The following is a 144,179-nucleotide window of genomic DNA, read 5'->3' on the forward strand; positions in this document are numbered from 1 at the left end:
AAATGAGATGTTTCAATGGGTGCAGTGGCTCATGCCTATAATCCCAAAACTTTGGGAGGTCAAGGTGGGCAGATCACTTGAGGGCAGGAGTTCGAGACCAGCTTGGCCAACATGACAAAACCCCATCTCTACTAAAAATACAAAGAAAAAAAAAAATATTAGCTGGGCATGGTGGCACATGACTCTAATTCCAGCTACTTGGGAAGCTGAGGCACAAGAATCACTTGACCCGGGAGGTAGAGGTTGCAGTGAGCCGAGATCGCAGCACTGCACTCCAGCCTGGGCGACAAAGCAAGACTCTGTCTCAAAAAAAAAAAAAAAAAAAAAAAAGAGAGATGTTTGAAGGGTATTTTAAGTTATGGAATGTTTGCAATGCTACAGTGAATATCCTTGTACTGAATCATGTACACCGATGCAAGAAATTCTGTAGGATATATTTCCAGGAATGGAATTGCTCACTCAGAAAGCTTAACTATTTTGCATTTTATATATATTGGTGAGAAAAACTTCAAAAAGATTGTACAAACTTATAATCACAAAGCAGTAACCGATTGGATGAGATTTTTTTTAAGAGACCATTTTTAATCCATCCAGTTTAGTCTAGCAACAAGCTGGAATGCTCTAAAAGAAACTCTAAAACACCAATTTGTCTTTTCACTCAAAGATGTATCATTTTCTGAAAAAATGTGTAGTGAACTATATATAAAAATCATTCTATAAAGCATTTCTTTTATGTTACTAAAATAATCAGTAGAAAGGACATGTATTATAAAAATATACTGTTGAAAACATGTTTTCTCAATATCCTAAAAGCTTCAGGCTGTATAGAGACAACCCAACTTTGTGTCTAAATGCTGTGTCATTCATATGTTCCAGCCTTGGTTTCCTTATTCTTAAAATGAGGAGTTGGAATCTAAGGTCCGTTTCAGATGTAATGACTCCATGATTTTACAATACCTCTTATCAACTGATTGTAGTAACAAAGAGAACTTCCTTCTCCCTCCTAATAATGACTTTTTTAAAAAAAATTAGAGACAGGGTCTCACTCTGTCACCCAGATTGGAGCGCAATTATAAGATCCTAATTCACTGCAGCCTCCACCTCCTGGGCTCAAGTGATTCTCCTGTCTCAGCCTCCCGAGTAGCTGGGACCCTGGGTGCGCCGCTACGCCTGGCTAATCTTTTACTTTTTGTAGACACAGGATCCCAGTATGTTGCCCAGGCTGGTCTCGAATTCCTGGACTCAAGTGACCCTCCCAGCTCGGCCTCCCAAAGTGCTGGGATTACAGGCGTGAGCACTGCACCCAGCCAGAATGACATCTTTTGTCATAGGTTGTGTTTAGTCCTCACAAAAGCACTTTGAGGTTTCAGTATCATTGTGCCCATCTTACATAGAGGAAACTAAGGCACGGAAAGGTCAGTAACTTTTCTGAGACCACAGAGCAAGGCAGGGGTGGCAGAGGAGCAAAATTGCAATCCCCGGGGGCTGGGACAACAGAGCCACATTCTTTCTCTTTTCTTCTCTTTCTTCCCTATTGTTAACAGATGGAAGCAAATCTCAAAGGGAACCCTACAAAAATTTTGACATTGCATTCCATAGCTTAGATAGACAATGTTTCTTTCTGTGATTCAAGGGAGAAGATTCTTAAATTATGTTCAATTGAATGTACACATCCAAACGTGGCTTAGCTTCTTTATGTCTTATGCTGTAAGAGTCTTTTTATGATTTGTTTTGATTTTTATGTTTTCTTAATTTTTCTAGGATATGTGCTTGATACTACTGAAACAAAGGCAGAAAAGAATCCTGGGGTAGGGGGGTGAGTGGGAGGGAAGTCTCTTTAAGGTCAAATTGAGTTACTGTCTCTTGCAGATGAAGATGAATATGCTCTCACCGGACAGATTCTTGTGGCCCACGGAGAAATCTGAGCTAGTTCCCTTTTCTTGCTAATGAAGGGTCATCACTGAGGAGACTGAAGGGGAATTTTTAAAACCAGGTGAGACTAAGTATGCAGGGTAGGCTCTCAACAGATGTTGGCAGCTGCCTTTCCCTCAAGGTCCCACCTTCCCCACCCCAGACTTCCAGACACAGGCAGCTCAGGACATTTTCATACTTTGTGCCAGGCAAGAGATGCTCTTCAAATCTGTGACACGTTGGAAAGTTTTTTTTTTCTTTCAAATCGCTTGGATGTTCACATCTCCAAATAGCAAAGAAAAATGCTTGATCTTGCATTTTAAACTTTCTTTCTTATTGGTCTTAATTTTCTTTATGTATTTATTTATTTTTTAGAGACAAGGTCTCCCTCTGTTACCCAGGCTGGAGTGCAGTGGTGTGATCATGGCTTACTGCAGCCTCAAACTCTTGGGCTCAAAGGATCTTCCCGCCTCACCCTCCAAGTAGCTGGGACCATAGGCGTGCACCATCATGCCCAAGACAAAGAGTCTCAGGCTGAGAGGCAGCAAGTGCAAAGGCCCTGGCAGGGTGGGAGACTGCTCACTGTGTCACAGGGAAGGAGAGGAGACCTACATTGACTGATGGGCGGTCATGGCGTGTGAGCAATGAAGAAGGCTGGTGAGGCCCCACCCATTGGCCTTACATCACCGGGATCTTTTTCTCATGCAATGGGCAGCTAATGTAAGGTTTAGAGCAAGGGAATGAAGGGCTCTGATGATTCATAATAGTAATAGCATAGTGTGACTATTATGATCATTTTGGAACTATCACTCTTCTAGCAGGATTAGGAAAGAGGCCCTACACCAAAAACAAAGACAGGGAGACCCAGTCCAGGAACAGTTGGAGACGATGGATTAGCAAGGGAGGGCAGGGACTGAAGCGCCGTGGGTATTGAGTGCACCAAGGGCACTGAGAGAAGGCCTGGGCTGCTGATTCCATGCTCTTGTGTCGCTTTGCTTTAGTGTTACTGCTGTTCTGCCCTTTGGCCAAGGGAAAAGATAAGAGTAATTTGAAAGGAAATATCCCTGGGAGAATAACAGCTTGTTTACCTGAAACGGATAATTCCTTGGAACAGGACTTGCCAGCTTTCAAGGATTCTAAAATTATGAGGCCAATCTGCACCTTAACCTGGACATGATCAGGATGTACTAAACTGAGACCGGGGAACCAGCCCTGGAGTTAAGATTCCTATTTTCAGTTTTGCTTTCGACCTTCCATAAACTGTTCCAATTCTCACTCATCTCCTGATACCATATTATTTTGGGCATCACATTTCCATGACTTGACTCCCTACACAAATTCTGCTTTGAAGCTTTTTCTATGCTGAAGCCACAATGGATCAATTCAGTCCAGTAACAGCTCAGCGGAAGGGAAGGGAAGTCAGTCAAAGCAGGGATTTGGTGTCAAGTAAACACAGTAATAGGCTTTTAACTGAATGAGTCTTTCCCTTTTTATTTTTATTTTTTAAATATTTATATTTATTTATTTATTTATTTATTTATTTATTTATTTTTGAGACAGAGTCTCGCTCTTTCGCCCAGGCTGGAGTGCAGTGGCCCAATCTCGGCTCACTGCAAGCTCTGCCTCCCGGGTTCATGCCATTCTCCTGCCTCAGCCTCCCCAGCAACTGGGACTACAGGCACACGCCACCACGCCCAGCTAATTTTTGTATTTTTAGTAGAGACGGGGTTTCACTGTGTTAGCCAGGACGGTCTCGATCTCCTGACCTGGTGATCCGCCCTCCTCGGCCTCCCAAAGTGCTGGGATTACAGGCGTGAACCACCGCGCCCAGCGCGTCTTTCCCTTTTTAGCCAATTGTTTTGTTGTGTAGACAGAGCCTCAACCAGCCCCGTACCATTTGTCTCTTCCCAACGACTCCTCCCTATTCTCCTTCCTGGTAGCTCTGTGGGCTCCTTCATGCTGGTTTCCATGCCACAACCTATCTGGAATCTTGGAATTGCAGAATTTCAGGGGAAACAGAAGTCTGGAATATATCTGAAGTCATGACGAACAACTTCCTTTCCCCATAGCTGATAAAGAATGGGCCTGCGGGTCCCATATGAAGGGAAGGTGTGAACACCCTGCATGATAGGAAGCAGTTTACAATGCCCTGGAGGTCCCTATTATTCACTGAGCAGTGCTGGACAACTAGACAAAAGCAAATATCATATCCACCCAGTTCAGGGGGCTTAGCCAGCTGTTTACCACGCCAGCAGTTTTCCTGTTTCACACTCCATATCGTCAATATAGGGCATTCTCTTAAGGGACCCATCATGTCCCTTCCAGTACACTCATTGTCAGTCTTTCCTTTTTTCTCCTCCCTTCACTCTTTCCACATTTCATCCAAATTGTTCTCTTTTCCTCCCCCTCCAGGGGAGAACAGGGGGATGGCCTGTGCCTGTTTCCAGTCTTAGCATGAGCACGGCCAGTTGGTGTTTACACATGAAAGGGAACTAACTGATCTCCTATGCCTGTACATCAGAGGGAAGTACCTGTTTTCCTCTGAATTCAATAGGCAGCTAATGAGTTTTCCATTCCTTCTGATCTCAACCTGCTGTCACGTCCACTAGTGGGTGATCTTCTTTCTGTTGCAAAAGAAGACTTTCTGAACTCCTATGTGGGTGGTCATTTATGAAGGTTGATTGGTGTTTGAAAATAATTTAGAACTCTGTATGTTCATATGTGTATGTGTGTATGTGTAAAAATAAAACTTGATTGGCATGACATCATGGGTGCTGGGAGTGGGTCTGGTAACCAGGATAAAAAGTGGTCTTCTCTGTCCCTTGTCTGGCCACAATTAGGAGAGAGTCTGGATTGTCAGGAAATGGAGCTTGCACTATCCTCTCACTGCGGCTTAAGAATTTTCTTCTCAACAATGAAAAGATGCACAGATCATAGTACAGGAGATCATAAAAGTCATTCTTGCTACTTTCAGCAGATCATACTTGTACACCATTCTATAAAAATATGAGAAAGAGAGAGAGAGAGAGAGAGAGAGAAAGATCTTTGTAGGAATAAACATAGAAAGCCATTTTATCTACAAAGCCAATTCAACCTGGACTGCAGTACTCACAATCATAAAGTACTAGTTAGGTTATCAGTTAGTGGTTGACAACCATAAAGTACCAGTTAGGTTATTAGTTAGTGATTGGAGGGATGCAAAAGCTGACTTGAATACATGACTTCAATCACTTGGACACATGTTTAATTTCCTGTAAGAAAGTTGCAGAAAATCAATGACCTAAATATCTGAACTTGGGTATTTCCAAGGAAACCACCAGACTTCCCCATTGTCTTAGATTAAATACAATTAATAAAATGCCTAACAGGCCCCGGAGGTCTTCTGCGTAATTAGATCAACAGCAGTACAACATCTGAGATTTATCTCTCTCTCCAACAAGACCCTTTAGGCTTGGTAACACATCCAAGTGGAAGAGGAAAGAAAGAAAGAAAAACTCAAAACCAAAAGCACAAATAAAACTACCGCTGAAATTAAGAAGTTAGGATCTTCCCAAAGGCAAGCAACTAAACTCATTCTACCAGTGAGACTGAGTGGAACCCTCTGCTCAGCCATTCCTCAGCATTGGACATGGCTTATTCTTGATGTTTGGATAAAATATGGGTTGGTCCGCAGGAAAGACATGCATTTTAAAAATAAAATAAAAAATATGAGTTGGCATCAATAAAATTCTATGTTTTAAGAAATGTAGGTTGGTATTATCAGCCCTGTTTTGCAGATAGAAAAACTGTGGCTCTGAGATCATCAGCAATCCTGAAGTCTAGATGATTTCAAGGCCGGGACTCAAACCTATGACTCTACAGTGTAGAGTTTATGCTGTCTCCTTAAATAGTCATGACTTCGCTAGGCTCACTTGAGAGAGATGATTTCACATACAATATTTAAAAAGTAAGGATGTAGGGGCAATGAAAATGTGGCCCAAGTATATCTAAAAAGGAAGATAGTTCACTGGCATATCAGGTCATGAAACAACCATGAGTGTGAATTAGGAAACCACAATGCACGTGAGAATGGCCCAAACACAACTGACTGCACCATCTGGAGAAAAGGTGAAGCCTACACAGAAGAATGCCAAGCAGAAAAATGAGATGGGTTTATGTCAAGCAAAGATTAACATTTCATGTGTCTTCTCACTTTAAGCACTTCTTCCTGCTTCTGGTATATCCCTTCATCCTGAGCTGAAGTGAGTTCATTAGCTAGGTGGAAAACAAGAGGAAAGCCAGTGGAAACTGACACTCTTTTTAGATTGTAACCCCTACTTGGGGCAAACCTACAGGATCTCAGTGATAGAGGTTTGCTTTCTTAGTAAACAGCCTTGGAAATTCCCCCTGATCTTCCTTCATGGGTCTGGTGTTCTTCATCATTTTACCAATGACTTATATGTTGGGAGAGAAAACTTGCTTGCTAGATATTAAGATAAGCTTATTAAGAGAAGAGGATGGGAGTTGGAAGGGTGGGAGTTGAGTACTTAGCATCTTGCAAGACAGGATCAGAATTTAAGAGATCAGAGGAAATTGAAAAATAATTCATAAAAAGTACAATAAATGCTTGTAGAATAAATAATAAAACAATGCAAAGCAATTATCCTGGGGAAAATAGAGACGGAAAAGTTGGTTATAACGCAAAAGGTCTATGGATCATGGTGATGGTACTTTTGCTTCTGAAATAAAAACCTAAGATGTATCACAACTAGCACAAATGTACTTCATAACACCAGTTGAGTGCCTACTTAATTAATTCTGCTGAGATACTGATGAGGTACAGAAAAGGAAAGCGAGAATCAAAATAAATAGTTTGACTGCCTGTTGGGCACTCAAAGGGTAGTTCTTGATTGATGCATTAAAATGTAGTTTTTGCAGTCTTCAGCTTTATTGAGGCATCATTGACAAACAATAAACTGCACCTGTTTAAAATGTGCAATATGGTGAGTTTTGATGTATACACACATCTGTAAAACTGTCGCCACAGTCAAGATGATCAGCTTACCTATCATCCCTAAAACTTTCCTCATGCCTCTTGGTAATCCCTCCCTCTCCGCTCCCAGTACCCGGGCAACTACTGATCTACTTTCTGTGACTATAGATTATATTTTATAGACTCGATTTTACATAAATGAAATCACCCAGCAGATCTTTTGAGTCTAGCCTCTTTCATGCAGCATAATAATTTTAAGAGTCATTATGTTGTCTTAAGTGTCAATATTTCATTTATTTTTATTCCTGAGTGGTATTTCATGTAGCTTATTTTTTGGTGCTCAGTTATTACTTCCCTGGAGAGATTAGTCAGTTGACACATTCTTATCCTATTTCTTTATTCTGTACTTTTTGTTTAACTCACATCATAGACTCACTAAATATCTATATGAATTTATTCAAGGATTTGGTTCAAAAATGAAAATGTCTTCGAGAGGATTCTATTGGGGGTCATTCATTCATTCGTTCATTAAGTCATTCAGCAAATATCAATTAAGCCCTTACTAGGTCCCAGGCACGGTGCTAGGCACTGGGGATACAATAATAAAGAAAAGAGACATGCATCCCTTACATTCTAATGAGAGGAGACATGTGGCAAACACAATAAAAGCAAAAATTATTAGTATGTTAGAAGTCAACACGTGTGATTTAGACATAATAGAACAGGCTAAAGAGCCAATAGGCATCATCCTAACAATGCAGCCCGGATTCCAAACAGCTCCTGCAAATTGGACTGAGTATAGACTTTGGCGTGGTTTTCTCAGTCACGCTTACACAGGCCCCATGGAAATCAACTTCCATCAGGACTTCAAGGAAACGGAGGCTGCCATGAATGGTCAGGTATTAGGCAATGAAGTCATCCTTCCACTGAACAGTCCCCTACATCCTCTGCAGGTGTGTATGTCTTAAGCTTTTTGTGCTCCCCTGCAGGAGAAAGGCCAGAAAGTGGCTGCCACATTCTCCCCCAACTGCAGGAGTGAGGCCAGAGGTTTACCTGGGAAGAATACTCTCACAAACTTAAATCTCAGCACATTACACTGGTAAATGTCACATTCCAGTTCCAGATATCAATCTGGATCCAGGAATGTATGTGCTTCACTCATTCCAAGCACTCATTTGTTTGGTTTGGGGGAGGAGAGACAAGGCTAGAGCAATCTGAAAGTTCAATCAAGCCAAAATACATTGCTCAAAAACTGATGAAACAGGGCCCCCAATCCATAACCAGAGAATGTTGGGCACTTTCCTCTCTGCAGAAATGTTTTTGCATTTAAGTTTAGGTAGGTTTAAGAGAGGAGTGTAAGGAGAGGGTTTCTGTAACCAGAGGAGGGGAGCCTTCCCTGCCTGCCTCCGGAGCTTCTCCTCCAGGGTGATCTGGCAGCCATTCAAGGCAGCCTGAACTTTCTGAGAGACTTGATTTCCTGTTCCCACTGCCTCAGCCGACTGGAGGACTAGGGTGACCCAGGGGGTAGCAAGGGACACTGGTTAGTTTAGGATCAGCGAGTGGGAACTGTTTATCCCAACATGCTTAGAAATTCTTCCAGCAGCAACTGTAAAAATAAAAGTCTGAACTGTACAAGAAGCTTAGTTATTTCAACAGTGAACTTCAATCATGAGATTCTTGAATATCTTTTTGGGAAGACAAGTTATTTTGTTTGTTTCATTCATTTAAAATATAAAACAACAGACTTCTTATAATGCAGAGGGGACCTCACCGTCACCTAGTTCAACTCACACATTTTACAGATGATGCAGAATTCAGAGCTATTCATTGACGATGGCTGGGGGGATGGGAGCAAGATCCATGTTTCCTGGCTCTGAACTCAGTGCAATTTCCTCCAAGGATTATAGAGAAGTGCAATTCCAAATGCCACGCCTTAGGGGGAAATTTACTATATGTAAATTATACCTCACAACCTGACTTAAAAAAAAGTATACGTTATCTCTGCTTCCTCCTGAACCTGGGTCTGCTTGACACCAAAGCCCCGGGGCTTTCCGCTCTCTGCCTCTCGGTAGTCTTATTGTCATTCCTGTGAATTCATGGCCCTTTAGTGGTTTATGTTTGAGGAGGGAGCTGTGGACTGAATAAACTATGCAGCACAAAGGCATTAACCATGGATTAATGGGAAAGAAAAGCTTGCTGAGTTCTGAGTCTGACGGGTCAAGAGCTTCTGATGGTGTCATGCAAATTTCACTTCCCAATGAAATCAGTCACTCTTCGTGTAGAGGGGCCATCGTATCTTAGCCAGTTCCTGCTTGGGGTTCAGAAGAGAAAACAAAACTGTTTGCCCCATGGTGGGAAAGGGACATTTGGTATTCTCCTTGGCTTCCTAGCTAATTACAAAGTGTTAATGACATTCAAAGGAAACTTGCCTCCTTCAGGGCTTTACAAATAAGGAAGGGTGGGGGAAGGTGAGCCAAAGAACAGACAGGGGCTCCAGTGAAACGCAGGGCACAACCAGTCAGCTCCCAGAGGGGGAGGCAGCCTTAATTTACAAAGGAAATAGACACCCCAGCACAGGCTGAAATTGGGTGGGACCAAGAGTTCTTAAACTAATCACAGCTGGTTTCCAAACCTCAAAGATTTGTTATTGCAAAAACATTCTCAAGCAATAGATGAATAGATTGATGACAGAACAAAGAAAAGATGGAGACATTTTCCCCACAGCGGATTCAAGAGAGGTTCAGAGAGGTATGAACTAGCAAAGTAACACATTTATCCAATCGACATTTTTTACACAACTCCTACACTGGGTCTGAGGACACAGCTATCATGTAACATTTGACCTCCTCTAGTATCCTACAGAAAAACAACTAAAGCACCTTTGTGCAACTCAGAACTACAAGCTCTTCCTTATGATTTGGACAACAGGTGCCTTCAAAGAATGGTTCTTTTTCCTATATTTTCCTTCTCTTAATGTAGAATTTTTTCTTCCACCCTAAAAAGGAAACACGACCATCAGTTTCCCAAATATGAAGAGGGAAATGAATGTGTGTATAAACAGTGGTTACCACCTAGTAGAATTTTAAGCCTTTAAGGATTTTCCCCCCTAACGATTGCAATTTCCTTCAGTTACTATTGTCCTATGTCTTACATCCAATGTACTAGTTAGGTATTTCTTTACAGGCTTTCTAAGATTTACAGGTGTACCTGATCAAAAATAGCTGGAAAGATCTGGGATGTTTTTTTCTGGATAATTTATTCCGTGTGTACCCAACAGCCAAGCACTTGGCAAATGACCAAAAATATGATTTATTTATTTTTATTTATGTTGTTGAGACGGAGTCTCACTCTGTTGCCCAGGCTGGAGTGCAGTGGCACCATCTTGGTTCACTGCAACTTCCGCCTCCCGGGTTCAAGCGATTCTCCTGCCTCAGCCTCCCCAGTAGCTGGGATTACAGGCGTGTGTCACCACACCCAGCTAATTTTTTATATTTTGCGTAGAGACAGGGTTTCATCATGTTGGCCAGGCTGGTCTCAAACTCCTGACCTCAAGTGATCCGCCTGCCTCGGCCTCCCAAAGTGCTGGGATTACAGGCATAAGCCCCTGTGCCCGGTCAAGAGATATGATTTAAAAAGCTAGAATAGCTCATGCAAGAAATAAGTAGCTGACAGATAAAATGGCAACTTTATGCTTTAATGGCAATGTAAACTATCCAGAAGGGACATTTATCGGTTCAACAAGAATTGATTTTCTTCGCTCTCAACTATTAACAGGTATTCTCTTTCTAAAAGATAGGAATGTGTGCTCCAGTAACTAATTTGTTTATGTGTAACTAATACATTGAGAGAATCTCTGTAAGACATCTTTCTCTGGCACTTATTTTATCTTGATCCTGGATGGAAGATAATGATAACCAAGTGACCTGTTTGTTGACTAGGGCACATTTCAAAGCAGGTATGGATATTTGATTTAATGTACATTAGCAGGACATTGATGCAAGTGTATGAGTATTGAGACAGGTAGGCAAGCGGCAGGGTGAACTTCACTCCTTAAAATAGTGAGCTCAAGAGACGTAACTACCTAAGCTGTCTGATTTTGTTCGATGTGCTCTTTTAAAGTGATATAAGGCAAAATATATTTAACTGGTTAATTAGTGAAAATGTAGCAACAAAGGATGTCTGGTTAATTCATGGAAAACGGGAATTTTGAATAAATTTAAAGATAATGTTTGAATTAGGCAAATAAAATTAATTCTTCTGTTTGCATAAACACAGAGATTGGAGAATTGCTGTGTATTCAGTGTTCTTTCAAATGACCAATCATTCATTTATTTAGTACATGTGTATTGTGCATTTCTTGTATGGGTGGGAACACACCAGGTTCCAAAAATAAAACTGGGACTATGATAAAATTTTTACTCTCAAGGGTAACAGTTAAGTAAATAACAGCCACAATATGGAGTTTGAGAGGTACAGAACCAATAAAAGAGAGGAAAAGGGGCACAATTTTGTTTGAAAACAGATTCCAGAAAAGGTAAAGAATTAGGTGGTCTTTGACACAAGTCTTAAAAGAGTAAGTAGGCACTTGCCACACATAGAGGAAATAAAGTATAGCAGACAAAGAATAGACTAGTCATGGTTATTAACTATCAACTAGTCCATCTTTACCACTTACTTGCTATTCGTTCCTGGACACAATTGATCTCAGGGAGGTGGTGAGTAGAATGGTGGTTACCAGAGGTTGGAAATGGTAGGAGGGATGTCAGGGAAAAAGAAATGCTGGACAATGGGTATAAACATACAGTTAGAGAGAAGAAGTAAGTTCTAGTGTTCAATAGCACACTCGAGTAACTACAGTTATCCTGTATTTCAAAATACCTAGATGAGATTCGCAATGTTCTCGACACAAAAAATGATAAAAGTTTGAGATGATGAATATCCCAACTACCCTGATGTGATCTTTACATATTCATGAATCAAAATATCACATTTACCCCATATATATTTACAACTATTACATATCAATAAAAATAATGAAGATATTGGTAACTAATAGCTAACATTTATTCAACATGTACCATGTGTCTAACCTTCTCACCATTGTTTCCTCTGACACTCGCAGTAACCCTCTGACACAGATACCATCATCACTGTCTGTTTTACAAATAAATAAGAATAAAAAGAATTGATTTCAATGTGTTTTGGGTGAGCAGCGCTGAGAGAGCCCTGATTCACTTGGATAAGAATACAATGCGCTGTCTGGTTGTGGTTCAATTTTACATCTCAGAGCTTATGTACTGTGAGTGCAATAAATCAGGTGTGTGCACAGAAATTCAGGGCAGAGTTAAGCTCCTCCTAAGGAGTGAGTCAAGTATTTGTGATTTGACTGGATCACCTTAATTTAGATATCTTTACAAAGATATTAACCTATCAATCCAAGATGAAATTTTAACTAACATCAGGAAGATGAGATGGCCATTTCCCTCTGGTGTCAGGAGAACCCCTCTCCAAGAGGCAGAGGCAAGAGACTCTGTTTCTCCTGGGTTTCAGTTGCTGAAGGAAAGGACTTGCCACTGGTCTGTGGGCAAACTTCCTTGGGCGCTGTCTTTGCGTTTGAACTCTGAATTTTTCCAGTACATCATTGTTCTAAGGATATATTTAGTGCTTTGTGACTGTACATTTCAACATTCAGCTGTTGAGTGAGACAATATTACGAGACATGATGCTCTTGATATCAGCCATTCTTCAAAGGGGGTGTTTCTTATGGAACAAAAGAAAATACATGCTTCAATCTAGAATTTAAAAGCACTAACTGCAACGTTTCGAGCATATATAAATAAATGTTATCTGTCTTACCATTTTTGGGAGAAAAGTGAATCTTTACATTTGTTTTAGTGTGACTTGTTTCTGATATTCTAACCTAAAATTTCATGGTCACAAAAAAGTACAAATTAAACGTTCTCTTTATGAAAAATAAAACAGGGACTATAGCACAGGTGATGTGAGAAAAATAGTCACTAAACAAAGGAACGAAGGGTGAACCCTGAAGTAATCTATGGACTTGGGGTGATAATGATATGTCAATGTAAGTTCATGGGGTATAAGAAAGGCACCACTCTGGTGGGGGATATGGATAGTGGGGGAGGCTATGGTAGGAGAACAGGGGGTAAATGAGAAATCTTTAGACTTTCAGATCAATTTGTTGTGAACTAAAAACAATTCTAAAAAATAAAGTCATATATATGTGTATGTGTGTACATATATTCACATACACATATATGCATATTATATATGTATAGATACGTGTATATGCATATATACATAAAAACACACACACACACACACACACACACACATATATACACATTGATACACACACATACACACACCCCTAATAACTTTTAAGGACAAAAACTTTCTTCCCTTCAGAATATCTGCCAAAGTGACTTAAAGTACACCGTTACTCATTTGAGGTAGTAAGGGGTGGCATAAACATCAACTGTTTCACCACTAAGTACATTGTGTCCTACTTCTTGTCCTTCCATTATAGAATAAACAGTTACATAGCCCAGTGTGTATAACAGAGCTCTCATATGGACCTCTGCAGATCTCAAATGAGGATCTTCTTAGAAACTTGAAGTAGTAGTTAGACTTATACACCAACACACGCTTTGGGTAAAAGGAAAATCCTTTATGAAAATGCAAACTTTAGGAATTAAATGCTCCCCATAAGGACTCACTTATTCCTGCATAAGTGATTGCAGGCAGAAAAACAGAATCTGAATGAACTTGTTTTTCTTAAACTTGGAAAACCTAGAAAAGACAAGAGTGGTATATAGGGGCCAATTAAAACAAAAAGCACAAGGAAAAATGAGAGGAAGTAGCTCCTCTCCTCCCAATGGGAGTTTTGTGTTTTGAACAATTCATGAAAGGAATTTCAGAAACTCAGCAAAAGAATACATTTAACTGACTTAATCCAGATATATTCTGAATTTCATATTTACTAAATAAAGTGTTTCCAAATGAACATTTTGTATGTTGTTACATGTAAAAACTGCACATTACAAAAGGAAAGGTAGGAGAATTCATCACTTAAGTTTTTAGATGCATGTATACTCAAACTTCCACATACTCCACAAATACTGAACTTGAAAAACAAAGCACCCTACATAATTTACCTTGCCACAGATGTGAAATAATTGTAAGCATACATAAATGTTAATAAAATACTTTGAATCAATGCTAAGGGGAGATATCGTTGAATGGTGGACCAAAACAAACTAAATGGCAATTTGATGTCTGTGGAAATGATATACCCACAAGCCGGTGGCTCAGCACTGATATTAATATATCCTGCTCAGTTGTCTCAATAATTTATAGTAGTTTAATTTTTTCAAGAACACAGACGTTAAGGTACTTTTAATAATTTTGAAAGGCCATAAAGTATATCTATTTTTTGAAGTCTTGCTTTCATTGGAATTGCTTCTTTAACTTAATGAGTAAATACAAAGAATGCACAGATAAAATAAGGGTTTGTCTTCTTTTATTAGAGAAAAATGTACTTTTCCATGCCCGTGCTTTCCACATTTTTGGAACTGATACAGATCCACAGAGGCCAAACCTAAAACTAAACTATCTTTAATGTTAAAATTTAATTGACTGTGTATATAACTGTGCAATTGCTGCTTTCTCACAGAACTGTCTAGGGTTCATTCAACAGATCATAGAAACGTGGTCTGGCATTTAACAAAGAGACTAATGATAGAAGAGATATACTAATTTATACAAGAATTAACTAAACACTGTCACGTGGTTTAGTGTAGCTCAAGTTATGCTTGTATCATATAACATAGGTTCAAGTTCTTTTGTCAGTCATCAGAATAACAGAGGTTGAAGGTACATCTGAATAAGTGCCAACTCTTGCTGCAGCTGTTTCAAAAAAATAAATTTAAGTAATTGCGATACACATTTCTATAAATAAAATATTTCAGTGCTTACATCAATCCTGAGTTTTTAAGATAAAATACGCACTACTTACAATTACCACAATATTATTTTGGAACACGGCGATTTATTTTTTAAGTTGACTATCTTCACCAAAAAGAGGGCTTTCATTATACTCTTCCAAGTCCTCATACTCTAAAACAAAAAGTCTAGTTCACTGACAAACCATCACTTTACATCTCACATTTTAAACAGAGTAAATTAAATGTCAAAAGGAAACAGCTTTTAATATTCAAAGGATGCTGGTTATTTATTTCAAATTTAAAAACTGTAATCAGGCCGGGCGCGGTGGCTCACGCTTGTAATCCCAGCACTTTGGGAGGCCGAGGCGGGCGGATCACGAGGTCAGGAGATCGAGACCACGGTGAAACCCCATCTCTACTAAAAATACAAAAAATTAGCCGGGCGTGGTGGCGGGCGCCTGTAGTCCCAGCTACTCGGAGAGGCTGAGGCAGGAGAATGGCGTGAACCCGGGAGGCGGAGCTTGCAGTGAGCCGAGATTGCGCCACTGCACTCCAGCCTGGGCGACAGAGCGAGACTCCGTCTCAAAAAAAAAAAAAAAAAAAAAAAACTGTAATCAGTACATGGAGCTCCAAATACTTAAAATTTTTAATGCCAGATTTTAGTGAAATATTATTATAGCAGGTCCAACAATCATGTACTTTGCTTGAAGAAAATGGTTTGTTGAACTCATGTTATGGTCAAGATGGAGCAAAAACAGAAAAAGACTGGTAGTCTTAGATCATGAAATACCATAGTTTTTCACCAGATAGTGACCCATTTGTTATCACTAATAGTCCACATAACATCGTTTCCACTGAAGGGATAAAATGGTCTGTGACATGACCTCATCAAGTTAGAGAAAACATAACTATGTTTGAAATATATACTATTCCCTCAACAAATAGTTCAACAGTTCCTACTCCCTAAAATGTGGTATGTTAATGCTAAGGAAGACGTAAAAAAATGAAGACACAATCTCTTCCATATTCCTGTGACATGAGCAAATATGCACGAATAAAAAAATTAATACAAAACTTACGTAACTGCTATGGAAGGGCAACTCACTCGGACATGTAGCCAAAAATGGAGACTGATGTCCACTTTTTGATTGAAATCAAAAGATTTCAATTGGTCAAAAACAAGAAAAAAAAGATATTAGAAGCATTGTGAGGGAAGAGCAAGAGCAAAGCATGAGAGTAATGGAGAGGTCGTTCAGAGAAGGCTGTCAACCTGGAGAGGCGGGAAGAAAGACAGAAGGCGGCAAAACAAGCCTAAGAGGGGGTAATGTAAAGGGGAGAGTCTCTGAATATCTAAGAGCTGACATGTGGATACCATTGACAGGCTGGGAAGAGGGAAGGGCTAGAAGCATTTTAGGAAGGGAAAGGTTTTAGGAAGATAGTATTTCTGATTAATGAAGGGTGGCTCAGAAGAGAAGAGAGAACTCAGAAAAGAGTTTAATAGTACGAGCAAGGAAGAATGAGGTCTTGAACTAGGGTTGCCTCAGTGGCAATTTAAAAAAGGAAATTTAAGGACCATTGCAGAGGTAAAACTTGCCTCATGAAAACTGCATGGGAAAGATAATGGACTCAGAAGAGTCCAAGATGATACCGAAGTTCCTACCTAAGTGGTAACATGTAGCATTAACATTGACAGGAAAACTTTTCTAGTCTTATGTTCATACCAATTAATAAATGGTTTCTGGGGAATATTATCGCAATATGTTCTCCACTTGTGACTTCTATATAAATAACTGTTTTGTGTATACATAATCCTCAAGTTGCTTGAAAATTTTATTTTCAAACTCTTTTCCCAGTTTATTTAACACATCTCAGTCAGTGTAGAGGAGTGACATATGAACGTGTCTTTTCACAAGTTTACTAAAAAGAATATCTTACCTCCCAAAAGGGAATTCCATTGTTTCCTAAATAATACACATCTACATGAAGAAGAGCTCATTGTCCGATGACAATTTGCTAATGTGCTGTACGACAGCAGATAATTCACAAATCACAACGTGTTAATAATCTGCTGGCTTTCCCATTCTGTTATACATCTGAACCATCTCTTATGATTACAAATTGTCATGTAAAACCATTACTAGTCACTAATAATTTTGAAAGTGAATACGCCATAAAACACTCCTATATTACAGCAGAAAACAAAAGAGATACTCAGTAGTTACATTTGCCTACTTCCTATTTAACTAAAACTCTTGAAACAACACACGTAAAAAAGACATCCAGAAAGGACTGATAGACTTTCTGCCTTCCACTAAAGATTTGTCGCTGATCTCCTAAAAACTGAAAATAAAGTCTTCATTAATGTGTTCATAAGGTATCAATTTTTATACACAAGATGTATATTTCTAGGTAAAATTTCCAATTTACCTTTTCCTGGTCTAAATAACTCCCACAAAGCTATTCATGAATCCTAAAAATACTGTTTTATGTTAATATATTTACTAATTATGTTAAATCTGGAACAATACATTCAAAGTTAAAAATGGTAAGTAATTTAAAATGTATAACCAAAATGTCTTTCCATACATTCTGAAACAAGCAGACTGTCTTCTATTTTTATGCATGTGTTGTATTTTATAAGAACGTATTGTGTTACCAAATAGAACAGACCTTTGTGAATTGCTCGTGCGGTGGCTCAATCTCTTTCAGTTCCTTTCTCATCTTGTTGCCACCTCTTTTGTTGCTCTTGAAATATTTTCTAGAAGCACAAAACAAAAAAGTGATTAAAATTGGGTAAATTTTAATACTTATAAAACATAGGCCGGGCACGGTGGCTCAAGCGTGTAATCCCAGCAGTTTGGGAGGCCAAGGCGGGAGGATCACAAGGTCAGGAGATCAAGACCATCCTGGCTAACATGGTGAAACCCCATCTCTACTAAAAACACAAAAATTTAGCTGGGTGTGGTGGCAGCGGGCGCCTGTAGTCCCAGCTTCTCAAGAGGCTGAGGCAGGAGAATGGCGTGAACCCAGGAGGCGGAGGTTGCAGTGAGCCAAGATTGTGCCACTGCACTCCAGCCTGGGCGACAGAGCGAGACTCCATCTCAAAAAAAAAAAAAAAAAACCATAATTCTGCATTAAAGAAATACTCTTTAAATCAATACTTCTGAACACTTTCTTTTAGACGTTTACGACCAATTTGAAACAATTGTGTTCACCACTCATATGCTAAAACAATAACCTTTTTCATCAGTCATGGAGTAAAGAATTTTTTCTTATACATATTCAACACATAAGTCTTAATTCTTGATTTCAAATGAAGAGTATTTGATGACCCTTCCTATAATTTGTTGACCACAGATAGGTAAGATCTATACAGAAATTAACTAAGAAACATTCTTTCTTACTAAGATTTTAAACACCTATTAAATCTTGGTCATTTCAATATGTACATAGATGAACCTTCCATTAATGACTGCCTTTCTGCACCTTGACCTAATCTCCAACAACAGTGTTCTCCTCTCCTCTACATGGCACTCACAGTCATCCCCTAAATTTTGTCGTTCCCAGTGACCGCAGTATCTACATAATATTAATAATAGCAATGATAAACAGCAACCATGGGTCAGATTGCATCCTGAAAAATTTAAATAACCCTATTACATAGGAACCCTTTAATCCTCCAAACAACTCTGAAGTAGGTACTCTCACCATGTCTCCTTTTGTATATAAAGAAACTTTAGCACAGAGATAAATAATTTGCCCATGGTTCCCAAACTAGCAATGGTCAAACTGGAATTGGATCCCAAGCAGTGGGGCTCCGGAGTCCCAACCCTTGATCACTGCACTCAGCTGTTTCTCCATCTTCCTAACATACAGCCACTACCTTCCTGCCACTGTAGGTCACTCACTTCAGTACTACAGCTCAGGAGTCTGTCGGGACCTGATGCCTATTGAATGGAGCACTTTTCACTGCCCAATGCCCCACCCTCATGTGCTCAGGTAACTCAGTCCCAGCTGAAATTCCACAGCCAGTCATCATAACCCCATCCCTGCATCTGTGCCCTGTCCAATTCTCCCTCTATCAACGTGCTCAGCTACACCCCAACCCAGGAAATTCCAACCGTACAGCTGCTCTTGCACAAATATGCCAACTGGGCTCACTTTAACTTCTTAATCGCTATGATGCTGACTTCAGCTGGACCCCTAATGCTGCATGGCAATTATACTCCCCTAGTCCGTGAGTCTACTAATGGGCCCCCGACTCTGGGCTCATGCTCTCTTCCTTCTTTGCTGGATTTCTGCATGAATTATTACTATCTGAGACATTGATACAATAGGTTAATCATAAAGCTAAGCCTGATACCATCTTTTCTCCTTCTCCTTCCTCATCTTTCTGCTCATCTGTGATGAACTCTTCAAGGACATTCGGCAACTTCAGAGAAATTCTATAATCACGTTTCTGCCTGTAACACATAATAAGTAACAAGGTCATACGTCATAGAGAGATGAAAAATTAATCCTATTCAAACCAAAACCGACTTGACATAGTTTATACTATAAAGTAGCAAGGGAGTAATAGCAGCTGAAATCTTCTTTTCGGGAAAAGGTGAATGAGTTACTGTCATTCTGAAAGGATCCCTTCCTAACTGACTACTACTAGAGCAGCTATCTTACATTCTTTACCTGCTGAAGACAAAGGAGGGTTTACTGCACTATAAATTTCCCAGAAACAATCTTTTTCTCCAAGAGCAGTTTACTTTTCTTTCTTTTTTTTTTTTTTTTGAGACGGAGTCTTGCTCTGTCGCCCAGGCTGGAGTGCAGTGGCGCAATCTCGGCTCACTGCAAGCTCCGCCTCCCGGGTTCACGCCATTCTCCTGCCTCAGCCTCTCCGAGTAGCTGGGACTACAGGCGCCTGCCACCATGCCCGGCTAATTTTTTTGTATTTTTAGTAGAGACAGGGTTTCACCGTGGTCTCGATCTCCTGACCTCGTGATCCGCCCACCTCGGCCTCCCAAAGTGCTGGGATTACAAGCGTGAGCCACCGCGCCCGGCCGAGCAGTTTACTTTTCATTTCTTCTTACTAAATAACATATGGGTTCTCATAAGGAAGTTCAAGAATATCATAGCCATTCATCCCGTAAGATTTCCCGAAAGAAATACTTAACTATTTCTCCACTTTGGCACAACAATGATCTAAAAGGAATAGTGAAAACAATTTAACTAAAATAAATAACTTATTTACAACACAAGGTTATCCCTTTCTACATAATTGAATATTGTTAAGAATCTACAGACTAAACGTTGAAGACATTTATCTTATATTCAGCTACCATATTTCTAGAAATGGATAAACATTAATTTTACAGGAAGACTTTTTATCTGGAAGGCAAAAAGAGGTCATCTTCATTGGCTTCTAGGTAATATCTCTCAATTCTGTTAAACTGAGGTTATAAAACTAAAGAAACTTACCTGTTTAGGGAACAATCAAGTAAAATATGTTGTTCCCTAGAGATGCCAATATGTACAGGATAGTTTTGGAAATTATTTGCACAAATGAATAAAGAAATGATATAAATATCATTATTCAAAAAAGCCAACAATCATACCTTTTTAGTTGTGTTGTTCTCAAAATATTTTTAATTCTGTTCTTTATTTCGCTGCAAGCTTTTGCAACCTTTTCAATCCTTTTTCTCTTTGCAGCAAGATCCTCTTTAATGTCAGCTAGATAGTAAATGAATATGCATTAAATGTTCATGTTGAAAAGTAGTTTCTTTGCATATATTGAAACCAATATGGGACTTGATGGTTCAGCAATATCAGAAGGACATTTAAAATGTAAAATGCAAAGATCATTTCAAAAAGCAAGATTTACTTACTTTATGTAAAACTTTTCAGGTATTAATATTAGTATTCCAATTTCAATTGGTGTAACAGCAAATCACTTAATTGACGGATGATGAAAAAAAGTGAATTAAAAGTTTCTATTTGTTAAGTGTGCAGAATGGGTTACAAACACAGACTTTAATTTTTTTTTTTTTTTTTGAGACAGAGTCTCGCTCTGTCGCCCAGGCTGGAGTGCAGTGGCATGATCTCGGCTCACTGCAAGCTCTTCCTCCAGGGTTCACGCCATTCTCCTACCTCAGCCTCCTGAGTAGCTGGCACTACAGGCGCCCGCCACCACGCCTGGCTAATTTTTGTATTTTTAGTGGAGACAGGGTTTCACCGTGTTAGCCAGGATGGTCTTGATCTCCTGACCTCGTGATCCGCCCGCCTCGGCCTCCCAAAGTGCTGGGATTACAGGTGTGAGCTACCGCGCCTGGCCACAGACTTTAATTTCTACATTTATAAAATGTCCTACAATTCAAAGGACATGTTTCCGTGAAATACTGTCACAACTCATTATGTAAAGCACAAAAAAGTATCTTATTTAATAAGACCATCAAAAGGGTAGAAATAATACAAAATAAGGAAAGTATTTTTAATCAATCTAGTGGTTGATGCATTAACTGTATTTTAATAAAAGAAGCAATGTCCATGGGTATAAACATTTAGGTTTAAATAGATAAAGAAATACATTCAAAAACACGTTTGAAATATTTTCTGAGAGCTTTTTATATGACATTTTTATCCACAGTGCGGTGTTTCAGAAAACTGTAATACTGCAAGGAATGCTTTCCTAAACATGGTTTCACATCAGAGATCTCCCATCAATTGCTAAGAATAGGTTTGAGCAATCATAAAAGAGCTGCACTATAATACAAATTTTTTTACATACAGTATCCATCTATAATACTCAATGTATTAGGCAGCTCACAAAACTGGCACTTTGTCACCACCAAGCAGAGCAAAGCTTTCCAAATATACTGCTTGTATGAATTATCGCTATAGAAGAGCTGAAAACTAAAGCAAGCTTTTTAAAAATAAGAGTATTGTCTCCATCATCTCTACAGAAATTTTCTCAAACTTTTTTGAAAATATGGTCCTATAACAGTGCAACTAATATTTCACATGGCAATATAAAGTTTATGAGTTTTTGGATCCAATTATATGCTTCTCACTGGGTAGAAAAGTTGTCTTTCCTTTTCTACTACACAGCTTATTACTGGAATAATAATAGAAAATCATCATTTTAGAGAGTTCAATTTTCTCTGGTACTTTAAAGAAAACAAAATCAGAAAGTTGTGACAATAGCTAAATTAGGAAGATGAAAAACTCATATTAAAAACTCTGAGTACATACGGACAGTAAGAGGTGAACAACACACACCTCGCCTACTTGAGGTTGGAGGGTAGGAGGAGGGTGAGGATCGAAAACCACCCATCAGGGGCCGGGCGCGGTGGCTCAAGCCTGTAATCCCAGCACTTTGGGAGGCCGAGGCGGGCGGATCACGAGGTCAGGAGATCGAGACCATCCTGGCTAACACGGTGAAACCCCGTCTCTACTAAAAATACAAAAAATTAGCCGGGCGTGTTGGCGGGCGCCTGTAGTCCCAGCTACTCAGGAGGCTGAGGCAGGAGAATGGCGTGAACCCAGGAGGCAGAGCTTGCAGTGAGCCGAGATTGCGCCACTGCACTCCAGCCTGGGGGACAGAGCAAGACTCCGTCTCAAAAAAAAAAAAAAAAAAAAAAAAAACAAAAACGAAAACCACCCATCAGGTACGATGCTTATAATCTGGGTGACAAAATAATCTGTATACCAAACCCCTGTGACATGTAATTTATCTATATAACGAATCTGCACATGTACCCCCAAACCTAAAGTAAGCTAAAAAAAAAAAAACCTGATATATGACTTAATGTGTGTACACTGAAAGGAACGAATAGAGCTGTTTCTCCTCCAATGTCCTCTAATATCCCCCAAACAATTAAATTTCCACGTGTATGAAAGAAAAGTCACCCCTCTAGCTTCACCATTATTAAAATCATTCTCACATTTCACATCAACAATTAAAAAGGTAAGTAAGAAAAATTATCAAACAGATTACATTAAATGCTATATATGAGAAGAAGGCATTTAAGACAGTCTTGTCATCCACTAATTCATATAACCTACTGTAAGAGTTGTATGGTTGAAAACAATTTTCATAAACCACAAATAGCTCGTAAAACATACCTGCAATATCTTCTGGCTCCTTGGTATCAACCCTGTAACAAAAAGTTGCAACAAAATTTTAACATAATGCTACACAAAATGCCTTGTTTGTTGGGAAGAAACGTCTTATGTGAAATGTTCTGCATAGAACAGAACAGTGACGACATGATCCAAAGCTGACTTTTCCTAAAAGACCTTATCCGACAGGCAAAAGTGACTTAAACACTTTACCCCGTGTGTTTGTCTGTTTCAGCAAAAGATCCTCTTTCCCCATGCTCATCAGTTACATCTCCCTCCTTTGTCTCTGTAACAGGTTTTCTTTCCTCATGCTCATAACTTACTGGATCCTTTCCTGCATTAAAATAAAAAAGACAAACCTTTTTTAGAGGAAGACGCTGTTGTGGACATTTTTTGTAGAGAAACGTACTATTTGTAGACTTTTTTTTGGCTCTCTGCCAATTAAAGCTTTAAAGCACAACTATACATGGAATCGCCGGCTCCTGACCATTTTACTGAGGCATTTTTGGAAGCCCTTCGGGTTCAAGTCCCGGTAAACAATGTTCACAGGTCAGACCCCTCGGATGTCAGGACTGCATCCATGGAGAAGAGCTGCTCTGAGAGCATCTGTAACCCTGCTATGAGGGGGAGCCTCCCACGGGAAGCCTAAGGCCCTTGAGCCCGCTTTGAAAACCTGGGGCATCTTAGCACATGCACGGCGGACTCCAAAGCCACGAAGGGGCCGGGGTCCTCGGGCTGCCCATGTGCCCCCCCGCGCAGAAAGCAGACAGACCGTCGGGCGTGCACCTTCTTCTAGGTCCCCTTGGGCTGTGTGTACCTGCAAGCTCCATTTCCTGGGTGGCCATAACTTGAACCTCCGACTGGTCCTTGGCAGCCCTCCTGCTGTGCTTCCTGCTCACGGGCTCCATGGCTGGCTGTCCTGGGAAGCTAGAGGCGACCTCTGAGCCTGGTGAGTGCAAAGACACACCGAGGAAACTAAGGAAACGAGGCGTGTTAAATGAAAACCATCAGGATCGCGGGTTCAAGGGCGCCCCGAGTCTCCTGTGGGAGCAGGAGGGGACGCGGAGAAGATGCCATCATCCCCTCCTGTCCTGGCCCGTCCAGCGCTTCCCCAGGGCTGGCTGCAGAGCTCGCAGAATTCCGCCGCCTCTGCAGGATTCTTGCAGTGCCCTTGGGACAGAGCCTGGCCCTGCCCCTGGGTTCCCCAGTGACCCAGTGTAGTCGGGAGGGCCGCGGGGCGACACAGGGTCTCCCCAGCCATCTCCATGGGAATGAGCCGGTACGCACCTGTTTCTGACAGGGGCAGGGACTGCCCACTCGCCAGCCTGGATGCCCAGGGGACCCCTGGTGACCCCAAGTATCCCGTCCTGATGGGCGGCCAGACAAGACGGACCCACGTTGACCCCCCAACCCCTCCCCCAAACGCCGCACACATGCACAGGCCTCCGGGACCCTCCTGGGTCCTGGGGACCACTCAGGCAGCTCCAGCTCCCCGCCCTGACCCAGGCCCCAGGCGACAATGCCTGGGCCATTTCCTCACAGATCAGCCTGGCTGCCCCGCCCTTCACACCCTCTTCCCCAAAGGGCCTCTTGCCCGCCTTCCCCGCATCCCCACCGAGGGCGTCTCACCTGAGGGAGCCCTGATGTTGTTCCCTCAGAGGACCTGCAGAGGCTGGCACCACGAAGCTCCTCTGAGGGCCTGGATCCTCGGTTCTCGCGAGAGCAGCAGCCGGCCTGGCTGCCCGCGCTCCTCGCTGATTGGTCGGCTCAGTGCGCATGCAGGTGGCGGGCGCATGGGGCCACGCCCCCTGCAGGCACACCCTCCCCCTCAGGGACTGTCCATAGCTGCTGTGGACTCACTGGGTGGCTCTCTGAGGCCTCTGTCCCCACGATATTCCAGCTCCTCATCCTGGTGAAGGAAGCAAGGACCCCGGAGTGGTGAGTGCCAGGGGACCCTGCCGTAAGGAATGGAGGCCAAGTGAACGGGGCCTAGGACCTTGCCCCCAGGCTCATTCCAGCCACTCCTGCCCCTTTGGGTGGAATGGCCATCACCCTGCGGGTGGGGCCCAGGCTCCCTCCCATGTCCTGTGTGCTTCCAACACGCCCAGCTGCATCCTTTTTATCAATAGATTGTGCTTTTATGTTTTATCTAAGAAAATTGTTGACTCCCAGCAGGGGCAGGTAATTTTCTCCTGTCCTACTTCATTCCCTCACACTGGGCATTGCATGATTCTGTAGTGGATATACAAAGTGAAAGACTTTATGTCTAGATTTCTCATGATGTGGTCATTTCTTTTCTTTCATTTTTCTTTTTTTTTCTTTCTTTTCTTTTTTTTTTTTTTTTTTGACAGGGTCTTGCTTTGTCACCCAGGCTGGGCTGCAATGGTGTAATCACTGCTCACTGTAGCCTCAACTTCCCATGCTCAAGGAATCCTCCCACCACAGCCTCCCAAGTAGCTGGGACTACAGGCATGTCCCACCATGCCCAGCTAATTTTATTTTATTTATTTATTTATTTTTAGAGACAGAGTCTCACTCTGTCGCCCAGGCTGGAGTGCAGTGGCACGATCTCGGTTTACTGCAACCTCTGCCTCCCTGGTTCAAGCAATTCTCCTGCCTCAGCCTCCCAAGTAGCTGGGACTATAGGCACACGCCGCCACGCCTGGCTGATTTTTTTTTTTTTTTTTTTTTTTTTTTTTTTTTAGTAGAGACAGGGTTTCACTGTGTTGCCCAGGCTGGTCTTGAACTCCTGAGCTCAGGCAGTCTGCCCGCCTCAGCCTCCCAAAGTGCTAGGATTACAGGCATGAGCCACCGCTCCCGGCCAATTTTGTTTATTTTTTGCAGAGATGAGGTCTCACTATGTTGCCCAGGCTGGTCTGCAACTCCTGGGCTCAAGTGATCCGCCCGCCTCAGCCTCCCAAAGTGCTGGGGTTACAGGCGTGAGCCATGGTGCCCAGCCCGATTATTTCCACAGCTGGGTTGGAAGCCATCTTCCCCTGACAAGGCAGCTCACCTTTATGTCTAAGAGTTCTCTATAACCTAAAGAGAATCGCTAATTACTGACACTAAATGCCACCAGCTGTCCCATTTCCCCACAATCTACTTGGTACCCAAATTAGCCAATGAGACATCTTGGGCAATTTTAATCCATGATTGCTTCAGGTTTCCCTCTCTTTCGAGCTTAAGATGTGTAACATTAAGAAAGAAGACAAATCTTGCGGAGGGCTTTGTGCAACCAGTCTTACAGCTTTCTATCCCATCTGGATCAATGTAATTTTCATATGCTTCATCAAAGATTTCAGCTGAAAGTACTATACCAGGTTCTGTCTATAATTGGAAACACATACACACATACACCAACTACTGGTATTCAGCTAAGAATTCAATGCTGGCTCATTTTTCTTTAAAAGAATGTCAAATCAAGGAACAATTCTCCATCGCAAAGCAGAATTTGATGTCAGGTGAAGACAAATGGGGATTACAGAGCTACTTCTTTGGCATAACAGCCTAGAAACAAACTGAAAAGGATTCTGCAATTTTAAATAGGCACAAAGACATTCTTTTAAGAACACCAAGTGTCCAAGTTACAAAACCCTGAAGAAATTCTTTTAAACTTTTGGATGGAGCAATTTATCTCTTTTTCCCAACTGGAGTATTTGTGAGATGTCTCTCAGAAAGAAACAACTCAATACACAAACCATTAAGCCTTTGTAAAGGGAGGAAGTCTATTTGAAGCAACTCTGGGTTGCAGAAACAGGTTTTGTGAACAAACCAAAGCCTTTAGGGCAAACATGGTCACTTCAATTTTTTTTTTTCCCACTAGAGGTTATCTACAAAGACCACAGGAAATGTTTAAGCAAATTTAAACGCGATTTCTCAAGTTATTAGAATAAGTACATTAATTTAGAGAATTGGTTTCTAATAACTGGAGGCATAACCCCCTCCTACCCCCAACACCCTACTCCACCCTATGTGAATCGACTGACAAGTAAGGATAATGCTTCATAACAAATGTAGAAATAACACCAATTTTCAAAGCAGCCCTTGCTCTTCTATTGCTGTCATTAAGAACTAACTGAAAGAAATCCACCCCTTGGATTCATAGACAGACAGAGGGACAAACACATGGCTAGATACGTGATAAGCAACAACAGTATGGCCAAATGTCAATGATGGAATCTAGGTGGTGGGAACATGAATGTTTTCCATGAAATTCTTTCAACTTTTCTGTGTATTTGTAATTTCTAATAATAAAATGTTGGAAAACAACATGTATGCTGTGCATACATGTAGAGACATAGGCTCAGACGCTCTCATCAAATGGCAGCAACAATTGTTCATTTTGAAAACATCTAGAAATCTAAGATGTGATCACTGGGTTAAAGACTATATACATCCATACTCTGTAGCCTGAATTAGTGATTTACACTCTAATAGCCAATCAAATTGCTCATTTATCAGACAGGGCTGGTAGCACAGGAGATGGAAGTTTCTCTACTGATAATCCTCCAGATGTTTGAGGGCTTCATATTCATTCACATTTCAGCCTTTTCTCCAATTCTTAGACTCTTAGCAAAAGTTTATACTCGAATGAAGCAGCAAATTCTAGGCTCCAGCTGTTTAAGAATAAATGAAAACATTCATGTCTTTCAGAAAGGCTTATCTGATGTACTCTGCACAAATACCCTCACCTATGATCTTCTCTGTGCAGACTCTATCAGGGCCCTTCTCAATGGGCTTTTCAAGACTCTCTCCAATTAGATTATAATTCCTTCAAGGGCAGGTCTTTGTCAACTTTGCTTCTCCAGCACTCAGCGCCATGGTTGGCACATGGTGGGCCGTCAGCAAATGCTGTGTTTGCTATACGTGAATTAATGCTGTGCATACGTGTAGAGACATAGGCTCAGACCCTCTCGTCAAATGGCAAAGTCTACCACCCAGTCCTGAGAATTACATCTCAGCTTAGAGCAGAGAGGCCCCACCCTGGCATCTCCTGGAATCACTCAGGAAATTTCAAAACACACTGCTGCCTCCATCCTACCCACTAAGTTTCTGATTAACTGTGTTGGAGTTTAGCCTGGGCCTCAGGACGGTGAAATCTCCCCAGATGATAGAAAAGTGCAGGCAGCACTGAGAATTCCAGGGTTTGGACTTTGCAAGCCACCAGGTAATTTCATTTTCACTCACCTTCTTTCCTTTGATTCTCAGGACAAGCTACCAGGTCTCCAGGACTGAAGGTTATCATCTAAGTTGGTGTTCTCAACTGGAGGCGATTTACCCCCCAACCAGGAGACAGTTGGCAATGTCTGGAGGTATTTTTGGTTTTTATAGCTGGGGATGGGGGTGCTACTGGCATCTTGTGGGTAGAAGCCAGGGATGCTACTAAACATCCAATGCATAGGATAGCGCCACCACAAAGAATTATCTGGCTCCCAATGCCAACAGTGTTGAGATTGACACACTGTGGTCTATGGTAACTGTTTGATTAGCTAGGGTTTTCTTAGCCAGAGTAATCTCCTTTGTGCACTCTGTGCCCATGCCCCGAATAAGACAGACAACTGCACAACAATTTATCCCAGAGTACATCTGAGTCAACTGTTGATGTTATATGTTGGATTGGCTCCAGCAAATGAAGAGCTGACATTCAACGAGTGTTCCCTTTGTGCCAGGCATGTTATATACATGGCCATATGTTCCTCCCAGCAATCTGGGAGAGGAGAGAGATTCTAAATTTGAAAACTAAACTCATTATACAAGGTCATGCATTTAATTAAGAGTTTGAACCTTTAACAACAAGCCCAAGACAAGGAGTTGCCTCAGATCCTTAATAGGTTGCCTTAATATGAAGTTAATAATGCCCTATGATTCTCAAAACCCCTTGTTTGAGAAACTCAAGCCTAACACATTGTTCATCTTTCCTGCTCTTGCAGAATGGAATTGATGTGCCATACAAGCCTAATCATTAACAAGACATACCAGTACCCTTTCCTTGTAATCCCACCCTCCTCCACCCCACTAAGGATCCACAAAATACCTTTTAAGGTGAAGTTCCAATCACTTTCACATTATTGCAACCATGGCTTATGGCTTATCTTTGTTGTCATGGATAATTGAGGCAACTGTGTAGGAATGGCAACTTATGAATGATCTAACAATAGGCCTATTAATATAGCAGTAAATGTCACAGTTATAATAGAAGGTACCATACTTACACAGAGTATTGCCAGACCTAGCACAATTCCTGGCATAAGGTTTGTGCTTAATAAATGCTTGCTGGATGAACCAATGAAGTAATCAAATGAGTCGGAATAAGATGCAACATATTCAAGAGATTTATAGAATGGAAGATCTATAGTGTTTTTATTTGAGATCTATATGTTCTGTAGTGGTAACCAAAAGAGTAATAGCTGACTTTCACTTTATTATTAAAGTACAAATAGAGCATATCAATATTTATTTTCTCATCCTTATTTTGGTATCTAATAGTGCCACCAAATATTATATTATATGGATAATTATAATTCCGATACTCACATCAACATTTTTAATCTTGTTGGTAGACATTATATTTTTCTTTAAAAGAAAGATAAACATCTTAACATGGGAAATATTTGACATTATTAGATTTCCTAAAAAGAATTTTTGTGCTTTTATCAGCATCTGACCAATATCTACAGGACTGACTTCTCCTTTAGGCACAGAGTTGAGGGACCACAAAATTACTTCAATTTCTCTTAAAAATAACAAGGGAAAATATTAATATAATTCAGTATGGATTATATTATCTTTATACTAACAGAGTCACAAAATATAATTTTTTAAGGTATTATTTTATATATATAATTTTTTTTTTTAGCAGAGGAAGGGCTTCACGAAGAAAAATGCATCTATAGCTTATCAATGTCATGCAGTGGCCCTAGATGTCACCTCTCTACATTCCACTGCCTCACTCTTTTCAAATAGCTTTTTTATTAATTAGTTTTCTTTTTTTTTTTTCTTTTTTGAGGCAGAATGTCATTCTGTCACCCAGGCTGTAGTGCAGTGGCACGATCTTAGCTCACTGCAACCTCTGCCTCCCAGGTTGAAGCAATTCTCATGCCTCACCCTCTCAAGTAGCTGGGATTACAGGCATGTGCCACCGCACCCGGCTAATTTTTGTATTTTTATTAGAAACAGGGTTTCACCATGTTGGCCAGGCTGGTCTCAAACTCCTGACCTCAAGTGATCTCCCCGCCTCAGCCTCCCAAAGTGTTGGGATTACAGGCATGAGCCACCACGCCCGACCATTAATTAGCTTCCGATTTCAGTTTTTTAAGAGAACTTTGTTTCAACATCTAAGTGACTATCTGGGTCCTTCAGGGGAGGGAGACTGGTAACTGAGGACATTTTACAACCAATTGATGACAAGGGACTGACTCAAGGTGTGGGGGAGGGGTGAGGGAATTGATGACATGGGAACATACCAGTTTGCAGGTCAAAAATGAGGGGTTAAAGATGACTCCAAGACTCTCAGCTCAGGGACATGGGCAGATGAAGGTGCAGTTAGGCTAGCAATGTCAAGTAAATACCATGAGAGAGGAGATGGTCAATGGGTCTCACGGACATTGGGACTGGAAAGGGCTAAAGCTGAATCTGGCAGCGATAAAGGAGAAGGAGCCAGCACTACAGACTGAAGAGATAGGAGGACAAGCTGGAGAGCTGAGTCCAGGGACAGAAGAGGACAGAGATTTTAGAGTTGTGGAGAGGTCAGTGAATTCAAAGAGCTCAGAGGGATGAAGAAGGTTGAGGCTTGGATGGCCACCACAAGATTTGACCATCACGAGGGTACCCAAGGTCTTTGCCTGGTAGTTTCTGAAGTGTGACGTAGGGAGAAACCAGATTGCAGTGGATAAAAGATATGAAGGCGGAGGCTGGGCGCAGTGGCTCATGCCTGTAATCCCAGCACTTTGGGAGGCTGAGCCAGGCGGATCACCTGAGATTGGGAGTTCCAGACCAGCCTAACATGGAGAAACCCCGTCTCTACTAAAAATACAAAATTAGCCAGGCATGGTGGGATGCGCCTGTAATCCCAGCTACTCAGGATCCTGGGGCAGGAGAATCGCTTGAACCCAGGAGGCGGAGGTTGCATTGAGCCAAGATTGTGCCATTGCACTCCAGTCTGGACAACAAGAACAAAACTCCGTCTCGAAAAAAAAAAAAAAAAAAAGATATAAAGGCAGAGAGGGAGAGAGAGGGTTCCTCCCTCCAGGGCCAGGACATTTTAGAATATAAGTTGAGGAAAAGGAATTGGTGGTCACAGGGAGAGAAAGAACAAGCTGGTGTTTTTTCTTCTCTTCTGTCTCTCAAAATTATACTTTCACAGAGAGAATGAAGTGTAATCATCTAGACCAGGGGTCAACAAACTATGACCCCTGGGCCAAATCTACGTAGCTGCCTATGCTTGTAAATAAAGTTTTATTGAAACGCAGCCATGCCCATTTTTTTTCTCTATTGTCTATGGCTGCTTTTACACTACAGTGGCAGAGTTGAGTAGTTGTAACAGAAACCGCCTGCCTAGCAAAGTAAAAAATATTTACTATCAGGCCCTTTTGAGAAGGTTTGTCAACCACTGTTCTGGGTCAACTCCCTTGATATAAAGATGGAGAAACAGGCATTCCATCACATTTCTATGTTCATTTGCTTTCCTGTTCTGACAAAGCAGAAGTGTCTACCGGAATTACTAATTACCTAGTGTATGCATCATCACCTACTGAATTTTAAGAGCTATGTATACAACTTTCATGCAAAGTGTCACCACTTTCTATTCTCATCAACGTGAATTTTCCTCCCCATTCTAGCTGCAAAGCAAAACTAAAGCTAAATGCGCTTCCATCCTTTATACAGGCCTCATTTCAGGAATGTTTGTTGGGCACATTAATGAGCAGAAATGACTTAGCTTTATAACTGCTTCTGAAAATCTTGAGATTTAAGTGAGAAGGAAATACTTTTCTTTCTGCCTCCATCCTATTTTAGTGTAAATCAAAGTTAATAGCTCATGATCTGGTTGGCAGTTCACAAGAAGGGGCGAGGTTGCCAGAAAATCAAAATCATACAATTTCCTGTTTTTGAAGATGTATTTCAACAAGATCACTGAGAGCTTCAAAGACAAAAATGGCTGTCTGCCAGGGCCAGACCAGCTCCAAGCGCCTTCGTTTGCTTTATTGTTTGATGCTGAGGGGTCAAAGCACTCTTTCTATTGTGTTGTCTCTGCTCCCCACCCCTGTTATTTTTTTTGTTGTTGTTATTCTATTAAGATTCCTGCTGAAAATTAAATTAAGCTTCCTAAATTCTTCTTTGTTGATCCTAGCGACTAATTATAGAGAAACCAGAAAAGATTCGCGATACTTGGGCATTTTTTTAAGATTGTAATTGGCTACCCACAAAGTTGGTGGAACAATAGTTTTTGGGGAAAAAAAGAGATTCGTACTGATTTTTCAACGAATATTTAAAAATATCTTGGCATCAAAATTCCTCCCATTAACCTCGTTTGAACATAAAAAGGTCCCTCTTACTGGTGCTATAATTGACTTTCCCCACCCTATTCTTCCCTGTTCATCCTGACACATCCGCCACACTCCTTTCTAAATTGTGGCACAGGACCCATGTGGCCCCTGTAATCTTCCTTCAAGGCCAAAGCCGACTCCCAGAATACTCAGCATGTCAGTGCCACCTGCTCACAACTTTGGCACTGGCATGGTTGAAAATTCTTCCAAGTAATGTCCAAGAGGGATAGCTTTTTTCTGGGATGAGCTTGCTAAGCTAACTCAGAGGGTCACAGTAGGTTGTGATTATGTCTTTCAGAGCAGAATGTCGGGGGTGGGGCGGGGGTGGGTGCATCTATGGAAGGATTAGAAAACTCGCTGACTAGAGGGGCTCTCAAGATCACTTTGTGTGAATTCCACTGCTATAGAAACTATGAAATTGGCTCACTGATCTGAACTTTGGGTCAAGACCCATGCAGCCATTCTAGACATGAATGGTTTTGGCCTTCAGTCACAACAATTGAAAATTAGAACCTTGAAGAAGGCAGGAGTCTCTGAAGCCTCCTTAGAATGTGAGGGCTTTAGGCCTGGAGTACCTTAAAGGTTTTCTTTAAAAAACATTTGGATATGGTGACCACATTGTCTGATTTTAAATTCAAGAGGCATCCATAGAGAATTTGAAGTGCTACTGCCTTGGAGCCAAGATGTGTTATTTAGGGTAATGGCACTTCTGTAATCTGTCACTCCTGAATCTCCTGTAAGAGAAGCATTTTCTTAGGCCTGATCATTCCTGTCTAGGTTGACTATCAAGAGCTGTACACCTCTGAGAACAGATCTGGGGTGCGAGGTCACACAGGTGGCCTCAAGGGGAAGACAGAGCTCTCTAGTTGTTGTAACTTCAGGTAAAAGGTGTGTAACCCCAGTACTACAGTGGGAGGGCCAGCTCACTCTGAAACCGGTGATATCACCTAAAAGTCCTTGAGCTGAAATGGAGCACCTGCAGTCATTATGGTGGTCACACCCCTCATGTCTTGCTAAATATCCCTCAACAGTTTAGTGATATAGGTAGTCATTAACAGGTCCCTAATGAGATTTTATTGTATTGTATTGTATTTCATTTTTGAGACAGAATCTCACTCTGTGGCTCAGACTGGAATGTAGTGGCGCCATTTTGGCTTACTGCAACTCTGCCTCCCGAGTTCAAGCGATTCTCGTGCCTCAATCTCCCGAGTAGCTGGGACGACAGGCGCACGCCAGTACACCCAGCTAATTTTTTGTGTTTTTAGTACAGATGGGGTTTGTCATGTTGGCCAGGCTGTTCTTGAACTCCTGGTCTCAAGGGATCCGCCCACCTCAGCCTACCAAAGTGCTGAGATTACAGGCATGAGCCACCCACTGTGCCCGGCCCCTAATGATATTTTAGTTAAGAAGATTTTCTGTATTTATGTAAGGCCATGCCAGAAATGTTTTCTTTAAAGGTGCTTTATTCATAGAAGTTTGCTGTCCTCTTTATGTTTTAAAATAATTGATTACTAGTTAGACACTATCAGTGTTTAATATTGAACCATCTCTGAATCACCAGTTTATTCTGTTCAGATTTCAAGTGGGTCAGGATTCACATACACATTTGAACTTTGAATCCATATTGGTTCCTCAACACAAAAGGAACTGAGACACAGATAATCTTTGGCCATTAGTATTCACCATGGAAATTACCAAGATAATCTTAAAACGTCATAAAAATCAGGAAGTTATAGTTTAGTCCCATAAAATCAGAATCATAATGTATTTCAAATCAATATCACTCTAAATCAGTATAATCCGTTCATCACACCATGAGTAACAATTACCCGTTTGAAAGAGCTTCCTGAGTAGCCTGAAGGCTCAAATCAATGTTTTCTACTTAGTACAATCACAGCATTTAAAATTTTTTTTATAATTCTAAAAATTATATGAGCTTAGGATAAAGAAATGACAGTTTACCCCTTCTCAGTTTCATTCTTCAGAAGGATGTTAACATTACCTTATGTAAGCTTTCAGAATATTGTTTACTATACTGTACTTAGAAAAATATAACTGAAATCGGTTGATTTGCTCCTGAGCAACCCTGTGAGTGGAGGCATATTAACTAATATTTCTGTTTTCAAAAAATAGGATAATAATATACATCTGCACTTGCCTTTTTTCCTAACCTAATGATGTACTTTGGACATCCCTGTCTATTATTAGACATACATCTTCCTCATTTCGTGGTTACACAGTATTCCATTGTATGGAGATATTATATTTTAACCAGTTCCTTCTTGATGGCTATTTATGTTGATTCTAGCTTTTTTCCCCTGTGGCTGATATAAACATTGTATTTTTATATCATTGTGCAGTTGTGAAAATGCCTAGAAATAAAATAACTGAATCAACTAGATCCAGTTATTTAAAAATCTTGTGATCTGTTTCTCAATTATTGCCCTCTCTAAAATTGTCCCAGTATATATTTTCACTCATAGGGCATGAAAGCCAATCCTAGTGTTTATGAAGGAAGGCACTTGTGTTAACAGAGGTGTTACTGTTATAGTCTAGAATAGAGACTTTACGTGCACACATTCCCTCTCTCTCTTTCTCTCTCCCTTTTTCTTTTATAGACTGTGAGCAGATTAGCAGACATTTTGTATTTATAGCACTCAGTGGCAAACTGCATGTGATGATTACTACCAGATTTCATCCTCATCCTTGATTGTGTGACATTGTTCATATACACACTGAACTTTGATTTGTGAAGATGGGCTTGATGATTTCAGGAAAATAGAGAAGACAAGATAAATTCTTAAGATCGCTATTTAGAAAACCTGTGAATTTGCTGATTTGGCATGTAGATGTAGAATAATAAACCTTGTTACTAGTATTACTGATACCATGCAAGCCTTTGCCCTATATTATTTTTCTTCAGAACTCAAGCCATTCTACATGTCCATCGGATGATCTTTCTGCAATGACACAGGCTGTCAGAATCATTTATAGAACATAGAGTCCAACTCTGGATAACCCAATCAAAAAAAGGAATTGATTGCAAGGACATAGGTAGTTCATATAATCATTAGAAAAGTGAAAGGTCAGACACAGAAAACAAACAGGAACCAGGGGCAGGCCTGATGACCAAGGACAAAACAATTCACACTGTGCTCTGGTTAAGGCCACACTGCTGGGACCACCACTCCTGGGCCTCCCCACACCTCTGGGCTCCTGACTCCACTACTGCCAAGAGTCTCACACCTGTCTCCCTCAACACACAAAGCCCTAGGTGCAACTTTCTCATTGGATGAGCCTAGGTCATGTGCTCAAACCCCACCCACAGAAAACTCTGGGAGAGGGAATTGTCTGAGGTCCTTTAGCTTCCCCTTTGGAAAATCTATCAACACCTGCACAACGGCGAATTGTCTCCAAATAGAGAGTTCAATGCCTCATAGCCCAAACAACTCAAAAACATTCAAGAGGAGAAACGAGAACTGAACATCACCCTGAGGTCTCCACTTCTGTTTCTGAAATGATGTTATCATTTATTTCTGCCTTTCTTTATTGGCACCTCCTCAAAAGCAGCAGATCAGCATTTTGTAACCTCATCTAACCTCTCTGCATTGGCTCCCAGCATTACTGTTTTTAAAGATTCTCAGCAATAACAAGAATACCTCATGATCACCTAGTGCGTGCAGGTTCCCAGATGCTTTTCCACGTAGGACAGCGTGTGCACAATAGTCCACTATGTAGTGGGGATAATTCCTCCCTATCTTGTTAACTTTTTGACGTGACTTTTTTTTTCTAACCCTTCTCTCTCCAAACCCTAACCTGGTCATTCCCACTGCTTTCTCAGCAACATTGGAGAGCGCTGTATTAATCATCAGAATGAAGACTTAACTTTTCTTCTTGGATTTCAGGACCCTCCTTCTCTCATATTGTCCTGTCCATCAAACCACTGCTTACCACCACAAATCATTCATCCAGCCAGTGGGGTCCCTCCTGCTCAATCCTGGGTCTTACCACGTGCATTACCCATTGGCCTCAATGGAAATAAGATCCTGTATTTTTGAATGAAAAAATGCCTTTATTTGTATTATTTTTATTTTTAAAACCAGCTGTGTGTTCTTTGGAAAAGTAGGGAAGCCTTCTGGACCTAGATTACTCATCTGAAAGCTGAATGTGGAGCCGGGTGATTTCTGATTTCTTCCTCCACTGTAACCTTTTATATATTTAAAAAATCCCATGAACAGAAGTGGGGTTGATAGAGGAGGGGACTCAAAGTAACATTAAAGGGGGGAACTCCTTCTTTCACTGGCTTTATCTGAAAATGAGAATCATAATTGATATTCTCAAAGTAGCTTGAGGACTCGAGTTCACTGACACCATGTGAGTTAATTGTCGAATGCTCCTTTGAGGTCTTAATACATATGCCCATGGAGATCCTTTTAGCTTTCAAATAAAAACCATAAGCATGAAATGCCTAATTCCTGTCCTGGGCACTTCATGCTTTATTAAAATATAATAGTATTTGTTATTTTCGTGTATGATAATGGCATTGTAGTTGTATTTTTAGAAAGTGTCTATCTTTTAGAGCAGGATTTCTCAATCTCAGCGCTACTGACATTTGGAGACAGTTCTTTGTTGGGGCTGGGGGTGTCTGTGCATTATAGAATATTGAGCAGCATCCCTGGCTTCTACCCACTAGATGCCAATAGCACCCCTTCCACAGTTGTGACAATCAAACATGTCCCCAGACATTGTCAAATGTCCCCAGGGGAGCAACTTCACCACCAGTTAAGAACGACTGTTTTAGAGATACATACTAACATATTTTCCAATGAAATAATAAGATATCTGGTAGGGAGTGGTGGAGGATATGGGTGTGGATAGGGCAGAATTGGCCAAGGACTGATGGCTGTTGGATTGGGTGGTAAGTACTGGGGCCTCATATTATCTTGACCACTTTTGGGTATATTCAAGTATCTGAAATCAAAAGTGCAAAAAACATTGTTTTAACACATCAGTGGTATTGATTTTAAATCTGTTCTCAAGGTTGAGCCTGCAGAGCATCTTACCCTGGAAAGATTAGGAGCTGAGGATAGGGGAAGTAGAATATTATTCATGCTCTTGACTAACTGCTTTTGACTGTTCTGGGGACATACTAAGTTTTGAGTGGTTAGACTGAACTCTTTTTTTTTTTTTTTTTTTTTTTTTTTTTTGAGACGGAGTCTCGCTCTGTCGCCCAGGCTGGAGTGCAGTGGCGCAATCTCGGCTCACTGCAAGCTCCGCCTCCCGGGTTCACGCCATTCTCCTGCCTCAGCCTCTCCGAGTAGCTGGGACTACAGGCGCCCGCCACCACGCCCGGCTAATTTTTTTGTATTTTTAGTAGAGATGGGGTTTCACCGTGGTCTCGATCTCCTGACCTCGTGATTCGCCCGCCTCGGCCTCCCAAAGTGCTGGGATTACAAGCGTGAGCCACTGCGCCCGGCCTAGACTGAACTCTTAATCAGCCTTACTAGTGTCAAGCCATTCTGCACATACCATCATGATTTTTTTCTTCCTGGTCATCTGGATGAGCATTAGCCAAATTGAAGGTTGAGGCTGCATTATCTGGGGAAGGCTTCCACCCTCCCCATGGCCAACAGCTCCTTGTTTAGGCCATCTGCTTGAGTGCAACCGTATCCCAGCCTTGCTGCTTTCGGGGCTGATGCTTAAAGGCAGGTTTCCCTTATTACAGCCTCATGGGCACCAATGTACACAGTGAGAAAGGGCCTAGGGGAAGGCTGAGCCTGGCTGGAACTAGAGGAACACCAGCAGGGATCCAATTAACAATACATAATTACCAGTGGGTCTGACCTTTCTTTAGCCTGAGAAACATAACTGGAACTTAGCTTGAGACTGGGCAGAGTAACCCTCAGAACCTTTATTTTGAGGCTGAGTATTGGGTTGGACCATCCAGAATGGAGCAGGAATATGTAAGGATCACTTTGGAGATGATGTTGGGCTGGTGGTAGCAAAGAGGTTGTGCAAATTGGCAGTAGAACATCAAAGTGATTCTTTTCTACGTTTAAGAGGAGTAATCAAAGCTGTCTAGAAAAATTGGCACATCATAATTCTCTTCGGAATAGAAAAAATGTAGATGTAATTGATTTAGAAAAGTCCACAGCTACTTTCAATCTTAAAGATAGTAGATGGTGTGACTAACAGCTGGAACTCCAGCCACACCACCTGGACTTAGATTCCAACTCCACTCCTTATGAGCATCCCATGCTAACCTTTGTAAGGCAAGTTATGGACACTTGCCTCACCTCAGTTTCCTCGTCTGTAAATCCCGGACAACAATCATATGCCTCTCCTAGGGTTATATGAGGATTAAATAAGTTAGTACACTAATGGGTTTAGAATAGGGCCTAGTGCAGAGTAAACAATTGATGTTGGTGATTGTTAGCTAGAACTAGCCTTCTTTATCTTGCCAGACAGTGTAAACATTATGTAGGCAGGACAATTTGAGGGTCGGGAAGAAGAGGCCGCTTCCATAAAATTTAAAATGACCATCAAAGGCCATTTCTTTGGATTAATAAGTTACTTGCTTTTCACATTTTTGGGAGTTGGCACGTAGCATGGGGACATTTATCAAATGCTGTTTCTCTGATAGAGCAGTTCTTAAAAGACAGGAATTTGAATGGGGTGAAGGTGGGAGGAGCAGGGGACATCTGGATTATGGGGGCTCTGCCTTTGAAATGGCAGCTGTGTGGGTCCTGGAAGGACTTTAAACCCTCTGAAGACAGTGGCCACTGATGCTGGGAGATGGGTGAGGGATCCCCCAAAAAGACATGCCGTTTGAGAATTATTTCTGAGCTAAGAATCTCTTGACCTAAAGTAACCATATTAAACTGAATGTGCCCCGTATCAAAGGGATCCCATTCTCCGTTCAAATTTGTCTTTTGTACTATTAATGCGTTAAAGACTTCCAAACCCTCTGCCGTTGTTGGGTACTTTGTTTTCAACCCCATCTCCCAGATGACACACAGACCCTCTCTGGTGTCATTTCAAATCTGGAAGTGAATCTGATAGCTCTCTTTGTTGCCATTTTCTCGTTAATGAGGTTACAATACTTCATATTTACAGGCTTCTTAATTTCATCTTTGATGTTTTTCTTTTTAGCAAGCAAATTATTCTGGCTTTCTTACAAATACTGCTCAGAATCAGAGCAAGGGCTTCTTACCCCCTTGCAAGGGTGGCCCAATCACTGTCTGCTTTTGATTTGTGTACTCTGTGCCCTCTGTGAACAGTACTGCCACTTGAAACCCGATTCCCAGAGCAGTCCTTGGACCTCTTGTATTGGCATTCCCCAGACTGTGAATTAAAATGGCAGTTTTCTGTTTCAACCCTAGACCTTCTGAATCTGAATTTCTAAAAGTGGGGCCCAGGAAACTGAATTTTTATTATCAGATCCCAAGGGATCTGATGCACACTGAAGTGTGGAACTGTGACCTCATACCCTAAACCCACGTTCTCCATTGCAAATCCTTCAGCATCCTTACCTTCTGTCTTACCCACCCAGGAGACTCCCTTCCCAAATATGCATCCTGCACGGTGTCATTGCATTTGCTTTCCTAGGGAAGGATGAAGATAAAATCTTGACATGTGCTTTGTGGTGAGGGGAGAAAGCAGTTTTTATCTGAGGCTGAAAGGTCATATCTTGAGCCTCAGACAGAAAACTTAGTCACCCAAGGAAAGGGTCAAGAGGTCGGCTAGCCTGAGCTGATAGAGTGAGACAGTCTTGTGAGTCTGACTAAGTTAAACCATGATCTTGGGTCCATAAATATTTGCAGAATGAAACAGATGATTTACTGATATTGAAATGGCCAGGCCACTTGGATGATTTCCCTGAGTACAGTGTCTAACTTTGAGATTTTATACATTATAGTAAAATAGTGGCCAGGCATAGTGGCTCACACCTGTAATTTCAGCACTTTGGGAGGTTGAAGTGGGAGGATTGCTTGAGCCCAGGAATTCGAGACCAGCCTGAGCAACACAGCAAGATCCAGTCTGTAAATTTATATGTATGTGTGTGTGTGTGTGTGTGTGTGTGTATAAAATAGCTTGGGCACTCTCCAAGCTGACTGGGACTTGGCCTTGACTCTGACCTTGATTGCTCTTATTCTATGAATAATTCCAAAAAGATTGATTATCTGATTACTCAGGCCACTGCAAATAGGAAGCGCCTGATTAGAAGCAATTTGCAAGAGCAAGAGGAATATGCAAACACAGGCACAGTGAAAGAGGCAAAAATTGACAGAAATTTCTGGAAAATTTGCTTATGTGGAACTTATTATTCCTTGATGATGACAAATGGATAGGTGAGAACATAAAGATAGCTGTAAAAATAGAGCACTTCCAACTTCAAGACTTGACCTTAAGAATCTTCTAGTACTTAAAAAAAGTAGGCCATTGTTGATCAAGTATAACACTGACTACTTTGGGATGGAGAAGTAGAGATGATGAAAGGTGAAAAAGGCTTTACACAAGTCATGGAATTGAGTCAGTAATGATCTAGGGGGCTGGAACTAAATCCCAAATAGATCTCTCCAAATTTATAGATTTGGTTTCATAAAAGGAGATGACAGCCTAGAAACGTCTGTTGAGCTTCTCTTCCATTTGATTGACCTAAATTTCTTTTGGCTGATTACCAAAGCATTACACTAGCAAAATGTTTGCCACTACTATATAGACATTTAAGCTGGAAATACAATACTCAAGTAATTAGAGTCAATGTTCCCTATACAAGCATAAGTGATAGCTCAGATGTTTCTCTGCATATAGGGGAGAAATAAAATCAAGTTCTGGCAGAGTTCCGTAAACATCAGCTAATTTCAGACAATTCCAACAATACCATTATAAGGTACAGGATGTTAAAGTCCAAACTCTAAAATAAAATTGAATAATGTTATGCCTAATTGTGTGACCCTTAAGGTTATGCTAAGAGAATAAACTTAGTGTTTATTGTTATCTGAGGATATTAACTAAATAATTAAGGCAATAACTTGTGTTTGATAGTACAGTGTGTCTATGTGATTTTGTCTTAAGAGGGAAAATATATGTATTAGTCTGTTTTCATGCTGCTGATAAAGACATACCTGAGACTGGGAAATTTACAAAAGAAAGAGGTTTAATGGACTTACAGTTCCATGTGGCTGGGAGGCCTCACAATCATGGTGGAAGGCAAGGAGGAGCAAGTCACATCTAAAATGGACAGCAGCAGGCAAAGAGAAAGCGAACTTGTGCAGGGGAACTCCTCTTTATAAAAGCATCAGATCTCGTGAGACCTATTCACTATTAAGAGAATAGCACGGGAAAGACCTGATCCCATGATTCAATTACCTCCCACCAGTTCCCTCCCACAACACATGGGAATTCAAGATGAGATTTGGGTGGGGACACAGCCAAACCATGTCATTCCACCCTGGCCCCTCCCAAATCTCATGTCCTCACATTTCAAAACAGTGAAATGTGTCTCAACAGTCCCCCAAAGTCTTAACTCATTTCAGCATTAACTCAGAAGTCTACAGTCCAAAGTCTCATCTGAGACAAGGCAAGTCCCTTCTGCCTATGAGCCTGTAAAATCAAAAGCAAGTTAGTTACTTCCTAGAGACAATGGGGGTACAGGCATTGGGTAAATACAGCCATTCCGAATGGGAGAAATTGGCCAAAGCAAAGGGGCTACAGGCCTCATCCAAGTCTGAAATCCAGCGGAGCAGTCAAATCTTAAAGCTCCAAAATGATCTCCTTTGACTCCGTGTCTCACATCCAGGTCATGCTGATGCAAGAGGTAGGTTCCCATGGTCTTGGGCAGCTCCACCTCTGTGGCTTTGCAGGGTACAGCCCCTCCCTCCCGGCTGCTTTTGTGGGCTGGCATTGAGTGTCTATGGCTTTTCCAGGCACATAGTGCAGGCTGTTGGTGGAACTACCATTCTGGGGTCTGGAGGATGGTGGCCCTCTTCTCACAGCTCCACAAGGCAGTGCCCCAGGAGGGACTCTGTGCGGGGGCTCTGACTCCACATTTCCCTTCCAAACTGCCCTAGCCAAGGTTCTCCTTCAGGGCCCAGCCCCTGCAGCAAACTTCTGCCTTGCCATCCAGGCATTTTCATACATGCTCTAAAATTTTGGTGGAGGTTCCCAAACTCCAATTCTTGACTTCTGTGCACTGGCAGGCTCAGTACCACATGGAAGCTGCCAAGATTTGGAGCTTGCACCCTCTGAAGCCATGGCCCAAGCTCTACGTTGGCCCCTTTCAGCCATGGCTGGAGCAGCTGGGATGCAGAGCACCAAGTCCCTAGACTGCACGCAGCATGGGAACCCTGGGCACAGCCCACAAAACCATTTTTTCCTCCTAGGCCTCTGGGCTTGTGATGGTAGGGGCTACCATGAAGACCTCTGACATTTTCCCCATTGTCTTGGGGATTAACATTTGGCTCCTCGTTGCTTATGCAAATTTCTGCAGCCAGCTTAAATTTTTCCTCAGAAAATGGTATTTTCTTTTCTATCAAATTGTCAGGCAGCAAATTTTCTGAACTTTTATGCTCTGCTTCCTTTAAAAAACTAAATGCCTTTAATAGCACCCAAGTCACCTCTTGAATGCTTTGCTGCTTAGAAATTTCTTCCACCAGATACCCTAAATCATCTCTCTCTCAAGTTCAAAGTTCCACAAATCTCTAGGGCAGGGGCAAAATGCCACCAGTCTCTTTGCTAAAACATAACAAGAGTCACCTTTGCTCCAGTTCCCAACAAGTTCCTCATCTCCATCTGAGACCACCTCAGCCTGGATTTCATTTTCCGTAGTATTATCACCATTTTGGTCAAAGCCATTCAACAAGTCTCTAGGGAGTTCCAAACTTTCCCACATTTTCTTGTATTCTTCTGAGCCCTCCAAACTGTTCCAACCTCTGCCTGTAACCCAGTTCCAAAATCCCTTCCACATTTTCAGGTATCTTTTCAGCAGCACCCCACTCTACTGGTACCAATTTACTGTATTAGTCTGTTTTCACGATGCTGATAAAGACATACCTGAGACTGGGAAATTTGCAAAAGAGATTTAATGGACTTACAGTTCCACATGGCTGGGGAGGCCTCACAATCATGGCGGAAGGTAAGGAGGAGCAAGTCACGTCTTACATGGATGGCAGCAGGCAAAGAGAGAGATAACTTTTGCAGGGGAATTCCTCTTTATAAAACCATCAGCTCTTGTGAGACTTATTCACTATCATGAGAACAGCTCGGGAAAGACTTGCCCCCATGATTCAATGAGCTCCCCCTGGATCTGTCCCACAACATGTGGAAATTCAAGATGAGATTTGGATGGGGACACAGCTAAACCATATCAATATACAAAGGAGAAAATGTGGGAATAAGGGCTAGGGAAATTGTTAGCAACAACCATCTGGGTGACCTTCAGTAAACCAAGTGTGATCAGGGTGAGAAACAGGGAAGAAGGAAATGTGGGAAAATGGGGTGAACGTCAGGTGGATCAGAGAGACGCAGTCATGAGGGTCAGGTGTGGTATCCGGAATAATGTGGGATGCCGGATTGAAGTCTGGGCTGGGAACAATGGTAATTGTGGGAGACTCAACAAAGAGTGAGTATAGCTGAAGGAGCCGGGGAGCAGAAAGTATATGTGTCAGGTGTGAGGAAGAAAATAGATTTTGGAAATCATGAGAGCTGTAGAGAGTGATTAGGGTGGCAGCAGCGGCTTCACGGAGACATGATGGCCAGCCTAAAAGAGTAAGGTCAAATTGTTTGGACAGAAAGGCTACAGGATGCGATCCTGGTCCTAGTGTAAGAATTCTGACTGCACAGCCCTGCACTTCGGCTGTGTGTAATGAAAAGGGTTGGGATGGGTCAGGGAGAGCTAGAGTGGGGGCAGTCTCTAAAGCTGTCTTCAAGGAATGGAAAGAGGAGTGGGGAAAGGATTTAGGATCTATGGGGTCAGCTAGGTTTCTTTTTGTGAGTTTATATAATGGTTTTGTTAGGATGGCAAAACCAGGTATCCAAAGGCAAAAGTATCCAACCATGCCCAGGAAGGAAAGGAGTTGTTGTTTTGTAGAAGGGGTTGGGGTTTGAGAGATTAGTCAGACACGATCGGCAGGGAAAGCACGTGTGTTTTTATGGAGAATTATGCCAAGGTAGGTAATGGATGGAGAAGAAATTTGAGCTTTGGAGGCGGATACCCGATATCCTTTGGAGAATAAATGCTGAAGAAGCAGAAGTGTGTCTTGTTGAGAAGATTCAAAGGAGGGGCTACAAAGAAGGTCATCAATATATTGAATAAGGTGAGAAGCGGAGGGGTGAAAAGAAAGTAGATCATGAGAAAGAGCTTGGCTGAAGTAATGAGGGCTGTCCCTGAAACCTTGCAGCAGCACAGCCCAGGTAAGCTGCTGGGACTGATGGGTGTCGGGGTCAGTCCAGGTGAAAGCAAAGAGAGGCTGGGACGAGGGGTGCAGGGGAATAGTGAAAAAAGCATCTTTAAGATCAAGAACGGAATAGTGAGTTGTGGAGGAAGGTTTTGAGGACAAAAGAGTGTACGGATTGGGCACCACAGGGTGGATAGGCAAAACAATTTGGTTGATAAGGTGCAGATCTTGAACTAATCTGTAAGACTTGTCTGGTTTTTGGACAGGTAAAATGGGGGAATTGTAAGGAGAGTTTATAGGTTTTAGAAGCCCATGCTGTAGCAGGCGAGTGATAACAGGCTTTAATCCTTTTAAAGCATGCTGTGGGTTGGAATATTGGCATTGAGCGGGGTAAGGGTGATTAGGTTTTAATGGGATGGTAATGGGCATGTGATCGGTTGCCAGGGAAGGAGTATAGATGTCCCATACTTGTGGGTTAAGGTGGGGGGATATGAGAGGAAGACTCGAAGGAGGCTTTGGGTTGGGGAGAAGGGCAGCAATGAGATGTGGCTGTAGTCCAGGAATAGTCAGGGAAGCAGATAATTTGGTTAAAATGTCTTGGCCTAATAAGGGAACTAGGCAGGTGGGGATAACTATAAAAGAGTGCATAAAAGAGTGTTGTCTAAGTTGGCACCAGAGTTGGGGAGTTTTAAGAGGGCCGTCAATACCCACAACAGTTACGGAGGCAAGGGAAACAGGCCCTTGAAAAGAAGGTAATGTGGAGTGGATAGCCTCCATATTGATTAAGAAGGGGTCGGGCTTACCTTCCACTGTGAGAGTTACCTGAAGCTCGGCATCCATGATGGTTTAGGGGGCTTCCGAGGTGATCAGGCAGTGTCAGTCTTCAGCCGCTAAGCCAAGAAGATCTGGGAAGGAGTCAGTCAGAGAGCCTTGGGCCAGAGTTCCAGGGGCTCTGGGAGTGGCTGCCAGGTGAGTTGAACAGTCTGATTTCCAGTGGGGTCCCGCACAGATGGGACACGGCTTAGGAGGAATCCCGGGCTGCGGGCATTCCTTGGCCTAGTGGCCAGATTTCCGGCACATGTAGCAAGCTCCTGGGGGAGGAGGTTCTGGAGGAACACCTGGCTGCTGCGGTTCAGGCGTTTGGAAGTTCTTGTGTGCTGGAGATGTGGCTGGGGTTTGTCTCACAGTGGAGGCAAGGAATTGAAACTTTTTCTATTATAGTACACCTTGAAGGTGAGGTTAATTAAGTCCTGTTGTGGAGTTTCAGGGCCAGATTCTAATTTTTGGAGTTTTATTTAATGTCGGGAGCAGATTGGGTAATGAAATGTATATTGAGAATAAGACGGCCTTTTGACCTTTTAGGGTCTACGGCTATAAAGTGTCTCAGGGTTGCTGACAAACAAGCCATGAACTGGGCTGGATTTTTATATTTGGTGAAAAAGAGCCTAAACGCTATCTGATTTGGGATAAAGAAAAAGGAGCATTAACCTTGACTATGCCTTTAGCTCCAGCCACCTTTTTAAGAATAAATTGCTGGGCAGGTGGGGGAGGGCTAGTCACGGAATGAAACTGTAAGCCGGACTGGGTGTGAGGAGGGGAGGTGATAAAAGGATTATAGGGTGGAGGAGCGGAGGCTGAGGAAGAATTGGGACCTAGCTCGGCCTGGCGAGGAGGGGAGAGGTCAGATGGGTCTGTAGAAAAGGAAGATTAGAAAGACTCAGCGACGCTTGGGGTTGGGATTGAGGGGACAGGTGGGAGGGAAAGAAGGAAGATTTGGGACGACTTGCATTGGGCACAGAGACTAGGAAGGGACTGATGTGTAAAAGAATGCCTGGACGTCAGGCACCTCAGACCATTTGCCCATTTTACGACAAGAATTATTTAGATCTTGTAGGATGGAAAAATTGAAAATGCCATTTTCCAGCTATTTGGAACTATTGTCGAGTTAGTATTGGGGTTAAGCGGCATTGCAGAAGAAAATAAGATGCTTAGATTTTAGGTCAGGTGAGAGTTGAAGAGGTTTTAAGTTCTTAAGAGTACAGGCTAAGGGAGAAGAAGGAGAAATGGAAGGTGGAAGCTTGCCCATAGTGAAGGAGGCAAACCCAGAGAGAAGAGAGCACAGAGATACGAGGTTGGGGTACTTGCCCCTTCCCCAGGGTAGGGGTAGAGACATGGAGAGAAGGGGTTGGGGGTACTTGCCCCTCCCCTAGAAAGGCAGGACTTGCTGCTAAGGGTGAAGGAGAAGGGGTTGAGGGGTACTTGCCCCTCCGAAAAGCAGGACCTGCTGCTAAGGGTGAAGGAGAAGGGGTTGAGGGGTACTTGCCCCTGCCCCAGGAAAGCGGGACTTGCTGCTAAGGGTGAAGGACCAAGGCAGACGTCCCTGCTTGGTCTGACACCTCTGAAACCTGGGTGAATAATCAGGGAGGCATCCCTGCAATGATTAACACAAGGGAAGGCTGCCTTCCCTAGTCAGTAACTGGTGCTGGAGTTTTGGGTCCATGGATAAAACATGTCTCCTTTGTCTCTACCAGAAAATGAAAGGAATTGAAATTAAGAGAAGGGAGAGATTGAAGAGTGGAAAGGAGAAAGTGGTTGAGGGATAGTGGGAGAGGTTGGAGAAGAGAGTAAGAAGAGGCCGCTTACCCAGTTTAAAATCGGTGAGATGTTCCTTGGGCTGGTCGGTCTGAGGACCTGAGGTCATAGGTGGACCTTTCTCACAGAGCAAAGAACAGGAGGACAGGGGATTGATCTCCCAAGGGAGGTCCCCCGATCCGAGTCAGGGCACCAAATTTCATGCATGTCCGTGTGAAGAGAGCACCAAACAGGTTTTGTGTGAGCAACATGGCTGTTTATTTCACCTGGGTGCAGGTGGGCTGAGTCCAAAAAGAGAGTCAGCAAAGGGTGGTGGATTATCATTAGTTCTTATAGGTTTTGGGATAGGCGGTGGAGTCAGGAGCAATGTTTTGGAGGCACGGGTGGATCTCTCAAAGTACATTCTCAAGGGTAGGGAGAATTACAAAGAAACTTCTTAAGGGTGGGGGAGATTACAAAGTACATTGATCAGTTAGGTTGGGGCAGAAACCAATCACAATGGTGGAATGTCATCAGTTAAGGCTATTTTTACTTCTTTTGTGGATCTTCAGTTACTTCAGGCCATCTGGATGTATACGTGCAAGTCACAGGGGATGCGATGGCTTGGCTTGGGCTCAGGGGCCTGACAGGAACATTATTGCTCACCATGGCACAACTACCCTAAGGTTAATGGTGACCACAATAACACTCAAATTCCAAACAGGATTTCTGAGAGGACCTCTAACATTTGAATGGAGTACAAGGATGTTAGATCTGGGAGAAATTTGTCTAGTTATATAGCATTATACTCATCTGGTAGGGGACAGAATGGAGTCAGAGAGGTTAAGTGGCTTCAGCATCTCTTTTTATGCATTTTTGTGGTACACAACCACAGTGTGTCTCCTCAGCTCTGGGAGCTCCTTCAAGGAGGCATATCTTAATCATCTTGATGTCACTCAATCCCAGCAGAGTGCCAGGAACACAGCAGATGTTTGCTATTTGTTAAATAAGTTGCTAAAGGCAGTCAGAAAAGGAGTCTTTCTGGTAACTGGACTCCTAGCCAGCCCTCTTTTCATTAAGTCTCAGCTCTGTAAACATTCTTGACAAATATGTTAGTTCAGAACATTCTGGACTCACTGAGGGATTTTTCTCAGCAGCATCTCACTGGAGATGTTTCAATTCCTTTGCCAAGGGTCCTGGTTGTGTGGTCCCACAGGTCTTGGCCAAGTCTGCACAGACGTGGTCTATTTATCTGGGTCTCTTTCTCCCTGCTGTGGGTCCCTTGAGGATCGTGAAAGTGAATTAGTCATCTTTACATCACTGGAGACAAGCACAGTGCCTGGTGCACGATCGTGGTTCTATGAGTGTTTGTTGAGCAAATTAATGTTAATTAACACTTGTTGAATGCTAACCCCTGTGCCAGTCACCTTTTCAGAGCACTGTACCCAAGGAACTCCTTTGATCCTCACGACAGCATTCTCATCATTATTTTTAAAAATGTTTGTTTGTTTGTTTATTTATTTATTTATTTATTTGAGACAGAGTCTTACTCTGTCACCCAGGCTGGAGTGCAGTGGTGCAATCTTGGCTCACTGCAACCTCTGCCTCCCAGGATGAAGCAATTCTCATTCCTCACCCTCCTGAGTAGCTGGGACTACAGGCATGAGCCACTACATCTGACTGATTTTTTGTATTTTTAGTAGAGACAGAGTTTCACCGTGTTGGCCAGGCTGGTCTTGAACTCCTGACCTCAAGTGATCTGCCCGCCTCGGCCTCCCAAAGTGTTGGGATTACAAGCGTGAGCCACCGCGCCCGGCCCCCTTACATTCTTATCATTATTCTAGTTTTATGGAAGAGGAGACAGGCACAGAGAAGCTTGGAACCGAATAGAAAACCACACAGCTAGTAATTAGAGGAGCTGGGATTTGAACCGAGGGAATTTGGCTTCAGAGCCGACCATACCAGTGATTCCCAACACTTTGTTCTTGGCCCCCCTTTGCACTCTTAGAATTAACTGAGTGCCTCAAAGACCCTGTCTTTATTTATCACCTCAAGGAGCTAAATCTCTCAAAACTTACGATAGTAAAAATTAAACTGAGGAAATTTACAAATGTTTGTTGATGAATTAATTTAAATATAACAATAATAAGTCCATTGAATGTTAATGTGACATAGTTTTATTTTTAAAAACTATGCTTTTCTTAAAAAATGTAGTGAAAAGAGTGGCAATGTTTTTTGTTGTCGTTTTGTTTTGTTTTCAGATGGTTTCACCCTGTTGCCCAGGCTGGAGTGCAGTGGCATGATCATGACTCACTGCAGCCTCCACCTCTTGGGCTCAAGTGTTCCTCCTGCCTTAGCCTCTCAAGTAGCTGGGATCACAGGTGTGTATTACCATGCCCTGCCAATTTTAAAATTTTTTGTAGAGACAGGGTCTTGCTATGTTGCCCGGGCTGGTCTCGAACTTCTGGGCTCAAGCAGTTCTCCTGCCTCAGCCTCCCAAAGTGCTGAGATTACAAGTGTGAGCCACTGCCTCAGCCCTGAGTGGGAATGTTTTACATTGTTGCACATTTCTTTAATGTCTGACTTAATAGAAGACAGCTGAATTTGCTTATCTGCTGTGTATTCAGTCTCTTGATATATGTCCTGTAGCCTCTAGGAAACTCCACTGTGCACTTGTGTGAGAGAGAGAAAAGGGCAAATAACATCTTGGGTTTTGGCACTCCCCATGGGTACCCCCAGGGTATAGCTTGGACAATATATAGCTCCCTCTCTGCATGCTCCCCAGAGTGGAATGGGATCACAAAGCAAGAGACTTGGCCTTCCACGAGACCTTAATGCTGCAGAGGTGAGTGGTGCAGCCTACTCTAACCTAGGGCGCCCTGTGATGGGGCTGTGGACTTATGAAACCGATGTGTGTCCTATGCCCTCAAATTCCATGTGGTTTCCTGCCTCTTTGCCTCTGCTCTTGCTGAACCCTCTGTCTGGCATGCTGTCCTCCTTCAGGTGGTTTCCTAGAGACCAAGGCTGTACTGAATATCCCCCTCCTCTAGGCTGTCATAGTACCCCAAATAGACCCCTATGGTAGCCATCACCGCATTACATGAGTCTCTCTACCCCAGGCTGAGTGCTCCCTGACGGCAGGGATTTAGGATTTAGCCCTCTTTGCATTTCCATTGTTGAAGACAGAATGGTAGAGCAAAGTGCTGGGAAACATGGGGGTGGAGGAGACAAATTTCACCTGTAGATCGAGGGAAACTTCCTGGAGGAAGGGGATTGGGCCTGGTCTGGTGGCAGAGGGAAGGTAAGGGCAATCCTGTCATTTGGAACTGTTTGACCCTGGGGCAGGGGCATCTCCTGGAGGAAGACAGAGTTGGTAGAAGTGGTTGGAGGGTCCAAGGCAGAGAGGCCAGTGGGAGACAAAGCTGGGAAGATCAGAGAGGACACAAAGTCACTGCATACAGAAGTCACTTGGATGAAAGGAGCTCTTCTGATCTCAATCTGTGTGAGTTTCAGAGCGATTGGACTGTAGGTGACGTTGATGCCTGGCTCAGTGCAGGAAATGAATATTCAGGCCCTTTCAGCTGAGATGAAAGTGCCCTTCCTGAGCAGCAGTCAACAGACCTCACATTTTAGGAGACTCCTGGTCCCAGAATGACTGTTAGCTGGATTGCATTCTGTACGAGCAATGTCTTTTTTTTTTTTTTTGAGACAGATTCTTGCTCTGTCGCCAAGGCTGGAGCGCAGTGGTGCAATCTCAGCTCACTGTAACCTCTGCCTCCCAGGTTCAAGCACTTCTCCTGCCTCAGCCTCCTGAGTAGCTGAGATTGCAGGTGCTCACCACCACACCTGGCTAATTTTTGTATTTTTAGTAAAGATGAGGTTTCACCATGTTGGCCAGGCTGGTCACGAACTCCCTGACCTCAAGTGATCCTCCTGCCTCGGCCTCCCAAAGTTCTGGGATTACAGTTGTGAGCCACTGCACCTGGCCAGGAGCAAGGTCTTAAGCAGAAAAATGCTCACAGCCACTGGGCTAGTAAGTCTATTTATTCTCAGGGATGAAGGCTCTAGCCCTCATACGAATATGACAGAAAGCAATCACACACCAAGCTATGTGACTAGGAAGTAGAGCACTTAAGGAGGCAGAGATTTGTTTTTAGTCGACAGCAAGAAATATATATTTTCCTCTTATTCTTCAGCTACCATTCTGACTAGTTTTTATTACTCTCAAGAGAGGCAAAGCCAAGAATTTCTTGTAGACATTATTTCCCAGCAAATGTCGCATTTTAGAATGCATACTGACATCTTCCCCTTAATTAATTTATTCTAGACATTCAACTTGGCAGCATTTAATAAATTATGATTACAAACAGCACCACTTAAAAAGTATGATTATTAAAATGGTGCTCATTGAAGAATTTGAAAGTACAGAAAAACAAACAAAAAGTAGCAGGCTGGGCGTGGTAGCTCACACCTGTAATCCCAGCACTTTGAGAGGCTGAGGCAGACAGATTGCTTGAGCTCAGGTGTTTGAGACCAGCCCGGCCAACGTGGTGAAACATTGTCTCTACAAAAAATACAAAAATTAGCTGGGTGTGGTGGTGCATGCCTGTGGTCCTAGCTACTTGAGAGGCTGAGGTGGGAGGATTACTTGAGCTTGGGAGGCGGAGGCTGCAGTGAGCTGAGATTGCACCACTGCATTCCAGCCTGGGTGACAGAGTAAGATCCTGTCTCAAAAAACAAACAAACAAACAAACAACAACAACAACAAAAACTAGCAGGAAAAATCTCCCCTCTCTTCTAATTCCAAACACTAAGATTCCCATCCCTGTGTGGTAGTCTCCCCAGATGGCTGCCATCAATTTTTTTTCCTTCGTATGCACATGCTGTTCGACCCAGCAAGAAGCCATTCTACCTTCCCTGGAATCTGGCCTGACATCTTGAATTGCATTGGCCACTACTAGAAGTCTGTATAAATGATGCTGTGCCAATTCTAGGCCTGGACTTTAAGACATCTGGCAACTTTCACTTTCCCTCTGAAAACCTACTGCCACATAAGAAGTCTGACTATGCAGAGACACCATGCAGTGAGGAACCCCAAGCTGTGATGTGGAGAGACCCAGAAGGAGAACTAAGTGTCTGACATGTGAAGAAAGCCTTCTCAGTCCTTCCAGCCTAGCCCAGCCCCCAGTTCAGTGCAGTAGAATTAGTGACCTCAACCAATGCCACCTGGAACAGAAAACCACCCAGCTCAGACTAGTCTACCCAAAGAATCATGAGAAATGATAGTTATTGTCTGATGACACTAAGTTTTGCCAAGTCTGTTATTCAGCAGCAAGTAATAACTGAGATGCCTTGTTCTATTTTAGAATATTTTCTTAGTATCTTTTTTCACAGCATTTTTAGCAGTCACACTTATACAATAAATACAATTGGTTTTTAGCACTTTTCACAGTACATTTCAGGACATGTCTCTTCTCATTTTATCAAAAGTGGAAGGAATATTTTTAGTGACTACACACTGTTCAATTGTAGGGTTGTATTATCATCTGGGCCAATCAAATTCTGTCTGCCAGGAAGGTAGAAATGGGACAAAGTGATTCTGGTCAACCTTTGTGGCTGAGGTGGCCACATTTGGATATTGTGCAAGCAGAACTAGAAAATCAGAACTAGAAAATCAGTCATAGACAGAAAGAAGAAAGAAGTGGGCATAGAGGTTGGGTGTGGTGGCTCACGCCTGTAATCCTACCACTTTGGGAGGCCGAGGTGGGCAGATCACTTGAGCTCAGGAGTTCGAGACCAGCCTGGGCAACATGGCAAAACCCCATCTCTACAAAAAATAAAAAAAATTAGCCTGGCATGGTGGTGTGCACCCATAATCCCAGCTACTGAGGAGGCTGAGGTGGGAGGATTGCTGGAGCCCGAGAGGCGGAGGTTGCAGTCAGCCAAGATTGTGCCACTGTAGTCCAGCCTGGGTGACTAAGACCCTGTCTCAAAAAATATAAAAAAAAGAAAAGAAAAAAGAGCTAGGCTTAGAAAGAAGAGAGAAAATGAAAAATAGAGATAATACGGCCCATAGTGTGTCCTTGAGATCTACTGATTTTCTACTTCTAGCCCTTGTGTTGTATGAAATACTTGAATAGCTTTTTTCCCAGCTGCCATGTAAGAAGTGATAACTGAGATGTAAGAAGTCTGACTATGCAGAGACACCATGCTGTGAGGAAGCCCAAGCTGTGATGTGGAGAGGCCACTAGATAAGGCCTCCTGTATTCCATGAAATACTTGAATATTTTTTTCCAATAAATTCTTCATTTACTTTCAAACCACTTTGAGAGACTTTTGTTCCCTGCAGCCAAATACTTCTTGAATAAGGCCAATGGTTTCAAAAGAAGAACAGGAAGGAACGTCATGTTGGAGAGGCAGGTAAACCTTTTTTGCAACATGAAGTTGCCTCTGTGGACTTCAGTTTCCTGATGGTGACTCAGCTCTACAACTTGAAAATGAGCAGTTAACAGGCTGCTTGTGCCAAGTAATTCTAGTGATAGATGTGCATTTTTTCTATAGCTTCCCACCATTATAGTCCACTTTGGATGCTGAATTCTGATTCAAAAAGGAATGGAGGCCAAAAACCATGTGTGCTCCTGAGAGAACAGTGCCAAATTCTCCACTTGCAAAATGGGACATTAATAATTGCCGCCTCATTCCACTGAGTCTATGATGAAAGTTATTTCTTCAGTTTTTCAAATTTAATCACAGCTTTTGAAATTAAGGACATCTGAATATTTTGTGTGTATTACGGTATAATTAATGCTGTATTTCTGGGCTAAGAGCCCAGAAACTATTGTATATAAGTATGCACAAATATACCTTTACAGTTTGATAATATTTCATTTCCATATAGGCAATTTTCTTCTTGAATAAATTACTTGATGGTTGTATTTTTTCATGAACCATCATGAGGAATATTCCAGATTTCCAGATTTGCTCTCCAGTGTTTTGAGTGTACAGCAACCTTGCCAACATATGACCTTGAACGTTCTGCACATGGCTAAGGATCTGTTGGATTACCATTTTCTATAGCTGCCCTTTTCCATACAGGAGCCACTAGCCACATGTGGCTACTGAGCAACCGTAGTGGATTAAATCCAAATTCAGGTGTTCTGTAAGTGTGTAAAATACACACTTAATTTTGATGACTTAGTACCAAAAAAAAAAAAAAGAAAATAATAATTTCTACATTGACTACATGTTGAAATAATAGAATTTTGGAAGTATTAGGTTAAATTAAAGATATTAATTTCACCCATTTCTTTATACTTTAAAAAATGTGGTCACTGGAAGATTTTAAATTACATATATGTCTCACTCTTATGGCTTGCATTATGTTTCCAATTGACAGCGCTACTCTACGGAGCTGAATTCAACCTTTTGTGAGTCTCTCTGGGCCCCCAACCAATAGGGATGAGTAGCCTTAAAGTACTAGCTTATTTCTTCTCAGGATTCCCAAAAACCAGGGAAAGCAGATAGAAGAATCAGGATGTGTCTGCCCTGGATGCTTCCTTTTTTTTTTTTTTTTTTTGTCTCTTTCTTGACTTTTGGTGTCCTCTCTACCACCTAGTGCTACGTAAGTGGCCCGCCAAGAAAACCTACCCAGCATGCGCTTCCTGAAACATCTCCCTGAGCTCCAGAGTATTGTATTCTTTTTCTTTTTCATCTCCCCCAAAACTAACAACTCCTCAGTGTAGGAATCTCACATAGCTGTTATATGAAATATGGGCTTTAAAAAATTTCTCACAAGAATATGAAAGATAAGCCTTTGTATTAGCCTGTTAAAGGTAAGGTTGAAAGGCTTTCCAATGGGACAACTTCTGGCCAGGTGTTCCAGTAGAAAGATGCATTTCCAGCAGCTGAGAGGGCAGTATTTTGGGGTAATGTGTTTAAACCAAACATTGTTAGCAATACCTATTCTGCAAGTATATTAACCTTTTCCCTGCTAAAGGCATAGTTATGGGTCATACAATCAAAACGATGTGATCTCACATTAATTTTCCCTAAAATAATCTCTACCAGCTTCCACAGAAGCCCCTTCTGCCCCTGTCCTCATATCCTCTTCCCTAATTAAAAGTCTATAAATTAGAAGTTGCCATTATCGACCAAATCGCTTCTGTTGTAAAACTATCGGCTGAGATGTTTCTAGCTGTCCTCCATTATTCATGACTCTCTCTCCTTTGAAGTAACTAACGTGTTTTTTTTTTGTTGTTGTTGTTGTTTTTTTGAGACGGAGTCTCGCTCTGTTGCCCAGGCTGGAGTGCAGTGGCGCGATCTCGGCTAACTGCAAGCTCCGCCTCCCGGGTTCATGCCATTCTCCTGCCTCAGCCTCCCGAGTAGCTGGGACTACAGGCGCCTGCCACCACGCCCGGCTAATTTTTTTTGTATTTTTTAGTAGAGACGGGATTTCACCGTGTTAGCCAGGATGGTCTCGATCTCCTGACCTTGTGATCCACCCACCTTGGCCTCCCATTCACTCAGTCACTCACTTGTTCATTCATTCATTCATTTAATATTTATATACCATGCACTTTCTAAAAGTTCTTGAAGCTGTTCAGTACCCTTCATACGCATGCAAACCTGTGCTTCCACTGTTGTGCTGTCAAACTGGGGGCCTCTAGTGAAGAAGGAAAATAATTCCACATGCACGCCAATCCTGTTCAAACGGACACCAGGCCAAGCCCTCTGGGAATTTTACATTCAGACCCAGGTGGAGAACTGGGCTTCTTAAAAAAGTCCTGTAAATGAATCCATAGTATATAAAAATTAGCCACGTCTAAAAGAGGTTTATTAAACGATTTCCACAACCATTGCATTAGATTTCAAGGAGTTTATGAGGATAAGCAGATCTTTATAGAGAATCACCATTAACGTGGTCATTAGCTTTCACATCATTAAATATCTCATTTCAAGGGCAATTATGTTGGATTTCACATTTATCAGAAAATAATTGCAGAAAAATGTGCCATACACACCATTTTTTCAGAGGCATCAGCAACACAAAAGATGGAACTCAAAAGCAACATTTCCTTTTTGTGTATTATTTGAAACTTATGCCATGGCAATTTTGCAGGACTAATTTACAGATTAGCTTAAAGTCAGATGTTATACGAGCATCAAATTATCCAACTTCTCTATGATTCTTTTAATCTGTACCAAGTTTGGTTTATATGGTGATTGATGGCTTACTATTGGCAGAGTCACTCCATTACAATAAGATTATTTGTAGATGAGTGTGGTGGACACACCCTCAGGTGACCCCCAATGAGTCCCATCCTTGTATAAGCCTCTCCCCTTGAGTGTCAGAGGAAACTGACTTGCATCCAGCCAATAGAATATGGCAAAGGTGATGGGATATCACTCCCTTGATTACACCATGTAAGACTCTGTCTTAGTGGACTGGAGTGAGAGACCCTGCCTTGCTGGTCTTGAAGAAGCTTCCAAGCTGTGGGAGAGCCCAAGGCAAGGAACTGTGGGCAGTCTCAAGGACTGAGTGACCTCCGGATGAAAGCTAGTAAGAAAACAAGGACCCCAGTCTTGCAGCTTCAAGGAACTGAATTCTACCAACAACCATGTGAGATTGGAAAAGGTCCTTGATCTCCATATGAGACTGCAGCCCAGCTGACAGCTTGATTTCAGCCTCTTGAGGCCAGAGCTGAGAATCCAGCCATGCCATACCTAGACTCCTGGCCCATAGAAACTGTGAGATAATAAATGGGTGTGGCCAGGCACAGCTGACACTTGTAATCCCAGCAGTTTGGGAGGCCAAGGCAGGAGTATCACTTGAGCTCAGGAGTTTGAGACCAGCCTGGCTAACATGGCAAAACCCTATCTCTACAAAAAAAATACAAAAATTAGCTGGGTACAGTGGTGTGCGCCTGTAGCTCTAGTTACTTGGGAGGCCAAGGCACGAGAATCTCTTGAACCTGGGAGGCGGTGGTTGCAGTAAGCCAAGATCACGCCATTGCACTCCAGCCTGGGCAATGGGAATGAAACTTTGTTTCAAAAAAATAAATAAATAACAATAAAAAAAAAATGGGTGTTATTTTGAGCCACTAAACTTGCAGTAGTTTGTTATATAGCACAGAAAACAGATACAATGGGTTTTTCATTCATGTCTGTGACACAATATTCATAAATTTATCCTTAAACTAGTTATTCTCAAACTCTATGAAAAATCAATATTTTAATCTCCAATCTATCATGGAAAAATACTTTCATAAAATGAATTGTTAGAAAAACCTAAATTTAAAAGGTATACAAAATACAAGTCCATGGACCAATAGTCATAACATTTTTAAAAATGAGTTCTTGCAAAAATTTAATAAAGACATACAAAACGCAAGCCTAAGAGTTTTATTAGATTTGATAGACAGTTACTCTGTCAAATTAGTGTAAAAGTCTTTAAACATTTATTCTCAATTTACATGTCTCCCTGAGGCTGGATAATAAACAGCTCACTGAAGAGTGGCCATCTACAGATCATCCATTTAAATGATACCAAATCAACTTATAAAAATAGCTGGTATTTATAGAGGTTTTATTATGCCCGGGACAGTGTCCAGTCATTCACATGAATTACCTTCTGGTAATGATCATCCCAACTCTGAAATTTATAAATTCTCCTATTTTATGTGTGAACAAACTAGGATTAATGAGATGAAGTAACTTACCCAACTTGGTCACACAGCTAGTAAGTACGGGAAGTTGTGACCCAAACCCAGAAATCTTAACTGCATAGCATGACACTGCAGAATCCCTTTATCCATGGTAATAATTGAGATAATACAATGCTCAAATTATGATAAATATGAGATGAAATTAATTTCACCCTGGTCAAAATTTCCACAAAGTCCTACATAGGGAGATTTCTGTGCTTTTGTTCCCTAAAAATGAGACCCATCGCTTATACCAAACACGAACTAGAGAGAGATGAGGCATGTGGTGAGGTCTAGAAGGAAATGAACCGTGCTGTTGTTGATGTCTCTTCTCAGAGCATGGTGGTTCTTAGTATAGTAGCAGAATCAGAGATGCGGAAGAGAGGAAAGCAGGTGTACCTTGGTGATTTATGCTCCATTTACACTGGGTTATGGATTTTACTTCCTTCACTGAAGTTTGTCAGAGGTTTGAGGGTAACAGCTTCCGTCACAATCACTGGGGGGATTTTTGTAACTACCGATGTGTAGGCTCTGTCCCAAGAGATTCATAGTTTACTGGTCTGGAAGAGGCCTGGGAATCAGAAGTGTTTCCAAAGCTTCTTGGGTGATTCTAATGTGTAGCCAGGGTTGAGAACTGAAGTTTTAAGGAAGATAAGCATGGAACTAGGTACAGCTGGGTCATTTCTGCTGGATGTCCTCTTGGCCAGGGGTGGTGTGAAAGCCACAGGAGAACAGCCTTCTGCCCGCTGCAGTCACCCATGGGGAATGCCCTATTGGGATTAGGGTGTCTCAAGTACCTCCATGTTACATGAAGCTCAGGAAAACGTCCACCAGACACTTTAATAGTCTCCAGCCTCTGTCATTTCAGAGCCTCATTAGCTTAGGTTTTATCTACTTTGCAAAATATCATTCCATTGATTTTAGTGTTTTAGGTTATCATTTATGGCAAAATTAGAATTTCATTGTTATCCAGCCCCCATTTGTGGTTTTTGCTTATACCATAGGAGATACGTCCTAAGTATTAGAACTTTCCTAAGCATTTTAGTATTTTTGCATTAATTTACATTTTACATTTAACCAGCTTTGACCCGCATCACAAATCACTGAGATTTTGCATTTAAGAATTTTATATTGTTTTTTCTTCCTATATCAGATTGGACATAATAGTAGAGCTAGGGTTGGTGGAAACTGTAATCTCACAGCATGTTTGGTAGAATCCTAGCCTTCTGAGAAGTTCCTTGAAAAGAGAGTTTTCTAATTCCTTAGTACTCAACGTATGGGGATGTATGAGCCAGAACATTGGCATCTCCTGGGAGCTTGGTAGAAACACAAAATCTCTGGTCCCACTGAAGACCTATTGAATCTGGATCTGCATTTAATTAGACTCCCAGGTAATTCTTATGTTTGTGTAGGAAGGGTTTAAGAAGCATTGAATGTTGAGAAACAACTGCAAGTTGTGTTCCTTTTCCTGCAGATGCACTATACACATTAGCCTATGAAAGGTTCTGTTAAGTACAATGGTAAAGAAAATGGTTTATCCTAGATATTCCCAAATGTATTTGACCATAGGGCAACATTTTTTTTTAGGGTAGCACTTTTAAAAAGCCTTTTATTGGAGCATGACATATATCAGAATAGTGTATATATTGTTGGGTAGCCATTCTCCATGGGTCTCTCACCTTTCTGCATGCCTTGTAACCAGAGGCTCTGCCTCCATTTGTTCTGAACTCTCTTCTCAAGGATGTTTGTAGAGCGAACAGCCTTGGAAGACAGAGATCGGGTTTCCCTGCAGAACAAAAATCAGTCCGGTATAATAAAGCCATTCCGACACAACAGTGATTCTCTCCAGGGCAAAGGTCAGGCAGGCTTATTGCCTCTTTAAAAATATTTGGATTCCCTTCACTTCGTGTTATTAAACTATGGCATAAACCCACTGCATGTGCAGTATTCAACTGGGCTCCTCTACATTGCCCCCATGGGACTTAGAGGGCAAGAGAAACTGATACAAATATGAAGCTCATGTTGTATGCTGTTCTCTGAATAAGAAAGTCCTTTGCCTCTGACCCAGGAGTCTCATGTCTTCTGCCAACACCCATGAAACTAGGGCAGGCTAACTGTCAGCTTACAAGTAGGGTCAAATCTGAGAACCTTCACAGTTCTTGATAATTATATAGGATTGATTTGATGGATCTTTGCAAACTGCGTATAACTGTGTAACAGGTTATCAGTTCAAGAAAGATAAAATTGCTAGTGCCCAGAAGGCCTCTTCACGACCCTTTCCAGTCACTACTCTCCCCCACTCATGTGGACTAACAATGACCTCCTATGTATGTAATGAGCTGTTTTCTAAACTGAGATCATTGAAGCTGACATTGATCAGTATCTAGTATGAGTCAGGCAACCCTCTGAATGACTTTATATGTAGTAAATATTTTAATTCTCACAGCAACCGTCTGAGGTAGGAATTATTATACTCATCTTGCAGGTGATAAATTGAAGCACAGGAGAAACTAAGTGACTTGCCACAGGTCACAAAGCTAGAATTTGAACCCAGGTAATTTGACCTCAGAGCTTTTTTTTTTTTTTTTTTTTGAGACGGAGTTTTGCTTTTGTCGCCCAGGCTGGAGTGCAGTGGTGAGATTTTGGCTCCCTGCAACCTCCGCCTCCCAGGTTCAAGCGATTCTCCTGCCTCAGCCTCCCGAGTATCTGGGACTACAGGCACCTGCCACCATGCCTGGCTAACTTATTTTTGTATTTTTAGTAGAGACAGTGTTTCACCATGTTGGCTAGGCTGGTCTCAAACTCCTGAGCTCAAGTGATCTGCCTGCCTTGGCCTCCCAAAATGCTGCAATTACAGGCATGAGTCACCATGCCCGGCTTTCCTCAGAGCTAACTCTTAATTCTGTCACCACACTGGACCCCATCCTCTGACACTGGCACAGAATATTTGCAACAGGCATAATCTCAGGAAGTCTGAGCATGAGTGGTTTTACAAACACAGGCAGGCCTCAAATATAAATATTCTGTGTTCCAAGAATTTGTTTATAAACCAATCACTTCTTATATCATAGAAAAGGTACTGGATATATCATCTGAAAAATCTAGACCCCAATCCTGACTTGCATTTAGTAGCTGTGTGACCTTGGACAAGACTTAACCTCTTTGGGCTTCAGTTTCCTCATTTGTAAAATAACAGAGGTGGACCAGAGGAGCATGCATGCTTCTTCTGACTTTACAGTTCTGTACTTTTATATCCAATATATATTCTCCACAGAATTAGCACTATCGATTCCAAGACTAGCACCAGAATATTTTTTTTGAGTAAAACGGTGCTGGAAATTTGAAAAAATACCCATACAAATATTTCTGTGGACTGGAACCTGATTTTATCACCTGTGACTTGGGCAAGTCATTTAATAGATGTGAAGCTGTTTTCCCCCGGCAAAATGAAAATAAATAATATTTGTTCTGTGGGGAATCATGAAACTTCAAACAAGTTATCTATCTATCTATGTATCATCTGTCTATCTTTATGTTTTATAAGGTGATATGTATTCTACACACAGGTATGTTATTTGTTGTTTATAACCTCATTCATCCATTTATCCATCCATCCATCCATCCATCCATCCATTCATTCATAAAGCATTTGTTGAATGCCTGCCCACTTCTTGTCAGGTACTATGTGAATAGTGGAGGTATAACATTAGAATACAGTGTGATAGAGGCTCTGAGAAGGGCAAGTACAGGGTGCTCAAAATGGGCACCTAATCTAGTTGGGTGTGTTTTCTGTGGCAGAGAGGGGGAGGAGAAAGCAGGGAAAATTCCCCAAGGAGTTAATATAAAAGTTGAGACTTGCGGGACAATGTTGACCAGGCTGGTGGGTGTGGGGATAGAGCGTGGGGAGGGAACACAGGACACAACATGGGCCAAGGCTGAGAGGCATAAGGAAGCTGAATTATTTGTAGTCAGTGTGGTCAATGCATTTGGACTTCTCAGAGCCACATTTCACACAGCAAGTGTAGGGGTAGTGTAGACAGCTCCAATTATGGGATGGTGCAAACAGCTGTAGTTTGCAAACTTTCAACCTATGCTTAGAAAAGGATCCTTTCTTAAGCAGGATCCTTTCTTTTTCCTCCAAACTGAGGGAATTGAGGGAGAGATCCCTGGAGCAAGTCCTGGCTTCTTTTGAATCCCTCTGAGAATTACTTTTTCATCAGAGGTTACATATATGGTTATCAGCCCAGGATGCCCTAAACTCCACATCGGCCTGTGGCTTCATTCCTCACCTTGCACCTCTCTCCCCACTTTCCTTCTTCCAGCCAAGAGGGCATGGAGGCTGGAGATGGAGGCTGGAGACTGAGGCCATGTTTGGGGGTATACTTTCCTCTTCAAGGCTGGCTGACTTTAATCCAACTGCTCCTGGGTTAAGATTCTGGGAGGTGCTTCTCTTTCTTCTCTTTCCCTCTCCTCTCAGCCTCCCACTGCCCCTCCTGATCCTGCCCTGGGCCCAACCTGTTCTAGGAGTCTCAAAGACCTGCCCTGCTTCTCCAGAGCTCATGCAGAGGCTGCCGAGGCCAGAAATCTCTCAGATTCCTTTTGCTCCAGCCTCTGGTTTTTTAACGAGCAATTGCCTGGGAGGAACTCTGAGGGAGGCTTTCTGCTGAAGAAGGGAAGTGCTTTCAGTTTCAGCATCTTCATCTGGAGTTCAGCAGGGCCTCCCGCAGCCTTTCCAACCAGACCAGGCACATGCAGAGTGGGGAGATGGCGTCACCCAGAACACTTCTAATTTTCCTTATCCGAATGATTTCTGTGACTCAGAACTCGTGGGCTGATGCAAAGCCACGGAGCTGGGAGCTCCTTTCAAACTAGTGGAAAGACTTTCGATGCATGGGAATTGGCTTTCCTGGGCACCAAGTCTCTGGAGCCCCATTTTGTTTTCATAGCTGACTTCTGGTGGAGGGGAGAATGTATTAATATCATGATAACTTGCTCCCTGCCAGCAAGCACCGCCTGGCAGGTTGTAGGCCCCTGAATGATTTGGTAGAAAAGGGAAAATGTGGTCAAAGAAGCTCAGGGCCTGGGTGCTGTCATTATCCTCTTTCAGGATTTAGTTCAGTATACCACGATGCATTTAATGCATCTGTATTTTTTTTTTTTTAATTGAGACGCAGTCTCGCTCTGTCACCCAGGCTGGAGTGCAGTGGCGCAATCTCGGCTCACCACAATCTCCGCCTCCTGGGTTCAAGCAATTCTCTGCCTCAGTCTCCCAGGTAGCTGGGATTACAGGTGCCCACCACTGGCTAATTTTTTTTTTTTTTTTAAGTTGAGACAGGGTTTCACCATCTTGGCCAGGCTTGTCTTGAACTCCTGACCTCGTGGTCCACCCGCCTCAGCCTCCCAAAGTGCTGGGATTACAGGCATGAGCCACCGCGCCTGGCCCGCATCTATATTTTCAAGCAAAAATGATTTCCCCTTTCAGTTGGAGAATTTTCATTCTTTTTTTTTTTTGAGACGGAGTCTCGCTCTGTTGCCCAGGCTGGAGTGCAGTAGCAGGATCTCGGCTCATTGCAAGCTCCACCTCTCGGGTTCACGCCATTCTCCTGCCTCAGCCTCCCGAGTAGCTGGGACTACAGGCGCCCGCAACCACGCCCGGCTAATTTTTTTTGTATTTTTAGTAGAGACGGGGTTTCATCGTGTTAGCCAGGGTGGCCTCGATCTCCTGACCTCGTGATCCGCCTGTCTCGGCCTCCCAAAGTGCTGGGATTACAGGCGTGAGCCACCGCACCTGGCTGAGAATTTTCATTCTTAATCGTTACTGTCTTTCTCAAAAATTCCTGTGTCAATTTTGGAAAACATTAATTCTTTGGATAATGGGGACAGCCTTATATTTAACAGTTGCTTGGCCTTTAATCACCAATGGAAGGGGGAGAAATTATAGAATTTTAAAAAATGGTTGTGTTGGAAGAAGATTTTTTAGGCAGTCAAAGCAGGTGGTAGCATGTGGCAAAGGGGTGGCACTGATGGGAGAAGCATTTATTTATTTACTTATTTTTGCCATTTTTAAATGAATTTACTAATTTGGGTTAGTAGGTGACTCATAAAATAGCCTTGTATGTGTTGTATAAAATAGAAGTGAGATAATGTCCCTTTTCTACTTAAAAGCCTGCAATGATGATAGTAGCCCTATTCACAATAGCTAAAAGTGGAAACAACCCAAATGACCATTAAATGGTGAATGAATAAACAAATTATGGCATATGCATACAACAGAATATTGCTCAGCCATAAAAAGAAATAAGGTACAAATGCATCTCCAAAATATGATGCTAAGTGAAAGTAATCAGTTGCAAAAGTCACACATTATTTATATGAAGTGTCCAGAAGAGGTAAATCCATAGAGACAGAAAGCAGACTGTGGTTGGCAGGGGCCACGGGGAGGGGATGATGGGGAATGACTGCCAATGGGTATGGGAATATCCCTCTGAGGTGATGAAAATGTTCTGGAACTAAATAGAGGTGTCGGTTGCACAACACTGTGAATACACTAAAAATGCCACTGAATTGTTCACTTTAAAATGGTTAATTTTATGATGTGTGAATTTCACCTCAGTAAAAAATAATAATTGTGAATTTCACCTCAGTAAAAAATAATAAGTAAGTAAGATCTGCAATGGTTCCCTATTTCTCCAAGAGTAGAAGCCAAATCCTTACAGAGGGCTCCTATAGGAGATGGCCCTGTTACCTCCTGGCCTCGTCCTCTCCTCTTCCCACGACTGTCTCACTGAGCACCATGGCCTCCATCAGTTCCTGCTAATGCTAGGCATGCTCCCACTCCCAAACCCCCTTTGCACTGGCTGTCCTGTCTGCCTGAAAGACACTTCTCTCCAGTGCCCACATGACTCCTTTAGTCTTTGCTTACATGTCAATGCCCAAGGAGGCCTGTCCTCACCACTCTATTTCCAATCACACCAGTCCCCAAGTATCATTCCCTTTATTCTGCTCTACTTGACTTATTTCCTTCTAACAAACTATGTCTTTTTACTTATTTATTCTGTTTATTCTCTTTCTCCTTCTCCTCCCTCTAACCATTGGAATGTAGCTCCACCACCAAAAAAAGAATTTTAATATGTTTCTGCATTCTAGGCTTAATTTGTATTTATTTTAAAAAAATTTCTACAAAATCAAATAACAAAGAATTACACGTTCAAACAGATTCAATTAAGTGGATTCTGAAAGAAATATCTGTAGAAAATGAAGTCTCAAATCTCATAGTAAAGCATCTTCATGGCTTTTTATTCTCTGCCAATGTTTATATTTCATGGAGGCATAAAATCATTCAGGCTGAAGTTAAAACATCTTTCTTTTATCACAAGTAGCTTGAGTTTTGAACCCGGAGGAGGCACTCTGGGTTGAACGTTATTCATTATAGCAAATGGTTGAACTATAAAATGTCTTCTACTGGGAGAAGGTCGGCTTATTTGGGTTGCTGCAGCTTTATTGAGGGTGGGACAGGGAAGAATATAAAAATCTCTTTCTGCTGTTGCATTTGTTTATCAAATTTGTGCAAGGCCTTGTTGATCATGGGAAGCATAAAGAACACAGATACTATATTCACGTTTAAAGTAAGACAACGGAATCTATCACAAGGGGAGTGAAAGTCTAAAAAAAAAAGGGGGAACAGAGAGAAAAGAAAGGGCAAGTATTTAGAAATAGATAGCCGCCTGAAATATTTTTGTACACGAGCAGGAAGTTGCTTTCAGAAAGCGAGGCCACAGACTCTTGCACACAGACCTTGCACAAGGAGCTCTAGGATTAGAAAATAGCATCATGAGCTGAAAGTGATTACATTTTGCAGATGGGTGTCTCTATTAATTTGGGTCTATACTGTGGCTAGAGATCCTGCTGTCTGACGCAAAAGCAAAGGATGCAAAAGCCAAAAAAAAAAAAAAAAAATGCTGTAACCCTTCTCTTAATATTGACATTAAAGCTGAAAATGTGCCTCTGTTTATCCAAAGCATAAGGAAGTTGTGTATCATAGTAGCAGAATGTATCACGTATCTAAGATTGAGTGCAGAATTCTAATAAGAGAGCTCTTGAGCACAGAGTTTCAGCTTTGGGCAAGGAAGAATTTCCCTGTGTCATTTTGTTTAGGGAAATGTTTCCCGAATAATACACATTTCATTTTTCTGGCATGGACTTGGACTCATGTGGATTCCATTTGAGGAAAGAAAACTCAAGAAGCAGAGGGGTGATGGGATTTTTTTGTGACTGCTGCAATTTCAGAGGATGCAAAACTAGTGTGACCCACTAATGGTGACTATTGTGCTGTAGAATGTTCTGTTCATAGCCACAGGGGAAACCACTGCGATTCTGAGGCAGAACTGGCTAGTTCAGGAACCAGCAAAGACACTAGAGTTAAAACCCACATGCCTACCTCTGTCTTGTAACAAATAGCAAAATTTTGCCTGATGTTGGAAGAAATATTCCTTTTCTTAATCTGGTGTAAAGCAAGTACATGTGAATGTTTCCCTTGATTAACTTAAGCTCCCTCAAATGACAGCTGCATTTGTGTTTTTGCGAAGAGTTGGAAGGTGGATTGGTGGTGAGGTGAGACAGGCATCATCATCATTTAGGATTTTTCACGTGTCCTTGGGGCATAAACCAAGCTAAAGATATCCAAAAAAGCCAATTCCTCTTAGAGCTCTCACAATGTAGTGTGAAACCTGCCTAGGAGACTCCAGTGGTTCTGAATCGGAAGGCAAATTGGCAGGGGGTACATTTTTGGTTATCATGATTGGAGGCAGGAAAGGGGCAGTGAAAAGGCTGCACTTTTCATGGAGTGGGTAGATGCCAGGGCAGCTGCTAACCATGCCACCATGCACACGACAACTCCCCAATACAGAATTGTCCAACCAAAAATGTCACTAGTGCCGAGGCTGAGAAATCCTTATCCTAACACATGCCCTAAACAATAAACCCATTTTAAACATTCCCCAGTTGGTGAAATTAACCAGAACGATAGTCTGATAAAACAAAAAACAAGTATCCCAGTAAGTAATATTTCCTCCTTCCTCTTTCCCATTTCACAGAAAATTATTGAATAAATGCAAGCAGGATATTTTTAAGAGAACAATTCTGTAAGCAATCTCCTTAAATATGTTTCACTTCAATTTCTGCCATTATCTAGAGGCTATATGCCAAGTACAATTATTGAAATCACTGTAACAGTAAAAGTTTATAGCTGTATTAGTGTATTTTGGCTAAGTTGAAATGGCAGATGAGGGTAAAACACAAAAATCCTTTAAAAAAAAGATAGCTTATTTGATTGCTGCACCAGTTTAAGAAAAAAGGCTAGAATTTATGTTAAAACTGTCTTTAGGGCCCAGCATGGTGGCTCATGCCTGTAATCCCAGCACTTTGGGAGGCCAAGGTGGGTAGATTACTTGAGGTCAGGAGTTCCAGACCAGCCTGGACAACATGGTGAAACCCAGTCTCTACTAAAAATACAAAAAAAAATTAGCCAGGCCTGGTGGCAGACACCTGTAGTCCCAGCTACTTGGGAGGCTGAGGTGGGAGAATCGCTTGAATCCCAGAGGTGGAGGTTGCAGTGGGCTGAGATCATGCCATTGCTCTCCAGCCCAGACAACAGAGTGAGACTGATATGGCTCTGATGAGTGGAGGAACACCAGGGTTCTTGGTCCTCATGCTGGTTTAGATAAAACAACATGGACACACGTGGAGTGGTTTTAAGGAGCGGAGAGTTTAATAGGCAAGAAAGAAGGGAGACGAAAGAAGGAGGAAATTCCCCTGTACAGAGACAGAGGGAGGGGGGTCTCCAAATCCAAGAGAGGAGGCCCCATGTGCCAAGGATACCAGCCAGTTTTATGAGGAGGCTGGAGGAGGCAGTGTCTGATTTGCATAGGGCTCAGGGGATTGGTTTGACCAGGCTTGTCATTCAGGTAGCCTGCGAAAAAATTGGCCCCCCACCATAGCTTTTAATATGCAAATGCAGGGCGCCATGACGTTCTACACACGTGGGGATATGTGGGGGTGGCCATGTTGCCAGGCACATGTCGGGAGGTAAGGGCAAGAGGACAACGGTGGGAATCGTCAGGTTGGGTGGATCCAGTTTCTAATGGCCTGCATTTGCATATCAAAGGTTGCTGGCCTGGGTCTAAGAGCCAGAGTTTTTCTGCTAGACAAGAAATGTTTCTGGAGTTGCTTTGAAAAGAAATGAAAACTTTCCAAGGACCCCTTTTCCTCTCTATCTGCCTAAAATAATTTTTAAATAACTCCTACCACAAGAGTTTGTCTCAAAACAAAAACAAAAACAAACAAAAAAACCTGGACTCAGTTTAGAGCTTTAGATGCAGGACAATAAGTGACTTACATAAAAATTCAAGCCCAAGAAAGCAATGCCTGTTTCAGTACTCCTGAGCTTGTATCTCTTTTAATTTATTGGCCAGAAGAGGAAACAGCTTCAGCTACTTTTCCTAGTTGGGAAACTTAATATGAAAACCTAATATGAAGCCCAAGATCCTTAGAGAATGTTAATACAGAAAGTCCTGCCAATGGCTTGAAAATTTTTGTGCAAATAGCATTAATTGGGGGTAATCAGGAGGTTTGGGATTTTAGGACAATTGGTGTCACCACTTATCTGTGTGGCCTTGGCCTTCAGTTTCCTTATCTGCAAAACAAAGCCTATGACTTCCAAAGTCACTTTCAACTAAAGAAACAATGGTTCAAAAATAGTCAAATACAGGCTGACCTTGAGATTTCTACCAAGCCATCAAATATCTCTTGTAATTTTTACCGATTTGGAAGTAAAGTGATAGCTCATGAAACCGGGAATTTGTTCTTTAACCAGTAGAGAAAATAATATTTATTAGTATCTGCTTTAGAAGGATTGCAAATAGTTAATACCCTCTTTCCTTCATCAGAATAAATGAATCCAGGACCTCTATGATAAAGAATTGATTTTTTCTCCAACACCCAAATCTATTTATTATTCTGTGATATTTGGAGTTGAGTATTTAGATCATTTTAGGTCATTCTATGTCAATTTAGCCTTGCAGAACCCCCTGAGACAATAGTACTTCTATTTTAATATTAGTGCGAATGTTAATTTTTTTTTTTTTTTCCTCTGAGATGGAGTTTCACTCTTGTTGCCTAGGCTGGAGTGCAATGGCGTGATCTCGGCTCACTGCAATCTCTGCCTCCTGAGTTCAAGCGATTCTCCTGCCTCAGCCTCCCGAGTAGCTGGAATTACAGGCATGCACCACCACGCTCGGCCAATTTTGTATTTTTAGTAGAGATGGGGTTTTTCCATGCTGGTCAGGCTGGTCTTGAACTCCCGACCTCAGGTGATCCACCTGCCTCGGCCTCCCAAGAATGTTAATGTTAATTTAGAATTTCCCAAGTAAATCTGTATACAACAGAAATTGCCTGGCAGCATGGTATATCAGCATCTAGTGTACTCTCTCTGAGAGGCTCTTGAAAGCTGAAAACAGGAGAAAACACAGGGCAGGAGCACAGAACATGGGCAAACAGCATCACTACGTGTTTTCTCCTTTACAGGAAATCTCTTGCCGGAAGCTGTGCCACAGAGCACACAGGCAGTTTGCAGAGAAGGATGCAAGCACACCATGTCCGAAGCGGGCTCTGGGGAAGGCAGGGTTTGATTGTTTCTCAGGTTGTTTTACTGCCCTGCCCACACCCTCCCACCCAGAGAAGTTATTCCTTCTGCAGCTGTGTGCGATTTTTTCAGAAAGGGTTTTAGTCTTTGTTTTTCCCAAGACTTTGTATTGCCTTTTCTCCTCTTCTTGGGCTTGAGTTTAGATTGGACATAACAGGAAAGGGCAATGAATCCCAAACCCATTTTATTTTTTTTTTTGGTTCATTCGTTGATTTATTTTTATCTCAGCAATAATTTAGTGAGAAAGAAGGTTAATATGATGACAAAAATATGGGTTTGGAAGACCCTTAGTGAGTTTTAAGAAGACAGGCCACCATAGCAGCTGTAGCTAAATAAGCATTTGCTGTATAAGTCAATTACTAAAAATTGTGTGTTGTCTACTTAGAAATGTTTCTTGGGGTGTTTATTAAAGTGTGTGACTTTGAGAATGAGGAATAGAGGAAATGGAAGACAAGTAAGAGAAACCATCCTCCATTTGAGATATTGTGACCCAGGTCTGTTTCCTTTGTTCTCTGTCTGAAGTTAAAAAACAAAAACAAAAACAAAAACAAAAAAAACTTAAAAACCCTCAATGGAGAAATATATAAATATTTACAAAGGCTTCCCTTCTATCTACAATACCTTTGTGCAAGATATATCATCTTAAAATCTTGCAATTCGATTGCAGTTGAAATTAATGGTGCAAGAGGTTTTCTTTTTTGTTTGCTTTTTTCTTCATAACAGAAGTGTAATCTCCTTCCAAAGCTTGTGAGCATGCATCCTAAATTGTGAACTTCATCTGCCATGGAAGGGAAAACCTTGACCCAATACCATTGGGATCTGAAAGTGTGATTCCTAGGATTCTGAGCATACTAGACGAGATTTAAGGCCCCTTTCAGACTCTGCATTAATGCTTGTTTGGTAGTGATAAATAACATTGATTAGTATTGAGAACAAATTAATAACAGAAGGCAGCTAAAAGGTATTCCCTCTTAGCCTAATTTCCCAAAGGGCATCACTCAGCTGCGTTAGTGGGGCGAGGCTCTTCCTTCTCTAAGTGGTGTCTTTAGAAGCTTGAGGGATTATTGCTCAGGGGAAAATGGCTCAATCTGAGGGATTCTTTTTTTTTTTGAGACAGAGTTTTGCTCTTGTTGCCCAGGCTGGAGTGCAATGGCACAATCTTGGCTCACTGCAACCTTCGCCTCCAGGGTTCAAGCAATTCTCCTGTCTCAGCCTCCTGAGTAGCTGGGATTACAGGTGTGCACCACCACGCCCAGCTAATTTTGTATTTTTAGTAGAGACGGGGTTTCTCCACGTTGGTTAGGCTGTTCTCGAACTCCCGACCTCAGGTGATCCGCCCGCCTCAGCCTCCCAAAGTGCTGAGAGGGATTCTTAAGAACAGCTGAGAAAGGGCCCTGCACTTCAGCTGGCTCCAGTTTGTCATCCTTTGTCTGGTATCTTCAGACATTGCAATAAGAAAAAATAAATACAGTGAGAAATCAAATGGTTTTTGTCAAAGTGTAAAAGGGACTGCGTCTGACTAACACTGGAGTTGGACAGAAGCCATAAAGGATGTTTTGTGTGAATGTTTCCGGCTGCAAAATCTACCTGACTGTTGCACTGAAACCACAACTATCTATCACATGCTTGTGAGAAACCCCCAGGAGCTTCCTGTTTCGTGTGGGTCGTGAGAAGATTGCACAGCACAGTACAGCTTTCATTGTCTTTGAGCTAATCTCAAGCTAGGAGAAGGAAGGAGAATTCACATTTTGTATGTTCAGGTATTTGTGAAGTCTTTACACCCATAAATCGATTATGTATAAATTAGTATACAGATTCACTACCATGGAGAGGATACTGTGTACATCTGCGGATACTGTGTACATAATGGTTGAGTCGCTTCACCTAGGCCTTGGGGAGGAGTTGGGGCATCTCCAGGGCTAAAGTAATGTGGTTTGACACGGGGACTTCCAAGGAAGCATCAGTATGAGTTAGGGGAACATGGCTGACCAATGGCAAGATGATGCCCCATGATGGAGCAGATGGGATTGGCATGGGAGGGGTAGTTTGTGAGACCAGAAGACTTGCACCCTCTCCTGCTGAGACCAATACCAACCAAAGAATAATTAGAGAGCATAGAGGACAACATGATCTCATGTGAATCTCACATCATACCTTACAAGTTAACTCTGTGTATCGCCTAAGGAATGGCTGAAGCTTCTTTTCTTGTAAATGACAATAGACACATATCCAGTGCCATTAAGGACAGCAGCTGGTTACCCCGTGGCCAATGATGTCAAAGTTCTGATCACAAGGTGAGCAGTTTCCTGAAGATAGAAGAGCACGATGGCCACAGCCATGGGTCCCAACATAGCCACTCTCTGGGGCCACCAGACACCCTCCTCACACTCCGCAGAGTTTGCTTAAATGTGCTGTGAGCTGGATGCATTTGCTAAAGGTTTTTCTCTTCCCCTTTGTTAACCCAAGAAAACAGAAGGACGTCTCAGCTAGACCCCAGCCGCTGCCACCCCATCTCTTCTCCGACTCTGCTCCGGCAGCTGGGGTTTCCTGTGTTCTCTCAGTGGGTTACGAGAATGGTGGTGGCACATTGTCCCTTAATTAGACTGCAAGAGCAGCCATCTCCTGCTCAACTTGCCTGGGCAATCTTTTTATTCATCATACCTGAGAGTAACAGTAGTGGCTTTTTGTGTGGCATATGTTATATGTAATCATGATGACCTTTTTATAAGCAGAAGAGTGGAAAAAATACAGGAGGAACTTAGAACTGACATTCTCGCTTCCATCATGTGGATTAGACTATTAGCATGTTGCTGTGCCCCCATTTCATGTTATTAATTAATTAGGGATCAGGCTAGGCGTGGTGGCTTACATTTGTAATCCCAACATTTTGAGAGACCAAGGCAGGAGGATCACTTGAGCCCAGAAGTTCAAGACAGCCAGGGCAACATAGCTAGATGCCACTGTTTCCACAAAAAATAAAAAATAAATTAGGCATGGTGGTATGTGCTTGTGGTCCCAGCTACTTGGGAGGCTGAGGTGGGAGGATTGCTTGAACCTGGGAGGTCAAGGCTATAGTGAGCTGTGATCACACCACTGTACTCCAACCTGGGCAACAGAGCAAGACCCCATCAAAAACACACAAAAAAGGATCAGCAAGCTTAGGTGAAATATTATTTTCATAAGTGAATTTTGCACTATGAAAAATTAAGTGAATTTTTCATAAAACAATATTTAATTTTCAAAAACAATATTTAATAACTAAGAAATTTGAACAATATAGGAAAGCACAATGATGAAAAACAAACCCCACAAAACTCTTATGGACTTCATTCTCACCCAGAATTGCTGTTAATATTTTGATGTTTTCCCTTCCAGTATTTTTTTTTTCCCTGCTTCTACATATATTGGTAAACACTGTCCCTCTTTTTACAAACCTAGATCATTCTGGATATTCAATTGCGTATCCTGTCTTTTTTCATGTTATGTAGCATTTTAGCCTCATTTCCCCGTTCTCTTATAACATGTTTTTTTTTTTTTTTTTTTTTTTTTTTTTGAGACAGAGTCTCGCTCTGTTGCCCAGGCTGGAGTGCAGTGGCACAATCTCGGCTCACTGCAACCTCCGCTCGCCAGGTTCAAACAATTCTCCTGCCTCGGCCTCCCGAGTAGCTGGGACCACAGGCATGTGCCACCATGCCCGGCTAATTTTTTTTTGTATTTTTAGTAGAGACAGGGTTTCACCATGCTGGCCAGGCTGGTCTCGAACTCCTGACCTCGTGATCCACCCACCTCGGCCTCCCAAAGTGCTGGGATTACAGGCGTGAGCCTCCGTGCCCGGCCATAACATGATTATTAATGGCTATGTTCATTTTAAGAATATGCCATATTTTTTTTTCTAATTGTTGTTGAGGGATATTTAAGAGGTATAGAATTTTTCTCCATGGTAAACAACATCGCAATGAATATATCTGTCCATAGATTTTTAGACTATATCTCTGATTACTGACCAAACGTGATCCTTGAATTAAATTTTTCAACATCAACAGATCTAAATATTTTTATGGCTGTTGATGCATATTGTCAGCCTGACCTTGAAAATGACTACACCAATTTATAGTCACATCAGATCTTTAAAATTTTTATTATCAGACGATCCTTGGTACCAAGGACTGATAGTGACAGTGCAGTGTCTTAAGTGACAGTGAAAAGCATAGACCAGCTTCACATACAGAATTTAAAGATCCAAGAGAAAAACTGATCAGATATTGAGCTAAGGGTGCTTCCCAGGGTTGTTCTAGAAGGAAATGGCCATTTTGGCAGAGCCACTGACCTTTAACAAAGATACCAGAATGAGTTGAATGCTCATTCTGCTTGAGCATGAAAAAGACATATACTTCATCCAGAATTTCCCTTCTATCCCCCAGACCCACACTTTTCTATTCAAGTCAGGGTTTGTGACAGGGTAGCCTAACAGGGTTTGAGGTTTCCATAAGGGGAGGGCTCATAGGTATGAGTTTAGTTCTTGCAAAAAGGAAAGTGTAGAAGTTGACCTTTGAGGTCATTTGGTGCACAACATGTAGTAGGCAACGGGAGGTGAACCAACCTTGGTTCTTTTCTGCTTCTGGCCAGAGCTGACTCCGTCATTGTCTGTTTTTCCACTGATGATAATAATATCCGTTGGCTTCCAAAGGGTAGTTGGGGTTGAATTCCTGTTTATCAAAGGCTTGGAAGAGAAGCCCTCTGATAGCCTGTGCAAATGATTGATAGGAAAGTACAGCTGTGGCCTTGGTGGACCACATTGTCTGTCTCAGATGGCTATCAAATGAAGCCTTGGGTTGGCTCTAATGTAACAAAGCTAGAGTTAACAGTCTTCATCCTTACAGAGCTCTTGGGCTGATTGTGCAAGAGATTCATGATCTGATCACAAGAGCAAAAAGAACGCCTGTGTTGCAGATAACAAAGAATTACACAAGGACTGAAACAAACCCCAATGTTTTAAAACACTTGGTGGAAATTTAAGTTGCAAAGCATTTTATCATCTCAGGCCATCTCTTACAGGGGCCAGCTGAAGCTACCCGTACACATCGTTTTACAAGCACTGGGCTGTCAAGGGGTCTTTTAAAACCAGCTGAACTGCGTTTTGCTTTTCAGTGTGTAAGCTGGTCAGCTTACAGCAGTACAAATTGGCAGCGTGGCAAGAAAGAAAACTGAAATTCAATCCAACACTGGGATTGGAAGCTCTTGAGACTCAAATGTCACCGACACCGGGGTGCGGCTTCTCCTCTAATTATCCTGTCAAACGAGGGTTGAAAATGTCAGCACAGACTTCAGGCTCAGCTCCTCCAGCAACCAATGAGAGTGGGCTTGGGTCTGGTTTAAATGATGAACAAATTTGAAAAACCCTTCAGTTGATTTCAAGACTTCCTGGGACGGCGATGTTTAAACCACAGTGTTCTTCTTTTGGGGCAAAGTTAAGAGCCAATCACAGTTAAGGTTTCTCTGCATGTTCTGCCCATATTTGGCTGTAATCTTGCTTCATCCAACTAAATTTATAATATATGTGCGTGAAAAGCAAGCCTTTGGGATTTGTCTCTCTCTCTCTTTCCTTGTTATAAAGGAAGCCTTATCTTTATGCATTTGGGGCTACCTGTGAACTTACAGTCTAGCTTCAAAGCAAAGAAAGGATCAGCCAGTGTAGAAAACTTCATTTTTACTTTTATTTTTTTAAAACAAGCTTTAACTGTAGCTTTTGGCTTTATACCATTTACAGGAAAGTACATAGAAAACCGAATCTAGTTTCGGCCTGTGCAGTACTGACCAGGAGAGGCTTATGAGATTATGGGGATATTGAAGAACACAGAATGTCACATGGATGATTGTATTTTATCTATAATGTATGTGAAGGGAGATCCATTTCTCAGAGATGCCAAGAACTAAATGCATCCTTTGAAGTATCTTCTTAGGGGTTGCTTGAGGAGGATGATTAAGTCTTATAGAAAGACACAAATATGATAAAACTTATTCTCATTTTAAGTGACTATTTATTGACCACTTGATATGTATCATCCATTTCATTCTCACCACAATCCTATGAAGGAGATTCAATTCTATCCACATTTTGCAGTGAAGAAACTGTGGCAGTTCATGTAACTTGCCCCAGGTGCCTGAGCTTATAAGGAGTGGAACTAAGAATCCACTCTGAACAGTCGGCTGCCAAAGCCCCTCACTCTTAGCCTCTTTGCTCTACTCCACTGAGATGTTTTCTTGGGTTTACTACCAAGAACAGAGGCCGTAAATAGTATAGAATGCCCCGGGGGACCCCAGTGTCCAAGACACCAACTTCCACTGCCTCTCAGGACCCTAAGGAAAGAAAACTGAGAGGTTGTTCAGCTTGTCTCAGGTCCAGAACTGTCTGGTCAGAGGGGATCCTGGGATCCACCAGTTGAGCCCTTCATTCAGGGCCCCAGTTATTCCCAGTCTTGGGAAACCCAGCTCTAGAAGCCCCTCCCCAGCAGGATTGAGGACAAAGGGGCTAGACTAGAGACCCAGCAACATGGCCCTTCCATGTTCTCAAAATTCAAGAGACCTAGAAAAGAGAAGGGTGGCAAGGCAGCCCAGCCCCACCCCGCAGGGGCCAGAGAGGCCCCACTTCACTCTGTAGAGCAGTGGGATTCATCTGGGGGCCATTTGGCCCTCCAGGAGATGTTTGGCAATGTTTGGAGACATTTTAGGTTGCCACAGCTGGGTTGGGGAGGTGAGGGTGCTACTGGCATCTAGTGGGTAGAGGCCAGGGATGCTGTTAAATATCCTACAATGCACAGCACAGCTCCTGCCACAAAGTGCTGCGGTGAGAAGCCCTGCCCTCAAGTCTTGGTTGGGCACATTCCACCCACAGCTCTGAGGAAGCTCCGTCTGGGGCTTCTTCAAAGAGTCATTCTGCAACCAGGAAGCTGGCAGCCCATACAACTATGCAGAAGGTGAAAGAGAGAAGGCGGGACCATGAACACGCGTTTTAATTACTGCATGTTTCTTTCTGACAGAGAGAGGTCAGTGTTTGCCTCCATTTGCAGGCATCAGGACCAAGGTGGGCAGTGGGCAGTGAGGGGGTGGGGGGGGAGGGTGGCACTAGCTCTGTGTAGCAGGCTGAATAATGGCTTCTAAAGATAGCAGATCCTGATCCCGGTAGCCTTCTATGAAAAAAGGTGGTCTTGCAGATGTCATTAAGTGAAGAATCTTGAGATAGGGAGATTATTGTGTATCATCTGAGTGGGTCTTAAATGTAATCACACGTATTCTTGAGAGAAGGAGGCAGAGGGAGATCTACATGCACATGGAAAAGGCTATGTAACAACAGCAGAAATTAGGGTGATGAGGCCACAAGCCAAGGAATATGGATGGCCACTAGAAGCTGGAAAAGGCAAGGATCAGATGCTCCCCTAGAGCTTTCTGGGGGAAAGTGGCCCTGCCCACACCTTGATTTGGGCCTAGCGAGACTGATTTCAAAATTCTGGCCTCCAGAACTGTGAGAGAATAAACTGTTGTCTTAAGCCACCAAGTTGGTGGTCATTTGTTACTGCAGACATAGGAGACTAATCTACCCTGATACTCCTGGGGCCCCCAGATGGATCTTCTGAGGCTGAGGGGCAAACTCTTCCATGCAGGCAAAGCCAGAAAAAGGGGAATGGAAATTTCCTTTGCACTTTCTTTGATACACTTACATTTCCCATCCCACCCTTTAAGCACCCTTTCCTGTGAAAACGTGGCACCTGCCCCCTCACTGGCCTCTATCAGTCAACAATTTCAACTGAATGTCGGGCAAAGCATATGACATCCCCAGTGCTTGGTTCAAACCTGTTTGAATCACCTGTCACTTTCTACCTTGAATTTTTGTCACCAATGTACATGCAGTAACTTCTATACTAGACTGTGACTCAGACACTCACAATCACACTCAAACACAGTCTAGTGTTTCTCACAGCCTGGTATAGAAGGTACTGCATGTACATCAGAGCAGGGGAGCAGGAGCCTGATCTATTATGAAGTCTCCCAAGGCCTCCAGCGCACAGTATCAGGCACACAGGAAACAATCAATGATTAATGTGTGCTTCCTCCATCCTGTGAGAAATATTACTTAGGTCTCTTTATTGACAGGTGGTCAAAAAGCACAAAGCCGAATCTGATGCTTATTTATAGTAATCCCATGCATGCTGTAAGCCCTGCAACAACTATCATTATCCATGTTTTGTTTTTCAATGGAGGTGTAATTTACATACAGTAACATGCACACATCTTAAGTGTATAGCTTGATGAATTTTTACCTAAATATACCTCCTGGAAACCACTGACCACACAAACATCTATCTCTTTCCATCACTCTAGAAAGCTTCCTTTTTCCCTTTTCCCAGTCAATTAACCCCCATGCCCCTCCAGTGAACCACTATTCTGACTTCTACTCCCATAAACTAGGTTTGCTTATTTGTGAACTTTGTATAAATGAAATTGTACAGAATGTACTCTTGCATCTGGCTTCTTTCTCTTAACGTAATGTTTTTGAGATCTATCCAGGTGATTGTGAGTTATCAGTTTATTCTTTCTTTTTTTAATCTGCTGTGTATTATTCCATTGTAAGAATATGCCGTAATTTGTTTATCCAGTCTTCTATTGATGGACATTTGGATCATTTCCAGTTTGGGCATATTATGAATAAAGCTGCTATGAATACTAGTGTATTTTATGGACCTGTGCTTTCACTCCTCCTGGCTATGTACTTAGGAGTAAAATTGCTGGGCCGTAGAGAAGGCGTCTGTTTAACTTAATAGAAGTTAGTATCACTATTTTTGATTTGGATATGAGAAAAAAAGGGTTTTTTTTAGAAAAAAAAATGAGGCAGTTACAATCTTTCTTCACTTATTTTCCCAATTCCATTCATTGTATTAATTTTTTAAAGAGTAGAGTATCTCTTTCCTGTGCCACAGGCATGGTTAATTGAATCAGCAGTACAGAAAGTTAGAGGGTCACGAGGTACAAAGAATCCAGCAAACTCACATCTGCGTAAATATACTCTGACATCATTTTATATGCATTCACACCAATCCATATCTTTAAAAGTGGACTTTCCTGACACTGGGGTTTACCACAGTGCTGACACAGGCAGAATTCCTATGAAAGCAAATATTTTAAGAGGAAAATTTCCCCTGTAATGAAACCCTGATTGAAATGACAATTGCAGGCAGTGAAAAGCATGTGGAATATGTAGAACAAGCAAAATCAGATGTTTCTGTGGTGTCCTTTCTGAGTATCCAAGAAGTCTCATTCCCCTGCCAAATGCACAACTCTCCTAAGTCCTGAGCAAAAAGAGAACTGCCCGGTCTTCCCAGCTGCCAGCTCCCTTCCAAAGTGAATTCCTGAGTCCCAGCTGCTCCCCACTGGAGTGCCACTGAATTCTACAAAATCCTGACCAGCTATGCAAAAGCGAATAAACAGGGGCAAGTATTTTAAGACCCTGTAGTGTCACAACACTGAAGGCTGGTATGCTAAAAGGAAGAACAGGAACGTCCAAGCTTGTTTCTCTACAAGGTATATTTTACAACAGCCATTACTCATCACAAGTAAAATTCCTTTCACCCAAATAGGCATTTCATACAATTTTTCTGATGATACACAGTGCTTGTTTTCAGATTACCTAATGTCCCAACCCTTCTGCTATCTCAAACTTTGACCTTTGTCTGTGAGATGCATCTAGTGCCTCATTAAATGGCAGCTTGGTACAATTATACATTCCTTGGTCCTTTCTTACAGAATCTGAGATGACACCCCGGGATTGCCACGGGAAAAATTGCCATGTCTGTGTGATATCAAATAGTCTGATCAAGTCAGCAAATAAGAAATGTCAATCACTCAGGTTTTGTTGTTGGCACAAGGAAATCAAAACAATGGGGTGATTCAATACCTTTCCCTTTCTTTTTTTTTTTTTGGTTTGTTTTTAAACATTTATTTTTTCCACTGCTCTCCTGTTGTGTTGGTAGTCATTTTCTGAACAAAAACAAAACACTTTCTACTTGATTTTCTTTGCCATTTTTTGAGAGACTATCGAATGTACCTTGTCCTGAAACTGTTTTCAGAACAGAATTTAGCTTTCTCAGTGGGGCTGGTAAACAATGCAATGGGAATTAGCCTTACATTTTCCACATTGATTTCCTGCAGCTCAACTTCCATATGAGTTGTTTTAATGTATAACTTATTGGATCTGTCATGATTTGGAGTTAATTTCTTTCTTATTCTAAAGAGCACACAGGATTGCTTAGGGAGAAATGATCATGGATTGGCAGAGGCTTCCTTATTAGGAAGTCAATGTATCTGCCACTGAAACCACACAACATGGACCTCAGAAGCCTCCATCATGGTGGGGGATTTGGTTCTTTTTTTTTTTTTTTTTTGAGATGGAGTTTCGCTCTGTCACCCAGGCTGGAGTGCAGTGGCGTGATCTCGGCTCACCGTATCCTCCACCTCCCGGGTTTAAGCAATTCTCTGCCTCAGCCTCCCGAGTAGCTGAAATTACAGGCATCCACCACCACACCAGGCTATTTTTTTTTTTTTTGTATTTTTAGTAGAGATGGGGTTTCACCATCTTGGCCAGGCTGATCTTGAACTCCTGACCTGGTGATCTACCCGCCTCGGCCTCCCAAAGTACTGGGATTACAGGCATGAGCCACCACGCCTGGCCTCCTCTGTATATATATATATATATATATATATATATATATATATATATTTTTTTTTTTTTTGAGACGGAGTCTCACTCTGTCGCCCAAGCTGGAGTGCAGTGGCGCAATCTCGGCTCACTGCAAGCTCCGCCTCCCGGGTTCACGCCATTCTCCTGCCTCAGCCTCCGGAGTAGCTGGGACTACAGGCGCCCGCCACCGTGCCCGGCTAATTTTTTGTATTTTTAGTAGAGACGGGGTTTCACCGTGGTCTCGATCTCCTGACCTCGTGATCCACCCGCCTCGGCCTCCCAAAGTGCTGGGATTACAGGCGTGAGCCACCGCGCCCGGCCCTCTGTATATTTTTTATGGAATCACTTCTTTCTTATTTTAGTTCCACTAGCACAAGTAAGTTTTGATTTGGGAAATGGTGAATATATTACTGCACATGCTTTTGTGGGCCCACAGACTCTATCATAGACTTTTTGTTGTTGTTGTTGTTCATGTCCGATTTAATGATATAAAATTTACCTACAGTATAATTTAACCCTTTTATGAACACAATTCTATGAGTTTTGTGAAACAAATGTAGAGATGTAACTACCACCACAACTAAGATATTGAGTATATCACCCCACAAATTTCCACTTTGCTTCTTTGAAGTCAGTCTCCTCCCACCAATCCCCAGTTCCTGGAAACTACTGATCTGTTTTGTGTACCTATAGTTTTGTTTTTTCCAGAATGTTGTATTAATGGAACCATATAAAATGTGGCCTTTTGTCTCTCACTGTTTTCACTCAGCATGACGCTTTTGAGATTCATTTATGTTGTGCATATCAGTACTTGTTTCTTTTTATATCTGAGCAGTATTCCATTACATGGATATACCAAAGTTTGTTTATACATTTACCTATTAATAGAGCATTTGGATTGTTTCTAGTTTGGGGCAATTATGAACAGCGCTGCTATGAACTTTCTCTTAGAAGTACTTGTGTAGACAAGCATTTCCATTCCATGAGTAAATTACCTAGGAGTAGAAATGATGAGTTGTATGCTATATTAAAAGAAACTCCCATACAGTTTTCCAAAGTGGCAGTATCATTTTGCATTTCCACTAGTAATTTATAAGATGTCCAATTGCTTTGCATCCTTGGCAGTATTGTCAGTGTTTTTTTTTTTTTTTTATTATAAGCCAGGCATAGCCCCAGTTACTTGGGAGGCTGACGCAGGAGGCTCACTTGAACCCAGGAGTTTGAGGTTGCAGTGAGCTAGGATCACACCACTGTACTCCAGCATGGGCAACAGAGTGAAACCCCATATCTAGAAAATATTTAAAAATAGTTAAGTAAAAACTGTAGACATTCTCTTGGGTTTTCAGTGGCATTGCATTGTGCTTTTAGTTTGCATTGCCCTAATGACTAATTATATTGAACATTGCCCTAATGACTAATGATATTGAACATTGACTAATGATATTGAACATTCATGAGCTTCATGAGTGTATTTGCCATCTGTTTCTCTTCCTTAGTAAAGTGTGTAATCAAATCTTTTGATCATTTTTTAATTGAGTTGTTTGTTTTGTTTGATTATTGGAATGTGACAGTTCTTTAGATATTTCTCGATATGAGTTTTTAAAATCAGATACATGATTTGCAAATATTTTCTCCAAACTCTTGACTAGCTTTTTTATTCTCTTACCAGTGTCCTATTATACACTCTCATTTGCAGTGAATTGGGGTTGTTTCTTGCCTTCACCCCTGTCATCTTGGACAGCAGGGTAAGGAGATAGGTGGTGCCATTGGCTTTTGGTCCAATGCATAACACTCTGGCTATAGCTTAAGGTCTATTATGGGTTGAATGTTTTGTGTTTACCCCAAATTTACATGATGAAATCCTAACCCCCAATGAGATGGTATTAAGAGATGGGGCCTTTAGGACATAATTAGGTCATGAGAGCTTGTTCTTGCTCTCTGCTCTCCATTATGTGAGGATACAATGAGAAGATAGACATCTGCAAACCAAGAGTGGGCCCTCACCAGACACTGGATTTGCCAGCACCTTGATCTTGGACTTCCCAGCCTCCAGAACCATGAGAAATAAATGTTTACTGTTCAAGCCACCCAGTCTATGGTACTTTGTTATAGCAGCTCATGCTAAGACAAAGTCAGTCTCCCGAGAGAAGAATATTGACCTAAACATTGGATTCTTCACTTCTCTAACTGTAGAGTACATAGAATAATTGGGAAAGTTTGATTAGTATGCAGATTTCCAAGCTCCACTTCCAGAAATGTTTATTCAGTACCTGTGAAGTGAGACCTAGTTTGTTGTGATATTTAATAAGCAGCCAGATTATCCTGATATAGGTGGCTCTGGAATGAGACTTTGAGAAATCCTGAATATCTAAAGCCACTCACAATGCTTCATGTCTGGTGTGGTAAAGATGCAAAGTCTATGTCCAGGCCTAAACAAGATGGTGAGGTATAAGTCAGAGCAGGGGATGTTGCCATGCAATTAGACAAAAAGAGAAGAATCACCAAGAATGCAGGAATTTTAGGGCATTTATACTGAACATTCAGCCTATTCCCTCATCCATCACTCTGCTATCATAGGCATGTCGTAATCTCATGTGTGATATTTTATTTGAATATAAACTGGAGGGGAAAGGTTGTTGACAAATAAATAAATTTTGGCACATTAAAAAATATCAATCAGGCTGCAGTGGAGGTTCATGCCTATAATCCCAGAACTTTGGGAGGCCAAGGTGGGAGGATCACTTGAGGCCAAAAGTTCAAGACCAGCCTGGGTAACATAGCAAGACCTCATCTCTATTTAAAAAAAAAAATCAATTCTTAATCTTAATCCTGAATAAGAATATTGTCTCCTTATGTCATACATTACTGGGCTGCCAGCTATGGTGCTGTGATGGATTCTGGTTCATATTTCTAGGTCCACTGTTCTTACGGGAAGTCATCATGACCTTTTTCAACAGGGATGTGTGGAAGCTCTTTGGTCTTACAATAATACTTTTCTAGACAAAAGTAGAACTTGTCCTGCTTATTTTCAAAAAAATTCTTGAAGGATATTGGAGTATGAATCATTATTGTGTTTTAGAGAAAAGGAAACACAGACAGTAGCAAAAAAACACCCAACTTCTATGTAAGAGCAAAGGGAATTTTTCCCTTCCCTTCTGAAGGTTTGAGTCTGCTGAAATAAACTGATAAAGAGGAGAAAGGGCATCAAGTTTATTAATGTGTAAGTGTGTATGGGAGCCATACAAAATATGATACTAAAAGAAGGGCCAGATGGGTGAAGCTTAAATAGCACATTCTTCATAGAAGGGAGAGAAATAGAGGAATGTAGGCAATTTTGAGGTGTAATGAATGATTTTCAGGGGAAATGAATGAGCCCATACAACGGACAATAGCCTGGGACAAAATTTCTCTGAGTTCTGGAGAGGTGACTGACAAATTTCAAGAAGGTGAGGGGTAGAACTTCACTATGAACAAAGGTTGTCTTATTATGTAAGTAAAATCTTCCAGGTAATCTCTTGGACCTTCCTTCAGAAGAATACAAGTCTGCCTGGGCATGGAGGTGACTTTTAGTCTTTTCTCCTCTTTGGTGGCCAATCTTTCCTGGTTATTTGATGAGATTCATAGATAAGGGGTTTTAAGAAAATTGAATCTCTTTTGCAAGAAGTTTTCTTCCCACAGATAAAGGAACTCCCAGAGAGAGCCCCTTCATGCACTTTAGGGGTAGAAACAAGGGAAGGTTACAAAGTCTTTGGTTCTAAAGGCAGCTTTTAAGGACTTCCAATTTCCTTCACGTCAAAAGTGCTCAGCATGTCACAGCTGATACTCTGGGGTATCATTCTCTGAGCCCCAACCTCTATAAAATCCAGGCATCCAGATATTTGGACTGTGTAATACCAAACAAACCAGTTGATCTGAAGTTTTTCCTGAATTGGACAAACTATTCTGACATTGCGTAAGTACAACCAGCATGATTTAAGTTTTATCTGCAGACAGAAACCAATTGGGACTGACCTGATTTTCTATGTTAATTAATCAAATTTTGTTGTTCAAACATTTTGGTACCTCTCAGCTAAAAGAATTTAAAAGGCCTGTTACTTTAATCCTGTTGTGGAATGTTTTTTAAAACTTACAGCTAATTAACAAATCTTCATGGGCAATTAGAGCACCTCAGGCTCTGGTAAACATAAGGGATCAATGATTATTAATCAAAGGTGGTATAGTTGGAAGAAGCCTGGAGTAGTAGGAGGCAAGAGACCTAGGTTCTACTGCTTGCTTGAGCTGAACTGTGCTTCCTTAAGCTTCCATGAGAGTAGATACCTTCCAGAAAAAAAAAAAAAAAAGAGAGACTAGATACTTAAGGAAACGTACATTTGTAAAAAGACTAAAACCAAAGTGATTAACTACTGTCTAAATATAATTCATTCCCAAAACAGGCAAGCAAACAAACAACAAAACAATCTTAACAATGTAGGTGTTTATGTACCTCCCATATAAAAAGGATCTGAAACCCTGAAGCCACAGGATTCAACCAGGCAAGTAGAGAATTATTTTCTTTATTTTAAAACAATACTAAAGTCATGCATAATTAATGCTGGAAAATTAGAAAATAAGGAAACAGAAACTAATCAATGAATAAAATCAATTAAAACTCTACCACCCAGTAAAAACCACTGCTAGCATATCAGTGCTATATTCGTCCATAGATCCATATACATACGTGATGCGTGTATATTTCAAATGGGATCATGTTGTAGCCACTGTCCTGAAATTCTGAAATCTTCTTTGAGCTAATGCCATATTGTGAAGCAGCTTGCATGCTAATAAATATGCATCTTCATCACCCATTGTAATGAATACATTATATTCCATTGTAGGCTTGAAAATATTAACAACTAACAAACCTAGTGCTTCCTCTGTGCCCAGCACTTTTCTAAGCACTGTAACAGTATGCCTGTGAGGTAGGTAGTATGATTACTCCTGTTTTACAGACAGAGAAACTGAGTTAAGGAGAAGGTAATTAACTTGCCATTTGGGGTTCAGCCCCAAATGGTCCAGGATCAGAATCCAAGCTCTGAACACCTGGGCATGCTGTTCCTTGCCTCTTCCCTTTGGTTGGATCTTTACGTTATGTCTAATAGTTCATTATTTTAAATAGTGCAGGTTAATTTAAACCTCTATGTCCTCAAAAGAGTGGTGGTGGAGGGTGGAGGTAGAAGGGGAAGCATTGATAAGAGATGACTTTTTAATAAGAGAGTAACAGAGAGACATTCTTTTGGATAAAATCAGATTAGAAGGTATTCATTCTCATGGTAAAAGTGAGAGTTCATAAAATCACTGTAGTTACTTAGGGGAGGGGAGATTTCCAGGCATGTGCAGAAGGCATATTTGCAGGATTGTGAGACAGACAGATTCCACCAATTACATAGATCTACATAGAAGAAAATGTTAATAGCAACTGTGTAGTAGAAAAGAGTAGCCCTGCTAATGAAAATACAGAGTTAATTTTCTATAGTCTGAACTTTGACCCATTGTGAAGACAGAAATAGAAGTCCTTGGCAATTAGAGTAGGAACTTGCTGTGAAGGAAGTGAGCATTCATTTGAGACTGGGTGTGGTGGGAAGTAAAGCAAATGATGACTCACAGACAGATCAACGGACAAGGCGAGGCTAGGCCTGGGAGGAGTGAGGAGACCTGAACGAAGCTAGGCAGGCGCTTCTCTGTTCAGACTCACTAGGCATCACTGGCTGACTCTGGACACAGAATATCTTTACTGGTAGCTGCACATGATTATTATTTCATTTTACAAATTACACAACTAGCATATTCCCACTGTAGAATAGTTTTAAAGTAGAGATGAATAAGAAGAAAGTAAAGTGAAATCCATCCATTACCTTAGATATTCTTAGATACCCATATTTAGAGTTGGCATATATTTTCACATTATTTTCCTATATACTTTTAAAACAAAGATGGGATTTTCACCACTCAACAATAAACATATAATTGCATCATTTTTCGTATAATGGGATGCTATGTAGCCATTAGAAATGATAAAAATATGTTATTTGACCAAATAGTAATGGGCATTGTACCTACATGGTCTTAACTAGCCAGTAACCATTTTTCCTTTGGTTCATGGAATTCATGTATTCTACAAAGTTAATATATTGGGGTGATCTCATTGACTTTTAAGTGCTGCTGCAATTAAGTAAGAGTGGGGATGGGGTATGAACTTCAGGAGTGAGAAAAAACAAAAACAAAAACAAAACAAAATGCTTTATTACAATATCTTTTCCAAACTACTTTGGATGGCCCGGAGAAGGTCAGGAAAAGAGGAGAGCGATTATCATTAAATCTTATTCCTCTCTTAACAGCCACATTAACCTGAAAGAACAAAAATGTAGAATACCTTCCTCATCTTCTCACTTTTTCTTTAACTCTCACATAGTAAGGAATCCAGAAGAATAAGACTACAAAGCTACAGGCAAAACAGTAACAGGAATGGCAAGCATGTCCTGTTTGTGGACTAAAAACACAGAGCATTCCTTGGAAAGCCAAACTTTTGATATTGAGATTAGAAAGAGGTTTTCTAGGGCAGCACAAGTCCAAGTATTAAACACAAGTCAGATCTTATGAAAGTCTAAGCAGATCATAAAACAACCCAATGAGCTTAGAAGAGAGGAGAGCTATAGTTAGAATGCATGGACCCTTGATTATCTTATTTCCATGAGCTCTAATTAGCATAGTACAGAAGACATTAATGCAATCAGCCACAATTATTTATTGAGTTTCTGCTATGTGGTCAGATGGTTTTTTGGGTCGTGGGTATGTAATACTGAACAAAAGCATCATGGTGCCTACCCTCACAGAACTTATAAATTAGCAGCAGGGTGGGGGGTGGGGGGTGGTAAACAAGTGAACAGGTGGACAAATAAATCATTCTAAAGAGGGACAAGATTCTAAATAGACATTTTCCCAAATAAGCTATTCAAATGGCTAATACCCACATGGAAATATCCTCAATTAGTCATTAGGGAAATACAAATCAAAACCACAATGAGATATTTCATCAAACACACAAGAAGAGCTATTATAAAAAAAGACAAACAACAACAAATGTTGGTGAGGATGTGGAGAAATTAGAACTCTTTTACATTGCTGATGGGATTGTAAAATGGTAGAGCTACTTTGGAAAGCAGTTTGACAGTTCCTCAAAAGTTTAAACACAGAGTTACCATATTGTTACCTTATGCAATAAAGAATTTGGGTCGAGCCCATAGGGTAAAGTGAAAGAAAGTAAAGGAATAAAAGAATGGCTACTCCATGGGAGTAGAATCACTCCATAGTAGTGGCATGAGCTGCCCGACTGAGTATACTTATGTTTATTTCTTGATCATATGCTAAACAAGGGGTGGATTATTCTTGAGGTTTCTGGGAAAGAGGTGGGCAATTCCTGGAAGAAAGGGCTCCTCCCATTTTTAGATCATTTAGGGTAACTTCTGGACATTGCCATGTCATTTGTAAACTGTCATGGTGCTGGTGGAAGTGCCTTTTAGCATGCCAATGCATTATAACTAGTGTGTAATGAGCAGTGAGGACAACCAGAGTTCACTTACGTTGCCACCTTGGTTTTGGTGGGTTTTGACCAGCTTCTTTACTGCAACCTGTTTTATCAGCAAGGTCTTATTGACCTGTATCTTCTGCTGACCTCCTATCTCACCCTGTGACTAAAAATGCCTAACCTACTGGGAATGCAGCCCAGCAGGTCTCAGCCTTATTTTACTCAGCCCCTATTCAAGATGGAGTCGCTCTGGTTTGAATATCTCTGACAATATGACCCTGCAATTCCTGTCCTAAAGAAAATAAAAACATACATCCACACAAAAACTTGTACACAAATGTTCATAGCAGCGTTATTGATAAAAGACAAGAAGTAGAAACAACCCAAATGCCCAGCAACAGATGAATGGATCAACAAAACGTGAATAAATAAAATATACTATGGTGGAATATTATTCAACCATAAAAAGGATTGAATTATTGATACACGCAACAACATGGATCAACCTTGAAATCATCATGCTAAGTGAAAGAAGTCAGTCACAAAATGCCAGAAATTGTATAATCCCATTTATAAGAGATGTCCAAAATAGGCAAATCCATAGAGACAGAAAGTAGGTTAATGGTTGCCAGGGACTGAGGTATGGGGGAATGGGGCGAGACTGCTAATGGATATGGGGTTTTCTTTGGAGGTGATAAAAATGTTCTAAAGTTGATCGTGGTGACAGCTACACATCTTTGTGAATGTACTAAAAGCCACTGAATTGTACACTTTAACAGGACCAATTGTACGACTTGTGAGTTATTCCTTAACAAAGCTGTAAAAAACAAAAGGTGATGAAGTGTGTTGAGGAAACAGAAAGAAGCCCTGAGACACGAAAGGGCCTTGTGTGCTCCAGGAATGAAAGAGGAGGCCCGTGTGATCGAATGCTCTAGAGGGCTCGGAGGGGACCACGGATCTCCTGTTTAGGCACATGAAGTCAGTAATTATAGGCACTTTGGGATTATGTTCAATGGGCAGTGGAAAGTCCTTGAAGGCTATAACACCCAGCAGTTATGTGACCCAACTTTTATTTTTAATAGCTCTTTGTTCCTGAATTGTTAGGGCAGAACTAGATTGCTGTTGTAGCTCCTAAAACCAGATAGAGATCATTAACTTAAAAATTTGGAGTTAAAATTAGCAAGGGGCTATTTTCTTTTGATTTAGGACACATACTAGGAAAATGAGGATATCAAAATACTTCTTCCTTAATAGCACAAAAGAAGAGCCTTATTATAGTAAATAATGTAAGTTTTTCATTTTTTAAACCTAAGCATATTCTGTTGCTTCTATAGGACACAAGTTGAGAATTAAACCATTTATTCATGCTCATTATCGCATTTATATTACACATAGGTTCAGGTTTAATTGCATTTAAGAGAAGGAGGGAGTAGAAGATGTCTAGCAAAGGTCATGGTGGAGTGAGCCAAGACATTCCTGTATGTCAAATGTGGGATCATCGGTCTATCCCCACAGGGCACAGGGGACTGGGAATTCTTCTAGCTTCTTGGTTGAAAATGTGAAGATGTTATTGGGACTAATGATTGAATTGTACAGATTTGGAGACTAATACTCCCAGATGAAAAGAGATGGGCTTTGCCAACCTCAGGGAGGGCAAGTAAATAGCTCAGGAAAACAAGGAGCAGAACTGTGCTGGAAGGCAACTGAAGGCAGTGTGCTTAGCCTGGGACAGCAACTCAGAGCCCAGCAGTGGGGAGTGAACAAGCTCCACTGTGGCACCTGCCAGGGGTCCCAAAAATGCCCAGGTCTCACTCCGTTACCTAGGCTGGAGTACAGTGGTGCAATCTTGGCTCATTGCAACCTCCGCCTTCTGGGCTCAAGCGATTCTGGTGCCTCAGCCTCCTGAGTAGCTGAGACTACCGGCACATGCCACCACGCCCAGCTAATTCTTGTATTTTTAGTAGAGACGGGGTTTCACCATGTTGGCCAGTGTGGTCTTGAACTCCTGACCTAAAGTGATCTGCCCTCCTCAGCCTCCCAAAATGCTGGGATTACAGGCGTGAGCCACCATGCCTGGCCAGATGCCCAGGTTTTTGTGAACCCTTTCCAAGTTCTTCAACAGCGTGAGGCTTGTGAAACTTCTGGAAAAAATCTCCCTTCACAGCTCCTGGCAGTGACATGAACAAGACAAGAAACAAAATACAGGAAGAGTGGCGCTTAACAATTTTAGTAGAACATTCAGGTACACACATGTGTGCGCGCACACACACACACACACACACACACGCCGCCCCCCTGCCGCGAAGCAGCATGCTAGGGAATTCCAAATATGTTAAAACCTGGTGAAGAGAATCCATGGGGAGGAGAGAAGATTGGCGAGCCTGATTCTTCGTAATTTAATTACCATTATGTTTGAATGCATTCCATTGCTTGATTGTATTATAATTTACTTAGTCTTGTAACTATAAACCTTCAGGTTTCTTTCAACTTTTTAGCATGACAATGTTGAAACATGTATCTATCTATCTACATCTCTGCTGGGACTAAAATCATGTGCCATATAATCTTTAAAAGAAGTCACCAAATTGCTGTCCAAAAACACTGAAAAACTTTATATGTCCATCAACAAGTGTATATAAATGTATCCTAACACCCTTGCCATTACTAGGTGTTATAAAATTTAAACTTTTTGGGCAACCCATAGTTTAGTATGATATCTCATTGTTGTTTTGATTTCCATTTTGATTTTTCTTTTTTTCTTTTTGAGACTGGGTCTCGCTTCATCACCCAGGCTGAAGTGCAGTGACACAATCATAGCTCACCTCAGCCTCGACCTCCCAGGCTCAAGCAATCCTCCCACCTCAGCTTCCTGAGGAGCTGGGACCACAGGAACACGCCACCACCTCCAGCTTTTTTTTTTTTTTTTTTTTTTTTTTTGTAGAGACAGCATCTCACTATGTCCCCCAGACTGGTCTCAAACTCCTGAGCTCAAGTGATCCTCCTGCCTCAGCCTCCCAAGATTTTTGATTCTTAAATTATAAGTCAGAATGAGTTCACTGGCCATTTTTTTCCCCTCCCTTCCCTTCCAGAAACTTCCTGCTTGCCTGTTTTCTATTGGATTATCCATCTGTTCTTAATGATTTGTGTGAGCTCACTGTCATATCTGTTGCAGTATTTGCTCCAGTCTTTTGGTTTAGAAATAACATTTTCTGAAATAAAGAAGTTTATATTTTTTATGTAGTTAGATTTATAAATAATTCCCTTTGTGGCTTCTGGATTTTATGTCTGGCCTAGAAGGCTGTTTTTTCCACCAAGATTAAAAATACATTCACTCCATAGAATTACCATATGATCCAGCAATTCCACTTTTAGGCACATGCCTTAAAAAATTGAAAACAGGAACTCAAACAGACACTTACACACCAATCTTCATAGCAGCACTGTTCACAATGTGCAAAAGGTAGAAATAATCCAAATGTCCACCAACAGATGAATGGATAAATAAAATGTGGTCTATATACACAATGGGATATTGTTAAGCCTTACAAAGGAAGAAAGTACTGATCGTGCTACAATATGGATGAACCTCAAAAACATTATGCTGAGTGAAAGAAACCAGACACTCCTGACAAATATTTTACAATTCCACTTGTATGAAGTTCCTTGAATAGGAAAATTTATAGAGACGAAAAGTAGAATAATGGTTGCCTGGGGCTAAGGAGTAGGGGAATGGGGAATTGGTGTTCAATGGGTTCAGAGTTTCTTTTTTTATTTTTATTTTTTTGAGACAGAGTCTTGCTCTGTTGCCCAAGCTAGAGTGCAGTGGCAGGATCTCAGCTCACTGCAACTTCTGCCTCCTGGGTTCAAGTGATTCTCAGTCTCCAGAGTAGCTGAGATTACAGGTGCATGCCACCACATCTGGCTAATCTTTGTATTTTTAGCAGAGACGGGGTTTCACTATGTTGACTAGGCTGGTCCTGAACTCTGACCTCAAGTGATTTGCCCGCTTCAGTCTCCCAAAGTGCTGGTGTGAGCCACTGCGCCTGGCCTGAGAGTTTCTGTTGGGTATGATGAAAAATTCTGGAGATGAATAGTGCTGTGAACAGATTTAATGCCACTGAATTGTACACTTAAAAATTGTTAAAACTGTAAATTTTATGTTACATGTATTTTATCACAATAAAACAATGGAATTAATTTAAATATACAATCACTCAAATTACTTTCTAGGCCTTTATATTTTATTTCCTATATTTTTATTACTTTTAAAAAGAGCCAGCTCTTCTGTTTCTTAGTTCTCTGGTTTTCCTGTTTTCTAATTTATTGGTTTCTGCTTTTACATTTATTAGTTTCTTTCTTCTCTTAGGTTAATTTTATGGTTCTTCTTATAAATTCTTGAGCTAAATGTGCAATTAACTAATTAACTAAAATTTTTAGTAAAGTAAGTGTTTAAATTCATAGCTTAAAGGTATAGAACAGTCAGGAGATCGAGACCACGGTGAAACCCCGTCTCTACTAAAAATACAAAAAAAATTAGCCGGGCGTGGTAGCGGGCGCCTGTAGTCCCAGCTACTCGGAGAGGCTGAGGCAGGAGAATGGCGTGAACCCAGGAGGCGGAGCTTGCAGTGAGCCGAGATCGCGCCACTGCACTCCAGCCTGGGCGACAGAGCGAGACTCCGTCTCAAAAAAAAAAAAAAAAAAAAAAAAAAAAAAAAAGGTATAAAACAGCCATATTCCACACGTTTTGACATGTATTATTTTTGTTATCATTATTTTCTAGACATTCTAGTATTTTAGTTAATATTTTCATTTCAACACAAATGTACTTAAAAGGAGAATTTTCTTTTAAATCTCAGTGTTGGGTTTTTTTCCCCTCTTTTTGTAATTATTTTCTACTTTAATTTACTATGGGTACAGAATAGCCCTGTTTTCTTTTAATATTTGGGAAGCTGTTGAAGTTTACTTTTGTCACAGTGGGTGAAAAACATCCATTGTTTCCAAGAAGGTGTATTCCCTGTTATTGATTAACTCAGTGCACTCACTTTCTCTGCATTATCTGAGTTGAGAAGAGTGAATTAAAGTGTGGTTTCGAATTGATTCTATTGTTTATTTTAGTATCTGATATGGTTTGGCTCTCTGTCTCCACCCAAATCTCATATTGAATTGTAATCCCCAGTGTTGGGGGAGGAAACTGGTGGGAGATGATTGGATCAGGGGGCAGACCTCCTGCCTCACTGTTCTCAGGATAGTGAGTGAGTTTTCATGAGATCTGGTTGTTTAAAAGTACGTAGCACTTCCCCCTTGGCTCTCTCTCCTGATCCACCATGTGAAGATGTGCCAACTTCCCCTTTGCCTTCTGCCATGATTGTAAGTTTCCTGAGGCCACCTAGCCATGCCTCCTGTAAAGCCTGCAGAACCATCAGCCAAGTAACTGTTTGAGTCCTTGTTTTCAATTCTTTTGGGTATAGAGCTAGGTGTGGAATTGCTGTGTCATATGGTAATTCTATGTTTAACTTTTTGAGGATCTGAGTTTCATTTTAGTAGTTTTTCTTTTTTCTTTTTTTTTTTGAGATGGAGTCTTGCTCTGTCACCCAGACTGGAGTGTAGTGGCATGATCTCAGCTCACTGCAACCTCCACCTCCCAGGTTCAAGTGATTCTCGTGCCTCAGCCTCCCGAGTACCTGGGACTACAGGTGCCCGCCACCACCCCCAGCTGATTTTTGTATTTTTAGTAGACATAGGTTTCACCATATTGGCCAGACTGGTCTCGAACTCCTGACCTTGTGATCCACCCATCTCAGCCTCCCAAAGTGCTGAGATTACAGGCTTGAGCCATCGCACCCGGCTGTGGTTTTTCTTTTCTCCCATTCTATCACACTATTTCACAATAAGAACAAATAAAATAATCAGATAATGGAGAAGTTTCTCACTATTTAATATCTTTACCTATCACCCCACTGAATGCCTTTAGTTCTACCAGGTATTCAAATGAATACATTTCATTTTGTATCATTTATTTTCATTATTTTCATTATATAACTCAACGTAGCAGTTTCTAAAGGGCAAGAGATTTGTCTTAAGTCGACAAGCAGGAAAGTGGATGAGGGAAAACACAGGGCCTGGGTAACCTTCAAATTGCCTGTGAATAATCAAGAATCAGAGCTGGCTTCATGGGTGTGCAACTTACACCATCACATAAGGCCCTGTGCTTAGAAGAGTCCTGCACTGAGAAGGGCCCCGTGCTCAGAAGGACCTGGTGCTGGGCTTAATGATCTGCTGTGACTGGTTTGAAAATCTTAATAATTTTTGAACAGGAGGCCTCACATTGTTATTTTGCACTGGGCCTTGAAAATTATGTAAACAACTCTATTAAGAAGTGATGGTATCTATCTATGCCCATCCTGTATCCTAAAAAACAAATTGTAAATTATAAAAACAAATTCTAAAATGGGAATATAAAAAGATATGTCTACCACTCAAGGTGGAAGCGTTCCAAATGTGGGTGGCTACTAAACAGAATGGTAATAGAATAACTCATGTGTATTTAAAAACACAGACGACAGACCAAAGTCAGACAGAGTTTTCACAAATGAATTTACTGTGTCTCCTATTGTTAGCCTGATAAAATAATTCAAAAAGTCATTGCAGGAAACTGAGCTCAAGTAAGAACAAATAGCAAAGACATTCCTTCTACTCTCCAAGAAAAAGTGGGGAGGTTTCAGTTCTTACGCCTTCAAGTAGAACTGAACCATGCTCCCCCCACCCCCGCCCCTCCACCCGTGCTTGGAAGGGCCTGGTAAAATCAAGAGTAAAATGCAATCCCAAGAGATGAACTATAAAGAAAACATAATACTTTTGCAATAGCCTGCTAGGCTTTTCCATCATGTTTTGATTACAGGAAAGATCAGGCTTTATGGGCTAAAGGAAAAATAAATGAGTTCGTGATAAGCCTAAATCCTGCCCTCCCCTTTCCAGTATCAGCAGGGAGTAGAGGTTCTGGGTTTTTCCTAAGATCAGAGGAAACATGTCTTAAATTCAGGGTGGAATCACAACTGGCCAAAAACCTCATCAAGGCCTTCTTATCTGCTCCATCTGCTGGCTCTGAGTAATCTTTAGCAATTGCTCAATGGTGACGTCTTTAAAGAAATCCTGCCAAGAGCACCCTTTCCCTAGCCTTTCCTTAGTTACAACAATCTACAAAAGACCAAGGGTGAACATCTGGGTGGAAGAGCTGGCCACCTCTGTATTTTTTCCTTGCTACAAGTGGGTATGAGAAGTATCCTAGGAGACAGATTTTCCAGGACAATGATTAGCCAAATAGTCCTATCCAGAGGCCTTCCAATAAACCAGATTAGCTGTGAAGTGATTATGTAATTATATGGCATGTTTCAAGGAGACACCGTAAACTACAATCAGCAATTTGGCATCACGTAGCAACTTCGGGTGTAACCTATTTCAGGAAGAGCCAAATTGGATACCAAAAATGGAAGGACTTGCTCTCATAGGGAAAGAAGAGTGAAGGGAAGTGTTTGGTGATGGTGAAAAATATAACGTATTTGGAATTTTTAATGAAGAGTTTCTTAGAAGCGTCTTATAACATCTGTCCACATCCCTGATTTCCCCTTTATAGCTCATGGCCTGAGTTTAAAAAAAAAAAAAAAAGACTTAGGGTAGAAATAGCAGGGACTGGCTTACCTATCGTCTATGATTTTGTTGAGTTTTGTGGGAGGGAGACTCTCTAATACTGTTTTCCTCCACTCTCATTCTCCATGGTGCAAATCCCAGGTTGGCTTTTTGTGGGTTTTTTGTTGTTGCTGTTTTGTTTTAGTTTTTTAAAATTTATAATTGACACATAAAAATGGTTTTCACATAATCCTTCCTGCAACACAAAAGGCCCCAAGGGCACTTACCTAGCTTGCCTTCAGGGGTCAATTAATTCATGATGTGCCAGGTAGTCAGGTATACTCTATGGAGGAAAGCCTGTATCTTTGCATATCTAATTTATTTCCCAAGTTTAAAAAACAGTACTGCTTTTGATCTGACTAGAATGGCTTGAACTGGATTCTGTTGGAAGGTAAAGTGGTATTATAATTGCTTTTTTACTTAACTGTCTACCCCAATGGAATGTACTCCTTGAGGGCAGGTATTACATGACAGTATATTGATCATTATGTTCCCAGGGTCAGGTATAATGCCTGGCACACAATAAGTGCTTCATAAGTATTTCTTGAGTGGTTGCTGGATGAGCGAAGCAGACAGAGACCCTTTCAAGACCTTTTATAGCTGAAGCGTCTGTAAGCAAGTAAGAATAGTGGTTAGAGGCAGAGTTTATAGAACTGGACAACTTGGTCTTGAATCCTGACTCTGCCTCTTTCTACTGTGGCTAAATTATTTAACCTCTTCATGCCTCAGTTTTACCATCTTTAAATTGGGTGTAATAAGCAGATCTATCTTATAGCTCTGTGAAGATTAAAGGAGTTGAAATTGGAAATGGTAGGTGCTCAACTGTTAGCTTTATTTCTTAAAAAAGTGAACAGATGAAGCTTTTCATGTCCTTGCAGCTTTGTTCCATGCCCATTGCTCCCCAAAAAATTAATCCTTGGGCAAAATATTTTATCATAATAAATTATTATATATCAAATCATCTCCCTTGTAATTGTTCTGTTACACAGGGCAAAAATCCTACAAGAGAAAGTGTCTCCAATCCACACTCAGTATGGCATGCTTACTAAATATACAACTGGCAAAAAAAAGCTGGTGGGGGAAGAGTGGGAGAAAATTTTGGAGCCATTTGAAGCTCTAAGTGACCTAAGCATTTGCACCATCTAATAAAATTTGATGAATCATTTTCAGTTATTAAACATAAAAAGGATTTGCTTATGCATGGCTATGTTTGAGCAGATTTGGTTGATACCTCATACTTTCCATTAATTATAAACTATAAAATGGGAACAAAATGAGAACAGTGAGTTAAGGCTTTTTTTTTAAATTTTCTTTTTTTTTTTGAGATGGAGTCTTGCTCTGTCGTCCAGGCTGGAGTGCAGTGGCATGATCTCGGCTCACTACAACCTCTGCCTCCCGGGTTCAAGTGATTCTCCTGCCTCAGCCTCCTGAGTAGCTGGGATTACAGGCACCCACCACACCTGGCTAATTTTTGTATTTTTAGTAGAGATGGGGTTTCACCACGTTGGCCAGGCTGGTCTTGAACTCCTGACCTCAGGTGATCTGCCCACCTTGGACTCCCGAAATGCTGGGATTATAGGCATGAGCCATTGTGCCCAGTCAGAGTTAAGGCGTTTTAAAAATAAAATTTCTGACATCTCTACCACTTAAGAAAATGTCTACCACCATCCTTGTGGAAGGTTTGAAAAATTATAAATATGCCAAGTGGATCTTTATCCATTCTTCCAAGCATTCCTCTTATGCTGCTGGGATGGTTTGACTCTAATTATACTGAAAGTTCAAGTTCAAAAAAAGTTTAAGGGGGAAATGTGTGGCTGTGAGCTGACTTCTATGAAGCAACCTGGATTAGCATGCCAGTGAAAGAGGACCTGGGGGTTGGCTGGTGAGTGTGGCTGAAACTTCTCTGATATAAATCCATTCATTTATGTGCCCTGAGGTATGGGCACTCCTGGGGGCTCTGAGATGCCAGGCAATGGTCACTCCTGACTTCCAGTCACCAACACCAGCTTGTCCTCGTGGTTAATCTCCTATTCCCTTTCTACATATGTCATCAGACTCCTCAAACAGTTCTTAAACAGCAATATAGTATAACCAAATGAGGAAAGAAAAGGATGAGAAGCAACATATACAAAATGGTCTCAATTGTTTAAAAAACACACATAGGCCAGGTGCGGTGACTCCCACCTGTAATCCCAGCACTTTGGGAGGCTGAGGTGAATTGCTTAAGCCCAGGAATTCAAGACCATTGTGGCAGCCTGGGCAACATAGCAAGACACCTGTGTTTACTAAAAACAAAACAAAACAAAAAACACACACACTGGGGAATGAGATTGGAAGAAAGGACACTAAATGTTAGCAGAGTTTATACTGGGCTTTTAATTTGTAGCTGATTTATATTTTTTCCTTTATGCTTGCCTGTATTTTCTAAAATGTTTATAATAGACCTATGCTGCTATAATCATAGAACAAGGAATTAAGGGCTGGATGTGGTTGAGTCACGCCTGTAATCCCAGCACTTTGAGAGGCCAAGGTGGGCAGATCACCTGAGGTCAGGAGTTCGAAACCAGCCTGGCCAACATGGTGAAACCCCATCTCTACTGAAAATGCAAAAATCAGTTGGGCATGGTGGTGGGCACCTGTAATCCCAGCCACTCAAGAGACTGAGGCAGGAGAATTGCTTGAACTCGGGAGGTGGAGGTTGCAGTGAGCCAAGATTGTGCCACTGCACTCCGGCCTGGGCAACAGAGTAAGACTCCATCTCAAAAATAAAATAAAATATATTTAGAAAAATATCCATATGACATGGTGAGAACTGGCTGGGCAAGTGCTGCACTTGGCCAATTTGCAGCCACGTGTAAGAGACGATATCTTGTGAAAGCTGATTATACAAATTGGGTCATTCTTGTCATGCCCAACTAAATCAGCATCAAGGGCCAGGGGGAAAAAGCACTGGGGAACATAGAGCCCCTGCTCCAAGAATTGAATTTTCTACAAGCCCAGCTGCTGAAACAGCCAGCTGAAACCTGAAGAACAGTTTTACCTAGCAGCTGCTGAAGCAACCTGCTGTGACTCCAAGACTGGTTTTACCTACCACAGTCACTCACTGTATTCATCCGTTTTGTGTTGCTAAAAAGGAATACCTGAGGCCGAGTAATTTATAAAGAAAAGTTTATTGGGCTCATGGTTTTGCAGGCTGTACAAGCACGGCACCAGCATCTGCTTGGCTTCTGGTGAGGCCTCAGGAAGCTTTTACTCATGGCAGAAGACAAAGAGGGAATAGACATGTCACATGGCAAGAGAGAGAGAGAGAAGGAGGGCATAGTCTCTCTTAACAACCAGATGTTGCTGGAACTAACTGAGTGAGAACTTGCTCAACACCAAGGGGATGACACCAAGCCATTTATGAGAGATCTGCCCCCTATGACCCAAATACCTCCCACCAGACCCCACCTCTAACATTGGGGATCACAATTCAACACAAGATTTGGAAGAAACAAACACCCAAACATCCACTCACCAGTCAGAGCTTGCCAGCTCCCAAAAGCTTCTCTATGCCAATAAGCTTTCTTTCAAAATGATGACGTAACATCTCTTTTACTAATAAAACTCACAACCTTCTCTTTGTTCTTCAGACATACCAAAGACCACCCAGTCTGTATGTATGCTCCGAACTGAAATCCCTGCTTCCCAAAATAAAATGTTAAATTTAGAGATTCATCTCTATACTTTATTTTGGCTTCGACAATCTGATTGAGAGAAAACTCAGCTGCCTCTCAGACAAGCCCAAAAGTATTACCAAATGAGGAAAGAAAAAGATAAAGGTTTCTTACAAGCTTCTATAACATCTGTCCATATCCCTGATTACCCTTTACAGCTCATGGGCTGAGTTAAAAACGACAACAGAAAAAGACTTGAGGTAGAAATAGCAGGGACGGGGTCACCTGCCGAAAAGTCCTTACATCACACCCTGCTCCTAAGAGTTCTGCCTCTTTACTTACTGGTAGTTTCCTGAGAACATGTCCCCATTCCTCCTCCATAGGTGACAATTGGGCTGCAATTGGAGCTCAGAGCAGAACTAACCAGGAAGGAAGCGGTGTGTGTTTCACAGTCCACTGTTGAGCTAATTATTCCCAGAGGCCTACGGGACTACACAGGCTTATATTGACCATCTTCAGCAGTCAGTGCCTCCCTTTTTTGAATTGTACATTGCTGGTTAACTCTGTAAGTTAAGAAGGGAGAGTATCCATTTCTTCACCTGCTGACCCAGAGCAATTTCCTTTCTTCAAGAAAAGGGAGAAGGTTATGATTTCATAAAAGCTGCCGCTTCTCTTTGGATGGAAGACTAGACTTGCTATAGATATTTTCACCTTGTTATGAATTTGTCTGTTTGCTTTTGCTTTGGGAAATGGTATTTAGTGGGCAAAAGTATAGCTTATTTTTGAAGCACCAATGTGGAAAACAATAGTTAAAATATTAATATCTATTGAAGAATCCATCAAAGGATATACCATTTATACAAACGATAATGACTTCGGAAAATATGGCTTCAAAGGGATTGTTATTATTTGTATATAACCTAAAGAAAATCCCTATCTAGCAAGAGGAGTTCCAATTACTTTACGTATTTCTTTTTTTTTCCCTCTTCTTCTTTTCTTTCTTCTTCTTCTTTGTCTTTTTTTTTTTTTTTTTTTTTTGAGACAGGGTCTCTCTGTTCCCCAAGCTGGAGTGCAGTGGCACTATCACAGCTAACTACAGCCTCGACCTCATGGGCTCAAGCAATCCTCCCACCTCAGCATCCCTAGTAGCTGGGACTACAGGCACACATCACTATGCCTGACTAAATTTTTTTGTATTTTTTGTAGACACAGAGTTTCACCATGTTGCCCAGGCTGGTCTCAAGCTCCGGACTCAAGTGATCCACTGACCTCAGCCTCCCAAAGTGCTGGGATTATAGGTGTGAGTTCCACGCCTGGTCATACTCCATGGATTTCTGATCTGACTTAAGAGCCCTCTTCCCCATCTGCTCTGCTGTGCTTTACCATTATTTCTTGTCTAGGCTTATATCATGTGATCTCCAAGGTCTCCGTTTGACTAAAGCAATTTGTGTATGTGTCTTGTCTTCCCTACTCAATTAGAAGCTCATCAGGGGCAAGTGAACATACTGTTCCATTTGTCTAAGGTCCACATTGCTTATCTCAGTTCCTGCCACATATTAGTAGCTCAATCAGTTCTTATCAAACAAATGAATCTTAAATATATTCATTGGTCATTTATTCCTTCATTCAGTTAGTCACTCAACAGATATTGTTTGAGCACAACTATATGCCAGTCCTGTTCAAGGTGCTGAAGATACAAACTTAAACAAATGAGACTGAGATCCCTATCCTTAAGAAACATATCCTATTGAGTTTGACCTGTTACTGTGAAAACCTTTAATCTCCTTGTTTAAGGGTCTAATTGCTGATTTCTGGTAGTTCATCTGAAAGGAGGTAGGAGTATATATTTTTTGTGGCCTTTCCTTTTTCCAAGGATGTGTTCAGGATCAGGAAGCAAATAAAGCCTTTAAAGAAAACCTATGAGTTCAAAATTTGCCCCAGAACATTGTGTGGCTAAAGGTACAGCCCCAGATAGATCCCTCCCTCATTGAGGAGTTGGGGCCCTGTGCATAATCTGAAATGGAGGGGGTGAAACAAAAGGATGTAACTCACCTGTTATCGGGGGAACCCACCCCCGATAATTCAACATGGGTCTTTTTCTATTTTCCCTAAGTGTCAGCCAGTCTGAGAAATAAAGGGAAAGAGTACAAATGAGAGAAGTTTTAAAGCTGGGTGTCTGGGGGAGACATCACATGTCAGCAGGTTCCATGATGCCCCCTGAGCTGCAAAACCAAGTTTTTATTAGTGATTTTCAAAAAGGAAGAGAGTGTGCAAATAGGGTGTGGGCCACAGAGATCACATGCTTCACAAGGTAATAAAATATTACAAGGCAAATGGAGGCAGAGCGAGATCACAGGACTGGGGCAAAATTAAAATTGCTAATGAAGTTTTGGGCATGCATTGTCATTGATAACATCTTATCAGGAGACAGGGTTTGAGAGCAGACAACCGGTCTGACCAAAATTTATTAGGCGGGAATTTCCTCATCCTAATAAGCCTAGGAGCACTATGGGAGACCAGGGCTTATTTCAACCCTTATCTGCAACTGTAAAAGACAGACGTTCCCAGAGCGGCCATTTCAGAGACCTCCCCCTAGGAACGCATTCTCTTTCTCAGGGCTGTTCCTTGCTGAGAAAAAGAATTCAGTGATATTTCTCCTATTTGTTTTTGAAAGAAGAGAAACATGGCTCTGTTCCGTCCGGCTCTCAGGCAGCCAGACCTAATGGTTATCTCCCTTGTTCCCTGAACATTGCTGTTATCCTGTTCTTTTTTCAAGGTGCCCAGATTTCATATTGTTTAAACAATTTGTGCAGTTAACGCAATCATCACAGGGTCCTGAGGTGACATACATCCTCAGCTTATGAAGATGATGGGATTAAGAGATTAAAGTAAAGACAGGCATAGAAAATCACGAGAATATTGATTGGGGAAGTGATAAATGTCCATGAAATGTTCACAATTTATGTTCAGATTGCAGTAAAGACAGGCGTAAGAAATGATAAAAGTATTAATTTGGGGAACTAATAAATGTCCATGAAGTCTTCACAATTTATGTTCTTCTGCCATGGCTTCAGCTGGTCCCTCCGTTCAGGGTCCCTGACTTCCCGCAACAACCTGTGATAAAAAACACCCTTGAGTCACCCTCTCTCCTCTCCCCCCTCTTCCTAAAGTTAAGAATTTAGGAACTCTGTGGACTTAGAAAATGAGGAGCCAGGATAAAGCCGTCTGTGTGAATTGAATGGTATCTGGTCATTCCAGAGGTGTTCAGAAGCCTAGATATGACCTAGGAGGAGGGAGACCCACAGTACCTGAGCCTAGGGTGGAGTTGGGAGCAAGAAGAGGCAGGCAACCTCTGGAAAGTGGAAAGTAATCCACTGGGAATTCTCATAAATTTTAGGATGAGTGCAAGGCTTCCTAGAGCCTGTGTGATTGAGCCCTAAGCTGTTTTATCTAAACATGAAAGGAAAGCCTGGGCCTGGAAAGCTGGAGTGCATGGAGAATTCAGATTATTCTTCAGTCTCAACCTTCTTTTCCACCCTAAGGAGAGCAGTTCATTGGCAGCTCTGTATAGGATGCCAAACATGTTTATCTGGTGGGTCTTCATGTTGCCTCACTTCCAGAAAATCTAAGAACTTTAAAAGATCGGCACATTGTACACATGTACCCTAGAACTTAAAGTATAAAAACAAAACAAAACAAAACAAAAAAAACCCTCTAATAGTAGAAGGATCTCATTTTAAAAACTTTTACTCATAGTTGGGAACAAACTTTCCCTACATTAAAAGGAGACAGAACATCAATCTGAGTGTATACAATGCAAAATTCTGAACCAATTCCTGTTTTGTGGAACTGTTTTCTGGATATATTACATGCAGTGGACTGGTAGGTCCTCGTAGCCCACTGTTTTTTCTGAGGGATCCAGAATTAATCCCAGGAAAAAGCTGAAAGGCTCTCAAGCTTATGGTTTTGATGCCTCCTTTGCCCATGAAGAAGATGCTATTTTCCATCAGCAATCTATTTGCACGAGCCACTTTGTATGTACAAACTGAAAATGAACAACATTGACCAAAACTCTCAGCAGTGGGGGCAATGTGATGAATGGATGATGACTCTTTCTGTCTCCCAGCCTCATCACCAAACCCCTCCATTTCAATGCTCAAAAAAGTAACTAAAACAAGGGAAACCCAAGGTTTCACAAAAATGACAAATTCAGTTTGATTAGAACAAACTCCCGCTTTCCTCAAAGGTATACGCTCCTGCACTGTTCTGGCTTTGAAATTGAACTTTGGGAATGAAGGTTTGAAAGATCACCTTGGTTTTGGGGGGACCCATGTGGCAAATTACCTCTCCTCTATTTCTGTAAAAAATGAGGATTCAGAGAAAACTTGGAACCCCAAAACTTCCCTCTAAAAATGTAAACTTCTGCTGAAGAGGATGTCATGTTTATGACAATAACAACAACCAAAGCAGATCATTGCGATGACAGGCGGGTTAGTCACATGCCTGTTCACATTCCATCTGCAGCTTAGACTCTAAAACCCTTTGGCTTAACCTCTCCCCTTTGGAGGCTGAAAAACAAATAGAATAATGGAGAACATTTAGCTCCAGAGGATTTAGTAATCTTTTCATCCATTTGATTTATAAAACTGATTGGAAGGAATGGAGAAGCTTCTCTTGTTGTTACCATTTAGCTGTTTACCTTGATGCTCTATTTTGCTCCCTTAAAGCTTTTAATGGTCCCAGATAAATCAGAGCTTTCACATCACCCTGCCACTTTCTGCAATCTGAATACTTTGTGTCCTAATCTAGGATCGAACAAGTTTAAAAGATCATTTGCTTTTGAACGCGGTTTGCTGAGTCTTTCTACCCTCCATGGAGATCTTCTGCATTGAAAAATTAACAATTCTGGTTCAGCTTGAACTTGGGTTCTCCAAAAGTTTCCACTGGACTCCTTAAGGATGAAAAGAGGAAAGTCTTAGAGACAAGACAGAAGGCAGGCACTAAGGCCAGCCAGAGTGAAAAAGATTTCTAGGAGTTAGCAGCCAAATAAAACAACGGCAAACAAAACAAACCCAGGCTGCCCTTTCCTCTGCTCTGCAGGCTCTTATCTGCTGGTGAACTCAGCCGCCTCAGTCTAGAATACTCAGCCCCAGCGTCACTGAGAAGGCTGAGTTTGTGCCTGTCCGTCCCAGGTACCTCTCAGCACCCTGCACAGTCTTTGTTCCAGCACATTCCTCATAGTTTTGTAACTATTTGTCCACTGGTCTATCACCACTAACATCTAGCACCCTCTCCTCTAGTCTGTGTTCCTTGTGTATATTCTTAACTAGTACTAGTGTGTTAACTAGTAGATAAATTCTACCAGAATTTAAATTCTTATTCTCATAGGACAGGGATTTTCGACCTTAGCTCTTTTGACATTTGGGGCCAGATCATTCTTTAGGTGTGGGCTGGCTCATGTATTGTGGTATGTTTAGCAGCAGCCCTGGCCTCGGCCCACTGGACGCCAGGAGCACCCCCCACCCCACAAATCGCTGCAGTGGAAAATGTTTCCGGGCATTGCCAAATGTCCCCGTGGAGCAAAATCTGCGCCGTCCCCCCAAACCTCTTGAGAACCACTGCTGCAGAGTAATACGAAAAATATGAGTTGAATGATTTAGTCTACATGGTCTCTAATCACAGGGACTCTCCAAAGCTATCAAAATTGTCCCTTATTTTTATTTTTTAGAAGAAAGCATCAACATTTTACTGATGTAACCACCAGATTCTACTTTAGACACATATTTTAAAATCACATTAAAACCAAAGTTTTTTGTTTGTTTTTATTTTTGTTTTTGTTTTGTTTTGTTTTTTAAAGTATCCCTGAGAGGTAGGTTTACTTAGCAGGGTCTCTAGGGTAGTAGTTAAGAGCATAGAGTGTGGAACCAACTGCTTCAGTTTAAAATCCAGTTCTATCATAAACCACCTGCGTGATCTTGGGGAAGTTATCTAACCTCTCTGTGCGAAATCCTCAGCTATGTAATGATCCAAGTAATCTAAATTATAATGTAGAATAATAATAATACTGCCTGCTGAATAGGATTGTTGAGAGGGTTAATATTTGAGTTAATATTTGAAAAGCTCTTAGAACAGTTCCCAGCACAAAGTAAGCAAGATATAAACATTAGCTCCAAGCCAAGAAGTACAGGGTTTTCAAAAAGTCTCTAAATTCAAGCACATTTGTTTAGAACTATTTGGAAGCCTTATGTTTCTGCTGCCAAAGGGATCAGAGTAGATCCTGCAATATGTACAAAACATCTCTATACTTCCAACATTTTGGAACTGAATTATAAGTTTCCAGTCAGCTCTGTAACTTTCTACTCTTAAGACTTTACTTTCCTTCAGTTGTGACTTCAACTACTGGATGTAGAAAGTAAGAAATACAATGAGTCTCAGAAATAAAATGGGAAATCTCATTGCCTATTTTATGTGCTAGTCAGTGTTTCACAGTTAACTACTAGAGGCAAACACAATGGAAACCAGTTGGCCGCCATTTTGATAACACATTCAAGTTGATTTGTGTTCTCTGGGCCATTCATCTCTAGGGAATTTCTCTTTGTTTATTCTTCTTCCCTTTTTGTGTACAAAAAAAGAATTTAAAATATGTTATGCCTTTGTCCTCACTGTGCAGTGGTGTTTAGACTGCCGTCTGTGATAATAACAGTATTTGTTGCCATTCTTCAATACTGTATTTTGGAGGCAGCATGGTGCGGGGGTGAGGACATGGCTTTGGGGCTCTATTTCCAGTTTTACAACTAACTAGATATGTCACCTTGGGGGAGGCACTTAATTTCTCAATGGCTGTTTCTCCACGTGTATGGTAAAACTGATGTTACTACTCTCATCAGAGAGTTTTAGTGAGACTGAAAGGAAAGTTCGTCTTCAGAAGTCGGCACAGAGCAAGACTCATGGTTGAGGTTCTGTAGATATTAGCCATTACCATTCCTAATATCTCACAACCACAGTGGAGGTAATACTTTTTCAAGCAGTTTTATGCTTATTGTCTCATTTGACAATGAGAGTATTGTTCAAAAAGTAGGGGAAGGTGATTTTAATGAACTGAATATTTATGTCCCTCCTGAATTCACATATTGAAATCCTAACATCCAATGTGATGGTATTAGCAGGTAGGGCCTTTGGGAGGAAATTAGGTCATGAGGGTAGAGACCTCATGAATGAGACGGGTGCCCTTATAAAAGAAACCCCAGGAATTTGTCTTAATCTCCTTCCTCCTGAAGAGGGATCTCACCAGAATCCAGTCATGTTGGCACCCTGATCTTGGACTTACAGCCTCCAGAACGGTGAGAAATAATTTTTTGTTGTTGTTATTTAAGAAGCCCGTTCTATGGTATTTTGTTATAGCAGCCTGAACTAAGACAGTGAATTTAGCCGCACATTAAAGAGAAGATGACCAAGGCAAAAAGATGGTCAGAAATTTGCCCAAGGTCACCAGTGAATTAGCATCAGTTCAATCTGGAACTGGATCCCCAAGACCCCAAGTCTCATGCACTTTTTTCCACTAGTGCTTCTCAAAAATTAATGTATACTCAGACAATCTGGGAATCTTGTTAAAACACAGATTCTGATTCAGCAAGTCTGGGGGAGGTGCTGAAATTCTGAATTTCTAACAAGCTCTGAGAAGGTGCCAATGCTGCTCGTTCATGGACCCCATTTGGAACAGTGAGGGTCTATGACTGGTTTCATCAACCTCTGGCACTTATGATTCCTTGAAGCTAATCTTTCATCAGAGTTTGAAGAAAAAAAAGTGTGCAAAAAAAAATCACAAAACATATAATGAGATAACTCCCAAAGTTATCATAATCTCACTACTGTGAAGTTACAAGAGAGTTTATTACCAAAATACCCACCGAACTTCAAAGTGTCAGTACAAACAGGCAACCCTCAATTTTGCCAAGGCCTACAATCAATGAAAAGTTTCTATTCTGTTGCCTGATTGGAGGTCCTGCTGGGAGACACAAAAGTCCCTTCCCTCCTTCCCTTCATTTAGCACCAGGGAGTTCATTACCCATGGGGGCTCCATGCAAAAGAGCATTTCTCTATCTTCTGAAAATTGATTGCTCCCTCTCTCTGTACATTTGTTTTTCATTTACACAGATACTTCAGCTATTTTTGATTTGTGGTGTAACCTAGGTAACCTAAATCAGCTAAAATAAGAACTAATTCCAACCTCCAGATCAAATGGCAAACCACACCTGAGCTTTGCACATATCAAGTAGCAGAAGGAATAGCGAGGTTTTTGTGAGGAGGGCTGCCTTCTTTGATCTGATGTGGCCGGGACAGCATGGGAGCCAGTGCAAATGTGTAAGAGAGGCTCAAGTGCCACTTTGGAAGATTCACCAAGAAGAGTGCATTCTTCCCTCTTCTGGTTTCTCCATATTGTTCTTCTGGGTGTTCACTTTCAGATTGAGCTGGCCTTTGCATATTAGAGAAGGGGTTGGCAAACTTGGTCTGTAAAGGGCCAGCCAGTAAATATTTTCTTCTTTGAAGGCCACATACACGGTCTCTGTCACAACTACTCAACTGTGCCCTTTGAGCTCAGAAGCAGCCACAGACAATATGTAAACAATTGGGCGTGGCTATGTTCCAAATAAACTTTATTCATGGACACTGAAATCCTAATTTCAATTAATTTTCATTTGTCATGAAATATTATTTTCCTTTTGATTTTTTTTCACCGTTTAAAAATGTAAAAACCACTCTGCTTGCAGGCTGTATAAAACCAGGCGGCAGGCAGGAGGACTTGGCTCACGGGCCATAGCTTGTCTACCATTATACATATTAGAGTCATACAAGTACAGCCAAATGCAACATTCTCATAAAACATAATGTTAAAAATCAGATGGAGAATAGACCTCCAGATTTCCTGCGTTTATGATGACAGCTTTACAGGAAACCAAAACTGTGTGCTGGGGACTGTTCTGGGTATTCTGCAAATGTTTTTTCGTGTTTGTCTTTGGTATATAATACATTCTCATTTCCTAGGGCTGTTTAGGTTGTGAATGTGAAACTGTCAACTTCCTGTGTCAACTTCAAGTAGCTAAGTTTTCCTATTTGTTTGAATTCCTGTAGTGGACCCTCATCTTATATTTATTTATTTTGGCTCCAAAGACTGACCATATTCATAATAAGAGTTTGGCAACGTAAATAGTCATTTTCTGCAAAGAAATATATTCTGACCGAATCATTTCACTGAAACCTCCTAAACCATGAACTTTTATTCTAGAACTAATAAGTGTTTGTGGCAAAGTTCTTTAGCCCTTTGGCTTGTACATTTTATGGCTACAAAAAGGTAGTTGGAATTTTTTTTTTTCATGGAGGAATTTCATGCATAGCCCAGGAACTGTTTTAAGTGTAGAATTTATTTTTGCAACATGCATCTTCAACATGCATGTATGCTTTCTGAGTATGTGCAATTATTCTGCTTTTCTGTTAGATGTTCTAAGCTTTTGTGTCTTTCTTGTCACATCATACACAGATTCCTTTCAACCATTACCTTATACATGCCCTTTAACTTCAACAGCTTTAGCTGTAGGAATGTCTGTAAAGTCACAAAATTAATTTTCTCCAAACACCACATTCATTTATCCCTCCCCTTAGTGGCACGAACTTAAGACAAGGCACACGAGCTTTCAGACTTGAGATTCTTTTTTTATAACTTCTGTAAACCATCATCTAATTGTTGATCTGACAGATTGCATACTCAGAGTAAGTTTATTAACCAGAGCATCTTTTTTGATACCATAAAATTAATTTATTTCTGCCCCAAGAGTGCATTTTGGGAGTGGGTTAGTAAGAAACATCTAAATCATAATCATTTTTGGAACATCCCTTGTACTCCATAAAAATAATATTGATTCAGAACCACTCCCAATTCTCTGCTCCTTCAGGAGAGAGGATAGTGGAATTGATTAGTGCTCAGCTGCTGAATGCTGAAGGACGCCCACAGGCCTGGAAAAGACTTGGTCAGGCCTCTGCCAATACCCCTGATGGAAGAAGGGAACATTGGTCGGCTCCTCTTCAGATAATGTGCTTGGGTTTTGCTGTACCTTTGAAAAGACATTGAGACATAAAGGCTTTGTCAGAAGAGGAGGAGGATGGAGGAGGGTGAAGGCTGCAGCCTTGGCCCAGCTGAAGTGCCCCACACAAATTTTCAGATCTCTGACATCTGTGTTTCCTCTGGCCTGACGTTTTCCTAGTCCTTCCCTGGCTAAGGGGTAGCACTCCCAAGAATGCAAGCCTATGTCACAACAGCCTGCATGATCAAGGACGTCCCTGGGTGGCCTAACAATAAAAGCACAGCATTCTAGAGGAAAGAACGAAAAATGGACAAGAAGAATGCCAAATAAGCAAATCTGCAATGTCATAAGGGTTAAGCTAGTCAATGTCTGTTTTATTGCCAATTCACAGAACAGAAAAAAATGTAGTTTTAAAACTATAACAACAACAATAAAAGCATATCCACTGGCACATCTTCCTTGTTTTCAGTGATTAATGCTTTGAAGAAAGTTGATTGGAAGAGAAACGCAGTCATCTTAAAATACAGACGTGCTTTTTTGCTTATAAGCAACTGTAGCTCAGAACTCCAATCACTTCTGTTTTGCCCTTCAAATTTCCACCCATGATGGACATATCAAGAAGGAACACCCCATTATTCTCAATTAGCTGCCCTCCTGGAGGAGGTAGGTACACACAGGATGCAAAAGTCATTTCTGTTTGACTCAAGATTATTGTTATTATTGTTATTATTGTTATTGACACAGAGTCTCGCTCTGTTGCCTAGGCTGGAGTGCAGTGACACAATCTTGGCTTACTGCAACTTCTGCCTCCTGAGTTCGTGATTCTCCTGCTTCAGCCTCCCAAGTAGCTGGGATTACAGACATATGCCACCATGTATTTTTAGTAGAGACGGGGTTTGCCATGTTGGCCAGGCTGGTCTCGAACTCCTGGCCTCCTGCTATCTTTCTGCCTTGGTCTCCCAAAGTGCTGGGATTACAGGCGTGAGCCACCGCACCTGGCCAGCTCAAGATTAATTACATGGTGTCAGTTGCACTAGATGTACCCTTCTGATCTTTGGATGATGCTTGCGTTAGACAAATGTTAGGTACACTGCTATTCCCTGAGCACACCTTCTGATGAAATGCATCCAAACACAAAGTTCCCAGAGCTGTCCCATTGCAGCTTGAGGAACTTTCCACTGCTATGACCAGAGGAGCAGCAAGATTTCTTCTCTAAAGACCGTGCCCAGGAATCATGCGCTTTCCCATTTGCTATTTTTCTAGTAACAACCCTTACTCCCACAATGTGTCAACTGAAGCAGAAATCAGTGGACAAGTTTGGTCATCTGTCGAAACTGCACAAAGCCCTTTATTCTAGTGCAGGGTTCTCAGCACTGTTGACATCTTGGGCTGGATCATTCTTTGCTGGGGCCAGGGGACTGTTCTGTGCGCTGTAGGATGTTTAGTAGCATCACTGGCCTTCACCCACTAGATGCCAGAAGCACTCTCCGCCCCTGCCCCCTGTCATTTATGACAACTAAAATAGTCATGGAACATTACCAATGCCCCCTGGGGGCAAAGTTGCTCCTGATTGAGCACCACTGCTCTGGTATGAGAGAATTGTGGGGGTACACAGGGCAGCCAATCTTATTTCTTGCAGTTCGGCTCAGTTTGAATCACCAGTCATTCTTTTCCAGACCTTTGAAGTACAGGACAGGCAGTCATGCAAGGTAAACCACCATCCCCATGAAGAAAGCGACTCTCCCTTATCTCTAGATCCTAGTCTGGTGATTAGTTGAATTACATTTTTTTTTTTCCCTGTGAATTTTCTCTTTCCACTGTGCACTTAAAGTCTAGGAACTGTTGACTCACTTTTCTTGGTAACTGGGACACTTTGGCTTCAGATTCCCTCAGTTTCAGATGCCAATTTCCATTTCATACACAAATATCTTAACTCAAGGGTGCCCCAAGAATCTTGCTCACAGTGTATGCTTGAAGGAACGTTTCTGTCCTGGGAAAGGTTTATCTCTGTACATTTTCTTCCTCATAGCATTTCTTCAACTTTCTCTCTGAGCCTAGCTTTTCACAGTCCTCATTGGCCATCAGTGATCTCCAAGTCTCTGTTGCCGGTCACCACATTCTCACTACTCAGGAAGCCCTCTTCTGGGACCTCAGTCCTGGGCATTGTCTCTTCACAGACAATCACTCATCCACAGTAGAGAGAAGAGGGTAAATCTTGGAATTATTGGCTGACTCTTTGTGGGCATCTAAACCTCCCTAAGCAGAATGTCCGTAGCTTTCACTGCATATCCAGAGGGATTTAGTACACACACGAGTCTCCAGGCCCTAGCCCATCAGAGGTTAACTGCACTTTGAGATCCTTGGAATAGTGGTTCATACTCTATCCATGATCTTTATGGGAAAGCATTAATTTCATTCTTTCAAAAATGCACATTGAGCACTACTGTGTACTAGGTACTGCGCTAAGTATTAGGAATTCAGCATTAGTAAGAGAAGCAGTCCCTACTCTTGTGGAGGTTATAATATTGGAATGAGCTGGCTCAAGGAGAAGAGGGTCTGGCACACAACCCTGAATGTGGTCAGTGTCTCTGATCATTTTAGAAAAATTAAACAACAACAACAAAAACTTGTGCAAGTTTCACAATGGAAGGATCCTTCCATGCATCCATATAGATCCAAAACATTGCTAAGAGAGCAAATATCATGAGAAACATGGAGTCTGAGAAAGCAAACAGACAGAAAGGCACATGAACCTTTTGTATCGGGGAAAACTCATACAGGACTTTTGGTCTAAGTTTTTGAAAGAGAAGTGTTAAGCTCAAATACTTCTTCAGAAAACTTAAAGAAAACCTGAAGAATTCATTGAAGTACAAATTGAACTAGAGAAGCCTTCAATGATGATGTGAGGTGTTTTATTTTGGTTTTATCCTTTCATCTTACAGTGCTAGAAAAGAAAAGCTGCTAGATTTAGGGGAGTGGAAAGGTCCTCAAACAACCTGGTTCGTTGATCATTTTGATCTCTTAGCCCTTGGTGATTTTATTCTGCATGGAGAATGGCTATAGGAAAAGGACATAGACCATTATTTCTCTTGATTGAGTCATGTAAACATGCTGTTGCAAAATATCAGAAGTTATGAGTCAGAAGTTATGCCAGAGACTATTATATAATAGGTTCCTCTATTTTAAGAAAATATGGTCAAAACCCATTTTAAAAACTAGATTTTGATTTTTCGGCATACTATGCCTTGGGGGATCTGTAGCAAGACACAAAGCCGTCATATCCCACTCATTAACTGTTAAAGAAACTACTGTCCAGAAAAAGAAAATTGAGAGCACTATGATTGTATTTTAGATCAGAAAGACAAGCAATAGAACTAACATGGTTATTTCAATAAAAACACCTAAGAAATAAGGAAAGTCTTATGTCACTAGACAAGAGAAGGCAGTTTTTCAGTGGGGATCTATGGAAATAACACCTTAAAAGACAGATGAGAGAGTTTCAGTTTTGGTGAGAATCATTTGACATACTTCAGAGTGGTTTGATCTTTTTCAAATATTTCCAAAACGAATACATGCTAATAGATTGTATATATATATATATATATATATATATATATAATTTTTTTTTTTTTTTTTTTTTGAGACAGAGTCTCGCTCTGTCACCTAGGCTGGAGTACAGTGGCGCGATCTCGGCTCACTGCAAGCTCCACCTCCTGGGTTCACGGTTCACGCCATTCTCTTGCCTCAGCCTCCCGAGTAGCTGGGACTACAGGCGCCCGCCACCAGACCTGGCTAATTTTTTATATTTTTAGTAGAGATGGGGTTTCACCGTGTTAGCCAGGATGGTCTCGATCTCCTGACCTCGTGATCCGCCTGCCTCGGCCTCCCAAAGTGCTGGGATTACAGGCATGAGCCACCGCGCCTGGCCTATTGTAAATATTTTTGAGTCTCCCTGTTGGGATAAGAGACATGTTCGGGCACTGAGAAAACTTAACCTGAGCCCTCTTAACCACCATCAAAGACTCAGAGAGAAGGGAATGGGCACTGGATGACTGAAGAATTGGGATTCTAATGGATAAGAGTCTAACGTGATCACCAAAGGTTTGGTTTCTGAACTCCTAATAGAGAAAGCAGTCATGATCAGAATTGAGTGAGGGCTCTCTGGAAGGAGTAATGTCAGACCAATCTAATATCTTAAAAAATATAAAGTTATTACATTGGTGGGATAGTGATAGGATAAACTTAGGGAGAAGACAATGAACCCATTGCTTTACAACAGACACGATTCAAAGATTCTCCAACACATTTATGATTTCCTACTGGTTGGTATCTAGGAATATGACAAAATACATAAAATATTATTTTTAGTGAGAGAGATGAAAGGCCCTATATTAAACAACACCAATGTTATTTTAAAAAGTCTTGTGATTATATATATGGTTCTTACTATTTTTCTTTGAACAACAGGCAAATTGTTTGAGGGCCCATAAAGCAACAGAGATAGTAAATAGATCACAGACATAAATAAAAATATTATCATGTTAACTTACTATTTATAGGCATTTGGAAATTGCACAAAGCATGCATAACAGAAGTTTGACATGGATTATCCCCAGAGCTCTTTCCTGTGACCCATCTAGTGGAAATCATCCCAGAAATCCTAGAGGTTAGGTGTTTTTGCTGGGAGGAATAACACTACTGGAGTTAAACAAACCAACTATTTGGACACTCCCAGTCTCCCCACATGCAACTGCCTCAGCAGTGGGAACATGTGGCCAGAGATCACAGGAACTCATGTGAAGATGCCTCTAAGTGGTTACTATTCTTGTAACAAATTTACCAACAAAGCACATGGATTTTCAATTATCTCTGTTTAAGTTTAAGGAGAAGTGCCAGCACTGAAGGGTAACCTCAAATAGGAGCCCTCTTTTACACACACACGTGCACGTGTACACACACACATGATACACACATGATAAATAGCAGGACATAATTTGTTTATTTCTCCAACACTTCTTACTCACCAGACCGTCAGATCGATTACCAAGATGATGGAAATAAATAAACGCAATTGTAATCCTTTATCATTAGATCACAGAGAAAGCATTTCTAGAACCTGAAACTCAGACGAGTCTCTGTTAGTGGACAGGGGCATCAAATGGGAGAAGTAAAGGCTGTTTGAGGCTTGTATTCATTTGAGATGGCACTGGCTTGTGGATCTTTACAATGTGTCTCCCCTCTCCTGGAGGAGAAAATGACTGCTGTGGAGATTAGGATAAAATGCACTTGATTCAGCTTGTTTTTTCTTTGTACCAGAAATTCCATCCAATGCACGTGGGCTTGAAAATAGATGCTGGGCTTGGAAAGAAAGTAGGTACCTGCAGAGAGACAGAATTCAGAAGCAATAAGGATCTTCTCTGGGTGGCCACCACTACTGGATTCCATTTTATTTCTAAAATTATAATTTCTGTGTTCATCCATTTGTTTGCATGGGGCTTTCTCATTTTGCATTGTTTTGTTTATTTTGATTTTGTTCTGTAGTCCATTACCAACACACTGAGGAATAGCTTCTAGGCAGTGTTTATGAACAGCTGAAGGCAAGGATCAAGTTAAATAGCACATATACTCCCAGTGAGATTTTCCTCTTTGCACTTTATAATCTTCACATTGCTAAATTCCTTAAACTACAATTGATTCTCTCTACAAGAATTGCCAAGACACTGTCAAAGCCAACTTCAAAAAGCTAGAAACACGACCTTTATACAAATATATGGTGAGCATGTATCAAAGACATATTTAATTCATTAATGAGGAAACCAGCATGTAGGAGAAACATAAACACACACACACACACACACACACACATACACTCAGTGGGAAAAAAGGTAAAATGTGATTGCAAAGATAGATACAAAACTTTCGTGTCCTACCCGGCAATAAAACTGTAACCTTTGGGTTTTGGGGAGGTTTTTGTTTGTTTTGGTTTGGTTTTTTTTGTTTGTTTTATTTTTTTTTGTTTTTTACCAAATAGAAAGGAGCTGCAACTCTACTTTGCAAAAGTCTTTTGTAACTTATCAAACTACCAGTTACAATCTACCTTCATAAGAGTAGATGCTTCAGATCCTAGTCAGTGATAAATAGGTAAGTCAAACTAAGATGCATTTCCCTAGAGAATGAAATATTCCTGGATGGTTTTGGTAGACAGTGCTTCAGTATGAGTTGGCAAGGACATGCAGTCATCCTTTTGCTTATTTCCAAGTATTGTATAACTTTTCTTCACAGAGCCACACAAAGGTATTCTGTCTACAGTTTAGTAGATGAAGTTTTATGGGTCTTGGTCGCTGAAATACCCTTGTAACTTCCCTCAAAGCCCTACGTCATAAAAAGCTTCAGCAACCGGCCGGGCGCGGTGGCTCACGCTTGTAATCCCAGCACTTTGGGAGGCCGAGGCGGGCGGATCACAAGGTCAGGAGATCAAGACCGCGGTGAAACCTCGTCTCTACTAAAAACTACAAAAAATTAGCCGGGCGTGGTGGCGGGCGCCTGTAGTCCCAGCTACTCAGAGAGGCTGAGGCAGGAGAATGGTGTGAACCCGGGAGGCGGAGCTTGCAGTGGGCCGAGATTGCGCCACTGCACTCCAGCCTGGGCGACAGAGCGAGACTCCGTCTCAAGAAAAAAAACAACAACAAAAAAAAACAAAAACAAAAAAACAAAACAAAAAAAAAGCTTCAGCAACCACAGGAAAATGCTAATGTTTCAAAATGGAACTCTTGAAAGATTTGTCTTTCTAAAAACAAGCTTTTGTCATGCACCCAAGGCAAAGGTGGCCCCCCTCTCCGCCCAGCACCTCACTTGACTATAGGGCAGCAATCAGCAGTGGACTGTTTGTCAATGCTCCATTGTATGCTGAGGTTCTGAGGGGTGTGACCGCTCACAGCTGGCCACAGCTCCTCCATCTACATTTGCTAGCCCACACTTGCAGCCAGAAAGCCTTTTAGAATGTTGCAACAAACAAAACCAAAAGCCCACAGGCCATCTCAGGCAGAGGAAACCACAGACAGACACACTGTCTTCCACAGGCTCCCAACTCTAGTTGACCCTGTTTATGTTTTAGTATTTTAAGTCTATGACCTTAGCAAAGGTTTAACATGCAGTGCCAACTGAGCAGGCAGAAACAGAAATGCAGTTCTTGCCACAGGATTTGGAGGCACAAGAATTCGATTTGAATTCTGTATCCACCATGTACACATCATGTAACTGTACCTGCCCTGAGTCTTGTTTTTTTCATCTGTACAGTGGGAATGATAAGACTTAACTTACTACTCTGTAGAACTGGTTTAAGATCAAACAGAAATATGTGTTCAAAGGGCTTGTTGTAATAAACATAGTTATCCTTATTGTTAAACGCTACCCCATTCTGGATGCCAACTGTAAAGAGTGCTTTATATACATTAACTGGGATCACATCAAGAGCCACACAGCTGTTGGTTATTAGGAGCATGTATGACAAATACTGTCACTTGCATACCAATATCTCTTCATCCCTTTCTTCCATGCTAACATAACCTCAATTCTCTTTGCAGTAGCAGTATGCCCAGCTCTGTTCCCTAGACCTTCTTGTAGCTAGGAGAAGCCATGTGACCTGATTCTGGGCAATGAGACCTAAGCAGAAATCTTCCAGAAAGCCTTTGCCTCTGTGATAATAATGGCAGCAGCCACTCCAATGCTGCTACCATCACACTGCCTGCAGCAGGGAGGCACAGCTGAGGCTGCAGCTCTGTGGAGCCGGTGGGACCCCACCCCTTTTGAGTTGGGGCAGGAGCTCCCTGGGTGCTGCTGCAGCCACCCAAAACTTGGCTGCAGACCCAGGCCTCCCACTCCATGCAGCAGGTGGGAGCCCTGCCCTCCTAGGCGCAGCTGCATCTGCCCAAACTGCAGCCTTAGACCCAGGCATCTCTGTACTCTAGGGGGCCTGAGAAGGCCCCCGCCCTGCTCTCACAGTCTTGGAAGTGCCCAGTCACACTGCCTGGTTTCTCCCTGCTGTTGGCACCTGCTCCAATGTTGGATCAAAGTTGGGCTGAGCCCAGGCACCATGAGCAACAGTGGGAGGCAGACAGGTTCTTGGGCAGAAGGGAGTGGGTCCCCAGTGATGCCCCACCTTCAGGCTGGGGAAGACCTGAAGCCTGGGGACTGGGCTACCAGTCCTATGGACCAGAAGGGTGGGTTGTGGTGCTTTTTCCTGGGCCTGCCCACGGCTGCACATGAACCAATCAGCACACACTTCCCCCTCTGAGGCCCATAAAAGCCCCAGGCTCAGACAGAGCAGAGCAGATGAGGGGACTACCATCTGCAGAGAGGAGCTACCCTCTCACCCTCTCTGCTAATAGCAGGAGACATCAGGATGACCAGATGCATAGAGGAGCTACCCACTCTAGGGCCTCCTCTCTGGTAAGAGCTTCAGAGATGTCCAGAGATGATAGGATGAACTGCCTGCAGAAAGGAGCTTCCCACTCCAGGGTCTCCGCTCTGCTAGGAGCTGAACACTCAGTGGGACACTTTGGCTGTGGAAAGAAGCTGCTCCTGCAGGTCTTCTGTGAGCTACTCTATTGCTCAATAAAGCTCCTCTTCATCTTGTTCACCCTCCACTTGTCTACGTCCCTTATTCTTCTTGGTTTCAGGATAAGGACTCAGGACCTACCGAATGGCAGAACTAAAAGAGCTATAACATAAACAGGGCTGAAACGTGCCCTGTGCTCACCATGCTGTGGGTGAAGAGAGAGAAGAGATGCAGCCACTCAGGGAGCCCAGACCTGGGAGCTCCCCGAGCCCAGGCTGTGACTCCCTCTTTGAGGTCCTGTGGTTTCTGGTGTTGCTGAGCTCCTGAACACCACCACATTCCCTGGTGCCAGCTGGGGAAGCTGCTTGCCATGCACATGGTCAAGCCACAGCCTCACAGCGAGCCAGTGTCTGTTCCAGCACCTGGAACTGCCCACCCCACTGCAGCAGCCAGCATGCCTGACTGTGTGCAGTGGCCGGACCCCATGCTTGCTCGTTCACACACCCCCTGCCACTCCCCGCCTGGCTCACCCTTGGCAGGTGTGGGATCCAGGTTAGTAGTGTGAACCAAGCACAGCCTGCCAGGCCAAGTGAGCAGAACGAGGTGAGCAGGCCTGAGCAAAAGTCAGGCAAAGGCACCACTGGCCACAGAGTTTTCTGGCCAGAAAAGCGACACCCCAAAGATCCCATGAGAATAAAAGGAGACTGAGCCAGCTGGTGTGGCCTTTCCCTTTTCTCTTCCCATTTTCCTCCTGCTTGAATACAGAAGGGATGCTTGTTACCATGAAAATGAGGGAAAGACTAAGAGAACTGCACAGACATGGGCCCAGCCAGAATGGGGCACAGCTTTGATCTGAACATTGACAACTGCCTGTCTTCAAAATTCATGTTACATAAGAAAAAAAACCCCGTAGGTTTAAGCCATTCAAGTTGGATTTTCAATTATTTGCAGCTGAACACAACACTAAGCATACAATGTGCATGAAGCAATAAAAGAGCTGTGTCTATGGAAGTTTGGTTAGTCTACTAATGCCACCTTCTCTGTGAAATCCCAGGGACTTTGAGTTCTGGTCTCTGGCTTTACTTTTTTTCTTTTTTTAAATTTTTTTGTTTTTGAGACAGGGTCTCACTCTGTCACCCAGGTTGGAGTGCAGTGGCATGCATGATCATGGCTCATTGCAGCCTCGAATGAGCAGATGATCCTGCACCCTAGGAGCAGGTAATCCTCCCACCTCAGCTTCCCACACAGCTGGGACTAGAGGCATGCACCACCACGCCCAGCTAATTTTTTTTTTTTTTTTTTTGAGACGGAGTCTCGCTCTGTCGCCCAGGCTGGAGTGCAGTGGCGCAATCTCGGCCCACTGCAAGCTCCGCCTCCCGGGTTCACGCCATTCTCCTGCCTCAGCCTCTCCAAGTAGCTGGGACTACAGGCGCCCGCCACCACGCCCGGCTAATTTTTTGTATTTTTAGTAGAGATGGGGTTTCACTGTGGTCTCGATCTCCTGACCTCGTGATCCGCCCGCCTCGGCCTCCCAAAGTGCTGGGATTACAAGCGTGAGCCACCGCGCCTGGCCGCCCAGCTAATTTTTTATTTTTTGTAGAGACAGGGTTTCACTATGTTGTCCAGGCTGGTCTCAAACTCCTGGACTCAGGGGGTCCTCCTGCCTCAGCCTCCCAAAATGCTGGGATTACAGGCGTGAGCCACCATGCCTGGCTGGTCTCTGGCTTTTCTTATGGAACCACAATGGCCTCTATAACCTTCTCCCCCCAAAAACTTTAAAAGTTATCTTCCAATGGCCAATTCTTCAAAATTAAGCATGTATTTATTCCCAAAACTAAGATTGGCTCTTGACATGAAGCAACTGTTTCTAAGCCCATTATCCATTATTTCTATAAATCATATAAATACTTTGGAATTTAAAATATTCTGCCATTCAAACTTAATTGATTTATTACGTCCAACATTCACGGGATATTTGCTAAGTGACAGGCTTTTTGGAAAGAAAAGAATAAAACAAATGGCATTCACAGTCCAAGGAAAAAGATAAACGTAAAAATAAATAATTTCAAAAAGACTGAAAGGAAAACCACCAAAATATTCTTTGTGGTTATCTTGAATAAGAAGGACTCATGGGTGATTTTAATTTTCTTTTTCTGTATTGTCTTTCTTTTTCTGTTATCACATTACTGTGGGAATTAAATTTATTAACACATATATTATGTTATGGTTAGTGCTCAGTACAAATTAGCTGTTACTAAGATGTTTATATGCTCAATTTTATTAACACATTAACACAGAAATATCCTTCCATTACACATGAGTTTTTCAACCAACGAATGAATATATATTTAAATTAATTTTTAAAATTTGATATATATACACAATGGAATACTATTCAGCCTTAGAAAGGGGGAAATGTTGCCATTTGAAATAATATGGGTGAATTTGAAGGACATTATGCTAAGTGAAATAAACCAGGTACAGAAAGACAATTGTTGCACGAACTCACTTATATGTGGAATGTAATAAACTGGAACTCAAAAAAGTAGAAAGTGAAATGATGGTTCCCTGAGACTGGGGGTGGTGGAGATGAATAGGGAGTTGTTGATCAAAGAGTACAAAGTTTCAGATAGACAGGATAAGTAGATTTTGAGATTTATTGCACAGCAGGGTGACTATAGTAAACAATAACATATGTTTCAAAATAACTAAGAGTATATTTCAAATGTCTTACCAGAAAAAATGATAGATAAGCGAGGTAATTGATATGTTAGTTAACTTGACTTAATCATTCCATGTTATAAACATATATCAAAACATCATATTGTACCAGCTATGGGGTTTCTTCATGGGGTGATGAAAATATTCTGGAATTAGAAACTGGTAATGATTGAACAACTTTGTGAACCTAGTAAAAACTGCTGAATTATATATTTTAACAGCATGAATTTTATGATATGTGAATTATATCTCAATTTAAAAATGGATTCTTAGACTGGTTATCTTTTAAATTATATACTATAGGACTAGAGTCCTATAGCAAAGTCAACTCTGTATTTCATAAAATTGTAAGGGTTCCTTTTTTACCATAGTTCTCACTTAGATGTTAATAGTCCCTTAAATGGAAATGACATCGTATTTATATCCACCATGGTTTTTACTGACCTCCGTCTCATGAGTTGTGTTCCCTTCCTTTCACAGTGACATTTGGTGAGCATTTTTACAACTTTCTTCTGGAAGTTCAATAAAGGCCAGGAAATATAAAGCCTAAGATACCTAGTGAAAAATGGTCTCCTAAAATATAGTAATTATTTTATATTTTTGATTTTGAAGTTTTATAAGTTTTATGGTTTGGGTTTTTTTTTTTTTTTTTTGAAAGGGCTGATCTGGCTTCCTCCCCTTCCTCCTTCTTTCTTTTTATGGTTAGAGGCCCAGAGATTGTAGTCAGGGCAGTAAAACACTCCCACTGCCTGCTGCAAGGCACCTCCCAGGCACAGAGGCAGGTGGAGTAAACACACTGCCTTATCAAAAGATAAAGCCAGAAGTTTGGCCTAGAGGGAGGCTGAGAAGGGCAGTGCCCGGAAGGTGAGGGTTTGCCCATGATAAACCATATCCTGGGGCCTCTCTCTCTCCCCACAAGGGAGGGCCAATTTCATCATGACCACAGCTCCAAAGAATCTTTTTCTATTAGCAAGGCATCTCCAGGGTGAGAGCCGATACTGGAGGCCTGTGCTCCCCTCTGCTGTGTGTTTTTTAGACAACATGTCTTGAGGATCTCAAACACTCAGACACTGGTTTGTCATGTCAAGAAGTTTGCTTCAAGTGCCTTTATTGATGGACAGAGAAGGCATTTACTTCTGGGTTCTTGGGAGGGCTGGGGAGGGAGAGGGTACTTTTCTCTTTGAGCCGTGCATGGAAAGTTCAATAAGGAATCAGACTCACTTTGCATGAGGGAGTTTGGGGACTCTCTGTAAAGAATTTTTAATTGTCCCAAGCCTTCTGTAAAGTAGGGATGGCCCTTCACCCAGGGTGGGACAGGGCCACACCTACAGGCCCAGGAATGGCACACTGTGAGGGACATTTGACTCATTTCATGTAGCAACCTTGTTCTTGAAAAGTTCTGTTTAAATCAAATTGTACTGGAAGGACTAGCTGCTTAGAAGAATCCAGAACTGTATTTCTTCATAATTGGAAAAAACATGGAGACCCCTATAAATCAGCAATTTGGAAAATTAGAATTCTTTTAAGATGTGCTACCATTGAAGTCTGTCTGTCTGTACAGGGAGAATGATGAGGGGGATTGAATATCTTTTTTCCTCATTAAACTTGAAGTTGTGTGAGGTCAAAACACCAAGTCTTCATTTCACCTCCAGTCCCCAGCCTAGTGCCTAGGGTATAGTAGAGGTTCCCAGATATGTGCCAAATGAATGAATACATAAAGATTACATTATTTTCCTTAACAGTCAAAATAACCCTTTGAGGTATGCATCATTATCTGTTTACAGGCGAGGAAGCTTTGGCTGTTGTGAATTAGCTAATTTGCTCAAGATCATCCAGCAGCTGAGAGCTAAGGATAGGATTAAACCCAAGTCTGTGAGTTCTGAATCAATGCAAAAAAATGAGGTGTGGAGGGAAGATACTAAGCATCCCGCCTCCATAATCCTACCACTCAAAGATAACTAAGTTAACCACCATTCAACTTTTGAAATATTGGTATTAATTCACAAAATAGGTTTAAAGTACATTTTGTCACATAAATTGCCTTTTAAGGGTAATAATATAAAAAGATTATGTCATCACATATTCCTGTATAGCAGTGCTTCCTGAAGTGTGGTCCAAATATCAGCAGCATCACTATCACTTGGGAACTTGATAGAAATACAAATTCCTAGACCTCAACCTAGATTTACTGAATCAGAAACTCTCAGGGGGTGGGGAGGAATAGCAATCTGTGTTTTATTTAATAAGCTTTCTGGTTTGAGAACCACTGATGTATAGTATTTTATCATATATGTCTTAGCTCTGACTACTATAACAAAATACTACAGACTGGGTGGCTTGAACAACAGATATTTATTTCTCACAATTCTGGAGGCTGGGAAGTCCAAAATCAAGGTTCCTGGTGAGGGCACTCTCCTGGCTTGCAGATGTTTCTTGCTGTATCTTCCCACCTCATATGACAGAAAGAGGAAGAGAGGGAGATGAGGGCTCCACCCTCATTACATCATCTAAACCTAGTTACCTCCCAAAGGCCCCCACTTCTGAATACTGTCACATTGCGGGTTAGGGCTTTAACATATGAATGTGGGTGGAACAAAAATAGGTCACTGAGCAGCCCCTAAACAATATTTTTTCTTGTAAAAATTGTGGTCATAAACATCCTTATAACCAAACCTTTGGGCATATCTACAATTATTTCTCTAGGATAGATGTAAGAGATATAATTGCTAGGTCAAAGAGTATGGACAATTGTAAACACCCATGATCTTTTTTGCTACAAGATTACAAGGTCAGTGTGAGGTGGACTGTGGTCTGGAACTAATATCATCTCATTCCAAAACATCCTGATGCCCTTGTGCAGGTGACCTCATCAAAGATATGAACATTTCACAGCAGAATTTGGAGCAGGCTGTGGATACCCAGATGCCTGTGCAGGAAACCATTAGGTCATAAGGAAGGTTTTGAGGCTGAAGAAAATGAAGGAGAAAGATAAGATGAAAATCAGAGAGAGCACCCCATAAATAAGCAATAAGCCAAGGAAGTTATAGCAAATTCAGCTCACTTGAGGATGAACTGTGATTAAATTCAAATGCAAGGAAAACCTAAAGCAAAATTTAAACCCCACAATGATGAGGAATTTCATATTAGCGCTTACATTAAAATTCCTTACTGCATACAGACCAGGAAATTATTAAAACACAACATTCCAAACATTGTAAATGTTTCCAGAGACATTTGAGTCATTTTATGAGAATAGACTTTTTTTTTCTTACTACTAAGCGTGGGTATCAAAAGTTAGAAATGGAAACCAGAAACCACACTCCAGGGCTGGTGATACATGACAAGGGACTTACATGTTTCTTGAGCAAGCCCCTGTTCAGATGAAGGTCATTGTTTGAGGCTCAAATGCCAAAGCAAATGAGAGACAGAACAAAACCAAATTGATCACAAGCTTGCGCCCAGCAGATATTAAGAGCTAGACTGTGGTCTCTCTTAGATACTGCTTCTGACCTGTAAAAAGTGCTGTTGTCCCACAGAACAAAGTTCTATTCACAACTATGTTGCTTCCAGGTGCATGACCTTGGGCCAGATCACTCTCTTAGCCCCCATGTCCTCATTCATAAAGTGAGAACACAGATATCTGCCCTTGTTTATCTCCCAGGATTATGGCAGGCATGAAATAGTAGCTCTGAAAATGCTTCATAAAGAACGGCATAGTGGGCCAGGCGTGGTGGCTCACACGTGTAATTGCAGCACTTTGAGAGGCTGAGGTGGGCAGATCACGAGATCAGGAGATTGAGACCATCCTGGCTAACACGGTGAAACCCCGTCTCTACTAAAAATACAAAAAATTAGCTGGGCGCAGTGGCGGGCGCCTGTAGTCCCAACTACTCAGGAGGCTGAGGTAGGAGAATGGCGTGAACCTAGGAGGTGGAGCTTGCAGTGAGCCAAGATCACTCCAGCCTGGGAAACAGAGCGAGACTCTGTCTCAAAAAAAAAGAATGGCATAGTAGTAGGTATTGCCATTGTAAAAAGTGGACTTGACAAGGCAGTGCTGAGGCAGAGAGATGGGTTTTAGTCTCAATTGTGCCACTAGCCAATTTGTGGCTTTGGGTAAGCAACTAAAGCAGATCCTGGTGGTGCCCCCTACTCACCTTCTCTTTATTGGGCTCCTCCCCCAAATGCTAGGTGCTCACAGCTGTCCCCTTCTCCAGAGAATTGCTTCTGGCCAAAGGGAGTCGCCTTGTTTCCTCCCTACCTCCCTGTAGCCCACAGCTGGGGGGATGCTGAAAGCAGGCCCTCCTGCCTCAAGACATGACTCTATGGTGCTTTTTATACACCAGAGCTCCCCATGCTGATCACACACTCACAGTTCCAGAGGCTGGGAAGTCCAAAAGCAAGGTTGAAACTAAGCTTAGGCCCTGCCTTTGCCTTGCTCCTTCCCCTGCTCTACTGGCTTCCTTGCTCCTTTTCTCCTGAGAATATCCAGAGTGTCAACTCAATAATTCTCATGCACCTAAATCCTGATATCAGGGTCTGCTTCTAGAAAACCCAACGTAAGACATTACACTTTCTTAGCTTCCTTCTGCTTATTTCTATGGTTTTGCTTCAGAGCAATTCCTCAACTCAAAGAGTTTGAAAGTTCTGGTCACCATTGTGCTCTGTGATTCTTTTACCAAGACATGCATCATCAGTCTCCTGGTTAAACACTCATTTTTATACCAAATGTTGCTCTTTAAAATGACCTTGGTGCTTCTCATGTTACTTACATCTTGATTACATTCTACTTTCCATACAAAATGGCCCCAAGAAATGACTGGAAAATGACTCTCTCTCTATAGGTTATGGGGATTCAGTCAGGATGGTGGAAGAAATTGTAAAATTATAAGGAAATGAACACAAACCCTCTTGGAATGCCTGGGGGTTTGCATAGCATTTGGCCGAAGGCAGCTGAATTCTCTTAAAAGCTTAGGGCATAGATACAAAGAAATGTAAAGTAGTTTATCTAAATAGCTTGTTTACTCATGTGGTCCTAAGACCAACCTTTGATCAACTGTGGGTGCATAATTGCTCTCTACTGGGGAGGGGGGTTGGCAACCAGGTCAATTACCCTCTAGTGGTGTTTACTCAAGACCTTTGTCTTTTAATCTATACTGAATAAATGCGAGCTTCACTGGCTGAACGGGGCCATGGCTGCTACTCTTTACTGTACCTTCCTTTGTGTCTGTGAGGGGCCCGGACCCTTAGGTGGACTGACAGGCAGAATACCTGTGTCAGTGTATGTTATTCATCCGTCATTGGGTCAGGGCCTGTGGGACAGACCCTGCAATAGGTGAAACACAAGTACAAATGCTCCTCAATATACAATGGGATTACATCCCAATAAAATCACTGTAAATTTAAAATATTGTAAGTTGATAATGTATTTAATACACTGAACCTACTGAACACCATACCTTAGCCCAGGCTACCTTAAACATGTTCAGAACACTTACATTAGCCTACAATTGAGCAACATCATCTGACACAAAGCTTATTTTATAATATTTATAATCTGATATTTATAATAATGTAATATTATTACATGAATATCTCATATAATTTATTGAATACAGTACTGAGAGTGAAAACACAATGGTTTTGCACCATTGTAAAGTCAAAAATCATAGGTTCACCATCGTAAGTCAGGGACCATCTATAATCCTTAGCAAATTAACTCAAAAGTCAGTCAGTTTTGTTGAGCCAACCAAGTCATAGCCCTTATTGATTCTTTCCCCGGGAGTGTAAATGAACACCCTGTTCTTTTGGTTTTGTTTATAAAATACTCTTTCCCCAACCAGGCAGTCTTTCTATAGCTTGGATGAAATCCCAGAGGGCCATGTCCGTGAGCACAATAGTGTTGCTACTAGAACCTCCCAGGCTGCAGACGTGACTACTGTTTCAGTAGGGAGTGTTTCCTGTAGTAACCTTCTCTTGGGACTTGTTGACAGGAGAAGGCAGGAAAATGGTCTAGTCTGTGGCATTTAATAGAAATCTTCCCATAATTACCTCTTAGCGGCCTATGATAAACACAATAATCATATCTGACATGTTTGCACATCACATCATACTTCTGAGGAATTGTTAATACCTAGAAAATATAATTCACTAGCAAGTGTTTCTCTGCGCATTCAAAAATGAACAATATAAGGCTGTGAGCTCAGAAGCCTCACTAGATGGCTGTCAGGCAAGTGAATTCCCAAAGTCTCCGAGCTTCCCTGGAGTTTCTCTAGCTGCACAAAGATTGGTGCTATCCTCTATCCTTAAGCTAAGAAAATACAAAATAGAAGAAAATGGCAAAAAACAATTCTGATTTTTACATTTCTCCTGAACCCTAGAATCATCTCTTTGTCCCCTTCATTATTCTAACAGGTAACTTGAAATAGACCAAATGGGTAAAGAAAGAGATGATTTTTAAAAGCAAAGAAAACCCAGTCTTTGCTTTTAAGTTAGTAATAGTTAAGTTAGAGCAATAAGTCATGGCTAAGATGGACATCCTTATGCACATTTCTCAGATACAGAAGTGGAGGCTGGAAGAACTTGACTGACTGGTATGGGGTCACCCAGTTGCCCAAGACAGAGCTGAGACTCAAACCCAGACATTTCATTTTTGAAAAATACATTTTATTGTGTATATTTAAGGTTTATAACATGATGTTATGAGATACATATACACAGGCAAATGTTTACTACAGTGAAGCAAATTAGCATATCCATCATCTCATATAACTACTTTTTAAATGACAAAAGCATCGCTTCTCGGCCTTTTGGCTAAGATCAAGTGTAAATGACAAAAGCAGCTATAATCTACTTATTTAACAAAAATCCTTAATACAATTTATTAACTATAGTCCTTATGTTGTACATTAGATCTCTAGCCTTGTTCATCCTACCTAACTGCTATTATTCAGCCATTAAAAAACAGATCCTGCCATTTGCCACAAGATGTGTGGACCTGGAGGACATTTTGCTAAATGAAATAAGCCAGGCACAGAAAAATAAATACTGCGTGATCTCACTTATGTGTGCAATCTATAAAAAGTAACAAAGGTCAAATATACAGAGTTAGAGAATAGAACAGTGGTTGGTAAAGGGAGGGAGGAGAGGAAATGGGGAATTTTGGTTCAATGGATATAAAGTAACAAGACTAGATTCCGTGATTCTGGGTCAACCCTGTTTCTACTGACTCTAATTGACTCTGTACAGGAGTGAGGCATATACTGGCTGTATTCTATGGCTATAGAATAAACTAGATAGAAAAGAGAGACAATCAAAGTCACAAGAAAAATCTAGGGATGACATGGTGGAAGTCTAGAATATGGTTGCTGTGAAGCTATTAAACATCTATATTTGAGGCACCATTTTCTGATCAGTGAGCAAACCAATTCTACCATCCAGGGATTCTATTGTATATTTCTTCGGGGGGAAAAAAAAAGAAATGCACTATGTGTTCAACACTGTGCTAAGTGCTGTGAGTCACTAGAGTATATAAGAGTATGACCTCAAAGAACTTACACTTTTCTTGGAAAGAAGTTTTGTAAAACAACTGTAGTTACTAGGAAGAATCCCCCAATAGCCACGCCATCAGCTGCACGATCATACCATTCACAGTAGTATAGAAGACACTTAAGGAAGTTTAGTCCTATTGCAAGGTTGGGGGCAAGGAGGGAGCTTGTCAGTTGGCCCAAGTTAAGTAAACTCTTGGAAGAATTTTTAAATTATACGCTACAGATGCTTACCAGGAACATTATGCCCATGTTACGTGTGCCTGTCAGTGAAAACATGCTGAGCTTTTTTCCTGAAGAAATAGGAGCTTCTTGCCTGTTACATCTGTTCAAGCAAATGATCTAAGATCAAGCAGGCAAACCAAAGTGAAATATCTGAATAATTGGTGAAAGTAGCTCTAAGTAGGATCAGCTATGGAGGTCTGTGTCTGTGCTGTAAGATGTCTGGTTTATGAAGTAACCAGAGGGAATGGATCAACTCCTTCACTCCATTCCACCAAGTGAATATTCTATGAGCAATTGTTCTACCAGGTCCTCCATGAAATGGCATCTAAGGACATATTTTTTGCTAAGACATCAGTACATTGGATTTCATTCCTTAGGAATTTATGTCCCAAGATTTTTATTTTAAATGATTCTGTTATTATTTAGACTTAGTTCTGGGGGAAAATAAAAAGAACACAGGAATAGATATTGGCAGACTAGCACTTACACTGTCTGGAACTTTTTGTGAAATTTCCTCGGGCCTCTCCCAAGCATCTCTGTGCAAAAGTCACTTTTCTTTTCCTGTTGTATCTCCCTCCCTCACTTCTTTAGGTGATAAATAAATGCAGTGAGTGGTTAATAAATATTACCTAAGATGAGTTGGGTCATGGTTCCCATAACCATCACAATAGCTTGCTGATTCCTGCCCTGGAGCTTGTTACTGCTCATTCTGACCCAAGCAGAATGCCAGTGTCCTCCTCTAGCTTACTCCAAATCCGGCTCACTGTAAGAGTCCAGTCCCAGGCTCATCTTCCAGAAGCATCATGAGACCTAGAGCTAGACAGAAGGGTCTAGACTGTAGAGGATCCCTGGTTCACTACATATGAAGTGGGGCCCTGGTATTTATTAAATATTTTCCAGGTGATTCTGATGACCAGCCAGAGTTGGTAATGACTAGTTTACTTTTTCCTCAGTGGTTCTCAGTGTGTGATGAGCCATCACCTTCACTGGGAACTTCTTAGAGATGGAAAATTTCAGGTCTCCACCTTAGACCTACTGAATCAGAAACTCTAGGAATGGGGACCAGCAATCTGAGTATTCGCAAGTCCCAGGGGCTTCAAGTCTGTGAACTACTGGTTCGTTTCCAAGGTGCCGTCTCTCCAGCCCTAGGAGAGTCTATGTTTTAAATGTTCCACAGACATTTGTGATGCCAGCTCAGTCTGGGGAAGCTCTTAGCAAAGAAAGCCAAGACCCAGGAAGTTACACGGCATGGCCAAGTTCATAGTCATGTAGTGACCTAACCAAGGACTAGACACCCTGACTCCTGATTCTCAGTTAGAACTCAGGCCTACTCTGTGCTTTCAGCCTGCGAGGAGTCCAGCTTCTGAGAGCTTTTCCATCTCTAAACTCTCATTAATATTTACTATGCTCTTTATCACTCCTTTGAGCTCCAAACCAAATTCTGCCTTGCCTTTCTTATTAACTTTTCTTGAGATTCAAGCTGGGACAGGGTGTGGCCTCCTAGTACAAGGCATGCTGTCAATATTTGTCTTCTATGAGCTCTTTGGGCAAAGCAGCTATCCCAACTCCCACTTTCCCACCCCTGCTCCCGTCCTTATCACAGCAGTGAGCAGTTTGTTTGCCTATCTTTCCCCCTCTAGTTGAGAACAGAAGGCTTACTTAATATTAACAGAATGAATTGAATACACCTGTCTGTCAGTCTGCTTTAATTATAATTTTTCTTTAATATTTTGAGTATAATATTTATATTTAAAAAGTTTTTATGTGACATCATGACTACTGTGACTTGGAAATATTTTTTGGACAGAGTTTTTTCTTAAAATTATTTTTTTACTTTTAAATTTATGTACTTAAATTGACAAAATCATATATATTTATCATTTACAACATGTTGTTTTAAAATATGTATATATCATGGAATGGCTAAGTCGTGCCAATTAATATTTATTATCTCACATTCTTATAATTTTTTTTGTGGTGAAAACACTTAAAATCTACTCTTTTAGCACTTTTCAAGAATATGGCAAGGCACAGTGGCTCATGCCTGTAATCCCAGCACTTCAGGAGGCCAAGGCAGGAGGATCACTTTAACTCAGGAGTTTGAGACCAGCCTGAGCAACATAGCAAGACCTTGTCTCTATCATAATATATAAAATTTTTAAAAGGAGAATATGGGAATTTCAAAAATTGAAGTAAAATTTACATAACACAAAATTAACCATTTTAAAGTATACAATTCAGTGACTTTTAGCATATTCTTTCAGCACTTTTAGCACATAATGAAAAGTTCCAGAACTTTTTCATTGCCCCAAAAGGAAGCACCATGTTCCTTAGTGGTCATTCCTCACTGCCCTCTACCTCCAGCCTCTGGCCATCAACAATCTGCTTTCTCTTTCCATGGATTTGCTTTTTCTGGACATTTCCTATAAATGGAATCATACAATGTGTGGCCTTTTGTGTCTGGCTTCTTTCACTTAGCATAATTCTTTCAGGTTAATTTGTGCTATAGTGTTTATCTGTACTGCTTTACTTTTTATGGCTGAATAATTTTCCATTGTATGGATAGACCATATTTTGTTTATCCATTCATCCACTGATGAATATTTGGGTTGTTTCTACCTCTTGGCTATGGTGAATGGTGCTACTATGCACATGCATGTACAAGTATTTGTTTCTGTCCCCACTTTCAATTATTTTGGTAGCCTACACAACTTTAAACATAGGGTGGATACATGTTTCGGTGGGTAATAAGGGACAGTAGGTACCTATTTCACCAGAGGGGTGGCCCCCAAATGGACAATGCAGTGTCATGCTTACCTTCACAAGCATAGTCACATGTTTTGTCCTCTTTTGGAGTCTTACATCATTATTCTTTTGTAAAAGCCCAAATAGCTGTAGTGGAGAAGTTGCAGGGACTCTAACTCAAAGGTGGGGACCCAGAGCAGCTTTCAATTTACATGAGTGACTCATTCCTGATGAAGGACTTCCACATAACTGGTACGGTGTCAAGGGAAGGGTTTTTTGCTTCCTCTACTTAATTATAACTGTCAGTTTTTTAGGAAGGAGAAAAAGATTATTATTAGTGTGAAAAAGCACCAGATATTAGATAGCAGCTCAGAAAATATGTTCTGAAGATAATTTTCCTGACTGAGAAAATGAATTTCCATTTAACCTGACTGTTAACTGAAGAATTCCAGTCTTAGGCCCATATACCCAGCTGTGGTAAATAAAAATTTCCCTAGTTTTGGGGTGTGTAAAGAAAACACGGCTTGTCTCCAGTGGCTACCAAAAGGAAACAAACACAAAAAGAAATGGAAGCTGTGAAATGCTAACATCTCTTCAGAGACTTGGAGCCATTTCCAGAACGCTGGGCTTCTCTTTGTAGTCTGGTTGCTATGGCTCTGTCTTCGTTACTGCAAAATACTGTCTGATATACTCTGGTAAGTGGTTACATGAAAGAGTCGATAACCACAGAGGTGCTGGCAGATCCCTATCTTTCAGGCTTTCCTCTCAGCCTGAAGCTTTCTGACGAAGTCTTTCCTCCCAGCTTCTTATTGCTTCTGGAGCTGCCAGTAATCAAAGAGACACAGGAAGAAATAAAAGAAAATGCACTCAGAAGGAATCAAAGAAAACAACACTCAGAACACATCAGCCAATTCTCTGCTGAAGCTCTCAGGGGCTCTGTGTGGCAGGAATACCAAGCTGAAGGTGGGCTGAATTTTGATTTAAGAGAAGGGTAGACCTTGCAAATATTCTGCCTGGATAGTACACATTGTGGGTTAAGATGTGTCAGTGAGAGTCTCCAGTCTTCAGATGCAAGTTGAGCTCATTATGATCGATGTGAATCTGCATGTTAAAAGGAGACTCATTGCTGTGGGCAGTAATGCAGGAAGCTTCTTGAAATTGCCTTTGCGAGAAAAGTTGTAACAGTGTGCTGAGCTAACCCACCCCACATTTTGCCTTTCCTTTAATTATTCCTGGGCTTTTGGGCCAAGCTGATTTTGAGAGACATTTAGGCTATGGTTTAAATGATAAAAAGCCTCCTGTAAAACTCAAGTCGCTTTTGTAACGCTAATGGGAGGCCATCAGGCTGCGGGGAGGAGAGCAGCCTGAGTTCTGCTAAGATGCAAACATGAACCATTGCCAGCCATTATTCCAGAGGTTATAAGATATGCAATTTCCCCAATTACTCCTACAAATAACATCACTATTGTAGAACTTAAGATTGGCCTTTTGAGATATCTTTTCAGGCTTTTTGTATGTCTGACACTCATGGCTCCACCTGGACCCTCCAACTCTGCTCCTGTGGTCCCACCCAGGAGCAATTCAGCACACAGGAGAACAGCTGCAACTGGCTATGATTTCATCTCTGCACCAACCCCCCAGCTGCAAACCTAGCCACCCCCACCCCTTCCCCCAAAGATGCCTTTGAGAAACGCCTAACTTGTGAGTTTTGGAGAATGATTTGAATACTAACTCCATCTCCCATGTGGTGTGGCCAGTCTGTCTATTAAACTCTTCCTTTGCTACAATACCATGGTCTTTCTTTGTGTAGGGGGCAGGAAAGAACCCCTTGGGCCATTACATCGTAAGAAAACATTAAGAGTATCATGGCTAACCACTTTCTTCTCTCTGCAGCCCCTCCTCATCTATGAATGGATCTGTGACCATTTCCGCTTTGGCCTCCTTCTGAAACCACCTTTGCAAACATCATGACAGTGAGAGAAGTCTAGCATGGCTGACACCATCTGGCTTCTAGCCTCACAGTCTGGCTATTCTTGCTCATTCCTGGGCATAGGCCAAGCTAACCATGGGAGGAATTTAGTTTACAGTTTAACATTGAAGCAAGGATGATAATAGTTCCTCCCAGACCCCCTCCTTGTTCAGGGACTAAAACTACCTTTGTAAAACTAATGAAGGGCCACAAGATTAGGATTATAGGAGGGGCCTGAATTCTGCTGAGATGTAGGTGTAAACGATAACCAGGCATTGTTCCCTAACTTGCTTTCTATTTTATTTTTATTTTTTAAAGAGACAGGGTCTCACTATATTGCTCAGGCTGGCCTTGAACTGCTGAGCTCAAGAGATCCTCCCACCTCAGCCTCCCAAAGTGTTGGAATTACAGATGTAAGCCACCATGCCCAGCCTCCTAGCTTGCTTCTGTAATCCCTTACTACTCAGGAGTCATGTGGCAGAAATTACAAGATTTGTGACTTCCCCAATTGCTCCTGTAGATAACATCACTAGTGTAGAACCTAACATTGGTCTTTTGAGATGGTTTTCAAATTTTTGCATTATGGCAACCAACTGACTCTACCCCAACCCATGACTCATGACTCAACCAGTCCTGTGGCCCCCACCCAGAGGCTGAGTCAGTGCACAAGGATTGTTTTCCACACCCCTACAATTTCATTCCTAACCAATCAGCATGCCCAATCCCCAGCCCCCTGCCTGCCAAACTATCCTTGAAAAAACCCTACCCTCCAAGCTTTTGGGGAATCTGATTTGAGTACTAAACTCTTGTTCTTCCACTTAGCTGGCCCTGTGATTATTAAACTCTTTCTCTACTGCAGTATCACTATCTCAGTGAATTGGTTTTATCTGTGCAGCGGGCCAGAAGAACCCATCAGGTGATTGTACTTCCCTTCCTTCCCAGTGGAAAAGGGGTTCCTCATCCAGTCCAGGGGCCCTCAAGAAGCTTCCCTCTTTTTGTAAATCGGCTTTATTGTAGTATAATTTATGTACAGTAAATGGTATCCGTTTAAAGTATTGTTGACACCCATGAAACCACTGCCGTAATCAAGACACAATATTTCCATCACCTCCAAAAGTTTCCTTGTGCCTCTTTGCTGTTCATTCCTTTCTCTCTGCTTCTAACCTTAGACAACCACTGATCTCCTTTCTGTCACTATAAATTAGTTTGCATTTTCTAGAATTTCACGTAAGTGTACTTATGTAGTACGTACTCTTTTGTGTCTGGCTTTTTTACTCAGCATAATGATTTTACAAGTCATCCATTTTGTGGGTAGCAGCAGTTGATTGTGCCTTTTTATTACTGAGTTGTATTCCATTGTATGGATGCAGCAGTTTTTGTTTAAGCATTTTCATGATGGTTGAGTTGTTTCTAGCTTGTGGCTATTGTTTCTCCTCTATCTTTAATTGCTTTCTCTCTTCTGCCTCTACCACTTAATATAGAGATATGCTCAAGTCTCTTTCATTTAAAAAAATACTCTCTTGACCCAGCAACTTTAGGTACTCAGTCTCAGGACAATTTGGGATTTTCTGGTGTATTCTGGGGATTTCTAGGCATAAATCTGAATAAACCAGGCAGATAAATTCAAGTGGTCTGTTGCAGTCACGGGACAAGATTATCTTTCCAGATACAGTTTCTGTAATCTGGACATTTCTCAGAGCTGGTCCACAGTCTCTGGAAGTGGCTGCCTCAGACTGGCATCCCCCTGGGTTATTTTTCTTCCTCTTTCTGGACCGAATAACGATTCTGTGCCCCAGTTTATCCCATGGAAATCAGGAAGGATCTTTACTTATAATTATTTAGAATTATAACAAAGTTAAAATTAGTGAACCAGGTAAAAATCAAAGAATATTGTCATGGATGGTTTATTACTCCATTCTCACACTGCTATAAAGAAGTAGCTGAGACTGACTTATTTATAAAGGAAAGAGGTTTAATTGACTCACAGTTCCACATGGCTGGGGAGGCCTCAGGAAACTTACAATCATGATGGAAGGTGAAGAAGAAGCAAGGACCTCTTCACAAGGCAGCAGAAGAGACAGAAAAGCTTAGGGGAAACTGCCATTTATAAAACCATCAGATCTCCTGAGAACTCATTCACTATCATGGGAACAGCCTGGGGGAAAACGCCTCCATGATGCCATCATTTACCAGGTCCCTCCTCAACACGTGGGATTATCAGGATTACAATTCAAGGTGAGATTTGGGTGGGGTCACAGCCAAACCATATCGTTCCACTCCTGGACCCTCTTAAATCTCATGTTCTCACATTTCAAAACACAATCAGGCCTTCCCAACCGTCCCCCAAAGTCTTATATCACTTCAGCATTAATCCAAAAGTCCAAGTCCAAAGTCTCACCTGAGATAATGCAAGTTCCTTCCTCCTAGGAGCCTGTAAAATCAAAAGCAAGTTAGTTACTTCCTAGATACAATGGGGGTATAGGCATTGGATAAATGCTCCCATTCCGAATGGAAGAAATTGGCCAAAACAAAGGGTCTACAGGCCCCATGCAAGTCTGAAACCCAGTGGGGCAGTAACTTTTTTTTTTTTTTTTTTTTTTTGAGATGGAGTTTTGCTCTTGTTGCCCAGGCTGGAGTGCAATGGCGCAATCTCGGCTCACCACAACCTCCGCCTCCTGGGTTTAAGCAATTCTCCTGCGTCAGCCTCCCGAGTAGCTGAGATTACAGGCATGTACCACCAAGCCTGGCTAATTTTGTAATTTTTTTAGTAGAGACAGGGTTTCCCCATGTTGGTCAGGCTGGTCTCAAACTCCTGACCTCAGGTGATCCACCAGCCTTGGCCTCCCAAAGTACTGGGATTACAGGCATGAGCCACCGCACCTGGCCAGAGCAGTCAAATCTTAAAGCTCCAAAATGATCTCCTTTGATTCCATGATGATGATGATGATGATGATGATGATCACTAATCAAGGAGTCTTCCTCTTTGTTGTGTCTCTGTGGTAGAATAAAGGCCCCCCAAAGTGACCATATCTTAATCTCTGAAACCTGTGAATATGTTGCTTTACATGAGAAACTGGACTTTGCAGATGTGGTTAAGGTTCTTGAGATGGAAACATTATCCTAGATTACCTTGGTGGTGGGCCTGATGTATCACAAGGGTCCTTATGAGAAAGAAGTGGGGATTGAAAGATGTTATGCTTTGCAGATGGAGGAAGGGGCCACAAACCAAGAAATGCCAGCAGCCTTTAGAAACTGAAAAGGGCAAGGAAATGGATTATCTCCTAGAGCCTCCAGAAGGAACCAGACCTGCTGACACCTTTATTTTAGCCTAGTGAAAGCCATTTCAGGCTTGACCTCCAGAACTGTAAGATAATAAATGTATTCTGTTGTAAGCCACTAAGTATGTGGTAATTTGTTATGGCAAAAAGAGGAAACTGAGTCTCTAAGTCAAAGCCAGTGCAATTGGCTAGGATTCCAATTTCCGAATCCTTGGTCACAACTATTATGAGTTCCCAGAGGAGACACAAAGAGAGGACACTCCAAGCAAGTCAATGATGCTTTTTACTAACTACAACCATGGTCCCATGTTTGTAGGTGGACACTGTGGCTTTTGGTGAGCTTTGGTGAGCCCTGGATGGCCCTCTGTGGGCTGAGTAACCTTGAAAATGAGGGTATAAAGCAATCTGTGGAAAACTGGCCTTTCAAGGGTACTGCTTTGCCTATAGCTTTGACTTTTCATTTTCACCTACTGAAAATTAGGTAATTCAAATAGAGACACTTGAGAGACAAATGGTGTTCGACTGCACTCCCCCAAAGTCAAGCCTTAGAGTAATTTAATATATTGCTGCTGCTTTACTCTGAATAGTATCCCCGGGTAGAAAGTCTCTTGGGGCCCTAGATTACTATTAATGTACCTTAACCCTTGTGTTGGCAACATTTACTTGGATATAATTCATGGATGGATCATGAATGCTCTCCAGAGAAAATGCTAAACACAAACAGCATTGTATTGGTTTCCATATACTTAATTTCTTGCTGACTTAGTCAATATGGGTTGAATATAGACCTATGATACACAGTTTCAAGTGTATTTTTTGATATTTTTCAAGAACCCATGTGCCAAATATAAGCATTTAGAAAAACTGTTAGCAAATGGAATGTAGAGTACTACAAGCTGAGTATGCAGCAAGCTGACAGCCACACTAGCATGGTCATTTATTGCTTATTGAATTTACTCAGATCATCTTTGAGTCCAATGCCATGCACACAGTAGGTTCTTCATCAGTAGTTGTTCAAGTCAGAAATTAATTTAAAAAATATACATGGCTCCATTATATTTTGGGTTTATATATGGGGAAACTGTAAAATAAGCATAACTAAATACCTGAATTTCCAGGCACTCTGCAGTAGATCAGAAAGCCCATGTCCATTTGATCAAAGTCCAGGGGATACACAATGTTAAATGCAAGATGTATCAATTCACCAGCGAAACTCCAGATGGCTTTCCTTCCCACTTCATCATGTCACATCAATATGGTAGCTTGTGAGTTGTATCCACAGTTGACATCCTATAGTCTTCAGCTCTAGTAATTTAAATTATTGTACTTTATTTTGACTACTCAGAATTGTCTCCTGAATTAAATCAACAAACACAAGCATATTTATATACACACACCCACACATATTTGAAAGTATGAGTTTACAGTGTAGTTGGAAAATTAAAATATAGGCAGAAAAAAATTACAAAGTAAAATATAATGTCAAGTGAATAAAACATAGTTACAAAATAAAAATAATATTTTTAAAGGTCAAATTACAATGATCTGGTTTGGCCACAAGCCTTTTAAAAATATATATTGAGCTTTAATTCAGATGCCATACAATTCACTTAAAGTTGCAATTCAATGATTTTTAGTGTATTCACAGGGTTATGCAACCATCACCACAATCAATATTCAAATAGTTCATCAAACTTAAAATAAACCTTCTACTCATTAGCAGTCACTCCCATTTTCTCTTGACCCCTCACTCCCACCCCAGCCCATCACAAATCTACTTTCAAGTTCTATAGATTTTCCTGTGCTGGACATTTCATAGTAATAGGATCATATGACATGTGGGGATTTGTGTCTGACATCTTTTCCTTAGCATAATGTTTTCAAGGTCCATCCATATTATAGCATGTATCAAAACTTCATTCCATTTTTCTTTTTTTTCTTCTTTGAGATGGAGTCTCTGTTGCCCAGGCTGGAGTGCAGTGGCATGATCTTGGCTCACTGCAACCTCTGCCTCCCGGGTTCAAGCAATTCTCCTACCTCAGCCTCCTTAGTAGCTAGGATTACAGGCGCGTGCCACCACACACAGCTAATTTTTTGTATTTTTAGTAGAGATGGGGTTTCACCATGTTAGCCAGGATGGTCTTGATCTCCTGACCGTGTGATCCGACCAGCTCGGCCTCCCAAAGTACTGGGATTACAGGTGTGAGCCACCGTGCCCAGCTCCATTTTTTGTACTAATAATATCTCATTGTATAAATAGACCACATTTTGTTTATCCATTCATCAGTTGTCAGACATTTGGGATGTTTTTACTTTTTGGCTCTTGTGAATAATACTATTAATATTTATGTACAGGTTTTTGTGTGGACATATGTTTTCATTTTGCTTTAGTGTATATCTAGGAGTAGAATTGCTGGGTCATATGGTAACTCTATGTTTAAACTTTTGAGGAACTGCCAGATTGTTTTTCCAAAGCAGTTGTATTATTTTACATTTCAACTAACAGCATAGGAGGGTTCCAATTTCTCCACATCCTTGTCAACTCTTGTTATTGTCAGTCTTTTTATGATAGCCACCCTAGTACAAGTGAAGTGGTATCTCAGTATGGTTGGTCATGAACTTTCTGATAGGTCCAGGGGTGCAGGAAAAGGATTTCACGGAAGAAATGATCAAGAAGAAAGGCATAGAGGTAGGAACTCCCTGCCTGCCCCCAGCATGTTAATTTCACCTGTTGAAGGCAAGTCATTTTGGTTTGCACAGAAAATCTGTGTAGGAAAATAGTGGAAGATGAAACTAGAAAACTCCCTCAAAGGGAAAACTGCATATATATATATATATATACATATATATATATATATACACACGCAGGGTGCTGCAGGCTGGGTTACTGTGTGCAGGAAACAGTAGAGACCTTGAAGGGTGTTCTTTAATAAAAATCTTGCTTTAGGAAAATTTATTTGGATATACAGAACTTTGAGGACAGGAGAGAGAGACAGATGCTGGATGCATCGCCTGTAGGTCAGCAATGGGATTGGGGTACTGGTTTGGCATAAGGGATGACAAATGGAAACCAAGAAAACCCTTGGAGTTCCAGCTGGGACTCTGGGAGAATTCTGGTATCCTAAGACAAAGAAGTCAAGAAGAACAGCTGTTTCGTGGGGTGGGTAAAAGACAGAGCGATTTTCATATTAGAAACTTCAAGTCTGAGGGTGTTTTTGACAGCAGGAAGCCTGGAACTTGGAGAAAGGTATTGGTCAGAACAGAGGTTGACTGCCTGCTTTACTAAGGTCCATGAGCTAGAGAATAGTTTTCACACTGTCAAGTGGTTGGGAAAAAAAATCCAAAGAATAATATATTGTGACAAGTGAAAATTACATGAAATTGAAATCTCAATGTTCATAAAGTTTATTGGAACACAGCCATGCCCATTCATTGACATATGGTCTTTGGCTGATTTCATGCTGCAGTAGGAGAGTTGAGTGGTTGCAATAGATTGCATGGCCTGCAAAGCCTGACAAATTTACTATCTGGCCCTTTACAGAGAGAGTTTGTTGGCTCCTGGATTAGAGACAAACTTGGGAGGTATGGCCTCCCAATTGTGATTCTTAAACCTGAAAGAGTCAGAGTGATCCCAATTAACAGTGTGTAGAAAAAAGGAGCCAGGGCCAGTCCTTGGGGCTGCTTATGTTTGGGGACCAGAGAGAGGTAAAAGAATCAGTGAAGATAGTAAATAAGTTGAAATAAACCTCAACTTAATTAAACAAGTCAACTCCCAGACTATTTTATTGCTTGGTACTTAAAACACACTCCCAAGAGGAAGATTAATTAATAAAGCTGCAACGTGGGATAGCTATCCAGCTGGAAGCAGCACAGGCCCCTAACAAGGTTTGTTTTTGGCAAATTCCTATCTCCAGTCTTCTCTTCTCCCACAATAGGGTGAAGCATCCCATTCCTGCCTTATTCCCAGAAGGCCTGGCTTCCAGACATCTGTCTCAGAAAGAGGTATGAGGCAGAATGTTCCACTAAGTAAATTGTTGATAAAAGCTCAAGTGCAATTCCTGCCCTAGGATTTGGACTTGAATAAAGGGACTTTCAAGACACTGAGGAATGACTCTCAATTCTGGAAAGTGTAGGCACTTGCAAAGGGGCAGAGAGTTGTGTGAGAATATGGAGGAGGAAGATTCTTGGATGGTCCCTCCAATCAGGCCAGTTGTATGTGCTATGTATGTAGGGGGTTGGACCCACCCCCTTGTCCGGTGATCTTGGATAAGTCACTTAAACGTTCTCTTTTGGTAACTCATCTGGAATTAGGGAATAAATTCTAAGCAACTTTTAAATAAGAAGCATAAAAGCATTTGAGTCTTCAGATTTGCTTAATTGATCATTGCAGACTGGTTATGTCAATAACAATGACGTTTAGAGGAAAAGGTGAAATTGGTTTCTTTTTCTTTTCTTGGACTTAGCTCCAGGAGGAGGGAACAGGAAGCCATTCCCAGAATTTGTTTTCCCCTCTCCCACCCCTGAGTACGTGGCAGGGCCAACAGATGTGGCTGAATGCCCAGGCCCAGGGCCATGAGTACTAACCTATGCCCTGGAAAGCAGGAAACACACTGTCTTCATGTACTCTGCAATTTGGGAGCAAACACCAGCAGCTCTTGCAGGGGGCCTTTGTGGGTCCAAATTCAGTGGACTGCCTGCTCTCTCACCACTGTTCCACCTTTCATTTGTCTGAACGTGGAAACACAAACACACACACACACACACACACATACACACACACTCCAAGAGCTTTTACTTTTCCTCACTCAACAACAAGGCAGAAGACTTCTGTGACCAAATGTGGGTGGGGGGAGTGGGGGGGGCATTTCTCTACACACCAAGGAGCAGATCAGCTGCATGTCCTCGAATTCAGTTCTGACACTCTCTACCCAGAGTGTGTCAGATCCCACAGGTTGAGGGCTCAGTCCCCAAGACTGCCCCCACCCCCACTTCTGATACCAATTAAAAGCTGCAGGTTATTTTTCCTGTGCTTCTGACCGACTGGCTATAATCGGGTTGCCCACAATCCCCCTTTCTTTGGTTCAATTAATTTGCTGGAGTGGCTCACAGAACTCAGAAAAACACTTATGTTTACTCATGTATTATAAAAGATGTTACAAAGGGTACAGATGAAGAGATGTGTAGGGCGTGGTATGAGGGAAGGGGTGCAGAGCTTTGATACCCTCCCTGGGCACCACCCTCCAGGAACCTCTATGTGGTCAGCTATCTGGAAGCTCTCTGAATCCTGTCTTTTTGGGTTTTTCTAGAGGCTTTATTACTTAGGCGTGATTGATCAAACCATTGGCCATTGGTGATACACTCAACATCTCCTCTCCCTTCCCTGGAGGTTGGGAGTGGTGCTAAAAGTTAGTCTTTCTGGGTGACAAACCCCCATCCTGAAGCTGCCTAGGGGCTGCCTGCTATCAGTCAACTCATTAGGGTACAAAAAGACAACACTTTGGAATTTCTAAGGATTTTAGGATTTGTATGCCAGGAAACAGGGTCAAAGACCAAATATACATCACAATATCACAATTTGCTTGTTTTTTGTTTCAGCTTGGGATCAGCCTTATTTTTAATACACAGATGCTCTCCTACACAGGAACCCCTTACTTATTAGGGACCTTTGAGATTCCTTTTCAGATCCCCCTATTGCCATGAAATTGTAGCTGGAACATCCACTCCACTTCCTACTGACTGGCTCCTGACATTTCTCAGTCCCCAAATATCTCACCTTCTCCCAACAGCCTGAATTTTTGTTTTCTTCACCCAGTTTCTGTTTGTAATGGCATTTGTCAGATTTTCACATATCAACATTCTTCTTAATAATGAGAACCTTTTAGGCATTCACATTCTAATATAGATCCACTCAATCAGATTGCTTTCCACTTAGCTGAAACAACCATATAGAGAAAAGGAAGCTTCTATTGCAGGAATCAGAAGACGAGATGATTCTAGAACATGAAATATTGGTAATGGCTCACCAGGATGGGGTGCTAGTGGGAGTGATAGGAAAGCCTGGGAGCCCTGGGAAACCTGATAATCCCAAAAGAAAGGCAATAGAACGTGGCAAAGGAGCATAGGAAAGGAGCTTGTTGACCCACACCTGCGCTGCACTATCTGTAAGAGCAGTTCTGCGACAGCACCATGCAGAGGAAACTCCTTTAGTCCACTTCTTCACCTGCTCCTCCTCCCCTTATTTTCTTCTTTTCCCTCTGCCTCAGTAGAGTGAGTCAAAGTGGAGTCCTCTGAAATGTACTTTGGCCCTAGAGTCCTATAGATCCGTATTCACATTTTGAACAAGTTACTCAATCACTCTGAACCCTAGTTTGTACGTCTACAAAACGGGGGATCTACCCTGAAGGGATGCTGTGAGAATTAAGTGGAATAATACATATAAAGGCATCTACACAAGTTAGTTTTTTTTCTTCTCTGAAAGCACCGACTGGAGCTGCTCAGGAAGTACCAACTGGTGCCAGTTCCCCAATGAAGTATGTGTGTGATAAACTACCCTGCATATCTATATGCACACACCCCTACTCACTTAGCTTATCCAAAAAAAACTAGAAGCAGCATAGAGGAACAACATTAGCAGACTGCTTGGGGGAAATCAGACCTTGGATTCCCCTGCCCCCCAACCCCCAACCTCACCAAATTAGTATATTATCAGGTTCCATGTAAGCGTGCACCCATGGCAAATGCACTGTTCACTGGTAGTTAATGGAAATAATGCCTCAATGCCCATCCAATATGGGGCCACCAAAACCTTCATAATACAGTGCGGTTGCTGACCTGGAAATGATCTCAGCAAGCATCTGGCCCGCTAACCATCAAACCCTCCCACTTCCTTCTATGTATAGGAAAATGGAGGCACAGAGAATTTAAGTGCTTATAGAAGGTAATAGTTGAGAAAAAACTAGGACTAGAACTCAAGGCACCTTGACTCACGATCCAAACTATCTTTCTACCACTCCTGGCTGAGTTCATGAATGTAAAAAGAGACTTTGTTAAAAAAAAAATTAAATATATAACACCTTGCAAGATGTTAACCACCATTAGTTATTGTTCTAATTATAAATTACCCATCTTTCTAGATGCTTCTGCAGGGATCTTGACAAGTCATTTCTGATCCTGTCCTATGAAACAATCTCTCAGAGACTCAAGGAACTCCAGAGGCTACATCTGGAGGGATATAAGGGGGAAACTGAGCAAAGAGGAGGCAGTGGAACATAATTTTGCAGGCAGAAATTTAAAAATATATATTTAGTGCAAACTCTTCTAGTTCTGTGTGATTTTGTTTCTGTTTGTTTTAAACCAAGAAAAAACACCACATTCTTGATTGCAAGGAATTTTTTACCAGAATAAGAGGCCATGAATTCCCATGAGCCACCCTGCCTAACAAAGCCAGAAGACCCCCTGGGTTAAAGGTTGCAAGTTAAAGATTACAAGTCAAAACATTTTAAAAGCAGCAACAATGCAAACTTTATATAACAAATGACAAAGATATATAACTATATAATAACAA

General features: G+C 41.6%; 2 protein-coding genes and 1 long non-coding RNA gene across 4 annotated transcripts in view; 1 reads left to right on the plus strand and 2 right to left on the minus strand.

Annotated features, from left to right (window-relative positions):
* Positions 1-15,794: 15,794 nt before the first annotated feature.
* Positions 15,795-41,729, minus strand: FAM9C (family with sequence similarity 9 member C). The gene is made up of 9 exons (XM_055268510.2): positions 41,675-41,729; positions 24,589-24,868; positions 23,777-23,905; positions 23,173-23,293; positions 22,963-22,994; positions 20,457-20,571; positions 19,214-19,313; positions 17,521-17,608; positions 15,795-17,190 (listed from the first exon to the last, which is right to left on the minus strand). The coding sequence occupies exons 3-8, from the start codon at positions 23,865-23,867 to the stop codon at positions 17,546-17,548; spliced, it is 522 nt and encodes a 173-aa protein (XP_055124485.1). The 5' UTR covers positions 23,868-23,905; positions 24,589-24,868; positions 41,675-41,729; the 3' UTR covers positions 15,795-17,190; positions 17,521-17,545.
* Positions 24,225-79,819, plus strand: LOC129475258 (uncharacterized). The gene is made up of 5 exons (XM_055267413.1): positions 24,225-24,465; positions 24,618-24,897; positions 28,168-28,271; positions 69,754-69,846; positions 79,667-79,819. The coding sequence occupies exons 1-5, from the start codon at positions 24,225-24,227 to the stop codon at positions 79,807-79,809; spliced, it is 861 nt and encodes a 286-aa protein (XP_055123388.1). The 3' UTR covers positions 79,810-79,819.
* A 55,475-nt stretch (positions 79,820-135,294) lies between these two features.
* The window catches only part of LOC129475987 (uncharacterized), a 9,512-nt gene continuing 627 nt past the window's right edge, over positions 135,295-144,179 (minus strand). The window contains exons 2-5 of one of the 2 annotated variants that reach the window (XR_008654871.2): positions 137,722-137,920; positions 136,218-136,331; positions 135,736-135,768; positions 135,308-135,393 (exon numbers count right to left, since the gene is read on the minus strand). This is a non-coding gene — a long non-coding RNA (uncharacterized lncRNA). Of the gene's footprint in view, positions 135,769-136,217; positions 136,332-137,721; positions 137,921-144,179 lie in introns of both variants that reach the window. The other variant, XR_010119749.1, reaches the window with a different exon arrangement.

The sequence above is a fragment of the Symphalangus syndactylus genome, chromosome X (genome assembly GCF_028878055.3).
Source record: "Symphalangus syndactylus isolate Jambi chromosome X, NHGRI_mSymSyn1-v2.1_pri, whole genome shotgun sequence".
NCBI classification, from domain to species: Eukaryota; Metazoa; Chordata; class Mammalia; order Primates; family Hylobatidae; genus Symphalangus; species Symphalangus syndactylus.

Bases quoted from the DNA above. Each gene is read 5' to 3' on its own strand.
- FAM9C (XM_055268510.2), bottom strand. From the start codon at position 23,867: ATGGAGCCCGTGAGCAGGAAGCACAGCAGGAGGGCTGCCAAGGACCAG. The intron at 20,572-22,962 runs GTATGTTTTACG...TTTACTATCTAG, and splicing joins GGAGCCAGAAGATATTGCAG to CTGACATTAAAGAGGATCTT. The intron at 17,609-19,213 runs GTATCAGGCTTA...TTGTGCTTCTAG, and splicing joins AAGGAGAAGGAGAAAAGATG to AAAATATTTCAAGAGCAACA.
- LOC129475258 (XM_055267413.1), top strand. From the start codon at position 24,225: ATGGGAATGAGCCGGTACGCACCTGTTTCTGACAGGGGCAGGGACTGC. The intron at 24,466-24,617 runs GCCCCAGGCGAC...TTGTTCCCTCAG, and splicing joins AGCTCCCCGCCCTGACCCAG to AGGACCTGCAGAGGCTGGCA. The intron at 69,847-79,666 runs GCAGGGTTTGAT...CCTTTCTTACAG, and splicing joins CGAAGCGGGCTCTGGGGAAG to AATCTGAGATGACACCCCGG.